Source organism: Coregonus lavaretus, assembly GCF_964263955.1.
Source record: "Coregonus lavaretus genome assembly, chromosome: 29".
Lineage (NCBI taxonomy): Eukaryota > Metazoa > Chordata > Actinopteri > Salmoniformes > Salmonidae > Coregonus > Coregonus lavaretus.
The window spans coordinates 22635519-22759144 of record NC_140016.1 but is presented as its reverse complement, the minus strand read 5'-3'; the positions used below and the strand labels follow the sequence as shown (position 1 = coordinate 22759144).

At 43.0% G+C, this 123626-nt stretch overlaps 10 protein-coding genes across 23 annotated transcripts; 5 read left to right on the top strand and 5 right to left on the bottom strand.

Annotated features, from left to right (window-relative positions):
* The first annotated feature begins 21599 nt into the window (after positions 1–21599).
* Positions 21600–26812, top strand: LOC311105350 (serine protease 23-like). Of its 3 annotated transcripts, none has more exons than XM_084147476.1 (2): positions 21600–22093; positions 24537–26812. In XM_084147476.1, the coding sequence occupies exon 2, from the start codon at positions 24554–24556 to the stop codon at positions 25724–25726; it is 1173 nt and encodes a 390-aa protein (XP_084003602.1). In that variant the 5' UTR covers positions 21600–22093; positions 24537–24553; the 3' UTR covers positions 25727–26812. The 3 variants fall into 3 exon arrangements, with proteins under 3 accessions (XP_084003602.1, XP_084003603.1, XP_084003601.1); XM_084147477.1 differs by lacking the exon at positions 21600–22093 and adding an exon at positions 22358–22420; XM_084147475.1 differs by lacking the exon at positions 21600–22093 and adding an exon at positions 22432–22604.
* A 2117-nt stretch (positions 26813–28929) lies between these two features.
* Positions 28930–36580, bottom strand: LOC311105223 (cofilin-2-like). Its single transcript, XM_084147295.1, has 4 exons — positions 36462–36580; positions 32130–32440; positions 31899–31975; positions 28930–29866 (listed from the first exon to the last, which is right to left on the bottom strand). The coding sequence occupies exons 1-4, from the start codon at positions 36462–36464 to the stop codon at positions 29754–29756; spliced, it is 504 nt and encodes a 167-aa protein (XP_084003421.1). The 5' UTR covers positions 36465–36580; the 3' UTR covers positions 28930–29753.
* A 1080-nt stretch (positions 36581–37660) lies between these two features.
* LOC311105044 (atlastin-3-like) lies at positions 37661–48717 on the bottom strand. 4 transcript variants are annotated; one of them, XM_084147028.1, is made up of 15 exons: positions 48257–48627; positions 45551–45591; positions 44625–44834; positions 43978–44115; positions 43707–43811; positions 43558–43608; positions 41341–41397; positions 41062–41154; positions 40785–40923; positions 40566–40693; positions 40423–40479; positions 40170–40241; positions 39876–40067; positions 39488–39727; positions 37661–39213 (listed from the first exon to the last, which is right to left on the bottom strand). In XM_084147028.1, exons 3-15 carry the CDS (start codon positions 44826–44828, stop codon positions 39154–39156), a joined length of 1536 nt encoding a protein of 511 aa, XP_084003154.1. In that variant the 5' UTR covers positions 44829–44834; positions 45551–45591; positions 48257–48627; the 3' UTR covers positions 37661–39153. The 4 variants fall into 4 exon arrangements, with proteins under 4 accessions (XP_084003154.1, XP_084003156.1, XP_084003153.1 ...); XM_084147030.1 differs by having other exon boundaries at positions 39488–39651; positions 48257–48344; XM_084147027.1 differs by lacking the exon at positions 45551–45591 and having other exon boundaries at positions 48257–48717.
* A 5722-nt stretch (positions 48718–54439) lies between these two features.
* LOC311104887 (uncharacterized protein) lies at positions 54440–56466 on the bottom strand (the record flags this gene model as incomplete). Its single annotated transcript, XM_084146853.1, has 4 exons — positions 54440–54783; positions 55332–55387; positions 55596–55717; positions 55828–56466. 4 exons carry the CDS (start codon positions 56464–56466, stop codon positions 54440–54442), a joined length of 1161 nt encoding a protein of 386 aa, XP_084002979.1.
* Positions 56467–57501: 1035 nt separating this feature from the next.
* Positions 57502–66593, bottom strand: LOC311105221 (protein YIF1A-like). Of its 3 annotated transcripts, none has more exons than XM_084147292.1 (9): positions 66570–66593; positions 66111–66153; positions 61543–61787; positions 60426–60530; positions 59865–59943; positions 59689–59746; positions 59358–59513; positions 58416–58509; positions 57502–58293 (listed from the first exon to the last, which is right to left on the bottom strand). In XM_084147292.1, exons 2-9 carry the CDS (start codon positions 66142–66144, stop codon positions 58135–58137), a joined length of 930 nt encoding a protein of 309 aa, XP_084003418.1. In that variant the 5' UTR covers positions 66145–66153; positions 66570–66593; the 3' UTR covers positions 57502–58134. The 3 variants fall into 3 exon arrangements, with proteins under 3 accessions (XP_084003418.1, XP_084003417.1, XP_084003419.1); XM_084147291.1 differs by having other exon boundaries at positions 66524–66586; XM_084147293.1 differs by lacking the exon at positions 66570–66593 and adding an exon at positions 66528–66559.
* A 4220-nt stretch (positions 66594–70813) lies between these two features.
* LOC311105219 (fos-related antigen 1-like) lies at positions 70814–75322 on the top strand. Of its 5 annotated transcripts, none has more exons than XR_014610222.1 (5): positions 70814–71320; positions 71802–72059; positions 73311–73418; positions 73565–74544; positions 74691–75322. XR_014610222.1 is itself a non-coding variant. In XM_084147289.1 (4 exons), the coding sequence occupies exons 1-4, from the start codon at positions 71207–71209 to the stop codon at positions 74138–74140; spliced, it is 1053 nt and encodes a 350-aa protein (XP_084003415.1). In that variant the 5' UTR covers positions 70910–71206; the 3' UTR covers positions 74141–75322. The 5 variants fall into 5 exon arrangements, 2 of the variants coding, with proteins under 2 accessions (XP_084003415.1, XP_084003414.1); XR_014610223.1 differs by having other exon boundaries at positions 70910–71320; positions 71805–72059; XR_014610224.1 differs by having other exon boundaries at positions 70910–71320; positions 71805–72059; positions 73565–74574; positions 74655–75322.
* A 950-nt stretch (positions 75323–76272) lies between these two features.
* Positions 76273–78683, bottom strand: LOC311105222 (coiled-coil domain-containing protein 85B). Its single transcript, XM_084147294.1, has one exon. The coding sequence runs from the start codon at positions 78180–78182 to the stop codon at positions 77580–77582; it is 603 nt and encodes a 200-aa protein (XP_084003420.1). The 5' UTR covers positions 78183–78683; the 3' UTR covers positions 76273–77579.
* Positions 78684–82021: 3338 nt separating this feature from the next.
* Positions 82022–91146, top strand: LOC311104687 (acidic fibroblast growth factor intracellular-binding protein B-like; the record flags this gene model as incomplete). 3 transcript variants are annotated; one of them, XM_084146565.1, is made up of 11 exons in its annotated part: positions 82022–82133; positions 86238–86322; positions 86446–86644; positions 86752–86878; positions 87234–87334; positions 87433–87566; positions 87700–87808; positions 88000–88063; positions 88337–88423; positions 88582–88679; positions 90115–91146. In XM_084146565.1, the coding sequence occupies exons 1-11, from the start codon at positions 82116–82118 to the stop codon at positions 90182–90184; spliced, it is 1092 nt and encodes a 363-aa protein (XP_084002691.1). In that variant the 5' UTR covers positions 82022–82115. The 3 variants fall into 3 exon arrangements, with proteins under 3 accessions (XP_084002691.1, XP_084002692.1, XP_084002693.1); XM_084146566.1 differs by having other exon boundaries at positions 82025–82318; XM_084146567.1 differs by lacking the exon at positions 90115–91146 and having other exon boundaries at positions 82025–82318; positions 88582–88683.
* A 1286-nt stretch (positions 91147–92432) lies between these two features.
* Positions 92433–103705, top strand: LOC311104740 (EGF-containing fibulin-like extracellular matrix protein 2). The gene is made up of 11 exons (XM_084146634.1): positions 92433–92614; positions 98267–98500; positions 98805–98853; positions 98973–99188; positions 99637–99759; positions 100139–100255; positions 100356–100475; positions 100661–100780; positions 100982–101108; positions 102300–102495; positions 102724–103705. Exons 2-11 carry the CDS (start codon positions 98411–98413, stop codon positions 102883–102885), a joined length of 1320 nt encoding a protein of 439 aa, XP_084002760.1. The 5' UTR covers positions 92433–92614; positions 98267–98410; the 3' UTR covers positions 102886–103705.
* A 14799-nt stretch (positions 103706–118504) lies between these two features.
* On the top strand, positions 118505–122545 carry LOC311104904 (neuronal PAS domain-containing protein 4A-like; the record flags this gene model as incomplete). Its single annotated transcript, XM_084146876.1, has 8 exons — positions 118505–118679; positions 119159–119322; positions 119446–119548; positions 119666–119975; positions 120114–120223; positions 120422–120557; positions 120690–122395; positions 122517–122545. 8 exons carry the CDS (start codon positions 118505–118507, stop codon positions 122543–122545), a joined length of 2733 nt encoding a protein of 910 aa, XP_084003002.1.
* Positions 122546–123626: the final 1081 nt, after the last annotated feature.

The window sequence follows — 123626 nt, the reverse complement described above, 5'->3', positions numbered from 1 at the left end:
CCTAACCCTTTATCTACTTAGCTAGCATGTTAACTAACCCTAACCCCTAACCCTAACCTTAACCCCTAGCCGTGCTAACATTAGCAACAACAAATTGGAATTTGTGTAATGTACATGAATGCGTTATGAAGAAAGAAAATCATGTAATACGCACAAAATAATTGACTTGTTTGTAATTTGTGTCTATTTCACAATAAGCTGTGATAGTGTGTTGATTACCCAGATCTATGTTTACAGTGATGCCAGTTTTACTCTGTTTTCCAAATGTAATTGTTTGTTGGTCAGTCATGGTTGATTGATTTCTTGCCAGGTAAAGCACAGATGCAATGGAGAGAAAGTGACAGACAAGCAGATGTGGTTGGCTGTAAAGTTGACAATGGCAGATATGGCTCTGCAGTACTTATTCCCACACTGTCTAACCCCTCTCCCTCTCTATTTCTCTCTCTCTCTCTTCCTCTCTCCTTCCTTCTCTCCTTGGTGTGACTATTTGGAAGGTAGCAGTCTCCAGATGTGAGGTGAAAATGAAGAATTAGCTGTCTAAATTTGGAGAATTAGCTGTCTTTAAATCCATCCACTTTTAAGTGTACACACTTGCATAGAAACTGGAAACCACACACACACACACACTGCACTTGTTTCATAGTTGCACAGATTGAGACATGTAAAGGGTGTTCTGCTTTTGTTGCTGGGACAGATACGCTATTACTAACCCCCCCCCTTTTGAAAATGATTGCCTTTTGTTTTTTTAAGCTTCTCCCAAAAAGATTCCTGCTGTCAGAGATGAGGCTGATGTTTTTCTCCATGTTTTCATAAGCGCTATATTGGGTGATTCTCCAGCCCATCTTATTATAAATAGACAGGCATTAGCAAGGCTTTTGTGATCAGCCCAGTCTTGCCGGCGCTTATCCCCTCGAGAGGTTTGTCAGTTGGCTATTGATACCACCAGATAAGTTTGCAATTAAACAATTGTCGTTGCAGTGTTTTGTCAGAGGGATGATGTGCGTGTCGGGGCCTTTGGAGCCGTAAATCTCAGAGCAACCTCCCGTCGTATGGATTTATAGGCATCAATCAGTGATGGATTCAAATCTGGTCGAAACAATAGCTTCAATAAAGTCATGGGTCAGGGATGAGGCCTGCTGGAATTATATTAGGCCTAGTGTTGCCTCATCTCTCTGTCACTGATTCAAAGGAGACCACCGCTCCACAAAAACACAGGTCAGGCCCACGGCGTAGCAGTAGTGAGAGTATTATCCTCCGCTTAAATGAGTTCCATGTTACATGGAAAGTTGCTTAGAGCGGAGGCCTGTTTCTGACACTGCGAGTGAGGGAATTCTTTGTTTCCGTGGTGTTTAACGGATTAAACGGGGGTTCGGACAGGCTCGCCTTTCTTTGAGGTCTCTGATTGCTTTAAAGTCCCGTCTACGGCTCCACTGTTCCAGCACTCACGGCCGGGGACCAGAACAGGCTGCCTTGTCCTTCCTAAGTGAAGAGGAAGAAACCCAATAAAAAAAAGTATGCCTGCCAAAACCTCAGTGAATTCCTGATGAGGGAAAGAATGCAGCAGGAAAATAAGCCACGTTCCCGTTCTTTCTCTTTTTCCCCCTCACTCCTTCCCTTTTTTGATAAACACGAATCCTTCCCTGTGCCTCCCCTCCCTCGCTCCTCTTCCTCACTCAGCTCCTCATTCACTTGCACAGTTCTGGCAGAGACTAGGAGAACCATGAAATCCCTCAAGTCCAGTCCAGATCTCTGGCAGAGAGTTGTTCCACTTGCATTTGAGATCTCAGTAATAGTTAACCATATGCGCTCATCCACTGATAGTTTATCCATTGTTGGAAAGTTTAATTTGTCTTACTGACCTCGGAAGAGACGTGTAAGAGGGTAAATAGGATAGGGTGTGTCGAGGGCTTGTGCAGAGTGATTGACTGAAACAAGGCCTGTATATTAGCCTAGCTGTTTCTCTTTATTTCCCAGCCTAGCAGTAGAGTATTGTAGAGGAAATGTCTTGTTATGGAGCTTCAGAGATGTTACGCAGACAGCTGTTTGTTTTCCTCATGTGATTCATGTCAGTTGATTAACCCTGGTTGGGGGCTGTGGCGCAGAGATGGGTAGATCTACAGCAGTAGATATGACTGAATGATCTGGCAGCAATCGTCCTTGCTCTGTTTGTCAGAGCTGGGGTTGGACTGTCTCCATTGAGTACACAGGGAGAGAGAGAGGGGGGTGGGGGTTCTGCACTGTCCTTCTATGTAACTTTATGTTGATTAAATCACTTCATACTTCAGCAGCTTCACTGCATGTATTTCTTTCTAAAGTCATCCCTCACTGTTTTGTGGAACTAATTGGGAGTGAGAGGTAAATTGAAGTACACACACATATTTCCCCTAACCCCCCATGAGTTCCAGTGTGTGGTCACTAGATTATCTGCCTGTCATCGAGATTGCTCGGTTACCTGGCAACCTCCATTGTTCCGGTGGGAGTGCCTCCAGAGAGGGGAGAGTGGGTGGGGGCTGATAACATTCCAGGACATTCCATTGAGGACTCAGGTGCCCCCCTCGGCCAGGCTCATAGCTCTGTAGGGTGTATGTGCTGAAAGACAGGTGTGCTGTGCTCTCTGAGCCTTGAAGGGAAAAACCACACAACCACACCCACTGAAGCCTGTCTGCCTGAACTTCTTACTCATAGGGACATGATGTCAATGTGGATATTTAGGGCCAAATATGGACATGTGCAGGTTTAAGGAAGGATTTGACGAAGGACACAAAGCAGTTAATCTTCTCAATAACACTGCAATATACCTCACCTGTCTGTATGGAATCTGTGTGCATAGGGGAGGACAGGGCAACACGTGAAGTGAGGGCTGAAAGTTCACCTGGAAAGTTCACCTCGAGGTCTGAAGTAAATATTCAAACCTGTTTACTGAACCTTTTGTGGTAGATTTTCTCCTTTCAACTCAAATACTTGAGTGTTTTTTCTATCTTCCTCCCTCTTGTGGATACAGGTTCATGAAGTATGATCTCTCCCTTGTCTTTGGATCAGTTGCAGCAATACATGCTGTGATTCAATAACAACCTGTTTGATGATTTTTCAACATGCGCCGTGACATATTGGGGGGGAGGGAAGAGGAGATAGGATTAAAGGGTTAGCACAGGAAATAGTGCTGTCTACCTAGTCATGATACAGAGGGTTCAAATGCCTGCAGATGTCCCCATATATCTGAAACTGAATCTGCATGGCTCCTTGTGCTCTTTAGATACAGGAGCAGTTCATGTAAAAAAGGCACTTCTGGATGATCTTTGTTCCTTGTCCTTGCTTCCCTGTTACCCTCCATGGTAGGATTCTAGACATGCCAATGGTGCTTGAATCCACTGGCGGTCGGTGCTGTTTAAGATTAGGGGGACAATTTGTATTATTATTTTTTGTAAAAATGTTTTACTGTCATTCATATTCCATCCACCCAGCTCAATGTAACATCAATAGGTTTAGGCTACTACATGATACTCGACTTTTCCCAATATCCATCATGAAATCTTATAACGTAGGTGCACAGTTCGAGAGACAAATTGGCGTAATCAAGGTGACAGACAGTGACACATTCATCTAGCCGATCTAGGGTATAATCAGTAGTCCAAACAGTTGCAAAATATATTTTCTATTGGACAAATTCAGGTAGGTTTATCCCTGTTTCGTTCTGTTTGCTTACATTTAAGAAAAGTTTTTTAACAGAATCAGCAGAATGAATACACCCCTGATCACCCGCGCACACAGTTAACTTTCATAGCAGCCACACGCAAACAGCATCATCACTTTGCTCATTGTATAATTCCTTCTCACATCTACGCGCTATCCTCCTCTCACCTTTTCCCTCAGCTTGTGGACAGTGCACCAAGCGAAAAAAACATTCTAAGCCAAACCTTCATATCATAACCGCTAACCGCTACACAGCCTACATCGTTGTCACCATAGTAACTAATGTCAAAGTCAACATACAGTAGCTAATTGAACTAACGCGTTAGTAAACTCTCTACAATCACGCAGTACAGTGTAGAGCAAGCAGTTTAGTAGTTACACCGGCGGGCCCTGGTGGCAATAAATTAATAAAACCGAAAGCTTACCTTGACTTGGAAGAGTTCTAGTGTTGTAGCCAGCTACCTAACATACAGTGCATTCGGAAAGTATTCCGACCCCTTCCATTTTTCTAAATTTTGTTGCGTTACAGCCTTATTTTAAATGTAATAAAATAATTGTTTTTCTCATCAATCTACACACAATACCCCATAATGACAAAGTGAAAACAGGTTTTTAGAATTTTTAGCAAATTTGGAAAAATAAAAACAGAAATACCTCATTTAGATAAGTATTCAGACCCTTTGCTATGAGACTCAAAATTGAGCTCAGGTGCATCCTGTTTCCATTGATCATCCTTGAGATGTTTCTACAACTTGATTGGAGTCCACCTGTGGTAAATTCAATTGATTTGACATGATTTGGAAAGACACACCTGTCTATATAAGGTCCAACAGTTGACAGTGCATGTCAGAGCAAAAACCAAGCCATGAGGTCGAAGGAATTGTCCGTAGAGCTCAGAGACAGGGATTGTGTCGAGGCACAGATCTGGGGAAGGCTACCGAAAAATGTATGCAGTATTGAAGGTCCCCAAGAACACAGTGGCCTCCATCATTCTTAAATGGAAGAAGTTTGGAACCACCAAGACTTTTCCTAGAGCTTGCCGCCCGGCCAAACTGAGCAATCGGAGGAGAATGGCCTTGGTCAGGGAGGTGACCAAGAACCCGATGGTCACTCTGAAGGAGCTCTAGAGTTCTTCTGTGGAGATGGGAGAACCTTCCAGAAGGACAACCATCTCTGCAGCACTCCACCAATCAGGGCTTTATAGTAGAATGGCCAGACGGAAGCCACTCCTCAGTAAAAGGCACATGACAGCCTGCTTGGAGTTTGCCAAAAGGCACCTAAAGATCCTCAGACCATGAGAAACAAGATTCTCTGGTCTGATGAAACCAAGATTGAACTCTTTGGCCTGAATGCCAAGCGTCACGTCTGGAGGAAACCTGGCACCATCCCTACAGTGAAGCATGGTGGTGGCAGCATCCTGCTGTGGGGATGTTTTTCAGCGGCAGGGACTGGGAGACTAGTCAGGATCGAGGCAAAGATGAACAGAGCAAAGTACAGAGAGATCCTTGATGAAAACCTGCTCCAGAGCGCTCAGGACCTCAGACTGGGGCGAAGGTTCACCTTCCAATAGGACAACGCACCTAAGCACACATCCAAGACAACGCAGGAGTGGCTTCGGGACAAGTCTCTGAATGTCCTTGAGCGGCCCAGCCAGAGCCCGGACTTGAACCCGATCGAACATCGCTGGAGAGACCAGAAAATAGCTGTTATACAGAAGTCCGACACATGAAAATGAAATACCAGCTTCTTCCTCCTTCGAAATCACTCTATAAATCAGAAAGATTCGAAGACCAGTTTATGTTTTTATACGTTTTCCATCTATAAGTGCAGCTCATGCCTAAAGCCTGTTTTTAGGAAGCAAAACTCTTACGTCACTGAGCTTTGCGAGACTGTAGTAGTTTGTTTTTTATCATGATGCTACTGTGAAACAAAAAATAAATGTTCATATGGGGGAAAGAGCTGTATTATGCACACAGCTCCTAGCGCTGTGGAACGTAGCACATTTTATTGCCAAGCTATGGAAGATGTTGTCATAGTTTAGCTTCATTTAGTTTAATTGGTGTCAAAGCTGCAGATTTTAAAACCTCAGATGTTAAGTGCCCTATTTAGGGGACTTTGAGCAGTTCTGAACCGGTTCCCACTGATATTTTGGTGCACAGAACGCTCTTTCAACGTCGCAGGGTCCAGTGCCTTATAGTACCAGAAAGCCCCATCTGTAAAGCTGAAGTTGTAACAAGTCTGCAGATATTCTAATGGTGTCTCTGTGTGACTCAGAAGATGCTTGGCAGAAAATGCTCTGTCGTCAGTTATATGAAATGGGGCCATATTTGTACTGTCACTAAATACAGTTGATGTCGGAAGTTTACATACACCTTAGCCAAATACATTTAAACTCAGTTTTTCACAATTCCTGACATTTAATCCTAGTAAAATGTACCTGTCTTAGGTCAGTTAGGATCACCACTTTATTTTAAGAATGTGAAATGTCAGAATAATAGTAGAGAGAATTATTTATTTCAGCTTTTATTTCTTTCATCACATTCCCAGTGTGTCAGAAGTTTACATACACTCAATTAGTATTTGGTAGGATTTCCTTTAAATTGTTTAACTTGGGTCAAACGTTTCGGGTAGCCTTCCACAAGCTTCCCACAATAAATTGGGTGAATTTTGGCCCATTCCTCCTGACAGGGCTGGTGTAACTGAGTCAGGTTTGTAGGCCTCCTTGCTCCCACACGCTTTTTCAGTTCTGCCCACACATTTTCTTTAGGATTGAGGTCAGGGCTTTGTGATGGCCACTCCAATACCTTGACTTTGTTGTCCTTAAGCCATTTTGCCACAACTTTGGAAGTATGCTTGGGGTCATTGTCCATTTGGAAGACCCATTTGCGACCAAGCTTTAACTTCCTGACTGATGTCTTGAGATGTTGTTTCAATATATCCACATCATTTTCCTTCCTCATGATGCCATCTATTTTGTGAAGTGCACTAGTCCCTCCTGCAGCAAAGCACCCCCACAGCATGATGCTGCCACCCCCGTGTTTCACAGTTGGGATGGTGTTCTTCGGCTTGCAAGCCGCCCCCCTTTTTTCTCCAAACATAACAATGGTCATTATGGCCAAACAGTTCTATTTCTGTTTAATCAGACCAGAGGACATTTCTCCAAAAGGTATGATCAGCTGTGCAGTTGCAAACTGTAGTCTGGCTTATTTATGGCAGTTTTGGAGCAGTGGCTTCTTCCTTGCTGAGCGGCCTTTCAGGTTATGTCGATATAGGACTTGTTTTACTGTGGATATAGATACTTTTGTACCTGTTTCCTCCAGCATCTTCACAAGGTCCTTTGCTGTTGTTCTGGGATTGATTTACACTTTTCGCACCAAAGTACGTTCATCTCTAGGAGACAGAACACGTCTCCTTCCTGAGCGGTATGACGGCTGCGTGGTCCCATGGTGTTTATACTTACGTACTATTGTTTGTACAGATGAACGTGGTACCTTCAGGCGTTTGGAAATTGCTCCCAAGGATGAACCAGACTTGTGGAGGTCTACAATTTTTTTTCTGAGGTTTTGGCTGATTTCTTTTGATTTTCCCATGATGTCAAGCAAAGAGGCACTGAGTTTGAAGGTAGGCCTTGAAATACATCCACAGGTACACCTCCAATTGACTCAAATTATGTCAATTAGCCTATCAGAAGCTTCTAAAGCCATGACATCATTTTCTGGAATTTTCCAAGCTGTTTAAAGGCACAGTCAACTTAGTCTATGTAAACTTCTGACCCACTGGAATTGTGATACAGTGAAAAATGACTTGTGTCATGCACAAAGTAGATGTCCTAACCGACTTACCAAAACTGTAGTTTGTTAGCAAGAAATGTGTGGAGTGGTTGAAAAACGAGTTTTAATGACTCCAACCTAAGTGTATGTAAACTTCCGACTTCAACTGTATCATCATATTTATTTTACAGTTATAAAAGGTGAAATCTTATAGTAAGTCGTTTATAATTTGATTGTTATTATATTTAGAAACCATTTCAGTAATTTCAAGAAAAATAATATATGATTTTTTAAATGTCAATATTTTTGTAATATTTGTACTATGTACTTGAGCTTGTGTCCTCAAAAGTGACTACACCTCAGCAACGTATAACTATTTTTACCAGAAAGGTGAGTTCCATACCTTTCTAGAACTCTGCAGCATTACCCCAAACAGCAAGCAATGCTTCTACATCTGCATTGTTTGCTGTTTGGGGTTTTAGGCTGGGTTTCTAAATAGCACTTTGTGACATCTGCTGATGTAAAAAGGGCTTTATCAATACATTTGATTGATTTGATTGATACTAGTTATTGTTTATGGCCATCTCATGAAAAATAATTACTTTTGGGTATGTCTATTTAGGCAGAAATATACATTTTGCCAAAACGTTCAAGAGGTTTTTAACCAAATGAAATAGAAATTGCATTAATATAACCTCATTCAAAGTAGTTAAGCACCATACATTCTTAGAAAAAAGGGTTCCAAAAGGGTTCTTTGTGGAGGGATTAGACTAGGCAGCTGATAGTGGGTGCTAGCTCTGTACTAGGATTAATGTACATACAGTTGAAGTCGGAAGTTTACATACACTTAGGTTGGAGTCATTAACATTTGTTTTTCAACCACTCCACAAATTTCTTTTTGACAAACTATAGTTTTGGCATGTCGGTTAGGACATCTACTTTGTGCATGACACAAGTAATGTTTCCAACAATTGTTTATAGACAGATTATTTCACTTATATAATTCACTGTATCACAATTCCAGAGGGTCAGAAGTTTACATACACTAAATTGACTGTGCCTTTAAACAGAAACAGAAAATGATGCCATAGCTTTAGAAGCTTCTGATAGGCTAATTGACATAATTTGAGTCAATTGGAGGTGTACCTGTGGATGTATTTCAAGGCCTACCTTCAAACTCAGTGCCTCTTTGCTTGACATCATGGGAAAATCAAAAGAAATCAGCCAAGACCTCAGAAAGAAAATTGTTGACCTCCACAAGTCTGGTTCATCCGTGGGAGCAATTTCCAAACGCCTGAAGGTACCACGTTCATCTGTACAAACAATAGTATGCAAGTATAAACACCATACGACCACGCAGCCATCATACCGCTCAGGAAGGAGATGCGTTCTGTCTCCTAGAGATGAACGTACTTTGGTGCGAAAAGTGCAAATCAATCCCAGAACAACCGCAAAGGACCTTGTGAAGATGCTGGAGGAAACGGGTACAAAAGTATCTACAGTGAGGGGAAAAAAGTATTTGATCCCCTGCTGATTTTGTACGTTTGCCCACTGACAAAGACATGATCAGTCTATAATTTTAATGGTAGGTTTATTTGAACAGTGAGAGACAGAATAACAACAACAAAAAATCCAGAAAAACACGTCAAAAATGTTATAAATTGATTTGCATTTTAATGAGGGAAATAAGTATTTGACCCCTCTGCAAAACATGACTTAGTACTTGGTGGCAAAACCCTTGTTGGCAGTCACAGAGGTCAGACGTTACTTGTAGTTGGCCACCAGGTTTGCACACATCTCAGGAGGGATTTTGTCCCACTCATCTTTGCAGATCTTCTCCAAGTCATTAAGGTTTCGAGCCTGACGTTTGGTGAATGCACCGATTTGTAAGTCGCTCTGGATAAGAGCGTCTGCTAAATGACGTAAATGTAAATGTAAATGTTTGGCAACTCGAACCTTCAGCTCCCTCCACAGATTTTCAATGGGATTAAGGTCTGGAGACTGGTTAGGCCACTCCAGGACCTGAATGTGCTTCTTCTTGAGCCACTCCTTTGTTGCCTTGGCTGTGTGTTTTGGGTCATTGTCATGCTGGAATACCCATCCACGACCCATTTTCAATGCCCTGGCTGAGGGAAGGAGGTTCTCACCCAAGATTTGACGGTACATGGCCCCGTCCATCGTCCCTTTGATGCGGTGAAGTTGTCCTGTCCCCTTAGCAGAAAAACACCCCCAAAGCATAATGTTTCCACCTCCATGTTTGACGGTAGAGATGGTGTTCTTGGGGTCATAGGCAGCATGCCTCCTCCTCCAAACACGGTGAGTTGAGTTAATGCCAAAGAGCTCGATTTTGGTCTCATCTGACCACAACACTTTCACCCAGTTCTCCTCTGAATCATTCCGATGTTCATTTGCAAACTTCAGACGGGCCTGTATATGTGCTTTCTTGAGCAGGGGGACCTTGCGGGCACTGCAGGATTTCAGTCCTTCACGGCGTAGTGTGTTACCAATTGTTTTCTTGGTGACTATGGTCCCAGCTGCCTTGAGATCATTGACAAGATCCTCCCGTGTAGTTCTGGGCTGATTCCTCACCGTTCTCATGATCATTGCAACTCCATGAGGTGAGATATTGCATGGAGCCCCAGGCTGAGGGAGATTGACAGTTCTTTTGTGTTTCTTCCGTTTGCGAATAATCGCACCAACTGTTTTCACCTTCTCACCAAGCTGCTTGGCGATGGTCTTGTAGCCCATTCCAGCCTTGTGTAGGTCTACAATCTTGTCCCTGACATCCTTGGAGAGCTCTTTGGTCTTGGCCATGGTGGAGACTTTGGAATCTGATTGATTGATTGCTTCTGTGGACAGGTGTCTTTTATACAGGTAACAAACTGAGATTAGGAGCACTCCCTTTAAGAGTGTGCTCCTAATCTCAGCTCGTTACCTGTATAAAAGACACCTGGGAGCCAGAAATCTTTCTGATTGAGAGGGGGTCAAATACTTATTTCCCTCATTAAAATGCAAATCAATTTATAACATTTTTGACATGCGTTTTTCTGGATTTTGTTGTTGTTATTCTATCTCTCACTGCTCAAATAAACCTACCATTAAAATTATAGACTGATCATTTCTTTGTCAGTGAGCAAACGTACAAAATCAGCAGGGGATCAAATACTTTTTTCCCTCAATGTATATCCACAGTAAAACAAGTCCTATATCAACATAACCTGAAAGGCCACTCAGCAAGGAAGAAGCCACTGCTCCAAAACCGCCATAAAAAAGCCAGACTACGGTTTGCAACTGCACATGGGGAAAAAGTTCGTACTTTTTGGAGAAATGTCCTCTGGTCTGATGAAACAAAAATAGAACTGTTTGGCCATAATGACCATTGTTATGTTTGGAGGAAAAAGGGGGTGGCTTGCAAGTCGAAGAACACCATCCCAACCGTGAAGCACGGGGGTTGCAGCATCATGCTGTGGGGGTGCTTTGCTGCAGGAGGGACTAGTGCACTCCACAAAATAGATGGCATCATGAGGAATGAAAATTATGTGGATATATTGAAGCAACATCTCAAGACATTATTCAGGAAGTTAAAGCTTGGTCGCAAATGGGTCTTCCAAATGGACAATGACCCCAAGCATACTTCCAAAGTTGTGGCAAAATGGCTTAAGGACAACAAAGTCAAGGTATTGGAGTGGCCATCACAAAGCCCTGACCTCAATCCTATAGAACATTTGTGGGCAGAACTGAAAAAGCGTATGCGAGCAAGGAGGCCTACAAACCTGACTCCGTTACATCAGCTCTGTCAGGAGGAATGGGCCAAAATTCACCCACTTATTGTGGGAAACGTGTGGAAGGCTACCCGAAACGTTTGTCCCAAGTTAAACAATTTAAAGACCATGCTACCAAATACTAATTGAGTGTATGTAAACTTCTGACCCACTGGGAATGTGATGAAATAAATAAAAGCTGAAATAAATCATTCTCTCTACTATTATTCTGACATTTCACATTCTTAAAATAAAGTGGTGATCTTAACTGACCTAAGACAGGGAATTTTTACTAGGATTAAATGTCAGGAATTGTGAAAAACTGAGTTTAAATGTATTTGGCTAAGGTGTATATAAACTTCCGACTTCAACTGTAAAGCTTCCTCCATTGAGGCTGCAAAGGCATCATTTTCCTCCTTAACTCAGAGGGGTTGGGTTAAATGCTGAAGACACATTTCGGTTGAATGTATTCAGTTGTGCAACTGACTTGGTATCCCCATTCCCTTTAATGTCGGGCCTTCGGGAAAAAAACGGTAAAGATATGTGTACTGTCTTAATAAAACAAAATTTTCCACCACCATTTTCTGAATTTTCGGACAACTTACAGCATGATTTTGCACATACTTGGCTAAACGCGGTGTGCAACATCCTAAGCTGTCCGAAAATGGTGGTAAAACATATTGTTTTATTAAGACAGTACACATATTTTTACAGTTTTTTTCAGACGGCCCACCATTAAAGCTAGTTAAGGAGGAAAATGATGCCTTTGCAGCCTGAATGGAGGATGCTTTATGTGCGATCCGGTCCACGGGGGACACGAGTGTATTACCAGCTGGGCATATCAATCCTAGACAATAGTGCAGATCTAGCACCCACTATCGGCTGCCAAGGCTATGAAGGGATAGGGTTCTACCAAGAACCATTATCATCTGAAGAACCCTTTTTGGAAGACAAAATTGTAACGAGGCAAAGGGTTCTAACTAGAACATTAAAACACCCTAAGAACCATTTTTGGAAGGAAGGGTTCTTTTTTGATCATTCTTTGTGATTCAAGAAGGATTCTTTAAAAGGCAAGAAGGGTTCTACATAGAAGCCTTCTGAATCTGAATAAGCTTTCTTATTGTAAATATTTTTCTTATTTCAAATCGTACCTGAGTATTAGTGTTTACCTCAGTGTTTAAACTTTAACTTCAGGAGTTTGAGTAATCTGATAACTCTAATCAGATATGTGTGAGAATATGTACCTATATGGGAATATTTGTGCATTTATCTGGTATTCCCGTAATCATTTTACATAAACAGTACTGACATAATTGATATCTTTGCCATGATTTCTGTCTTTCAAATGAGCATTTTCTGTGATTTTATTGAGCAGAGAGTAGGAGAATAAAGGGGAGTATGAGTGAACCAGCAGTGTATTGTGTGGTACACAGCAAATGTGCCTTTTTTTTTTTTTTTTTTACATTTCTTGTGTTGATTCAGAAGTTAAATTAACTTAACACTCAGTGGTGTAAAATAATCAGTGTGATTTTGTCATTTTAACTCTACACAGAGTAAAATACTCAAAACCACACCCATCAATATCATATTTCCCATTAAGCTCTATGGCAGGTTGATTTTCTGAATTGTTTGTTTCAATATCTGTGTTTTTGCATGTACATTTTCTGGTTGAATAATCTTATGCTACACAAAGATAACATACATTTTTCTAAATTAATCCAATCTGTCAGTAGATGGACTTATTGCACCTGTTACTGAGATGGTTGTTCAAGTTTAGATGATTTAGGTAGTCTCATTACTCAATCTTCCCTACCCTGGCAGTCATTCTGAATGCAGGTTGCGGGTGATTAAAAGTTCCAGTTGGTGGATATCCTCACTCTGGCTGGATTCCAATTGGAATTACACATCCCTTTGCAAGCCAGCATAATGTGACTTGCAAGCCTGATCTGGCCTGTAAACCAGGAGTTTCCTAACACCACTGTGTAAGGGTATAACTAGGCCCTCAAATAAAGGCTTTATGATATATTTCATAAAGAGTTGAATTTGAAATGCTAATAAGGCTGGTGGAACCATTCATAGAGGGCTACAGGAGGAACCCTTCAAAGATAAAAGGGTTCTCGGTAGAAACCTTCATAGAGGGTTCTAGGAAAATGAGAGACCCATAAACAAATTATCTGTGTACTTTCTTCCTAATACAAATTCAGGATCTCATTCAGTGACCCAGTGAGGCAAATGTATAATCATCTTCCATCTAGCTTTATATGGAAAACAGTGAAAAACAAGATAGATTCTGTCCATTCAGACTTCCTGCTAGTTATGGTTGGATCTGATCAGGTTGATCCATAGACTTGGGTTGACCTCACTGGATTAGACCCCTAGATCACCCTCTAGTTTCCATGGCTCCAGCCCAAACATGGAGATGAGGGTTGTTAAGGCTAGAGGTTGATGTGGAGTGACAGGATACAGTTTTAGGACAGTTTCCAAACTCTTGTCTCCCACACCCTTCACCATGCCCGAGCTGGTTAAGGACTCGTCTCCTCATCTCTCTCAAAGTGATAAAACGTGATTCTAGCTTGCATTCCTTATTGCTGTTTTGCTAATTGTGTTTTCACATTACTTCCTGCTCACTGCCAAATGACCTCATGCAGACGGGGAAGCAGGGCTGAAGACGTAACCTGTAGGCCCTGCAGGAGGACTGGGGACCGGCGGGAGGAGAGGTACAGGGAGACACAGAGAAAGGGAGCCAGGGAGGACAGGGGGAGAGCCACAAAAAGAGAGTTGGGAGAAAAGGAGAGAGGGATCAAGTGATTTATTTGAGGGCATACATTATAGGGTCACATGAGAGGTTAATTGTATGTTAAAAACATACAGTAGGCCTACTGTACATAAAAACTCATGAGAATCCACATAAAAGGCATTTAGAAAAGGAATTTCATTGTGGTCTTCATGATTATGGATGAAACGCAGACCGAGGTAGATTTTTACAAGGGATAGGGAAACGAAAGGAGAGAACTACTATATGAACTAACAGACAGATGGGGAGGACTTTGATGAGAAAAGGAGGAAGGGGGAGTTATAAATATAACGATAAAAGAGAACCATAAAATACCGGAGTGCTAGAGAGTGAGCGCAGAAAGGGGACATTGTTTGTGTTCACAGCTCAGCACTCTAAAAGAGTTACACTCTGGAGGCTATGAATTCCAAGGAGTACATTGAGAATTGTTAGTGACAGCGGGCTCAGGCGGTAAGGGGGTCAAGATCTACGGCCATTGTTATGAAAGGTTCATTCTACTGTTGTGAGGCCCAGATCACTGGCTTGAATCTGAAGTCAATTATCGGATTAAAGAGTACAGAGAAAACCCCTGTGATCTTGTTAATAATCCCTGTTTGCTTGGAGAACTGTCGTGGGGCTGGCCTGCATGTCAGCTAAGTGATTACACAAGGTCTGATCCCCAGGCCCACCACGGTGGAACTACATGGGCAAAGGGAGTGTGTGTGTGTGTGTGTGTGTCCAGCTGCACACTGACCATGCCAGAGGTTATAACCAACCTGTGAGAGACATAGTGTATAGATTACAATGCTTTTTGAATGAGAGCTTCACCGTTACCATAAAAGGCTCTTATGATACTGTAATCTCCGTAAAATCCTATAGAACTCCCCTCTGTTTGCCCATAAGGAAAAGCTTATAGGGTATGAGCAGGGTGTTTGTACAGTATGGATGTGCAGGCTTTGACTTGCGCCTACCACGGCAGACCATTTCCATGGAAATTTGAGGTATGCCTACTCACACATACCCAGCGTGAACTCACTCATCTGGAATCTTTACTGTTTCCTCCCGGCTGAATCCGCTTTGCCTCAAACTCTGACTGCCATAAGTAATAGGATATATTAGCAAACCCTAAACAAACACGAAACAGGGAAGTTAGGCAAACACCAATGTAACCGCTTATCAGTATGAAAAATGTAAGCACTCACTACTGTAAGTCGCTCTGGATAAGAGCGTCTGCTAAATGACTAAAATGTACAATTGTAAAATGTATAACATAATAGTTACATTTTCATACTCTGTGTTTTTAACTCACATTCCCATTTCTCCCGGCTTGGGTTGACAGACTAATAACAGTCTCCCTGAAGAGTGGTCATACACAAACGATGAAGACAGCCGTGTCCCGTGGGGGACTTTGTTGGTTCAACTGAATCATCTAGGAAAGAGTTCGAATGGTTCAGGAAGAGAGGGGACGAGAGAGGGGCCACTAACCCTCAGGACCAGTGTGTGGAGGCAGTACTCTTCAAACGGAGCTGTTTTCAACATTTTACAGGACCATAACGTTTTTACAAAGCACCCTCCTCCCTGTTAGTCTCTCTCCTGGGTGAACCGTGAATCCCAGGTCGGGCCAGGAACAACCGTTCCACTGTACTCCTGGCAGGCGACAGTCCGGAGACCGGATTCCTGCAGAATTGTTTTGTTTTTACAGCATCTCATTAGGGCCTCCTAATTACACACGCTGAAAGAGAGGTGGAACAGGACGAAGGTGGAAAAATAGACAATGCTGAGAAAAATCCCAAATCTTATTGAAATATGACGAATGCTTCAAATTGGTCTGTTGATGTTCAATATTGTTCTTACATGTATGATTGTAGAGTCAATGTCAGGGAGGTATGAGTGTGTGAGAGGAAAAACTAGATAAGGAACTAGAAAAAGGAGATTAGGAATCTTAGTAGTTTTGATGCCAAACACACACAGAGGAAATCTCTCTCTCCTGCTGTGACACAGTTCATGTTTGCCCAAAGCCAGAGTGATACCATCAGTGGAGACGGCTTGGCTGCAGCCTGACACATTTACACCATCTGGGCTGCCTCTACCAACAAGATATAAGACCCCTTCATTATCATTCCCAGTTTAATGTGGCTTCTATTGCCAGGCAAACTCTTGTAATTGACCATAACTTTGGCCTCAATGTCCTGTTATCTCGACATATCCCTGGAGCTTTAGAAGAGAAGATGGTTGCATCAGAAAAGCCATATACAGTGCATTCGGAAAGTATTCAGATCCTTTCCCTTTTTCCAAATGTTGTTACATTACAGCGTTATTCTAAAAGAGATAAAATATATATTTTTTCTCATCAATCTACACACAATACCCCATAATGACAAAGCGAAAACAGGTTTTTAGATTTTTTAGCAAATGTATTCAAAATAAAAAACAGAAATAGCTTATTTACATAAGTATTCAGACCCTTTGCTATGAGACTCGAAATTGAGCTCATCCTTGAGATGTTTCTACAACTTGATTGGAGTCCACCTGTGGCAAATTCAATTGATTGGACATGATTTGGAAAGGCACACACCTGTCTATATAAGGTCCCACATTTGACAGTGCATGTCAGAGCAAAACACATGCCATGAAGTTGAAGGAATTGTCAATAGAGCTCCATGACAGGATTGTTTCAAGGCACATATCTGGGGAAGGGTACCAAAACATTTCTGCAGCATTGAAGGTCCCCAAGAACATAGTGGCGTCCATCATTCTTAAATGGAAGACGTTTGGAACCACTAAGACTCTTCCTAGAGCTGGGCAATCAGGGGAGAAGGGCCTTGGCCAGGGAGGTGACCAAGAACCCGATGGTCACTCTGACAGAGCTCCAGAGTTCCTCTGTGGAGATGGGAGACCCTTACAGAAGGACAACCATCTCTGCAGCACTCCACCAATCAGGCCTTTATAGTAGAATGGCCAGACGGAAGCCACTCCTCAGTAAAAGGCACATGACAGCCCGCTTGGAGTTTGCCAAAAGGCACCTAAAGGACTCAGACCATGAGAAACAAGATTATCTGGTCCGATGAAACCAAGATTCAACTCTTTGGCCGGCAAGGACTGGGAGACGAACGGAGCAAAGTACAGAGAGATCCTTTATGAAAACCTGCCACAGAGTGATCAGGACCTCAGACTGGGGCGAAGGTTCACCTTCCAACAGGACAATGACCCTAAGCACACTGCCAAGACAACGCAGGAGTGGCTTTGGGACAAGTCTCTGAATGTCCTTGAGTGGCCCAGCCAGAGCCCGGACATGAACCCAATCGAACAGCAGCGACGCTTCCCATCCAACCTGACAGAGCTTGAGAGGATCTGCAGAGAAGAATGGGAGGAACTCCCCAAATAATATAATAATAATATGCCATTTAGCAGACGCTTTTATCCAAAGCGACTTACAGTCATGTGCACATACATTTGTACGTATGGGTGGTCCCGGGAATCGAACCCACTACCCTGGCGTTACAAGCACCATGCTCTACCAATTGAGCTATAGAGGACCACACAGGTGTGTCAAGCTTGTAGCGTCATACCCAAGAAGACTCAAGGCTGTAATCGCTGCCAAAGGTGCTTCAACAAAGTACTGAGTAAAGAGTCTGAATACTTATGTAAATGTCATATTTTCATTTTATTTATTTTTTATAAATGTGCAAAATTTTCTAGAAACCTGTTTTTGCTTTGTCATTATGAGGTATTTTGTGTAGATTGATGAGGGGGAAAAAACGATTTAATCCATTTTAGAATAAGGCTGTAACGTAACAAAATGTGGAAAAGGTCAAGGGGTCTGAATACTTTCCGAATGCACTGTATTACCAACACAGACTGCTGGTCGCTTGTTAATGTGAAAAACTCATGAATCTATCTCATATTCCAGCTCCTGGAGGCATAAGGCAATCTGTGATGGGGTTGGGCCCTGTGCTTTGACCTGGATTTAAACCTTTATTTTAAGCCTTTTCCAGAAATGAGAATTAGACCAAAAATGTAAGCAATTGTCTGAGGATGGTGCTGGACCATCTGACATAAAAAGAAAAGGTGATTAGTTTGATGGAAAATCTTTAAATGAAGGTTAAAATCCAGGTCATGTTACATGATTAACCAAAACACAGGGCCCTAGTGATGAACCATCCCAAAATAGTTCAAGGTGGGGGGATAAGAGGTCAAAGTGTAAACCTTTGCTAGGTATGTGTGAGATTCACAGTTAGGATGCATGCACACCCACTTGAGGACAACAGCAGACACATTGTGTTGAGAGAACTTGACTTGTGTCCTTGCTGGTAGATTCCACAGCATTCCAGAAAGTGCCTGTGAGTGAGACCTCTGTTTCAGCGCCAGTGGATGGACACTGGGAAAGTGAACTGGGACATGTTCACATAGGGCCTGATGATACCCCCAAAAATATTAAGGTCAGGGGGTAAATCTGAATGGAATGTGGGCAGGGAATGGATGAACAATGAACACCACCATCACTACCAAAACATGCCCCAACATCTCAGGAATTCCTCTGCCTGCCTGTGGGCTATAATCACTCGATCCACTAATAACGATAAATGTGTCTTCGTTCAGGTGTTTCATCAAATTCTACAGTATATGATGGAAAATGTCGCAGATACCTTAATTACTGTGTTTTGTTCTGAGTCAGGGATAATCCACATGGACCACTGGAAACCGCTTGCATGATAAGCAAATGGATGGCACACATTACACCGGTTTGAAGGTCTCTGCACTGGCTGCCTGTGAGTTTTAGAATATATTTTAAGATTCATCTATTTGTTTTTAAATCAATCCACGATTGTGCACCTCAATACATGTCAGACATGCTTTTTAGTTATGTACCCAGTAGGTCCCTCAGGTCCTCTGGCACTGGCCTATTAACTATCCCAAAACCTAGGACCAAGAGGCATGGAGAGGCAGCCTTTAGTTACAATGACCCCAGCCTCTGAAATAGCCTGCCAGAGAACCTGAGGGGGGCCGAAACTGTGGACATATTTAAAAGGGATCTTCAAATACCCCTTTTTAGCTGTGCTTTTCCGTAGTGTGCTTTTTAGTCTTTCAGCTTTTATTATTATTTAGTTTTTTATCCTCAGATGTTTGTTGTGTAGTAAATGTTTTATTGTTTTGTTTTATTTATTTGTTTTTCTTGTGCAGCGCATTGCGTTGCATCCATGTCTGAAATGTGCTATATAAATAAAGCTTGATTTGATTTAATATACTGTAGTAGCCTACATTATAGCCTGCTTAGTAAGTCCATGTCTGTTGCTTTTTTGGCAACTGTAGGCTATCAGGGACTCAGAGCCATGCACAGACCTTTTTCAGTGTGCAAGATCTCACCTCGTGGAGTTGCAATGATCATGAGAACGGTGAGGAATCAGCCCAGAACTACACAGGAGGATCTTGTCAATGATCTCAAGACAGCTGGGACCATAGTCACCAAGAAAACAATTGGTAACGCACTACGCCGTGAAGGACTGAAATCCTGCAGCGCCCGCAAGTTCCCCCTGCTCAAGAAACACATATACAGGCCCGTCTGAAGTTTGCCAATGAACATCTGAATGATTCAGAGGTGAACTGCGTGAAAGTGTTGTGGTCAGATGAGACCAAAATGGAGCTCTTTGGCATCAACTCAACTCGCCTTGTTTGGAGGAGGAGGAATTCTGCCTATGACCCCAACACCATCCCCACCTTCAAACATGGAGGTGGAAACATTATGCTTTGGGGGTGTTTTTCTGCTAAGGGGACAGGACAACTTTACCGCATGAAAGGGACGATGGACGGGGCCATGTACCGTCAAATCTTGGGTGAGAACCTCCTTCCCTCAGCCAGGGCATTGAAAATGGGTCGTAGATGGGTATTGCAGCATGACAATGACCCAAAACACACGGCCAAGGCAACAAAGGAGTGGCTCAAGAAGAAGCACATTACGGTCCTGGAGTGGCCTAGCCAGTCTCCAGACCTTAATCCCATAGAAAATCTGTGGAGGGAGCTGAAGGTTCGAGTTTCCAAACGTCAGCCTCGAAACCTTAATGACTTGGAGAAGATCTGCAAAGAGGAGTGGGACAAAATCCCTCCTGAGATGTGTGCAAACCTGGTGGCCAACTACAAGAAACGTCTGACCTCTGTGATTGCCAACAAGGGTTTTGCCACCAAGTACTAAGTCATGTTTTGCAGAGGGGTCAAATCCTTATTTCCCTCATTAAAATGCAAATCAATTTATAACATTTTTTACATATGTTTTCTGGATTTTTTGTTGTTATTCTGTCTCTCACTGTTCAAATAACCTACCATTAAAATTATAGACTGATCATTTCTTTTTCAGTGGGCAAACGTACAAAATCAGCAGGGGATCAAATACTTTTTTCCCTCACTGTGGATATAGATACTTTTGTACCTATCCTCCCGATACAATTAACTTTTTGTACTGAATACAAAGTGTTATGTTTGGGGCAAATCCAATTCAACACATTACTGAGTACTACTCTCCATATTTTCAAGCATAGTGGTGGCTGCATCATGTTATGGGTATGCTTGTAATCGTTAAGGACTGGGGAGTTTTTCAGGATAAAAAAAAAACGGAATAGAGCTAAGCACAGGCAAAATCCTAGAGGAAACCTGGTTCAGTCTGCTTTCCACCAGACACTGGGAGATGAATTCACCATTCAGCAGGACAATAACCTAAAACACAAGGCCAAATCTACACTGGAGCTGCTTTCCAAGAATACAGTTAATCTTCTTGAGTGGCCAAGTTATAGTTTTGACTTAAATCTGCTTGAAAATCTATGGCAAAACTTGAAAATGGTTGTCTAGCAATGATCAAGAACCAATTTGACAGTCCAGGTGTGCAAGGCTCTTAGAGACTTACCCAGAAAGACTCATAGCTATAACCGCTGCCAAAGGTGATTCTAACATGTAATGACTCAGAGGTGTGAATACTTATGTAAATGAGATATTTCTGTATTTCAATTTCAATATATTTGCAAAAACTTCTAAAAACATGTTTTCAGTTTGTCATCATGGGGTATTGTGTGTAGATGGGTGAGAAAAAAATATATTTAATCCATTCTTAATTCAAGTTGTAACACAACAAATGTGGAATAAGTCAAGGGGTTTGAATACTTTCTGAAGGCACACATATTCTGGAGCGCAGGCCAGGTACATCTCTGCGCGTTCAAATAACACTGGACAAGATGGCGAAAACGGACACATGCTCTCCAAACAAAGACAATGAAGAAACTTGGCGTCTTGTGGCCATGGGTTTTGAACAACAATGACAAAGAAATATAGCCTATACAACACTTTTGGGGGGAAATTATACCACCAACCAAAAGGGCACTTTGGAGACTGGAATTGCAAAGGTGCATGTGCTTGGCAAAGGTAGTGCACGTGCCTGCAGGTAGTGCACGAGCCTGCAGGGACTAATACTTTTAAGAGCCTGTAGCAATGTGTGTTTTTCAGCATCTCTTCGGCTCTAATTGGCAGGTGGCATTTGATATAGCTTTAGGCTTTTCACATTTGATTCACTCCCAACCCATGTGCCAAGGACTACTCCGGAGAGGAGAAAAAAGTTACCGTTTCACTTGGGATTTTTTGCAGCTGGAGGATACAATGATCTTGAGCTGAGGGCTTCAAAATGTCCCAATCTTCACTCTCACCATCCTAAAAGCAGATTTTTATCCAGCTGAGACATGCTACGGCTTTTGTGTACAGCTGGGGCGCTAGGACCGCGAGGGAGAGCGCCTCTAAATTTATTTTCAGTTACATTTTCAGTTATTTGTAAGCGCCTTTGAACCGAACAGCCGTTTAAGCGACTCACAGGGACAGACAGTTACATTGAGTAGGAACACAAGCCTATAGTTGACTCTCATCGATAAACTTTGCTTGGACCGAATTGATTTGGATACGTATTTTAACTGGCGACCAGCTCTCTGCGGGACTGTGAAGAAAGACGGATACCTGTCACACTGAAGAGATGGGAGGTATCTGGAGAATTGAGATGCCCGGTGGTTTTGAAGGGGGCGAAAACCTGGATAGGATTTAAACACAGACTCTGTTTAACTGTTTAACAAAAGGTACTGTGTGCATTTATTGTTTTACTCATTGTAAGTAGACTAATAATTTGTTAATAATTATTTTGAATATAGTTATAACTGGTTTGTTACCAAGAGGCCACGTTGTAAGATTACTTTTTTTACCTGGGAAATCTGTTACAAAGTATCTAATGTTGCTCCACTGGATAGGCCTACTACTTACTGTAAGTGAATCTTGCATTGTTAAACATTAACTTTAGCCACAGCCTACCTTTTCCCTCAGCCCCACTGCATTTTTCAGTAAGCTGAGTATACTGCCTCCTAGCACTATTCCTCTGTATTGGTGCGTCTCAATAGTTACAGGGCAAGGTAAACATCATCTGTTGTCTTTGGGGTCTGACAACAACCCGAGGAGTGGACATGGGACAGTACTACGATCACTCATGATGTTGGTGAATGACAAAAGACCCAGTGAGGGGCTTTCAGGACAAAGCTTGGGCCCTGCGAAGCAGGTTGTTCTCAGAATTACAGAGCCTTCACTTAAGGGTCAAAGGTGAGCTGTAGAATGCCGACAGGTTTCAGATGTACAGAGGTCCATTACTGGAATGTTTGTGTGCCTTTGTAGCTTATATAGGTGTATTGGTGCTTGTTAAAAACTCTCAGCATCTATCAGTGGGCTATAACCTTCAGTTGTCAGAAATGGGATCCAGGTGGAAATACCTAATTAAATTGACTGGAATTGAAGTGCATTTGACATTACTCTGATGCAAAGTGTTGACAGTTAGTTGAGGTCCAGTGCCTTGTTTAAGAGAGGATTCCATAAGGTTGTTAGGCACTGTTTGGCTCTACAATGTGTTAGAGCTGGAGGATCTTTCTAATGTGGGGATCAGTTTACTGTTGTGTACTTTGGGACTTAAAATGGAGGGTCACCCAAACCAAACTCACCCCTCCACAGACTTTTGGAAAATGGACTCACCATGATATATGTTGGACTGTGTTATTGCTTATTTTGTGTCCTTCATCAAGTGCTTCCTTATTATAGGTTTGTGTGGTTAGATGTATGATTCTTCTCGACACGCTATCCCACACTATCCCCAATTAAAGCTAGTCTGTTTTAGACCATGGAAATTATAAATGGCCCAGTCTATACAGACTTTAAGAGCCCTGCTACCCCAGGCCCTCTTAAAATAGATTTAGATGTGGACACATGTTAAGTACTCTGACAATGTGTTTGTAATAATGTCAGTGCAAATTGAATGGAACCCTATTAAAGATGGCTAAATGTAGATGTTTAATGTGGAAGAGATCAGAGACCAGGGTGTGGGGACTGCTGATAGAGAAGGGTGTAGTTGTTTTTGACTGCATAGCAGTGTAGGTCAGAATAACCCCTAAAATGGAGTCCCTAGGCTACATCTGTTCAAGACATGAGCACCTTTGAGTAACTGTATCTTCTCTGGCTACACTATGATGATATAGAATACAGTTGTGTGGCGGGAATCGCCTGTGATCACCCCCGCCCTTCCCCCTCTTTGTGTGGCAAATCCTGTCTGTATGTCCATGCCTCAACTTGCCTCGTTTCACTTTTAGACACCTGTCTCTTCTAGGCCACTAGAGCCTGAGGGTCCATAGTTTTCAGACCTATCGAGTGCCCCTGGTCCCTGTGAGCCTGCCAAGCACGCTCATACATAGAAAGGTAGTTAATGTTTGATGGCAGGCACCACCTTGCCCCAGAGGTTTATCATAAATATGATTTGAGACACTTTTCAACAAGCTGTAATACAGTCCCCTTCAGTCCTTCTATCCTCCCACACATACACAGCACAGTAGCCAAGATTAAAAATGTTATGATACAAGTTAATTGGCAGACAAATAGGCTGTGTAACCATATGCAGTGTAATATTTTCCACCACGACTGATATCCAATGTGTGCCCCAACACCTACTTTCCATCTGTACTTATCTTGTGTACATAATCAGATGTTTCTCTCCTGAGGCTAGTATATCAAACCTCCCTTTAAGCACTAAGGCCACTAGCAGAACTGATATTTTAATGCTTGTCAGCCCCTTGTAGCAGGGTTTAAAATCCAATTTTCTGAATAGCCCACAGTATAGACAGGAACAAGAGCTGCATTGTTACCTGCGTTAGCTGATCCCGCGTGTATAGGCTCTGAGGGAGGGGATTTGGAATCCACCTGTCAGAATGAGAGTGGACTGCTTTTATGGGGGATTTCAGGTTGTGAGTGTTTGTGAAGGATTCACTTAAATCAGGGAGACAAGCCAGTGTTCTAATCTCCACACCATTTTGTTTAATTAGTGATGACCTGTTTTTAAGCGTCATTAATCAAACAGGGTTTCTGCAAAGTCCATGTCGTCCCTCGTTAATCTATACCATTCCATTCCTCAAGGATAAGTGGATTCCTTGTTTATTTTATTTTGTGTATTGTGGTGGAATGTAGATTAAATGTTGTATCTGTTTTTCATTTCAGTGTTTTGCTCAACGACCATGTCTCCACATCCAAACTCTGGCCTGACTCATCCCTCCACCTCAGTGCTGCTCCTCTCGCTCCTCCTCCCCCTCTCTCTGTCATCCCGAGCCCTCCCTCACCAACATCCCGTCCACCTCCCCTCACTGGTGCCTCATGTACCCCTGCCCCTCTCCCGCTCTCGCTTCAGTGCTGAGACTCAATTGGACTTCACCACTCACTGCAACGCCAGCTGCTACCACAAGGGAGAGCAAGAGAGCAGGCTAGAGCACCTGAGTGAGCATCTGGCCTTCGAGACGCTCTATGCGGATGGTTCTCGTACCCTCACCACTATGGATGTGGAGGACGAGGATGATTATGAGGGCACTATCAGTGCTGCCATTCAACCATCACTAATGAGAAGACGGAGAGTTACCAGTAGGCACAGGCGTCAGAAACGACAGATCTACGGGGCTGATGGTCGCTTCAACATCCGCGGTGACCACTTCCTGTTGGACTACCCATTCTCCACAGCTGTGAGGATCTCCACCGGCTGCACCGGGGTCCTGGTGTCTCAACGCCACGTTCTGACCGCTGCCCACTGCGTGCATGATGGGAAGGATTACGTCAAGGGAGCCCGTAAGCTGAGGGTGGGCTTCCTGACTCCTCCGTACATCAACGGCACCAAGCCTAGCCAGACCCCCACCAAGAAGCACCTGGTGCGCTGGGTCCGGGTCAAAAGCACTCGTGTCCCCAAAGGCTGGATCCAGGGCCCCCAGGAGGTCAGCATGGACTTTGACTACGCCCTCCTGGAACTGCGCTGGCCCCACCGTCGGCCCTTCATGCGTCTGTCTGTGGCTCCTTCCTCTGACGACCTGGCAGGGAAACGCATCCACTTCTCTGGGTTTGACAGTGATAGGCCAGGGGAGCTGGTCTACCGCTTTTGTCCTGTGGAGGACGAGTCTAACGACCTGATCTACCAGCACTGTGATGCCCGGCCGGGGGCCAGCGGCTCGGGGGTGTACGGCCGTGTGTGGGACACGGCTCTGGAGCGCTGGGAGAGGAAAGTCATCGGCATCTTCTCTGGACACCAGTGGCTGGAAATTGACGGGGAGAACCGCGACTACAACGTGGCTGTGAGATTCACCCCGCTGAAGTTTGCCCAGATCTGTTACTGGGTGCATGGGAACCGAGTGGACTGTAGCCAGGACTGAGGGAGAGAAGGGGAGACGGGATGAACTAAGAGAAGATGGAGGCCATGACTGAAAAGTGATTAAAGTAAGCACAAATTCCCTTAAAGGAGATGTGGAGAGGAAATTACTCCCCAACTCATTCTGTAACGGGCAAGAGCGAAACTGGATTTAATCCTAATAAAGATTTAAAATCTACAATACTATCTAAGAAAATAGGACTGCTAAACCTCCATGCGCCATAACATGTTTTCCTTGGAAAGGCGTCAACCACTGTGACTGTCCCTTACTCTGGAAAGTGCAGGAATGTCCCTTTCCCTCAGTGAATGTTAATTTTTTCTGTCTCAGACGTAACTCGGTCCTTTGTCGGGGTCTATGCCTCCTTTCTAACACTGCTGCTATCATCACAGCAACTTTCTATGCACTTTTCCTCCTGGTCAGCTTCACAACACTGAGTCGATATTTCCACTGTATTAAACAGAACCACTTTTATTAGAGGGAAAATAAAAACACTGATCCTTTCCTTGCATGCTCCCCGTCTCTCCTGTTTTATAACTGTGGTAGGAGCCTTTCATTTTCTACAATGTACTGACCAGCTTTAGCCAATGGAGGGAAGTACTGGACTTATTTTCTTTGTATATATAATACTCTGCCATTGTACTCTATAATACCGCGACCGCATGATTTTCAACACTTAGGATCAAATGTATGGGTGTGGAGTTGAATTTACAAAGACGTGGTGAGGGGACGGTTTATTTGTTTAGGTAATGTCTCCAAGAATGTGAACGATTTTGTTCTCATTGTATTAGAAAGACACCTGTTAAAAGGCATACTTGTCCCCAATGATCCACAGAGGCATACCTAGCCACACTGAAAACATACTGAGCCTCAATACACCAAACTTGTCGAAAAGGCTCAAAGGTATAGATGGTGAAATCAATAAAGGACATTCTAAAAACCTAGGAGGGGGTTTCTTACTCTGAATGCTGGCAGCATATCCAACTTGCTTTTAAGCGGATTAGGGGGGGCAGGGAAATCAGAATGATGGTAATAATTTAATTTTTTGAAAAAGCCTATATCTATTTTAATAAACTGAGATTTCTATCATGATTGCTTGTCATAGTTCTTGTGTTATGGAAACCAGCGGGTATACAAAGAATGACTTGCTACTGTAAAATGGAATCCACTTTTCAGAAGTGGAGTTAGAGTGCCCTCTTGTGGTCAGTATACAAATATATTTAGGATGCATGATGCCAGTGTCTCTTTATATATACTGAACAAAAATATAAACGCAAGATGTAAATGTTGATCTCAAGTTTCATGAGCTGAAATAAAAGATCCCAGAAATGTTCCATACGCACAAAAACCACATTTCTCTCAAATGTTGTGCACACGTTTCTTTACATTCCTGTTAGTATTTCTCCTTTGCCAAGCTAATCCATCCAATTGACAGGTGTGGCATATCAAGAAACTGATTTAACAGCATGATCATTACACAGGGGCACCTTGTGCTCAGGACAATAAAAGGCCACTCTAAAATGTGCAGTTTTGTCACACAACACAGTGCCACAGATGTCTCAATTGGCATGCTGACTGCAGGAATGTCCACCAGTGCTGTAGCCAGAGAATTGAATGTTCATTTCTCTACTATAAGCCGCCTCAGACAATTTGGTGGTACGCCCAACCGGCCTCATAACCGCAGACCACGTGTAACCACGCAAGCCCAGGACCTCCACATCCGGCTTCTTCACCTGCGGGATCGTCTTGAGACCAGCCACCCGGACAGCTGATGAAACTGTGGGTTTGCACAACCGAAGAATTTCTGCACAAACTGTCAGAAACCGTCACAGGGAAGCTCATCTGCGTGCTCGTCATCCTCACCTGGGTCTTGACCCGATTTCATTTCAGCGTCATAATTGACTTCAGTAGGCAAACGCTCACCGGCACGCTGGAGAAGTGTGCTCTTCACGAATGAATCCCGGTTTCAACTGTACCGGGCAGATGGCATGTATGGCGTTGTGTGGGTGAGCGGTTTGCGGAAGTCAACGTTGTGAACATAGTGCCCCATGGTGGCGATGGGGTTATAGTATCGGCAGGCATAAGCTATGGACAACAAACACAATTGCATTTTATCACTGGCAATTTTAATCTGTGACGAGATCCTGAGGCTCAATGTCATACCATTCATCCACTGCCATCACCTCATGTTTTAGCATGATAATGCTAGGCCCCATGTTGCAAGGATCTGTACAAAATTCCTGCATACTTACCAGACATGTCACCCATTGAGCATGTTTGGGATGCTCTGGATCGACGTGTATGACAGCATGTTCTAGTTCCCACCAAAATCCAGCAACTTCACACAGCCATTGAAGTGGAATGGGACAACATTCCACAGTGCACAAACAGCAGCCTGATCAAATATGTTGAGCTGCATGAGGCAAATGGTGGTCAAACCAGATCCTGGTTCTGATCCACGCCCCTACCTTTAAGGTATCTGTGACCAACAGATGCATATCTGTATTCCCAGTCAAGTGAAATCCATAGAATAGGGCCTAATTCATTTCAATTGACTGGTTTCCTTATATGAACTGTAACTGAAATTGTTGCATTTATATTTTTGTTCAGTGGTATTTTTTAAACCACTTTAAAAAGGTAGACTCAACGAAATTATGTTGCCACGAGCAGCACAACAGATATTAAAAAGAGCGATATGCAACAAATCGCTCTGACAGTACATGCGCATGGGTTCGCTTCACGCCTTTCACAGCGTGGTAGACAGGGCACCAAAACAGCGCTTCAACGCCCTTAGATGGTGTGGAAATTAACCTACTACGCAGCTTTCACTTTCTGCATTTTAGTCATATCGCTTATTCTACCTTCAATTTGCTTATGTTTCAAAATTACAATTTCTAACATAAAATAGCTAAATTAAATCAAGTGGATAGTTATGGCACAGAATACTAAGAAAAAAACAAATTCCCCAGTTACAAATAAGAAACATCACCACAGTGGCCTCATGTAAGCAGGTTGCTGCGACAACCATTCCATTTTTTTTCAATAGATCAACAGTACTCTATCGTGACAATTTATGCAGATGTATTAACCAGGCCACTGTGACTCAATAGGAATCAAGCAAAAACACAGCACATTCTTCATTTGAACAGGATAAATTATCAACCTTATTAGCTTGCCACTCCTCAATCACTAGACGAAAAAAGGTGCAGTAAAGTTACGCGTTTAGTGCCTTTTTATTAGAGACAAGGAGACCATACAAAACATCCACCATTCAATACCAGTCCAAGTTCTGAACACAGGCTGTTCAAATACGTCGCTCCCCATCTTACCTTCACACTACCCAATTCAGACTTCTAACCCCACCAGATCCTGTTGTTTAACAAGTATAAGGAATGTGTTAAATTATTACATCAATGCCATGTTTTTTACTCAGAACTGGAAACTCTTCAAACGTTTTGGAATTTGCATGTAAAAAATAAAAAATAATAATGCAAACGTGTTCCCCTGGAGTAGGTTGATGAATCTTGTGCAAATCGATCAAGAGTAAATTGTTTTGTACTACACCTAGTCTCAACTACACACTTAGAAAACTTAACTAAAAGTTTGGCAAAAAAAAGTAGTTGTATAATTAAGAATATTATCTTGCAGGATTCAATAGTTGGAATTGTAGAGTTGTTGCCCTGTCCCTTTCTCTGCCATCGTCATTCTAATGGAATCCAGAAAGAACAAAACCCTGTCCTCAAACATTTACATTGTGTATTTAGTCTTCATAATCATCCTTCATCAATTTTGTATTTATTTTTTTCTGTGTATTTTGTTCATTTTCATTGTGTTGTGTGAACTGGAATGACAGCCTGCAGTTGTGGAATTTGAAAACTGTCACTTTCACCCCACCCCCCTCCCACAACCCCCCTCCCCCCCAACAGTCCCACAAATGATCCTGGTCCTGCTCTGCCCCGCCTCCCAACCATATTGGAATGAACAGCCAAACCCCTCGGATGTGTCTGGCTTCAGTTGAAGCCCGGGGCTAGATTTATATAGGGCTTCCTTCCAGGGTGACTACCGATGAGCCTCCGAGCTTGTCTGCAAGGGTGCGTCGGTCCTTGATGTCTTCCAAACCGTTCACTTGCCACTCATGTTTGATACCTGAAATAAAAACGGAGGGGAAATTTAGCGTCACATGGGAGACACAGCATAGTTTTTTTGACAAATGTTTTAATATTTAAAAAATGTCCCCCTATAAGGGGTTCAGATCATAGACCATCAATAACATAGATCCATCCTCCCACCCCACCTCCAGGCAACCAGAGAAAACCCTCCCCATACCACCCCTTCCCTGTAGGCGTGAAATTAAAAAAAATGATATACATTGAGTACACAAACAATTAGGAACACCTTCCTAATATTGAGTTGCACACCATAGCTGACCTAAGTCGTAAACATATAAAAAATGGAATTGCCTGGTAATGTGTAGGTCTTTCCCATCTTGGAATGTTCTCAAACCATTGCTGTCCATGATATCGGTAAGGGTACAGATTCCACATTTGGACCATTGGGGGGGATGCAAAAGGCCACCCTCCAGATTGCAAGGCATTGTAAAATATTGGAAGATGGCCGTGCCATTTTGATTCCCAGTTACACTGTATTTCAATTTTGTGAGCAATAATAGGACCAAAGCGTAGTTTACATTGTTTAAGGGATATATCAGTGAAGACCACCTCTTCCAGGGCAATATACTCAGCCAGAGGACGAAGGAATCATGTCTAAACCAATTTAGGACGGGACGAAACCCTAGTACCTGGAAATACAACTTAAAGTTTGGTACGGATAGTTCTACATCTTTCCATCTTTCCATCTTTGCAAGTGTGTTAATTTTATCCGGCCTCGCTTATCTTGCCATATACATTTTGAGACTGCACTATGGATTTTATCCCAATAGCCAGAAGGGGGAAGACATGGGAAGCATTGAACTACAGAAATTCAGCCATGGCAATATTAATTTTGACAATAGATATTCTGCCTGTTAAAGCAACAGGGATATTTGTCCATCTACTGAGGTCAGATTGAATTGTTTGAGCTTTCTGTTAAAGTTAGACAATTTATATATCTATTCCCAAATATTTAAAATTGGTAACAATTGGGATTCCATAAGTAGAGATGGAGACCTCCATCGTGGTCTTAAGAGGCAGTAGGGCTTATTTAATAATAATAATAATAATAATAATAATAATAATAATAATATGGCATTTAGCAGACGCTTTTATCCAAAGCGACTTACAGTCATGTGTGGATTTTTAGGTATGGGTGGTCCCGGGGATCGAACCCACTACCCTGGCGTTACAAGCGCCATGCTCTACCAATTGAGCTACAGAGGTTAGATTAACTTTATACTGTAACTTGAGATTACGCTGAATTTGTCTATGATCTTCAAAGCTTTTGGGAAGGATTGAGATACAAATGTCCAGATAAAGAAAGATATCGTCGGCGTATAATGAGATGACGTGATCCGTAGAATTTAGAGATATTGGTGTAATTTCTTTCGATTGTCAAATTGCCTGGGCCAGGGGCTCCATAGACAAAAATAGCAGAGGTGAGATGGGATCACCTTGCCTGCTACTTCTAGTTATTCTGAACGGAACAGTGCATGTATTGCCCGTTATTACTATAGCTAAGGGATTTGGCATATAGTCTTTTAATCATATTAATGAAATTGGAACCAAGTTCCTTATGTTCCAAAACGGATCAAAGATATGACCATTCTAGTCTATCAAAACCTTTTCTGCTTTGAGAGATAGAACTGCCCAAGGAGCTTTGGTTTCTAAAGAAGCATGTAAGATATGTAAAAGACTGAGGTTATCTGAGGATAATCGTTTAACAAACCTGCTTTGGTCCGGATGTACCAATTTGGGTAAGTAAGTTGAGACTACAATTTTTGAAAATAGTTTAACATCTGTATAGGGGAATAGTGAGAGTACTTGGTGGCATCCTTACCTTTTTTAAATAAAAGTTAAATTGCTGTATTTACATCCCTTCCAAATGAACCTTTGCATATTAACACAAAGAAAAGTATGTCTTTCAACCACACAGAGCTGGAAGCTTAAGCAAGGAGATGGCATTTAATGTTAAGAGAACCCAGAGCCCAATAGGTCTCTTCCATCTGCAACTGTCAGTGCCTCACCTGTGAACTTCTTCTTGATGGCATCCTTTGAACTGGCGTAGATCATCTTGCTCTTCAGGGGAGCACCATCTGGGGCCCTGTGAGGGAGGGGAAATGGTTTAACTAATGTCCCGAGTGTAGAAGTCAAGTGATTTAATATTCAACAAGTGACACCATACAAGAAAATGTACGACGATGCCCCCCTCCTCAGCCTGCCCCCCCAGGCTAGCCAAGCTCCCCCTCTCTCCTCACCAGAAGATAAAGACCAGGTCCTCTTTCTTTGTCTCCTTGGTCTCATAGGTGGCGTCGTAGAGGGCGTAGCGGCAGTCGTCTGCGGGCAGCATCTTGACAAAGTGCAGGTAGGGGTCCTGGACGGTGACGCCCACGTCTCCTGTTAGGATCTCCTGACCCTCCTCCAGGATGATGTGCTTCTTGTCCTCACTAAGGCAGAACAGCACTGCCTTCTTCCTCTTCTTCTTCTCATCCTCGTTAGCCTGCAACTTGCGCACCTTCATCTCGTTGAAGACTGTGATAACATCATCTGTCACTGTCACCCCGGAAGCCTGCGCAGAGACAGACAGATAGAGATTAATCATATATGCATCCGAGGGATGAGGGAGAAAAAAAGCTGAACATTGGTCTGCAGCAACCCAGGCTTCATGAACCATTCAAGCCAATTTAATCAATAGCGACTGATCACCAAAAAAAAAACTCCAGCTCCAAGAGGTTATCCAGTCCTAATGGCCAGCACAGGAGTGTGACAGGACAGAAAACACTGAGAGAGAAGAAATTGGAAGGGGGCCTGAGACTTATTACACTGCAAGAATGCACCCTTCAAGGATAGCTGATAAAAGGCAATCGATAGGGAGGTAGCTGCACAATGACTTGCAGTTATGAACGACTGCCCATTGGTCCTATGGGTGGGGGGCCCCATAAGCCAGACTGCAATCCTATGTTTCTATGACCTCTACCCACATGATCAGTCAAGTTAATGGGGACTATACGAGTCACCATCCATGGCATTGACCAGAACAGCATGACTCAGAAGGAGTGGCATTTAGAAAAAACGGAGGGCTTTTTTAACCCTTTTCCCACCCCCCCGATGAGTAAGAGGTGTGTATTGGTAGTTTGCCACTGCCCAATAAGGGCCAGTAAAAGGTGTGGCTCTGAAGCGGCTCAAAGGGGCAGATAAAACCAAAGTTACAAAAGGGAGGGTTTTTCCCCTCCTCCTATAAAACTAAAAGTTTACAGGACGTGAGATAGCCATGCCATGTAAGTAACTGCTGTAAAGAAGCCATGGGAGTGAAGGTGGGGACAGGAATCAAGCCTTAGAACGCATGGGTCGGTCTCAGACAATGGATCCTCTGTGGGAAATAAAAACAGGCCACATCCCTGAGTCACAACAGCCCTATAAACCTCTAGTCTTCTAATTTCCATTAGGGCATTTTACCCAACAGGAATAACGTCAACCCATGCAGGAACCGGGCAGAGGATGCGACCAAGTGTCAAAAAGCTTGCTGTAACATCCCTCCCCATCTGGAAAGGTTTTGGCCAATCCATTCACCCCACCTTCTGCTAAAATCAGGTAGACTAGACATTCCTTTCCTCAAGTAAAGCCACATCCATACGGCAGAGGAAGCTTCCATTAAAAATGGCGCTCCTGGCCTGAGAGTCGCTTACATTTACGTCATTTAGCAGACGCTCTTATCCAGAGCGACGCTTCATGCCTTCCAGAGCCCTGCCACTGTGTAGTGACCCACTTTGAAGGAATTTGTGTGTGAAGGGTGTGGGCATGTTTTCTCTGGGCGTGTTGATGGCCAGGGCCTGTGTGAGAGAGACCACATTGGGCTCAGGATCTAATCTAGTGATGAGCCCAGAGAGTTTGGACACACATTTGGATTAGTGACGTCCTGAACAGGAGGGAAATGACTGCCAAATAATTATAAAGCGCTGCCGGGGCAGACTTCCATGGCAATCGTTTACTCTAGGAAGGGCAGGGGCCCCCTACCGAGGGTGAAGAGGCCAGTGTTTGCAAACAGCAGCAAATCGCCATGCAGCTTCACTAAATCCTGCCATCTTCCAAAACAATGAGCACTCCTTTTATCATTCTGAGAGCTCTTCAGACAATGCATGTTTCTTCACACTGCAGCAAGTCACATCACAGACTAAAGAGCTGACTTGGGATACCTGTGTGAAAAGACCAAATCCATGGGCCAGTGAAGATTATACCCTTTTAGTCCCTCCATGCAGAAATCATATTCTTCTCTGAGCAACAGAGATCCTTTCCTTCCTGCCATAAAATACCCCGGAATGTTGCCAAAAGTCAAGGTTCAAGTAACTGCACAGGATAAAAAACACAGCCATGTCAGGTTCCTGACTGCAAACCCAAAGGTAGCTCTGGAGACTAATCTTCGCTTCTGCTGCACTTCCACCTAAGACCTAACTCACACCAGTCTGTCTCCAGTGTTTTATGTTAATGTTGCTCTAGTGTAATTGTGTTCACATCAGTTGTGACACTAAAGACTTTGGGCGAACAGAAACAACAACCTCTGCATCATTTAGACAGTTGCTTTGCTGGGTGTTAAATTCACAGTAAGCCATTGTTATGTATATGCTAACTGAAAAGTACCAGTGGCCTGGCATTGGGCCCCAAGTCAGAGCAGGTCCACTGGAGCCATGGCCCAGTGAGTCACCTAGCGTTGATGGAAACAGAATAGTCTGAGCCTTTTGGGTAAAACACTGGGGTAAATATTAGATGGAAACGCAAAGTAATGAGCCTTTCTGTTGTGAAAAATGACATCAATATGTTTTTATTCCAATTAACTTGAAATGAATTATAAACAAAATCCTTCACCAAGTAGCTGTAATGAACAATAAATAATTTCACCCAATGATTTTGGTTCGTTTTTCCTGCAGTGTCCAATCGGTCCAACTGCACCCATTGGGCACTGAAGACTACTGTGGGCCCTCGGATACATAGCTGGGCTTTTTTACGACGGAACCGGCTCTTCCCTCAGCCATCTCACTACTCGGCAGGAACAGATGCCAATCGTGTTCAACACAGCGACCATTCATTAATCATATACAATACAACCAACGCATTGATGTCATGTTGTAATACATTATTCATATGATCAATGGTACATGATAAAGGCCCAACAAATGAACAGCAAGTGGGAAAATAGGATAGCTCTAATCAGTCGAGTAAATGTAATGTAATCGAGATTCCCCCCAGAAATGTCATAGAAATGCTAAATTAATATTAAAGTGAATCTAATGTGTAAAGCATGACAATATAAAAACTGGAATGTGCGCTTCCGTCCAAGCACGATGTTGATAATTCGGCAAGTTTATTCAGGGTTAAGCCTACCTAGGTGTGAGTTACACATTAAAAACGAATTGTTTATTGAGTAGTAGGCTACAGTAGATTTATTTGGTCGTTCGCGAGCATCTCGTGCGTTTCGTTCCGACGCACCACTTGTCAAAACTTGATGCGTAGAAACCAGGAAGAACGTCGTGCCAACGACAAAAGGCCCGCATGCAAAACCTTTAGCTAGTGATAGCTCGCGGAATAACGGTGACACCCCTGACTATTTTTCATCTTCGTCTGATTTTGTTATACCCATCACTAAATAAAGTTACTCTGGATAGACATTTAATAGCTAGTTGGCTAATGTGTGCAGTAGTGAAAACGTTCAAAAATGCCCTTTGCACCAAAAACCAGGGTGGGGCCATGAATGCAGTGGTCGCACATGTGCACTATATAAGGCAAAACGATTTCGAGAAAATACCAGCCCGCTAACTCAATTATTTTCACGTTGCAAACATAGCTAAGTGCTATAATTCAAGCTAACGTTAGTCAATTGACATGGCACCTGCGCACGATAGTTAAAAACCAAGGGACTCGTGCAGACCAAGACAAAGGATGTGTAAATCAAATTAACTAGCGTCCTAAATTGCTAACCTAGCTGCCTACGGTATGCGCATGCACAGAAAATGCACTCCGTTAGCTCTGCTAACTTAGCTGTTAGCACCGGCGAATACAAATCCAGATAAACAGTTACTTAGCTAGCTAGTAAATTCACCGGGAGAAGTAGCAACGGGCAGTACTAACCAGCTAGCTAACTTCACTTGATAGCATAGAAATATGCCGATGAAAGCGACTGCTACTTGCGACTCAACGTGCTAGACTGTGCATTAGGCCTTACTCAATGAAGGGGAGGAAGGAAATGGCGCCAGTTGTTTTGGGGTCGTTTCCTTTCTATTGTAGGCGATTAAAACGGCAAGAGGAGGCGAGCAAACACCTGGATAAAACAGGCTTTCGGGGAAAGGCCAGTCACCTGAATGATTAAAAAACATTTTACTACCATCCAAGATTCAACTTCCAACTAGCAAACGTTCCTGAACACAGGATAGCAGTCACAGCTGACCCGAAAGGAACAATCTGATGCTGTCGATTTCATCTCAAAATGAACTCGCTGTTCATTAGCTAAAATACAGTGCTATAAGACAAAACACACTCCAATGATAAGGTATTTTCAGTTATATGCCACAGAGCTAGCTTGTTGTTAAATGTAAACGTACCATAGCTGTCTCTGAATTGGTCGGCGTCTGGATAGAAATTGAATGAGCTGTGATGCAGTGTCTGTAATATCTCGCACACACTTGATACACCACGTGGACGCGCTAATCTGCGCGTGGTTGTTGATGGGGTGGGGAGCGCGAGCATCTCCAGGAAAAAGTGTTCATGAGATTTAACGTAGAGCATGGTGGGAATAGAAGTTCTAAACCCTTCTGTATAACGTTTCATGTTTGTCAAAATAAAACATAACCTGTGGACAAACTCTACAACATTGATATAAGATAGAAGGCGACTGTAATTTTAAATAAGATAATAATTTCACGGTTCCGACTATGAGCATCCCTTCATTCTCAAAAGATGGTGCAGTGTGGTTACTTTTAGGCCTGAGCTGAGGCACTGACATCAACAGAAAAAAAAAATTGGGAAAACATGCGCCCTGCAACACAGTGATTATGTGTGTACAATATAGTATTACGGACACCTATGCTATTCAGACACGAGAATAATAATGTTTCATAGTGTAGAATCCATAACAGAAAAGTATTCAGTCTCACTTGCTCTGTCTCTCCTCACCACACCCCCTCTAGGTTTGTTGAACTCACTTCCAAATATGGAAGCGAATGGTGGCGACAGCGGTGCACGCGCCTCGGTTCAACAAGGGGGCCCGCGACGCCGATCACCATATAAGGAAACAAGGACATGATTTTCGCTATAGCAAATTTCTCTACGCACTATACGCACTGTTGGTGGGAGCAGCATTGTGCAGTGTAGAAAGGAGAGTGACAGCAAGGAGGGGAAAAGTAGGAGGGACAAGAAGGACAAAATAAAGAGGGAACGGCTCTGCCACTGGAATATGAATGGCTGTCGAGCCCTTTTAATTTACAACTAAACAGTGTACAACACTAAAACCTGTCTGAAATTGTGAATAATTTAAATAACCCTGCTTGATGCCAACTAACAACAGTAATGGGTGATTGATTCATCATCATTACCATTAGAAGACTGACCACTAAACTGATTTGAACTATTCCAGTTATGTGAAATAGACAGTAGCATGATTAACTGTATTTCTTCTCTTTATCCATTCAATATTGACACCCTCTCCATAAAAGGAAGACCAGAATCAATAATAAAAACGTGTTTGTCATGACAAAGTGAAAGCAGTATATGTGATTAACTAGTCAAGAACTCAACCAAGCTTACACAGGTAATTTGCATTTTATTTGGCTTAAGCATGACTTATTCTTAAAAAATAAACATTTCAGTTACCAAGGCCACAAAAAATATTATTGCAAAAGATGATAAAAAAAAGGAAGCAATAATGAGAACATGAATTTCATGTATCTACTGTAATATATTTTTATTTGTGGAATGAGTTCAAATGTAACTGTACATAGGGAGAGTGCAATAGTAAATGCGGAAAAATCCCTCCTCAACAATGGAATGGAACATGGACATGGAATGTGCAAAAGGAATGTCAGAGACATGGATTTTGTAGAACTATGTCGATTTATCTGGATTCTGAGGAAGAGGTCTCTTGCCTTTCATTGTACCCCTATGCTTATGGGTAATTATTTGGCTGACAGGTCACCAAGCGCCTCACATTACCCATCACCTGTTTACACACAAACCAGTTATCCTAATCCATATAAGAAAACTGTTCCCATAAATTCAAAATGATCACAATTTCCTTTCAAGCGATCCTCTGTACTGCAAAATCTTACATATAACATCTTTGGCGCATTAATTCCTCAAGTAAGTGCCACTTAACTAACTTCTCTTAACCAACCTTCCAAGTTCAGAAGTAATGTACTGTAAGACATTTTGGTCAAGTTACAAGCAGTGAAGCAGTCTAAAACTTACAAAGGATAACAGTGGAATGCATCAGCACTGCCTCTAAAGTGGGCTTGTGTTTTAGAGTCACCAAGCCTGGAATCAAGAACGAAGCGAAAGCAGTACAACAACAAGGAATCCCTGACATGGATCAGGGGAAGCAAATAAGGAGCATAATGCAAAACTGGGAATGGGATGGAATGTGCACAAGGCCACAGAGCGGTATAAAGAGACCAGCATTAAGTCAAGAAGATCTGGCTACATGTATAACTGGTATACCCCATTACAGCACAGCATAGCATAGGTAAATTGCATCAGGAGGATACACTGCTCAAGTCTTATTCGACTTAAAAGCCCCCTGGCCAGCCTCCTAATACTAAGCATTGGTCACAAAGGATACATAGATTATGATGCATTCAAATCCATGGCATGTCCAATAATAATACATTACTTGGGTCTAGTGTTTCTACGTAAACATCACTGGGTTGTCTTTATAAACGACGGGAGGTGTGTGAGAATGGCAGTGTCAGTCAGTGTTAAAAACAGGTCCAGGGGAATAAACAACCCCATGGGTCTGAGAATGCACCTTGCCCCAGATACTCTGTAAGACTATGATCTCATCTTTATGTAGATAGACGCTGATGTAACCTTTGATGTAAAATTGTGCGATTGAAAAGATGCTGGTGTATCTGCATCGTTTTGACCTCCCACTGCCATTATAATCATGTGTTGGTGTTGTAACTGCACCTTGTAGGTGCTGTATGTTGGTTCCATTGGATAGCATGGTAAGGCTTTAGTGCTGGGATGTGTGCTTGTGTTGTGTGCATGTTGTATTGCATTGAGAGACAGGGTCGAGGCCATCTAGCTGGATTTCCTCATCTCAGCCACCGCTGGCCTCGACTTGTTCAATACCACGGTGGCCTGAAAGAAAAGAAGGACATGATTAAATTGTATTGAATGAAAACTGTAAATAAGGGTACTTTAATTATTTCTAAGGAGGAAAATGTTGATTCTTACCAAAAGTTTACAAACAATAACTATGCTTTGGTTTTTTTTACAGTCCAACTGCATACTCTGTACACCAAATGTGATGGGCCACACACACACACACACACACACACACACACACACACACACACACACACACACACACACACACACACACACACACACACAATTCAAAATATGTGCTCACCTGCTGCAGTATGACGCCTGCTGTCTGGTCGATGGCTCCCCCCAGCCCCCGGTATTTTCCAGAATAGCGTATGAAGCTCCAGGTGAGCATGGCGACCATGGCCAGGCCCAAGACACAGTCACATGCAAAAGCAATGGTAGCCAGGCCGATGAAGAGCAACAGCCCTGACAGCACGTACAGGAAGCACACAAGAACAAAAAGCACTGCGGGCGTCCGGAATGCACTGAAGACATTCTTTGACTTTCAAAGAGAAATAAAATAAAATCATATTAAATATAATGTTTATCTATTGATTTCAATAATTATACCTTGAATTTATCATCAGTGAATTTAAAATGGAAAATAAAATGTTTTTACTAACAAAAAATTTATCTGGTGTGACTCTTACCTCATTATGCTTGCTGAAAGACTGCCACAGCTCTACCAGCTCGGCCTCCAGCTGGTCTTGGTAGCGGTCGCAGAACTCCTGCCCTCCCATCTTCTTGGTGGAGGAGAAGACATGGAGGGACTCCCGGAAGAAGAATTGGTGCTTCTCCTCCAGAGAGGCAGGAGCCACATAGGGAAGGTCTCCCCCGCAGACCTTCAGGACAATAGAGGGAGAGAAGAAAACAGAATGCAAGGTGAGATCTTAAGAGTAACTGTTCTTTCAGATAAAAATGCACATTCTTCAACACAAACCCACCTTCTCCATGTTTTTGTAATACTGGTCTTTGGCTGCTGCCACGGCTGCCAAGTTGTTGGCCTCTGCTGTGGCCTTTTGAGAGAGATATACTGTACATTTAGTGGCAGTGGACTAGTGACATTCAAGAACACCTCAAGACTTATGAACATCCTCAACTTCAATATTAACATTATATTCCTCTGTTGAAGAGCAATACAGTGGAATATTACATTACTCTCAAAGTGGAAAACCTAAGTGGTTAATGGGTGTGTACCTGCAGCATAGACTTCGGGTGTGGCAGGTCTTCACCCTGATAGATCTTGATGTATGCCTGTAATCACAAACATTATACTGTCAAACATGACTTGATGATACAAACCTGGCAGGTACCTCAGAGAGCTAAACACACAGTCTCACCTTGAAGAACTCCAGCAGGCCCCTGCAGGTGACTTTGTTGCCGTTGATCTCTTTCTCAGCCAGGCTGCTAGGGTGCAGCAGTGTGGGGATGAGGTTGCATAGCTCCTTTTTAAACTCGGGAGCCACATCTGAGAGAGGGTTGAAACAGATCAAGTTAATTCCTCAGACAGTTGGTTATCATTAGATGGATTAACAAGATGGACAAGGGGGCAGCCATACCACTAAGCTGGCCCTTGAAAGCGGGGCTGGTGGCCACCTTCAACCCAGGATGTGGTAACAGGAAACAGCTGATGGAGGTGAAGCATGAATTAATGTGTTCCCTCACCGTCTGTAGTTCCTCATGCTGGGTCTCCTTCACCTGCACAACATCACACATACTGGTTACTATCACCAATGCATAACTGAACCTGGCTGAATTTACTATCATATCTTACACAGTGCAGCAACAACAATCACAAAAAGCACTTCAATTTGTACCCTGAAAAGGGACTGGTACCTGTAGACGTTTATCCAGGAACTCGCTGCCTCCCTTCAGCCCATATTTATACTCATAGGGAAAGCTCCAATCCCTGATTAGGAACATCAGAGACTGTGGGTAAAAAGGGAGAATAGAGAGAGACCAGGTATGGTAAAGACAAGGCACTTTTAGTTAGCAAATATATACCAGAAAAAGTGACTGTGAGTAAGGTCAAAAGGCACTTAAAGATAATTGGTCTAGATCCTAAATGACCAATGAACGTTTGCTTGATATTTATAAGACTTTTGGTTCACATACCTGAAAGGGCTTCAGATAGATTTCATCCATGGCGAGGCGACCATACTCTGTGAACAGCTGGACGAAGACAGAACATACAGGGGTGTAATTAATTATGCACAAGAAATCAAATTTAAAAAAAAGGCTAAATTAACTTGAGGTACTGCAATTGCTATTAGAAACAGATACTGTAAATAATGTGGCCTTCATGAAGGGCTCTAAAGTGCAACCATTTTGGTCGCATATGCTCAAAGGTATTTTGCTGTGCGACCTGATATTTTATTTTGGGAGCACAAGTGCGACCATAAAAAAATAAAAATCACCCATTTAAAAATTGTTGTAATGATAGACTTCACTGTAGTTGTTTCCGAGTGCCCTAGAGAAAAAAAGCGAGCGCAGATTCATTCATTCCAAAGCCTACATGTAAAATAATATTTTAAAATGCATCAGTGATTTGTACTTGTTGCAACTTTCTGAATAACTAATGGCATGGGAATGCCTGTGTCTACACTTTGTGTAGCCAGTTAGTGATGCTGAAACAGTCGTTTCTAAATGCTTTCCTATAAAACTTTCCAAATTAAATGTTAACTGTAAAGTAGGCTTATCTGGCAAAATGATACAATATCATGATGATTTGTATCATTTGAGTGGTCTTTTGGTTCGCAAACTCTGCTATTGCAGATGCAGTACAGAAACACCACCAGCCAAACACCAGTCTCTTGAGGTGAACAATTGAAATTAAAGGGCAACTATACCCTCCAAAATGTTATTATTTTCTTCTCCAGACCTCAAAAGTGGTATCCTGATGTGGTTTAAGCATTGTTGTGGACATTTACCTGCCAAAGTGGCTGGCAGACCAAAACGTTTGTTTTTAGGCCCTGTTCATAAAGCATGTCGCGGGATGTTCCAAAACCATTCACAGACATTTGTTTACACCTTGTTCAGTCATGTTACCTCATTAGCTAGCTAGCTAACAACCTGGTTACTTTACCAGTACATAGCTTCTTTAGAATATCAACGATCATAGAAATTAATAAATGAATGAATGACTGATCTCTTGCTATATCTCAATCAATAAAAATTAAAAATCTTCTGGTGCTCCTAGATTTTATGTTGTGCTCCTAACTTTGTTTAAGTTGGAAGCACCAGTGCTTCAATGGGGCAGACGTCCATGAGTTGTTGTGATTCTGGATGGCCAGATAGCTACCAACAATGACAAGAAACTGCCATGTGGATAATCGTAAGTGACCCGTTTTAGTTAGTTTCATCTATTTCTTAATACCATGTCTTGTTTTGGGGTGTTTTGAATGATTTCATGTCAATGCTAATATGGCTAAAATTCGCTAGCTAGCTAACCAACAACTGTAACGATGTATTTGAGACAACAAGTGCTCATTGTGCAAATGTATTTATGTTTTCAATAAACATTGGAGACAAAATATAGTTTACATGTTGTCAACAATCTAAGCCAACCCTGTCTGTTTGCCCCATAGTAAAAAACAACCAAACAGTCTATGATAAATGTTAATTTAGAGCCCTGCCTTCAGGTATGTTCTGAAGTTCCCTGACTTTGAATGAGCACATTGGTATGCAAAACCCCTCACTTTCTATGCCTGGGCTTGTGTTTCAATTCCAGAATTTCCGTGTCCTGGGGAGCCATGCTCTCAGGTCGTGGAACATGTTGCTAGCCTGGCTGACACTAGACCACGTGGAATAGCACAAGGTCCTCTGTAGCTCAGCTGGTAGAGCACGGCGCTTGTAACGCCAAGGTAGTGGGTTCGATCCCCGGGACCACCCATACACAAAAATGTATGCACGCACGACTGTAAGTCGCTTTGGATAAAAGCGTCTGCTAAATGGCATATTTTTTTATTTTATTTTAAGGTACACACTGTTGGTCTGGATTCCCTGTTGAGTCCAATGTTAAAGGTAGTTTTAGAGCTCAGTTTTGAGCAATCAAGCTGGTTGGTTATCACAACCCTTTTTTTCTAGGGGGTTAAGACCTTTCGCAGTTTGGATTTGAAAAACGAACAGTTGCAAAGCAAGGGCATGGCGCTCGGGGGCTGTGTGTGTGGGTGTTTCAGTGAGAGAGACACAAAGAACCAACCACTGTAAAAGCACAGTCCTCTTCATAATCAACGCATCATGCCAACAACATCAAAGCGCCTCCCCAGACTGGAGTCAGCCAGAGTCTGTCGCTTTAGCCAGGCACACATGCTGCTGCTGAGGAAGACTGACCTGCAACTGCTGCAGATCATCTTCCTGAATGTTCTGTGAGAGGTTGTAGATCTGCAAGAGAGACACAAACAATCACAACCATATTACACAAACATATTAACACCAATGACATCAATTATAACAAATTACATGAGTGCACAGCAGATCACCTGTATTGAGCTGGTCATGGTGCTGAGGGCAAAGATTGTGGCACAATCCTTCACAGTGGACTGGTTATCAAATGCGCCCTGGGTGTCCATCAGTAATACTGCCACCTATAGAGGGCAGAAATCAATCCATCCATCAATCAATCAATCAAATGCATAATACCAACATAAACATTACACTTTGCACACTGTTCAGTTCCAGTGCCCAAACAACTTTCTAGCACAATGGCAGAATCATTCCAAAGCGCATAGTTTTGAATGTTGGAGTCAGTACCTCTGTTCCATCGCTCTTCTCCACCAGGAAGACCTCACTCCACAGCTGGATGCCGGTGGTCTCTGGCTCTGAGCCCCCCCTCCATTTGAACCCAGTCAGGGGCTCATCGTCCTGGCCCAGCCACTCCTCACCATGCTTCTGGAGGAATACATACGCCGCTACACATTACTGACTGGGCAGCAGCCCTGAGAATAAGTCTGACATCATGAAACAATTCAGGTCACAGGGAGAGATACAGGTAACTGCCAAAATAAATGAAACACCAACATAAAGTATCTTTATAGGGCGTTGGGCCACAACGAGCCAGAACAGCTTCAATGCACCTTGGCATAGATTCTACAAGTGTCTTGAACTCTATTGGAGGGATGATGCGACACTAATTTTCCACAAGAAATTCCATCATTTGATGTTTTGTTAATGGTGGTGGAAAACCCGGTCTCAGGCGCCGCTCCAGAATCTCCCATAAGTGTTAAATTGGGTTGAGATCTGGTGACAGAGACGGCCTAGGGCATATGGTTTACATTGTTTTCATACACAGACATACGCACACACAGTTACCTGTATGTGATAGAAAACTAATGAAATACTGAACTTTGAACCAAGCTTAGGACCATGGGTGTGTATGTTCTAATTTCAGAAACACTGACCTTCCTGTACATGTAGCGGAGCATGAAGTCCAGAATGAAGCTCTTGCCTTTCCGGAAGGCCCCTGCCACTGAGAGCACCACCACATGTTTGTCCCGGACCTCTGGTGCCAGCAGAACCCGTCCCAGAGCCTCTGTGTCCAAGGCAAAGGAGTGATCCTCCTTGCAAACTGTCACAATCTGGACTGGGCCTGGTTCGCTCCCCATCGTTCCCTGTGGGTGACGGGACACACGAGATTTAAACTTGTGACATTAATAATGGTGCAAATCTGAGGCGTGAAATGTTTCATGTTAGAGTAGGTTAGATTTAGGCCTGCCTCACGTCAAGCTATTATCAAAGCTGATAATACTGTATAACTAATAGGTGTTACAACTCTGGCGACTTCCATCCCATTACATTGCCTGGCTACCCAGACTCCTTGCTCCGACTAAACGCTACACCACGCCCACGGACGTTAGTTTCTTCTCCGCAATAAGCGAGGGGATTCGATTAAACTGGGCCGGGTGCCCGGGTAGGCGTGTTTTGCACCGGGTTGAAGTTAATTGCATTCGTTTTGGAATCGGGCTGCCTCCCGGGCGTGAGCCAGGTGCCCCATTCAACACCCACGGTGAAGATGGCTCAAAACGAAAGTGACGTAATTAAGCACGTGGAGTAACAAGTAGGATTCGGTGTTTTCACATGCAAAAGTGATTTAACAAAAGCTTTATCTGCTGTTGTGACTTTACTTACTTTAAATGTATGACTGTTATTTATCGAATCCACTAATTATGTTTAATTGTCACTCAATTAAATTAATCATCTTAACAATTAACTCATTAGGAATTTGGGGCACCACGGAAGAAGTTGTTTAACGAGTTACCATCTCCCGAATTAAACTCTTAGAAGATATATGTTATATATCGATAACAGTCACTTATTAAATAATTACCTCTTATCAGTCTCATTCTGAACGTCGCATAATCCTTGAACCTGCAAGAACCCAAACCTTATTGATGAATCAGCAATACACAAATTGGCTTGATTATTTATTTACTAACTAACTAAATAATAACACAATACAAACACACACACACACACACACACACACACATAGGTTATTGATTACTAACGTAATACAATGAAAACAGGTCCCTAGTGGACTGGACTAACAAAAGCATGAATGCTTGGGTAGAAGGAGGGGTCAGAATGGAAGGGAGAGACAGAGATTCAAACTATCATAGTTACTTTGGAAACTACGCTCACAGTAATCATAATACTTATGCACCCTAATTACGCTCATTCGGATTAGAAATACAACATGTATTTATGTGTAGCTGTCCTCGATAGTTGAGTTGATGATGTAGGACTCTGGTTTGCCCACCAGAGATCCCAATGTCCTTGGTAGTTTCTGGTCGCAGTGGTGGTTAGAATGGATACTTCAGCGTACCCTGTAGTTCGTAGAGTTGATCTGTTAGAATAGATACTTCAGATGTACCTGAGGTTGTCGGAGAGGTATAGTCCTTCCCAACTCGTGTCTTTAGTGAAAGTTCTCTAGACGACTATACATGCCAGCTGCAGACTGAGATGATAAGGTCTAGTGCATTGTCTTCTTCTTCACCTCGTGTAGAGGTTGAGAGTTTCAGAGTTTCTCCATTTCAAATGTGTGGACTAACTTCTCACGTTTTCTGGTCTTTCTGGTCTAACCATTTTGTAACGTGAAGCTTCAGTGAAGCTTCCCAATGAAAACTTTTTTGAAAATTCAAACATATATTTCATGGAAAATAGATGTTTCTGGACGGTGCACCATGCTGCCTTGTTGACATCACAGAGCGGTGGAGATTACTGCTCCTCCCTCACCGCTTTTGCCCGTTCACATCACAGGCCATAGACCGGTGCCATATTCGAATCTGCCAATTCCTGATCTGAGTACATCATCACCGACGCAAAAACTGATGGGTTAGGCCAGAGCCGAACACATGTGGGTAAAGCGACAGTTTGAAAATTCATCATTGGCTTTGATAATCTGATTGGTTAGAGACGATCCAATCGCTGATGACTTTTCTACATCACCCCTCGTCACCACAAACGACTTCAATGATGGCAGTCTCAGACTAAAGTATGTAGCGAACGACAGAGCAGCACAATAATTGAGTGTGTAGTCAGGCTACCCATTACACACTCCCTGTATAAACAATTCAAGCTCAAACTGAGGCCATGAAAAGCACAGTAATGTTGAAAAATAATAATAATTCTGAGGAGAACCCAGTGCCCAGTGAGAAATGATTCATAGTTCATACACAGATAAGCTTTCATCATTAGACAATGTTGGGCTCTGTGCAGGACTGTGTCTAAGGTAATGTGTGATGCATCAACCCAGCTGCTGGCTAGTGCATGCTCCACATCCACGCAGAGATTCCTTTAACCTTCTCAATGAGGTTCTTTATTGCATTGCTAGTAGCCGCCCATGCCCACGGGCAAGATGGGCACCATTACTGAAAGGGGGAAAAGTCAACCAGGCCAATATTAACTAACATTTACATTTACATCATTTAGCAGACGCTCTTATCCAGAGCGACTTACAAATTGGTGCATTCAACTTATGATAGCCAGTGGGATAACCACTTTTTTTTTTTTATGGGGGGGTGGGGGAGGGGGGGGGGGGTAGAAGAATTGCTTTATACTATTCCAGGTATTCCTTAAAGAGGTAGGGTTTCAAGTGTCTCCGGAAGGTGGTCAGTGACTCCGCTGTCCTGGCGTCGTGGGGGAGCTTGTTCCACCATTGGGGTGCCAGAGCAGCAAATAGCTTTGACTGGGCTGAGCGGGAACTATGCTTCTGTAGAGGTAGGGGAGCTAGCAGGCCAGAGGTGGATGAACGTAGTGCCCTCGTTTGGGTGTAGGGTCTGATCAGAGCCTGAAGGTAAGGAGGTGCCGTTCCCCTCACAGCTCTGTAGGCAAGCACCTGGAAGCCAGTGGAGTGTGCGGAGGAGTGGGGTGACATGAGAGAACTTGGGAAGGTCGAACACCAGACGGGCTGCAGCGTTCTGGATAAGTCTAACACAACATTAAACTTACTCTGGCTAAAGCCTATATCAATCTCACACCTTGCTAGACATTTTCAGATCAGAATAAAATTACTGTACTCAAAACACCATTTAAGTTATGTTTCAGCCAACAGCAATGACAGTTGCTCTGAAGGTGTGGTGCCAAAAAGCAAATTGAGTAACATACCATGAATTTCTCTACCATGACAGGAAGACAGGCAGAGGCACAGACTAAGTAACATAAGGCATGCATGACTGAGAACAGGTTTTTCTCAACTGTGTAACTAGCTACATAGAAATAAAAGGCCCAGCAACAGATTTCACACTCTTTTTACAGACAACCGTGTAGCCCTATCATACCATAGAAAGTTGGTGCATTGAGGACATTTGTTAGCAAGCTAAATCATTTTGCGATCTAGTACACAACAATATTTCAGCTAGCTGTTAGCATAAAGGCATTGAGTGTACTGCACGCTGAATGTAACTACAGTACGCTTGTCAGCTAAAGACGTTAGCTAACTAAGCTTACAGAAACATTATTTTCTCACAATTTTAAAACGACGGTTTACTGTTAACCAAATAGTCGTAAATTATTAGATAAAGCACTGTTTTACCTTTGGTATCCCGAATGAGGAATTCACAGGCACAAGCAACGAGTCAGAAACAACACTGCTGGCAAGACAACTTTTCCAACAAGAATTCATTCACTTCCGTGTCTGCAGTCCGATTGACCTGTAGGGCTTGTAGTTTTGTCAATGGCGTTACGTCTGGAAGTAATAAAACTACATTTACAAAGATCCTCCAGGCGTTCATGGTTACTCTTCTTCTTCTTCTTCTTCTTCTTCTTCTTCTTCTTCTTCTTCTTCTTCTTCTTCTTCTCCTCCTTCTCCTTCTCCTTCTCCTTCTTCTTCTTCTTCTTCTTCTTCTTCTTCTTCTTCTTCTTCTTCTTCTTCTTCTTCTTCTTCTTCTTCTTCTTCTTCTTCTTCTTCTTCTTCTTCTTCTTCTTCTTCTTCTTCTTCTTCTTCTTCTCCTTCTCCTCCTCCTTCTTCTTCTCCTTCTTCTTCTCCTCTTCTTCGCTTTCTTCTTCTTCTTCTGTGGATTTTATATGGTGGTTGGTAACCAACTTTAAGGTGCATTACCGCCACCAACTGGACTGGAGTGTGGACCAGAGACAGTGAAGGTCTAAATCCTGCCCAATAATCTCGTCTCCCTAAGGAAACGAAATACATAATTAAATACTACATCCCCTGAAGATTTCCCCAGCAGTTCACTTAATCCTGGCTCTTCAACCCCATTTCTCCTCAAATCTAATAACAATCGCTCAATTTCTCTCACATATTTCTGGCACTGAAATAGAACGTTTCACTGTGTCCATCTCCTCCTGACAATGATCACACCTCCCAGTTGGATGTTTCCGCACCACTTTCAATGTACTATTTAGCCTTGTGTGTCCCAGTCTCAGCCTTGTGACTACACTTTCCTCCCTTCTCTCTCGGCCTGAGGACCTCCCTGCCCCCACCTTTTCCTGGATCTTATGCAGGTTCTTCCCTTACTCTCCCTGTTCCACAACTCTTGCCACTTATTCTTAACCACTGTTCTTATTAACCCCTTGGCTTCTGCTTTACCTATTGACAATTATATCACAACATTAGGATGTTTAAGAGCCTGCTTGGCAATAATATCCACTTCCTCATTCCCCTCTACTCCCACATGAGCTGGTACCCAGAGGAACATCACAAATACCCCCATCTGTTTCACCCTATACAAACACTGCAAAACCTCATACAATACATCCTGTCTGCTCTGAGACACATGAATTTAAACTCATCAGTGCTGCACTGGAGTCAGAGCAGATGACTACCCTGTCTGGCCACACCTCCTCCACCCACTCTGCAGCCAATAGTATGGCCAACAACTCCATTGTGAAAACAGATAAATGATCTGTTGCTCTTTTCGTCACTGCCACCTTAAACTCAGGAACACTAAAAGCTGCTCCTGTCCTCCCTGTTTTAGGGTCCTTAGATCCATCTGTGAATATATTCAAGGAAGCATAGTATTGTGTTCTTAAATGTTCACTTACAACTGAATCTACTCCTTCCTCAACATCTCTAATCCTCTCAAGCAACCATAGATCTATCACTGGTTGAGGGAGAACCCAAGGTGGGAAAACAAGAATAACCACAGAGGGGCTAAACTCCCTTCCAAACAACCCCATCTAATTTAACAACAGCTAATCATGGCTACCCGGACTATTTGCATATATCTGTATATAGCCTTCCTACTGTTATTTTATTTTACTTCTGCTCTTTTTTTGTCAACACTTTTTTTTTTTTAATTTATTTTACTTTTTCATAAAAAAATAAATGCATTGTTGGTTAAGGTCTGTAAGTAAGTAAATCATTTCACTGTAATGTCTACACCTGTTGTATTCGGCGCATGTGGCCAATCAAATTTGATTTGATTTGATTTGATATCTCTCGCCATGCAATTGCCTATCCACCCAAAGCTTGTATTCAGATTTTGTTCATGTTCCCAGCACTCTAGGAGCACCTTTTTTGTAGGACGTGTAACCTTTTGTCCTTGTAGATTTACCCAATATGTCATGGCTAGCTATTGTCTTAACTTTAACGGCATCTCTCCCAACTCTACCTGCATCGCTGCCACTGGGGAGGTCCTGAGTGCTCCACCACATATTCTTAGAGCTTGGGCCTGGATAACATCTAGCTTTTTTAAAGACGTCTGAGCTGCTGATCCATATGTAATACTTCCATAATACATTGATGACCTTAACAGCGCTATATATATCATTTTCAACGCCATTCTATCTGCCCCCTCTCCATTCCTGACAAGCAACGCACCACATTCAATATTTTATTTCCTTTGACAACTACTCTGTTAATATGCTCCGCCCATATCATTCCAGTGTCAAACCAGACCCCCAGGAACCTAAACCCTCCCACCCTCTCCAGATTCCTTCCATACAACTTCAAGTATATTTCCTCCCCAACCTTCCTTCTAGAAAAAAACTCAGTCTGTGTTTTCTCAACTGAAAACTTGAAGCCCCACCTGAGGGACCACTGCTCTACTTCACTAATAGCTTCTTGAACTCTTCTGGCTGTATGGGTAATATTTCTCCCTCTCTTCCACAGCGCTCCATCATCCGCAAACAATGACCTCCCAATATCAGGTCTTACCTGAGAGAATACATCTTCAATCATAATGGAGAACAACAAAGGACTAATGACACTTCCCTGGGGGGTACCATTATCCACCTAATAGCTTTCTGACATAGAGCTCCCCACCCTCACTTGTATTGATCGCCCAAAAAGAAAATCCTTTATCCAGTTAAAAACCCTTCCTCCAACCCCCATGTTATCCAGCTTGATAAGCAGGCCTTCCTTCCACATCATATCATAAGCCTTCTCTACATCTAAGAAACGGCTACCACCACCTCCTTATTTGCCTGTGCCTTCCGTATGACTGTCTCAAGGCACAGTACAGGATCCATCGTTCCCCTGCCTTTCCTGAACCCACTTTGATCTGGTGACATTAGTCCTCTACTCTCCAGGAAGTAAGTCAGCCTTTCCATTATCATCCTTTCCATAAGTTTCCATATGTGAGATGTCAACGCTATCGGCCTATAGCTTGAAGGACTAGTAGGGTCTTTCCCAGGTTTCCGTATTGGCACCACTACCGCCTGCTCCAACTTCCAGGCAGTGTCCCTTCCTTCCACACCTTATTGTAAAGGCCCAATACTTTCCCCATTGCAGTGTCACTGAGATGAGCCATCATGATGTAACACATCTCATCCTTCCCAGGAGATGTTACCCCAGCTTTAGCTAATGCTCTCTTCATCTCAGCCAACATAAAAGGGCTATTCAATGTATCCCCCACCATCTCTCTCTGATCTAGGACCCCTGAATATTCTCCTTTGACCCTCTCTCTCCCACACTGACCCTCTTCTTTACCTTTGTGCTGATGGGAAATGTAGATTTCAATGGAGGGCTACGAATGTGGAACCTACAGAATGTGCTAAACCCATTAATGTCCATAACGGAAATGTATAATTTCCTTTTGTACACTTGCTCTCTAAATTTACTGACGGACAAATCAGAATATATATACAGTGGGGAAAAAAAGTATTAAGTCAGCCACCAATTGTGCAAGTTCTCCCACTTAAAAAGATGAGAGAGGCCTGTAATTTTCATCATAGGTACACGTCAACTATGACAGACAAAATAAGGACAAAAAATCCAGAAAATCACATTGTAGGATTTTTAATGAATTTATTTGCAAATTATGGTGGAAATTAAGTATTTGGTCATCTACAAACAAGCAAGATTTCTGGCTCTCACAGACCTGTAACTTCTTCTTTAAGAGTCTCCTCTGTCCTCCACTCGTTACCTGTATTAATGGCACCTGTCCACAACCTCAAACAGTCACACTCCAAACTCCACTATGGCCAAGACCAAAGAGCTGTCAAAGGACACCAGAAACAAAATTGTAGACCTGCACCAGGCTGGGAAGACTGAATCTGCAATAGGTAAGCAGCTTGGTTTGAAGAAATCAACTGTGGGAGCAATTATTAGGAAATGGAAGACATACAAGACCACTGATAATCTCCCTCGATCTGGGGCTCCACGCAAGATCTCACCCCGTGGGGTCAAAATGATCACAAGAACAGTGAGCAAAAATCCCAGAACCACACGGGGGGACCTAGTGAATGACCTGCAGAGAGCTGGGACCAAAGTAACAAAGCCTACCATCAGTAACACACTACGCCACCAGGGACTCAAATCCTGCAGTGCCAGACGTGTCCCCCTGCTTAAGCCAGTACATGTCCAGGCCCGTCTGAAGTTTGCTAGAGTGCATTTGGATGATCCAGAAGAGGATTGGGAGAATGTCATATGGTCAGATGAAACCAAAATAGAACTTTTTGGTAAAAACTCAACTCGTCGTGTTTGGAGGACAAATAATGCTGAGTTGCATCCAAAGAACACCATACCTACTGTGAAGCATGGGGGTGGAAACATCATGCTTTGGGGCTGTTTTTCTGCAAAGGGACCAGGACGACTGATCCATGTAAAGGAAAGAATGAATGGGGCCATGTATCGTGAGATTTTGAGTGAAAACCTCCTTCCATCAGCAAGGGCATTGAAGATGAAACGTGGCTGGGTCTTTCAGCATGACAATGATCCCAAACACACCGCCCGGGCAACGAAGGAGTGGCTTCGTAAGAAGCATTTCAAGGTCCTGGAGTGGCCTAGCCAGTCTCCAGATCTCAACCCCATAGAAAATCTTTGGAGGGAGTTGAAAGTCTGTGTTGCCCAGCGACGGCCCCAAAACATCACTGCTCTAGAGGAGATCTGCATGGAGGAATGGGCCAAAATACCAGCAACAGTGTGTGAAAACCTTGTGAAGACTTACAGAAAACGTTTGACCTGTGTCATTGCCAACAAAGGGTATATAACAAAGTATTGAGAAACTTTTGTTATTGACCAAATACTTATTTTCCACCATAATTTGCAAATAAATTCATAAAAAATCCTACAATGTGATTTTCTGGATTTCTTTTTCTCATTTTGTCTGTCATAGTTGACGTGTACCTATGATGAAAATTACAGGCCTCTCTCATATTTTTAAGTGGGAGAACTTGCACAATTGGTGGCTGACTAAATCCTTTTTCCCCCCACTGTATACAAATGTTATTACATCGACCAAAGCGTTTGTCTACAATGTGAGTTTTTGTTATTGTAGTATATTTAGTCTTTGGCGCTAACGGGGATCTGAATAAAATACTAAATACAACTCCAAATCTACATATGACCTGAGGTACTGATTTTATCAAGTACATTTTGTGTTTTGGCTTTTGACATAATCCCTAGAGGGGTACCCAAATACAAATGTGCATTTATTTTTGGGGCTTGTTATATCCAGTCAATTCCCCCCACTAGATGGCAGGTCTGTCTGCCCATTGAATCCTGTAATTATCTGAGAGTATTTGAAAAAGGTGCACATGATAAATTGGTTTTGGACACATTTACATTACATTTTAGTCATTTAGCAGACGCTCTTATCCAGAGCGACTTACAGTTAGACAACATTTACACGTGCAAAAAATATTACCAGTCCCTATATTTTAAAAGAGTTTGGTGCTTTATTGTTAAGAAAGTTGAGAAGTGAAAGATGAGAAGTCTTAAGGTTTCTTTCTAAACATCAAACAAATCAGACATAGCCTATAAAATAGATTCTCTAGAATAACAAGTGTTCAATAAATGGTGCACTTGGCAAAGAGATTATTATAAAATCTAAAACATTTCAAAAATATAATGTTAATCATGAACAGACAAGGATTCAGGAGAATTACACATAACTTTCTTTGACCCTGAATCTGAGTGTGGATTAACTGGCAGTAGATTTCTCATGTTATCATTCATCTGTTATTTTCCATCAAAATACAGATGTCTTGATTCTTAGTATCATCATATCGGTACAGCATCAACTTTTTTTCTCCCTCATTTGTACCAAAAGCATATGCCAAGGTTTGGTTTATGTCAATTCATGTGGTGAGTGGCTTAATGTGTTCCAGTGCATCAGGCAGGGTGGCTTGGATTTGCAATCACAGTAGCTATATCACTTCATGACAGCAAATCAAATCTCAGGCAGTGTCAACACACAGCAGCATATTGTCAATTTCTATCACTCAGGTTGCACATAATCTCCTTGCATCACAGTGTAGGCCAGTCTATTGGTCAATTTGTTTAGACCCCACTGCATGTCATTATCTGTAGATCAGTCTAATGTCCACCCCCTGCCAGGTCCAGAAGTGACCCAGCAGCCTCTTGGGCCTCAGCATCCAGCTGCAGGATCTCTACGGTCTCCAGATCCAGTTCAGTGTCCCCGGGCAGGACCAGATACTGGTACTGATGATACTGGTAGTAATGGAACTCTATGTAGCCGCTGTCTGACAGGGGGTCTTTCTCCTCACCAACCTCTTCCTCATATTCCACTGCCTCCATGTTGACAAGCTCCTCATGGTCAGGGGTCAGAGAGCAAGGTGGATTTGAGGAGAGAGGTGAGTTGCCTGAGGTCAAGGCTGGGGGAGAGGGGGAGGAGAGGAGGAGGGTTTGAGAAAGGGAATCTGTGTGAAAGAGACCATAATTAGTTTTTGTACTGTACATTGAAAAATGTGGCATGTCAACATCCATTTATAATAGTGTCCTATACAGTAGAGTAGAACAATTGAGGTAAAAGCTTTAAAAAAAGAGATAGAAAAGCCATGCATTACAGTGCATACCCTGTAGACAATCCATCTCTGAGTAGAATGTAGGGAGTTACTGCACTAAAAAAGAGTGACATAAATGGCCGAGCCATCGTGTTGCTGTGGCTATAGGTTACCAAGGTAATAGAAGGTTGTTGCCAAGACAACAGCACACAAACACACCAAACATGCAAAATGCGGAGTAAAGAGTTAGAAAAAAAATCTGCAGGTGAATTAACGTGTAAAAGATAGATCAGTTGTTCCTCAATTAAAAATAAGTATTTCAATTAAACTATGACTAAACATTAAGAGGGAACTGACATCTTCCAAAATACATTTGTAAGAGGCACTACAATACTGTCTGGGGATATAGTTTGCCAACAAACTTCAGTGTGGGTAGCAAGATCTAGTGATGGAGGAGGGCTAACCTGAGATCTCCACAGTGTCACACACCATAGATACTCCATAATCTGCTCCCTCCAACCTGCACAGGACAGAGAGGGAAGACATACAGTTAGTTGGACTACTGGTAAGGGTCTGACTGGGCTGTGATAAGCCTGCTATTGTAAGACAAAATCATTAACCCACATTCATTAACCAACAAGAATTTGGGTGGTAGTCACAGTTAGAAGGATTTGAGATATTTGGCACTGTGAACTAAACTGCAGTAAACTGTGTTTGTTCATACTCACAATGCAGGGTTGTTTAGTAAGTTGCTGTTAGTGCTGTGGTAATACTGGGTCTTCCTAAGCACCTCCAGAAGAGCGTATCGATATTCTGGACACACGCACCACATTGAGCCCTTCCCCACCGACTGAAAAACACATCATACACAATCTTAAATATCTCAAAACACTATTATTTCAAACAGAAAGTGAGACTTAATGCAAAAGGGCACATTGAAGACAAGTGAACACATCTCACCTGGCTCTTGTCCCTGTGAATCCGACGGAAGCTCTTACTCAGAGACAGGTTGTGTCGAACAGAGTTTCTCCATCCCCCAGGTGCTGCTCTGTAGTAGGGGAAGCTGTTCAATATCCATTCATAGATACCCTTCACTGGGAGCCTCTTGTCTGGCGAGTCTTCTATCGCCATGAAGATTAGACTGCTGAAGGAGTAGGGGGGCTTGGATAGGAAGGGAGGAAGGTGTGGGGTAGGTATGGGATCCTGGAGCTCCAGCTGGGGCAGTGTTGTTTTGGGCAGGGGCTGCAGGGGAAGCAAGTTGCCTCTTTGATGCAACCAGTTGAGGCAGGTCAAGTCATCTTGGTCAGATGTGGTTGGAGAGTTGAGGCAGTGTAAGTTTTGTACGTCAAGGAACTGAGGGGGAGACAGGGAGTCTAAAAGAGGGGAGAGAGATTCAGTCTTGAGGTGAAAGGAAGCTGCGGCTGTGGGGGAAAGCTGAGTAGGGGATGGTGGGATCGATAGAGGAGAGCGAGGGAGTGAAACATGGACAGTGGAAGAAGTTTGCAGAAGAGAGGAGGAGAAAGGTGGGGACTGGTAAAGAGTGGTGGGATAAATAAGAGATGTAGGGAGGGGTGGCAGTGTGTGAGTGTCACTCTCCATCTCTCTCCCAGCAGAATACTTCTTATACACTCATTCAATAGTTGATCTGTTGGGCAAAGCAAAGCAGAGCAGACAAACATTATTTAAATGGCATGGAGAAAAATCCAGCTCAAGTTAATGGCAATGCATTTCCACAATTTGAAAAACGTAAGCAAACCCAATTTATAACAGCTTTGGTAGACCAGATCAGGTGATCTTACAACATTTAGCCACTGATTAATTAAGTGAGTCAGTCTACTCCTTGCCCTGCATGCCGATCATTCAGTTGGTAAGATTATTTAAAAAAAATATACATGATCAAGTTAAAGATTAAGACAAGTCTGAACAAAGTTCTCCCCCTTTCTCTTCTGGTTTTGGATTAATGATTTAGCTAGCTATACTTGCAGATTCAAACAGCTACAGTGGCAAAAAGGCATTGCAACGGTGGATGCATAAAATCCATCTGATTGGAAAACTAGTTTTAATTCAAAAGGGTAAATAAAGTAGACTGCTCATGAAGCCACATGGTGCTCAACGTGCTGCTCAATGTGCTCATACTTCGGGAAATGGCGGTAGAATATAAAGTTACATTTAGCACAATCAGTCAAGCAGTCTTTTGTTAAATTCCCCCTCAGGTGCTGACAGAAATACTTCAGAGTATAAAAAACACAATGCATTGCTTACCGATAAAGCAACGTATTAGTTGTCAGGGGATATTAGTAAGTCTCGAGTTATGCAAAATATACCATTCAAAAGTTTAAAATATTGTCTGATTTCCATTCGAAGAATCGAAGTCGAATTCCTGCCCGTTCGCCTTCTATCTTTTCTAGCGTTCCCTTGGAAACCAAAAGGACGCTTTGCAGATTGCGCGTCGCCGGCGCGTTCCCGCCTTAAAGATACAGTTCAATCTTTTCCTTTTCCCAACACATGTAGACAAACCACTTTCCAGATTTGACTCAGTCACAGCATTCCCAAATTTAAGGCCAAGGATGATCAAACTGAACAGACATTTTTCCATTGAAACTTTCCATTGTTAACAAAATGACAGAGGCATGGTTAAAATTCAAAGCTAAATATGTTTATTTTTCTACAAAAAAACATAACACTGGTTGTTGTTCATGCTCCATAAAGTTTAGATCAATAATAAGAGGGTTTAACAGGTAAGGATAAATGGGGAAGATAAGACTGCACTGGTAGCACATCCTCAGAGTAGCTCAATCATTTTATATTTAACCATACTGCAACATTTCTGGTAAGCCCAAATGGACAACATACACAGGAAACTTTAGAGGAAAAACTGGAGTGTGGTGTGAAACTTTTTTCAAAACCATATTCCAATTTCATGAATACAAAACCCTTCTTTCTCTATAAATAAGGGGGCCAAAATGGACAGTATGTAAAACACTCATGGTGGGAAAACATCAAATCCTTCCATTGTGACAATCAATGTGTCTTGCATACTAAAGTCTCACACTGTAGAGAAGTCAAAAATAAATGTTCATTTAAAACTTTAACCAAAAAACTTAACACAAGATAGAGCTCGATATCTATAATCCCCTTTTCTCTGGCAGATGAGCTGAAAGGCAGGTAACACGGACACTCACAAGAACCAAGTTTGTAGGAAGCATCAACATGTGTTTTTTTTAAAGTTCAATACCAAAGGACCTCAGCATCAGACCCCGTACCAGGTCACCTGACCAGATGTGAGGTGAGCCAGTAGATAATGATTGGCTGAAAGGCGGCGGTGGCCAAGGTGATGTACAGGCGAAGTCTTGGTTTGGCACTCGCCCCAGCCCCCATGGAGTCATGGGAGAGAGACGACAGAATCTTCATTTTGAGAGAGCGGACCTGATGGCATGATAAAAATGCTGTTTACTCTTGGACATAAAGTTTAAAGACATAAAAACAAATTAAACCATGTCAACTTGCTTACTATCATGCATAACAAGGTACGAAAAATTCGGACTTACAATGAAAAACATAAGGGCACACGATGACCAGGCGAGAGCCACGAAGTACCCATCACTGCCAAACAGCAGACCACCCAGCACTGTGAAAATCATCCTAAAACAAAGAACCATCCTTAAAAATCCAGGGGTATCACAGTAATGTCAGCAAAATGTAACAACGTGAGGTAAAAAAATAAATCCCTTACAGAGTATAGATAACAAACCACGTTTCCATCCACAGTGTGAGTGAAGTCATACCGTATATAAAAAAAATAATGACAGCTGTTTCGGTACAATTTTATAAATGCAGAGAGAATTTGTTCGTTCGACATGGTAGGATCGTTTTGTGTCTGTAAAACTAATTATATGAGAAATGGCAGTGGAAACGCCTTTATGCAAAATATTGATATAATAACCATCACATCGAAGTAAACTTGGAGTCACACGATTATATGGTGTGTGGTCCTCCCACTATGACTCGGGAAACCATGCAGTTTATTAGGCTACAGATGAAACCAGTTACGATTAACTTCACATGATGGTGAAAGTGCACAGTGAGCTTGATGCTCACCCCAAAAAATATTCTTGCTCTTATCCATAATAATCTCATTATGTAGACTAACCTACCCGCACTGTATCTGCCAGCTGTTGGCTAGAGCGCACGTAAGACCAGAGTAGGCAACGTTTTCTATTTGTGACAAAATCATCAGTAGGGTTGAAAATGTGATGGAAACACTTAACTTTAGATTTTTATTCGGTACATGAAAACTTCAGCGAAAAAGTCCATGTTGTATGCACTACGTTATCATGCACTGATTTTAATCCGCAACAAATTTGTTTGGTGGAAACACACCACTGGTGGGAAAATTCACATATATTCTACATGCAGATTTTAGAATATTCACATGAAAATCCATGGCCAATTGGATGGAAACCTAGCTATAGATCTAATGGAGCCCTTACCCCACATATTTGTATCCACTGTAGGCAATGAGGTCAAAGGTGGATAGGTCAGAGTGAACAGTGAGAAGGTAGAGACTCAGCAACATGACCAAGACCTCTATGACGACCCACACCAAAGCAGTGCTGGCACACAGACCAAGGACCTCTGGACTGAACCTTCCATTGAAGAAGAGAAAATGGTGATAAGGTGGGAGAACATTAGTTGGTGGATTCATTAACAAATACAATGTATTCATTTCAGTGACCCAGTATCTAACATTCCAGAAATAATATATTTGCTTGGCAATGTTTGTATAGTTGTAAAAAAAAAAATTATAGTAGTTGAAGTAACCTGTTCTGAATGCCAAGGGCCATCCCAGCAAGCAAAATGTAGGTGATAAAAGCCATTGCTGAAAAACAATACAGTAATAATCAAATCAAAATTCATTGTGTATATTCCAATCAAAAGATTGCCACTTCCATATTAAACATCTTACTGATATACCGGTTTCAATATAACGTACTTACAAGGTATGTAAAGGTCGGGTGCATTCACATCATGCCTGGGTGTGAGAGGAGTGTCTCTGTGGTAACGAACTTCCCAGTCCTATTGACATTACAACATGTGAAATGGATTTACACAGCATCATAGAGAAGCACAAACATATAGTTCTTACTGGACCTAACATTTAGCAGGTCACAGAATGTCTGTAACAATTTATCCTAATCTGAGTAGGGTAATTTGTGGAAACGTATCATGCTTGTTAATATAAACATTGCTGAAACACAAATGCATCTGTCCTTTTTACACCTGCAACATTAGAGAAAACATTCACCTTCTGTGTGACGACAACATCAAAACACACACATGCTAGCAGGGTGATTAAAGAGTGATTATCTTGTTTGGAGGCCCGACTATCTGATATGTACAAGAGAACATGAGACGAGACGAAGGAGGAATGCCAAGACTGTCTTCATGACCTTGACACACCAGTGTGTGCTACAGTGCTGATGAGGATCATACTTTGTAAAACATAATGTGCAAAAACGTGACATGGTGTGTTTGGTGTAATAAAATGACTTGATTACCTGGTGTGTGTATGGGAACATGAGGAGCAGAAGTTTCTTCATTACATATTTGCTGTCGACGGCAAAGAAATACTTCAGCTTGTTCACAGACACATACCTGCTGATCTGAAGAGAGATTGTACAGGTGAATTTCTAACTGTCATGATGATAAGCGGAATCAAAGATGGTTGGCACAGTCTCATCTAGCCCAGTGGTACTAGACAGAGATTGAATCTCAGTATAACATACACCCACCTTGCAGGTTATTTGCCGACCAGTGCCTATGCTTGTTTGATGCGACACTTCTCCCACGTCCTTAATCCGTAACCAGTAGACGGTTCTGATTAGGAAATCGTTGTTTGCGTCGCTGAGCAGTGCCCAAGATAGACTTAAATCAAATTGTTAGATGCTACCACCCCCTTCCAAATCAAAACATGGATGTCAATGTTTGCCCATACATGCTCCATTCTACTTCGTCTGTTTCCTGTCTGCGAGGCTGATTAGCTAGGACAAACAGGCGTGAAACAGACAGGTGTCGGCGCAAAGCAAGAACACAACATGGAATCCATGTTTGGTTTTGATTTGGAGGGGGTGGTAGCATCCAACAATTGGATTTAATTATTTACTGGGCACTGCTCAGCGATGCAGACCACAATTTCCTAATCAGAATCGTCTACCGATTACAGATAAAGGCTTGGACATCGGTAAAGCGTCGCCAAATAACTCGCAAAGTGGGTAAATGTTATACAGCTAGACAAGGGTTCCACTGTCGTCTTCAAAATGGGCTAAGTCTCATCCAGCCTCAAGAGCCCGACAGAGCATTGTGTCACAATGCTTCTAAGGAACAAACTATGGAAGAGGTCAACAGTAGGCGCCATCAGCCACAAACTGAGCCAAGTAACAGATGCATACCAGCTCTATAGCTCATGTGGCTACCTCATGCACGGCTTTACACTGACCATCCTATCTGGCTGAAGGCCATTAATAAAACCTCATCCCATGCCCGAGTGGATCTGAAAGGATCCACAGACATAAGCAATACACCAGCAGCAACTCTAGTCTATTTAACTCTTCATTTGTTGGAACGTAGCCATCACCCTAATGACAATGAGACCAGTCTGTAGTGTGATTTTCTCACCTCCTTGTTGACAATATCCTTTCCATGGTTGGCCAGGGAAGAGCCATATATCATGGCTGCACTGGCCATTGGGTCAGCAAACAGGTTGTTGACCCCAGCACCCCCTGGCCCTCCAGCTGGAGCCCCTCCCATGTTGTACCCAGGGGTGTAGTAACCCTGATTGTTCATTGGTGGCGCTGCCGAACTGGTATCTTCAAAGAGGAGAGGGTCCCCGGCGGGTGGAGCTGCACGAGCTCTTGGCTTTGCTACAGAGGGACAAATGGGGATGAGGATAATTGGGTAGTGTGTAAGAGTGGGGTAGTGTGTAAGAGTGTAGTATTGTATGATGTCATATCAGAAATGTTGTATTGATAATAAATGTGATGTGAAAAATGACTTTCTATACATAATTGTAATAAGGAAAGTTCTATTTAAGGCAGGGGTGGAGCTAGCCCAATAATGGACTAAAGGAGCCTAACGTTACTCCTTATAGTCCAAGGACCTTGGCTCTGGCAGCCAAAAACTCTAAACATGAATCGATTCTCAATAGATGGGGAGTCGACTGTCTCCCATTTGTTTTCCGTAAACAAGCGCTGTAATATGGAAATATGGCCATGTGGGAACCCTAACCCTTTTAAAAAAGGTGTGTAGTAATTTAACAATTTTTTTATTGTTTATTATTTCCTTGCTGATATGAAAGATACGTTCCTTATGTTTCCAAAACCGTATCGCAAGCAATGTGCTTTAATGTTTAGAGCAAGCGTCGGGGCTCTTAACAAAACTCCCCCAGCTAGCTGCTTTTAGCAACGCTCGTATTTACACACTAGTGTTGCTAGAAATTAACTTGCAAACAAACCGAATAGTCCGCCGGAAGCCATAAGTGAAATGAAATTCAATTTCAACTAACTGTCAATTGTCCGTAGGGTTAGTCCTTATGTAGGGGGTAAATTATGAAAAAACATCTAATAGAACATAAATTAAACAGCCGTTCCAAACATAGGTCTGTTGTAGACCAACTTCCTCTCCGCTTATCTCATGTCAACGTGTGTCATATCTGACCTAAAAAAAAACAAGACCTTGTGGGGGACTTTTATTTTGACATGAGGTAAGCAGAGAGGAACTGACCTTGCTGAGGAACTGCATGGGTCTACAATAGACCCACGTTTGGAAATTCTGTTTAATTATAAGTTCCATTAGATGGGGGGTTTTCTCAAATTGGCCCCTGCATAAGGACAATTGACAGAGTAAGTTGATATTGAATTTTATTTAACTTCTGGCTTCTGGCGGAGTATTCTGTTTTTTTGCAAGCTAATTTTCAGCAACGCAGTTATCCCCAGACCAGAATATACTATCGTCAATAGGCGCTAAAAAATGAACGTCTGAACCAGTATCTGTGCATTAGCGACCTCTAACGCCCAGAAAGCTCAGATTCAAACTCCCATTCACCAGCTCTGCAAGCTTTATAATGTACATTATAATTTTGAACTTTTTTGGAAATACATATCGGCCGTAACAGGAGTAAATTAAGATAGTTACTCAGCGAAACTCCATATTTGGTTATGAACGAACGTATTTTGACATTATAACGCTTGCAGAATTGGTGAATGGGAGTTTGAGTCGGAGCCTTCTGTGCGTTAGAGGTCTAACATGCTGACCACACCGCTCGCGTTACGTGCACGAGCGTTGCAAAATAAATGTACACATACATGTTATTCAATAATTTCATCCAAACTGCCCGCGTGCATCTGCGTAGCCAGGCGCTAAAATATAACTTTGACGTGCTGCAAGTCCCACCTCTCCCATCGGTTTTTAGGATCATATACCCACGTGTGTGATTGAAAGAGGAACTGAGCTCCACACGCCAGTCGGTGGTGGTAATGCGCCTTAAAGTTGTTTGTCAACCGCCATATAAAGTCCAAAGAAGAAGACTGAAGGAGGAGAGATGACTAGAAACGAACTAGGTTTACCCTTTTATATGTGGACTAATTGTTGGAGTAGAGGACGTTGTGCATTTCAGGTAAAATAACAACCCAATGTTTATATCCCAGGACAAATTCGCTAGCAACAACAAGCTAGCTAGCTATATTGCCATTAATATTTCATGCGTTTCGGGCTGTCCCCAAATTAATATAGTTGGTTCCATGGGCGGTGTGTTCAATAGGGCGATATGGGCGACGCACTGCCAAACGGGAAAAGGAAGGGATTTTTTTTCTAATCAATTATATCATGGCAACAGTAGTTCAGTGTTCACGTCTGATCTGCCAGCCACTAAATGTCCAATCAGGCTAAAGTCGTGCTTCAAATGTCCCCGCCCGTTTTGGGGCGATTTCAGTCAGGTTGAAAATCGCCCAGAAGTCTCTCATAGCCTCTAATGTAAAATATTTTTTTTTCAAATTTCTGAGCTTTCAATACATTCTCTATGGGTGTCTGAGGGCTTGCACTTACGCGCTTTCGTCATACGTAACGTAACGTAACCATGAACGGCAGACAGCAACGCTTGGACAGCGACTGGTGTAACCGACATGCACCATCTTTCAGAAAAGATTAAGAAAAATGAGCTGTCAAAGACCCACATTGATAGCTGTTTGAGATTGTCTGCTTTGGTGAGAGTGAATATTGCCACTCAACTGGATGAGGGATACAGGCTAGCTGTCCGCCGCCACAACGATGAGGTTAGCAACAGCAGAGTCGTGAACACTGTCTACGAGAATCGAGACGACCTCATAGAATGTTTTGAAGCCATCCGGACGGGTTCATTGGGTTCATTTGACCAGCCCACCGTACCAGAAGCTACAGAATAAGGACATCGATGCTGTCTTTATCAAACGTGCCCTCGACAGCTTCGCAAGCAGTGTGCAGGCCATAAGGTAAGATAAAGATTAAACAATATCATTCGATCTTTCTCAAAGCAGAGCTTTATTTGAAAATGTATGCATGAAAGGAGACTGCATTTGTGTTTGAAATTACATTATTGTCATTATATATGGCCAGTGGTGTAATCTATCTTATTTTATATACTATGTGTACTGTACAGTGGTGCTCATAAGTGTATGAACACATTCTAAAGCTGACTAAAAAGAGGAATAAAAAAATCATCTTTTGGAAATTGATCTTAATGACTTAATTAAAAAAGTTGGAAAATCCAACCTTTAAGGACACCAATTTTCTTTTCTTTTTTATTCCTCTTTTTAGTCAACTTTAGCATGGGATCATAAGCTTATGAGCACCACTGTATACTGTGCTGAACATCCAGGCTATGTGAGACACAAAGGCTAACTTAAACACTAAAGACTTTATGCATCCCTGCCCATTTTAAGTGGAACTGAAGTATTTGTACTATACATGGATACATTGCATATACCTGTGCATCACATAGACAACAATACTGTACAAAGCCAACAAACACATTGGTCTGTTTGCCTTCAGGGACTCCTCTCAACAGCAGCTGCAAGAAGCAACAGGAGCCAAAAGACCCAGAACAGCTTTGAGAGAAGAGGAGAAGCAGAGGCTGTCTGAAGAGGTCTGCAACACCATCCTGGATCACACCAAAGAAAGGTTATCTTTCTCTGGCCACCTTGTGAGTGCTACCTTACTGCAAGCAGACATGTTTGAAAGGTACTGCCATTCAAAAAAATAAAAAATCTGTTCATGTTCATTTTTACAAATCTATACAATTGGCCAGAATATGGTTGTTCATATTTACAAATCTATACAATTGGCCAGAATATGGTTGTTCATTTTTACAAAGCCATACATATTGTTTATGCAGTGTTGAGGAATGTGAAAGAACACCCTTGATTATTTTTACTGTGATAACTTATTTTGCTTTTGTAAGCCAACACTTTTGTGATCAGTCAATAAATGCTTCTGGTATTGACTTATATGCTGCCCCTGTCTTCATGTTGTTGCTGGACATATCTTTTTAAAAATGTGTGTAGGTCACCTAAATCATCAGAAAAATTGCCCCTCCTGAGAATTTTTTCAGGAGCCGCCACTGGTTGGTTCAGAGTTCGTTTTGATATTTCAACCTGCGTTTCCTGATATTGTCTGGGGTGGATGAACAAAATCAACATGCGCGTGCCCAGTCTAGTCAGCATGTAACGCACAGATTCTGATTCAGTTAGTGTCTATGAATGGGCTAGGGTGAAGTATGACAATACATAACAGTCCTAAGGCAATTATGCGTGACAATATGAGTATGCAACCTGTAGCTACGAACAATATCCATGCCATGCAGGATGCAATGAAAGCCTCACGCCTTGATCACACCGATAGTGTTTGAACAAAATAGTATGCAGCATCATCTGGTTGTGTGCAACAAAAGTTTAACATTCACTTTCTGCTACCATTTCTGTCAAGCCGTCTACTCATACAGTTTGACGCATACATTCGATAAATCCAACGTGTGCACCACACAGAACGTATTGCAACGCAATGCTGCAAGGCAAACGCAGCGTTCCATTGGAAATGAATGTACTTCTGGTGTACCAAAATGCAATGATACCGTCGGTATGATCGAGGCGTTACCTAACTCTAGCGAGCTACATTATTAGTTAGCTGTAGCAGATAACCTGTAGCTAGCTACTTACCACTTGCTCGGTAGCCATGATGTGGAAGGTCCATTGTAAACACCTGTTTAAAAATAGAAACAATGTTTGGGTTTGATAACGTGCTGCCACGCAATTTTATACGTTGCTAGATCTTCACATCCATAAGTTAGTTAGCTAGCTATGTTTCAATGTTGGCTAGTAGTACGTTAGCTAGCTAACGTTAGTTAGAAGTTTTCGTCGTTAACGTTACTCTTGCTTGGCTGCTAGTCTGGGGCTAGCTAGCGAATGCTAACTGAAGAGCTGGTTAGCTTTTGCCACCATTTCTGTGTGAACACAATTGACAGTTAATTAAAGCAGAATAACATATTTCAATGTACCAGACTGTTAAAAAATAACTGACATACTCATGAAATACAATATTCACTATTTAAAAAGCCAAACGTTACACCTACCTACGTGTACTATGGTGCTTCCTAGAACCTGCCTCTTGTACTTTACCTTAGCTATTATTGGTCGTCTTCTCTGTGCTTGCGTGGCAGCGAGGATAAGCAAAATACTTCTATTGGTCCAAATAAAGATTCAGCCTGTGCACTGATTGGTTTTCCGGGATATCAGTCTTCGTTAATCATTAAACCAAAGACAGTACATTATGAAACTGATTAAACGTGAATTACATATTCATCAGCCCCTTCAACCTAGGCCTGGGGTGTATTCATTACGCTGATTCAGGGTGTATTCATTACGCTAATTCTGTTGCAAAACGTTTCGTCTGTTGCAAAATTTTGCTACAAAAAGTGTTTACTTCAAACGGAAATCCTTGCTGTTCTTTGGATAAGGAGGTGGATTGGCATCTAGAGTTTGGCTAACTATAGTTTTATAGAAGGTAGCCCATGTTGTCTTCTGAAACAGTGACTCAGGGTGACTAATTGTAAATGTGAAAAAATAGTTGTACTTGTTTAAGAACAGCAAGGATTTCCATTTGGAGTTAACGGTTTGTGCCAAAACGTTTTGAAGCAGATTTTGCAACAGACGAAACGTTTATCAACAGATTTGGCGTAATGAATACACCTCAAGCCTAGGTCGAAGGAACTGCTGAATATGTAACAAACGTTTCATGATTCACAAAGACTGACATCACTGAGGACCTGAAATGGTCTCACCACACCAACACTGTGGTGAAGAAGGTGCAACAGCGCCTCTTCAACCTCAGGAGGCTTAAGAAATGTGTCTTGGCCCCTAAGACCCTCACAAACTTCTACAGATGTACCATTGAGAGCATCCTTTCGGGCTGTATCACCGCCTGGTACGGCAATTGCACAGTCCGTAACTGCAGGGTTCTCCAGAGAGTGGTGCGGTAGTCCAATGCATCACCAGGGGCACACTACCTGCCCTCCAGGACATCTATAGCACCCGGTTTTACAAGAGGGACATCAGCCACCTGAGCCACGGCCTGTTCACCCTGCTACCATCTAGAACAGGGTTTACCAAACTCGGTCCTGGGGTCCCTCCTGGGTGCACTTTTTGGTTTTTGGCCTAGCACTACACAGCTGATTCAAATAACCAACTCATCCTCAAGCTTTATTTGAATCAGCTGTGTAGTGCCAGGGCAAAAACTAAAACATGCACCCTTTGTGGTCCCTAGGACCGGCTTTGGGAAACCCTGATCTAGAAGGCGGACAGTACAGGTGCATCAGAGCTGGGACAGAGAGACTGAAAAACATCTTATATCTCCAGGCCATCAGACTGTTAAATAGTCACCACCACTTGCCAGCCTCCGCCCAGTATCCTGCCCTGAACTTAGTCACTGTTACTAGCCTGCTACCACCTGGTACTCTACCCTGCACCTTAGAGACTGCTGCCCTATGTACATGGTCATTGAACACAAGTGACTTTAATCATGTTTACATACTTTTACCCACTTCATATTCTAATCAAGGCTCATTCTATATAACTACTGCTGTACACAACTTTTCTATTCATATACTGTCCAAACACACCATCATATACATATATTTATATATGTCAAAGGAGGTTGGTGACACCTTAATTGGGGAGGACGGGCTTGTGGTAATGGCAGGAGCGTAATTAGTGGACTGGTATCAAATACATCAAACACGTGGTTTCCATGTGTTAGATGCCATTCCATTCGCTCCGTTCCGGCCATTATTATGAGCCATCCTCCTCTCAGCAGCCTCCTGTGATATATTTATATTCCGGACTCTGACATTGCTCGTTCTGATATTTCTTAATTCCTTTATTTTTCTTTTTTGAATTTGTGTGTATTGTTTTCTATTGTTAGGTATTACTGCACTGTTGGAGCTAGAAACATAAGCATTTTGCTGCACCTGCAATAACATCTGCAAAATATGTGTACCCCCCCATGCTGGCCCATGTTGACTCCAATGCTTCCCACAGTTGTGTCAAGTTGGCTGGATGTCCTTTGGGTGGTGGACCATTCTTGAAATACACGGGAAACTGTTGAGCGTGAAAAACCCAGCAGCGTTGCAGTTTTTGAAACAAATCGTTGCGCCTGGCACCTACTACCATAACCCGTTCAAAGGCACTTGAATATTTTGTCTTGCCTGTTCACCCTCTCAATGGCACACATACACAATCCATGTCTCAATTGTCTCAAGACTTAAAAATCCTTCTTTAACCTGTCTCATCCCCTTCATCTACACTGATTGAAGTGGATTTAACAGGTGACATCAATAAGGGATCATAGCTTTCACCTGGATTCACCTGGTCAGTCTGTCATGGAAAGAGCAGGTGTTCGTAATGTTTTGTACACTCAGTGCATATACATATAGATTGCATTTGGATTACTGTTACAGCGCTATTTAGGGTGTTAATTGGAATCATTCCGACATCTTGTTTTAACATTTTTTGATTATCTGTGTACTTCTTTGACATTTTTCTGCATTGTTAGGCGCTAGTAACATAAGCATTTCTCTGCACCCAATATAACATCTGCTAAACTATGTATGAGACAATACACTTTGATTTGTAATCTGATACATCATCAAATTCACTTCATATCAACACAACATTATTTTATCAAAGATACACAAAAGGACAGTGTTCAGCAGTGCAGTACATGTCAGGGAAAGTAGCCTAATCTTTGATTAGATCTAAGTGTGCGGTAGTAGATCTCTTAGGCCAACATTTCTTCCCCTGTTTCCTTTGGGGTCAAACTGTGAAATCTGTGTATGTGTGTGTATGGGGGGGGGAGTGGGTAATGTGGCATATAATAAATATAAGGATTAAGAGAATGGGTGTGTAAGTGGTGGGTGTGCATGGTTGTACTATGCCTACTGTACCTGCATGTACATGTAGTCTACGTCTGTGGTGCATTAATGATGCCTCTCTGAGCCAATTGGTGTGAGGAAAAAAAAAAAAAAAGATACAGCCCTGCCTGCCAGCATGTTGTGGCATGTCATAGTGAGACAGAAAGGGTGTGTCATCATGGCGTTCCAGAGGCATGACGTCATCTTCACCCCCCCTATACTCTCCTTCAACACTCAACCATGTGATAAGGTGTCACATCCTTATGGTTACACCCCAGAGAGAGAGGAGCACATGTCCTCCATTGAAATAGAGAAATAATACAGGCAAAGTACACTTTTAAAGAATTAGGTGGCAGTAGTAATTCGGTCACTGTGATGCATAAGACACAAATGCCATGCTGAAAGGAAAATATTTTACATTCACTCAACGCTGTAATCTCATTATAATGGTGGTGGTGAGTGATAAAACAACACTACGAGCAAAATGGCTCAAATGATAAAGATGCTGATACAACAGTCATGATTCACTGTATATTCAATACATGTAAATGTGTGCTAATGAATGTTACTAATAGTTTTAGCCTTATTTTGAACACAATTAAATCCAATTTTACTCTATATCCTAAGAGACAACCTGTTATAAGATGCAACCGGATCCTACAGTGGCCTATTGGTTTCAATAACGCTTGGTAGTCAGTTATTCACAACAGATGAGTCAACCATGTCGGGAACTCAAGCCCAATAGATCCATAAGTGAGAGCAGGGACTGCAGCTGTTTAGTGGCATCTCAGCCACTACTGTAGAAACCGCGGTACATTTTAGCATTTTTAATTAAGCTTTTGACGGTAGACTACATAGAAAACCGCCGGCTACTGGCAGTGTTGAAACGATGAAATAATTCATCAACATAGTGGCTTTCCGCTGACTCACCTCCTACAGTCAGAGTTCCCTTGATTGATGTGGTCTAGAGAAGAAAGTGTACCCAAACTAAGGGCCAAACCTCAAGACATTCTGTTCTTTCATCAATAGTTAACACAGTCTAATCATTTAAATAGCGTACTTAGCCTATCAAATAGCCCAATTTCCTAAATTATTATAATTATATTATTATTAAATAAATAGTAGGATACAACCAACACCATGTATGAAAATGTATGCACTCACTAACTGTAAGTCGCTCTGGATAAGAGCGTCTGCTAAATGACTAAAATGTAAATGTATAATGAATGACAATACTCTATTATTATAGACAGAAGGCTATGTTTCTGTGATATGATTCATTTTCATAAAACACGATTGGATAGATTCTTTAAAAAGTTGTATGGTAAAAATGAATATGAGCAGAAACTTGTAGAATTCAATGAGAGCATGCTTTCCACTCCTGTCAATTGAGGAATCCCGGGTCGCTCTCTGGAGGAAACTCACCATATATGTTCACATACGTCATCCGCACTTGGTCAGTTACAAGCCGAAAACCCAGACACCACCATTTCCAGTAAATTGGGAGGGGCGTAAAATAACTATAGAATCGGTTTGGGCGTTTATAATTCCACGATCACTCTATACTTTTCAGTCCGGCTGGAATGATCTCTACGTAAGAAGTAATTCAAATGAATTTGGGAGAATTTAGTCATACACAAGAACAAGATTTACATTCGCAGTTTTCTTCTTCCCCTTTCTTTTTGGATCCTACCAACATCCAGCATTAAGGAGGGTTTGCCCCACGTTTGAATAGTGAACGTGAAGCTTTACCCGAACGCTTCATTCACGTCATCGCTTGCTCTTCATAAAACTCCTCAGGATTACTTTGCGCTCATCGGGAATCGGGATAGCAGTTTACAATCAAAGATGTACAGAAACTTTGGGAACTTGGGCCGAGGAGGCAGCGACTCTAGGTCCCCCCACACCGGATCGAGCGCTGTATCCCAGGGCACCAGCGCCACAACTACTCAACAAGATCAGGTAGGCACACATATTGGTCTATGTTGATAAAGATTAGCAAGAGTAATAAATGATAATTTTTGTGTACAGTTTCCCCTCTCAATAATTATGATATTGCTTAATCATATTAATTGCAGAATGTAGTAATAATAAGGAATTAATGGCATAATATGGACATAAGAAATGTACTAGGCTAATAATTGTGTTATAGCCATGGTGCAGTTTGATTACCATTGTCTGATGAATTGATACACATAATGGATTTAACCATTTATATTCAATGCTCACCGTCTTTGTCAAGATTGTTGCCTTTACATCCGGATGCACGCATATATCCATGTCAAATGCATGCATAGGATGTCCATTGCCCATGTCAAATATCTGGTTCAAAAGAATTGCTTTGCTGTAAATCACTTTGTTTGTTAGTTTATCCACCATCTCATTACTCTAACCTCATCCTTACCATCTCTTTCTCTTACTGTCTCTCTCTCTTTCCCTTAAGAAGTTCACTGTGGCAGGAGGCAGCCAGTTTGTCCCCAGTCTCAATGCCATCACTTCCAACCAAGACCTCCAGTGGTTGGTCCAGCCCTCCCTCATCGGTCCACCTGGCCCCTCACGGCCTCCACGTCCTCCTTACCCACCTGCAGCAGGAATGAGGTCCTTCAACCCTTCACCTTCCCAACCACACCTCTACAGACCAGGGGTCATAAGGGCAGCGGCAAGATCCGGGAGCACAACCAGACGCAGGAACGATGAACATGTAAGAATATGTGTGGTCTTTAGCCAGCAGGGTGTAATACTATGTAATTTACTTTCAGAGTCAATCAAAATGTAGGTAGGCATTGTGCCAGAATGTGGGTGGATATCTGACCAAAATGCAGATGAAATGTAAGGTCACTTAACACAACATAGACCTACATTTAGATTTGGAAGATGTGGTTGTCTTTGAAGAGGGACACTTTAGCAGGCCCTTTTCCATGTAGTTGTCTTATTAATAGTGCTACACTGAATAAAGAAACTACTGAGAGGATTAGAAGTGCTCCGGTGAGACTGAGAGGGGCAGGGAAACTACAGACTTCACAGAGGTGTAGAGACAGACAGTTGAGTCAGTGTGTCAGTAGTGTGTAATATCCTGTAATGTGTGTGACTGACTTATACGTCTGACATGGCAGTGAGATTTCACCACACACCCGTCTTATCTGATAGGTTGAAAACAAAATTACAGAAACAAATATTCCTGAGAGCTTTCTTTTGAACGGTATAGATTTTTGCGAAAATGTGGAAATTCCAGATAATTCAGAGGTTGACCACGCATTTGTTTTGGTTGACAACTATGTACTTTGGAACAGCTATGTACACTGACCTGCTTCATCATTGTTTGAGATAAGCCACTCATTTGATATTAGTGTGACATTGGCTTAGTGCTCGAAAGGATGAGAGCTTCTATCAACCTGTTTGAGCCAAAATATATCTGACACGAGCGGGTTCACAAAATGTAAGATGGCAAGACATCAAGTAGTTAAACTACTAGTAGGTTTTGTTTTCCTTGAGAGTAGATTATTTTCATACCTGTTGGCTTTGTTACACTTTTAGAATGTGTGGTTGAGTGAGCTGAAATTTGATGGGACAGGAAATGGGCTATCATGTGATTCACTGGGGCAAGTCATATGACTCATACCTGAGTCACAATTGGGGTCTGAGTGACTCATCACAATACGGGGCGGGAGAAATTGGATGAACAGAAACAGAGAACTGACAATGTTAAATGAAATTGGAAAAAGGGCGTAACAAAATGACAAAAGGCTCCGACATTACGAAATTAAGGGCAATCTTGAAAGTTTGAATGTAGTGACTCAGTTTATACACAAGGTGGTAGTATTTCACCACGCTAAACACATTTTACAGTCATCTGCTATTCAGTCCAGTCCCTTTATTCAATTGAGTTGTAAAACATATTACAACTTTTTTCAGTCATAATTCTGCCTCATCAAATGTCTTTCTCTCACTTTAGTTGTCCCCAGAGGAGCTGGAGAGACGCAGAATAAGGAGAGAGCGGAACAAACAGGCAGCTGCCAAGTGTCGGAACCGTCGACGTGAGCTGACAGACACGCTGCAAATCGTAAGTTGTATTTTATTTCAGGAGGGCGATAAACATATATATTTTAAAGTTTGTAAATCATCAACTACTGGATTTCTCTACCAATTGAAAAAGAATAGATTGACAATACAACCCTAATCTTTTCTCTTTAATTTTCCCTCTCTTAGGAGACAGACGAGTTGGAAGGTAGAAAGTCCTGTCTGGAGAAGGAGATTGCTGAACTACAGAAGGAGAAAGAAAAGCTAGAGTTGGTTCTAGAGGCCCACCGCCCCATTTGCAAGATCCACGACTCTGACTCGGATTCTGACCAGAGCTCAGAGCTTCCCTCATTGGGAGGAATCAAAATTGAGCCTGAGCTTTCTGACCTACCAGGGAGCTCAGCAAAGAGCCAATCAAGGATTGAGAAGCCCAAACCTAAAATTACTATCCCTGTCCGTACTGTGACCTCCTCTGCCTCTGCTGTCCCCATGGAATCTGAGTCCCTTCACACCCCAATTCTTATTTCTACTCCATCTCTTACTCCTTTCACAGCTAGTCTGGTCTTCAGTTATCCCTCTGGCTCTCTAGACTCCAGTTCCACTATTTCATCCCAGGCTCTAGCCACTCTGTCATCTTCCTCTCAACATGGTGTGGCCCAGCAGTCTCGAAACCCCCAGCCCTGTAGTATTGCCCATCGCCGTAGCAGCAGCAGTGGGGACCAATCCGATCACTCCCTAAACTCCCCTACCATCATCACACTGTGATTTAACAGGCTTCCTTGGTGGGAAAGACTGAGTTACAACACTGACGGTTATGAAGATGACGACAATGATGATGACGATTATGACAACAACATAGGTGACTTTAATAACGACAGTAATGATACGCTAAATGCAGCTGGTCCACTTCATTTCCTCTGTGCCTACACTTTCCAAATAGCCCCTACACACTAAATACACACAAAAGCTAACATACTGACACTCACAAAAAACATTATGGTGATGCGAATGACTCATATTTAAAGGATTGTATTGTTACACAATTTTTTTGTTTTCACTGATGCATATAACCTCTGACAACCTATATTTGTTATGATCAAAACCCAAGATGTAGAATTGTGCAAATGTGCAAACAAAATGCATTAACTCAGTGCACTTTGGCAATAATGGTGATTATTTAAGCAATAAGGCCCGAGGGGGTGTGGTATATGGCCAATATACCACATGGCCAATATACCACGGCTAAGGACTGTGCATCGTGCATAATAACAGCCCTTAGCCGTGGTATATTGGCAATATATCACAAATACCTGAGGTGCCTTATTGCTATTATAAACTGGTTACCATTGTAATTAGAGCAGTCAAAATACATGTTTGTCATACCTGTGGTATACGGTCTGATATACCATGGTTTTCAGCCGATCAGCATTCAGGGCTCGAACTACCCAGTTTATAATGCTACATTTGTAATGTAGGAACCACATCAATCTACTGAAGCATTACGCTATTTGTAAGTCGCTCTGGATAAGAGCGTCTGCTAAATGACGTAAATGTAAATGTTCTGTATGAACACTTGCCTTTATTACCTGTAACAACATGGTAGTACATGGTAATAAACATGTTGGGTTTGTTTAAGGATAATTATATGTGCATGCCAGGTTTTATGTAAACTTTAATGTGTGCTAGCTATCTTTATATAAAAGATGCATACAGCTACTTCTCATATTGTATCTTTAGTACAATAGAATTTATTTATGAAAAACGGCATTATTTGGAGAAAATTTGAAAGACACTAAGGCAGGACCATGGGAGTAAATATAGAATATATAGACATGTATTTATTGTTGAGAGTGTAGTATATTTTTTATAATGTGTCTCTTTTGACTGATGTGTGGGTGGTTGGCAGTGCCTTCACTGTACAATAAAGATAATTTAAAGACAACGTTATGGATGTGTAACTGGTGATGTATGTTTATGATATTTGCATCAGTATGTTCAAGCAATTTCTAAGCTTTAAATATCAGTATGAAAGGGTTAAAAAGAAGACTAAATGCATCCTTAGTGTTAAACCCATTAGTTAGTTGTGTTTCCATTTTGAATCTGTCCTGTTTCCTGCTTGATCTCGCTGCATAGCAACCTTACGTAAGGATGCTGGATGCTGGGGAGGAAAGGGAGGGGAAAGCTGGCCATTACCTCTCTGCTTCCTCTCTGGAAAGAATTGTATAACTGACTTCGATACAAACAGATAAGAATACCACAAATTAACGTTTCAGATGTGCTGAATAAGAAAGATACCGAGCAAGAAAATGAGGTCAGAATGGGACATCTGGGTTTTTGATTGAATGGGAGGTCATGTTTTGGATTTTTTCCCTGGCAGAGACCAAAACGTAGTAACGTTGGACTACAGTTAGAGGGATTCAGGAAAAGTAGAGGAGTAGATCCTAATAAAGTCTGGTAAATGGAGATCTATTGACCATGACCCTGATTCCTGAACACAGAGTTCTGTTGTTACTGTACTTCTCGCAAATGAAGTGAGTCACTCACTCACAGGAGGCCCAGAGAGCATATTATAGCAATGATAATAAAAAGGGGGTTTAGGAGAGAGAGAGAGAGAGAGAGAGCCTATGTGTGCTACTCTCTGTCAAAGGAGCTCTCTGTGTATCACTAAGTGGGTTAAAGCATTACCGTCCACTGCGCAAACAGAGGTCAAAAAATAAAACTGATAAATATCCACAATGCCAGGCTGTATGACATGGACAGGAATATCAATCATCTGCAGTCTGGGACAAATAGGTCATAACAAACAGGTTGAGAGATCAATCAATCACTCATGTTGCACCATGTAAAATGAATGTCTTTCTGCAAAGTCACACACACAAAGAAAGGTCACAACATGATTGAGTGTCTCAGCCAGTGTATTTAAAGCTCTTCAATGCACTACGAGCAGCCCACCAATCACAGCCAACAACAAAGCAAATCTTATCCAATCCATGAGAATGTTCTATATGCTTAAAACAGAAATATGTATTGGTTAATGAAGTAATACTGATATGTCAAGTTAATGAAGACAATGAGAGAGTATATCTACAGAATTACCACAAAACATTACATTGGGATCCTGACTATTGGCAATTTACACAGGAAATGTGAAGCAGTTGTAATAATTATAATAATCTTAACAATAATAATGTAATAAAGAACAAAATAAAAGTGTCTTGTCTAGTTCCCAGCATCTATAAATCCATCATCATGTCAAATCCAGTCTTGAGCTTACAGTTTGACACAAAAGTGGCTGGTTGAGAACAGCCTGGGCAGTTCAGTTGTGAGTGAGGTCTAAGTAACGCTATCATAGGTGCAGGTGCCATCACAAAGTTTTGTGTATTGTACAGCCTAAATTACTGTGGCACACTAGCTATGTCTCTTGTGCAATTTCAGTGTAAAACTCATGGGCAGCCAAGACAGTGTTCATAATAGACAATTTCATTGTTACGTTTGTGATTTCATACACACAGCACTCCAATCCTGACCTGAGGGACTGAATGCATAATCTACATTATTTAAATTGTATTTAAAGGTCTGTCACAAAAATCATCACTCATCCTTCAAATGTTTCAGTGCTTTTGGATGTCATGTACAGTAGACTAGTAGGGCTGGATCGAGATATGAATCTACAAGGTCCCATATGATAGATTTGTCCAGTGCAATACAGTACAAAGTAGTCCACTCCCAGTACAATCCAGTGCATGAGATAACATCCTAACCTGACCTCCTTCCAACAACACCTGCTACTGTTAATCATATACAGTCTCAATTACTGAAAAGAGGAAAACCTCCCAAAAGATTGTAAAAAAAAAAATGCATAAAATTGCGAAATGATCATTCGATAAAGCGTGACCTTTAGTCTCTAATGTTTCTTCTGGGCCTGTCATCCCTCTTTCCAGGAAAAAGCATTTTTATTTTCTCTTGGGGGGTCCTTTTTCAACTTTTCTTTAGGACAGCAGCACGTGCAGAAGGCACATAATTGGCTGCTATTCTGGAGACGCTGCTGTATTGTGTGTTATAGGCTATCTTCTAAAAAGTATCCCATCCAAGCTTGTGTTCTACCAATGAATGCTGTAAACAATTAAACATATTTCCTCAACCAATATTTCTCTGTATAGTGCTCTTTCACTACTCAGTGAAAGTATCCGGCTCTGTCCCATCTTCAGTCATCAGGTGAGCACACCAGGTGGAGCTGGTCCGGACTACCGACGCTCCCAGTGCTTGAACTTCCATCTCCCAGGTCTCGGGACACCATGCACGGCAGGTTGAGCTCAGTGGAACCACCGGGACTGGAGTCACTCCTGCTGACACATTCCTCCTCCAGGACCAGACAGAGTTCTTTGAGGTCCAGATTCTCCTTCACCAATCCATCCTGCATGCGCTCTAGGTCAGCCAGTTTTTTCAAGTAGCCGCCCAGATCCTCACGCATCACTTTGGCTGCATGGTGACCGAACAGCTGCCATTCCCGGGCCAGCTTCTTCACCTTTAGTCGGTCATCATCAAGAAAACAGCATAAATCGCGCAATTCTGTGTTTTCTTCCTGGAGACGCTGGTTGACGGTTTTCAGCTCCCTGATCTCAAGCAGGTGGCCCTGTAATTGTTTGTTAACTTCTTTTATCAGCCGTCCACGCTGGATAAGAGCGGAGATCTTCTCTGACTCCTCTTTACGCAGTCGACTCACCAGCTCTTCTTTAGAGCAGAAGAGTAAATCCTCGTCAGACATCTTTGACAAGTCTCTGTTGTAGAGCTCACTGTCACTCCCCATATTGTTTTGACTGATCTGTAATTCAATAACCTGAGAAATAGCCTTTCCTGATTACAGGCAGTTGAGGGTACAAATAACTTCAGCAAATGAACTTTAGCCTACAATTCCTGGGATGCTCTGTAATGTGGCATGGAGGCTACTGTAAGCTTTTTAGCCCTGAATTGTATGACTATCAACTGTCTCTATCCAACCATTGAGCAAAATATAGGCCAACAGTAATTCTTGGTTTTACCTATGGATAATGGGGAACAGTGCATGCTTCATTCACATCGACGTTTTTCTATGAGCTATAAAATTCCCTGAACAAGGTCGCTCTTGATATAATAAAACATAGCAAATAATTTCAATATTTGAAAAATAAAATGTCAATCCATCACTCTCATATCTCAGATGATAATCTGTGATTAGAGGCTTTATGAAAAGAGTTTGCATTAATGTCCAGTTTTCCCTTTGCTTTTTCTTGGTTACCGTCAGCAGGGTGAGGGGTTTTCGTGATTTTGCAATCCGTTATTTCGTTTTTATTGTGTAGCTGGCTCGTCATCCTATATCGGAAAACCTTGGATAAAGCTACGATAATGTTATTTTACTGATCTTCATGTCTTGTCAGAAATGACGTGCTGAAGAGCATCTGCTTTCGTTCTGTCCGAGTAAATGTTGTATTCCCTGTTTGGAGGATTTGTTCATGGCATAACATTCCTTTTGATTATGAGCCCAAGAGAGGCAGTCATTTTAAATTCACCGAAGAAAACAAACAAGGCTCTGAAGTCACCAAAAAAATATGCATCCAGATTCCTGCTCATCCTATTGCATTGGTGTGTGGAGGATAACAATGTCGGCCTTCTTCCACTGTCATTATAAAGCGGATGTCTCCTCTCAGACTCGGTTTTTCTCTCCACTCAGTGAATTTCAGAAAATGACGCCCATTTAAAAATAATGGGATTTTCTTGTATTCTCTCCCTTCACATAAAACGTTATATAAATTAGTAGTAATCATCCATGTAGTCTTTTAAAAACGAAATGAATAAACACAATAAAAACGTAGGACGAAATCGATACAGACCACGTTTGTGGAAGAGATGCTCGGTTTAACAGTGAAGGTCAAAATATTCACTGATGTTAAAAAAACACAGTTTCTTGATATTATCCTACAAAATGATTAAAAAAGCGATTACATTCATGAGCATTCAGATGTATGGTTGTCTGATGGTGGTTGTGAAGGAGGCAGTGGTAGGAATGCCCCTCTTCTGAAGCCCTCCCCCTATCCCTTTCCGTTTGGTCTTCCTTTACGGTAAAATAATAGCTTATACTACGTATTGTATCCTGTCGAAAGAAATGACATCACACAAAATTTGAATGCATCACATTTGTGTTAAAATCTATGGATAGCCCTGAACTACAATAATGTTTTCGGAATATATAGCATTCATATCACATATAATTTTATATTTGTATTCCATATAAATAAAAATACACAATTTATTAAAGACATCCCGACATGACCCCACTCTCCACCTCCTCCAACCTTAGGCCAATACACATACGCACATGCACACACACACAGCAGAATATGACACACAAGCATCAGCATTACACTTTGACACAGAACAATAAGTGTATCACAGTTACAGTGTAGTGTACACACTTTCAAATACACAGACGGAAAGTGTGACAAAAGGCTTTTCTGTGGTTTAAGCATGAGGTATTCAGCCACATCCTTCCGCTCTCCACTCCAGTTCTATTGTTTCAGTGAGGCCATAACAACATATGGCATTATACCGGGACTGGGGGGAGCAGAGGATGGAATCAGGGTGAGGTTAGTTAACAGAAGGGCTGGAACTGGGAGAGGGTTGGTTGGTTTGCAGTGAGGTGTAAAACAAAAAGACAGTTGACTGTGTACTTTTTCTCTTTTGTAATTTTGAAGGGCACAGACAGATACAGCAAAAGTAGGACGGGAGGGGTGAGGAGAGGGATTTGGTGGGATTTATTTGGTGGGATTAATACATCTCTGCAGGGAAAGCATGCGCAAACACACACACACACACACACACACACACACACACACACACCATAATTCCTCATAGTAGTTCTCTACTTTTTACCATTTTATTCGTGTTTATTATGGTAAAATAACAGTTCTGATATTCTGTTTTACATAATGTGATTGCATATGTTTTGTATATCAAAATATAATTTTACAATATAAACTTGTGCAACATGTCCTCATATAGGCTACATCATATTTTTCATAGATTGTAGTATTCGAAATGTGTTGTTGTTGAAGATAAGTAGTTCAAAGTGTGCTGCTGAAAAGGGTTAAATATGGCCGCTATACCAGAGACGAAAGAGGAAGCGAGACACCCCACTCACTGTTTTTTTCTGGTTCAATGAAAGCCAATGAACTAAGTAGAACAGACCCAGCTGCTATAGAGAGAAATAGTAATGGCGTCTTTTTGTAGACACTAACTCTGCCATGGTTCGTTGGACAAAGTCTATGGGGAAATTATTGGCGTTTTTGTAGGGTTTTTGGATAAACGCCGAAAACAAAGTATGTGGTAAACACAGGTTTAGGACATCTTATACGTTTTGTTCTATGAGTTAATCTTCATCAGCTTAAGTCTTTTTTTGTGAATTTTGAAGCATTTATGTAATAAAAAAACGCACATAAAGGCTTCATAATGCATACAGGTCATGTTAACTGACTGATACTATCTCATAGAACAAAACAAAAAGCCTGTTTTAACCTCAGACCTTATCCCAAAACCCTATTATTTCCCCATAGGAATGGCTGAAGGAACCAGAGGTAACTAATTTCCGGTTTTTATGACTACAAACTGGCACTTGTCATCTCCCGTCTGGATTACTGCAACTCGCTGTTGGCTGGGCTCCCTGCCTGTGCCATTAAACCCCTACAACTCATCCAGAACGCCGCAGCACGTCTGGTGTTCAACCTTCCCAAGTTCTTTCACGTCACCCCGCTCCTCCGCACACTCCACTGGCTTCCAGTTGAAGCTCGCATCTGCTACAAGACCATGGTGCTTGCCTACGGAGCTGTGAGGAGAACGGCACCTCAGTACCTTCAGGCTCTGATCAGTCCCTACACCCAAACGCGGCCATTGCGTTCATCCACCTCCGGCCTGCTGGCCCCCCTACCTCTGCGGAAGCACAGTTCCCGCTCAGCCCAGTCAAAACTGTTCGCTGCTCTGGCACCCCAACGGTGGAACAAGCTCCCTCACGACGCCAGGACAGCGGAAACACTTGAAACCCCACCTCTTTAAGGAATACCTGAGATAGGATAAAGTAATCCTTCTACCCCCCCTTACCCCACCCCCCCAAAAAATAAAAAATAATTGTAAAGTGGTTGTCCCACTGGCTATCATAAGGTGAATGCACCAATTTGTAAGTCGTACTGGATAAGAGCGTCTGCTAAATGACGTAAATGTAAACTAGGGAGCTCATTGATGTCTATGGTAGACTCACCCTGTTAAATTGACCGGAACTGATCTTTATTTTTTTCATGGTAAATGGCCAACCATCTTTGGCTATACTCATAGAGATAGATAGAGGACTCATCTTTGTATATGTGCTATTATAGCATATGTGACAGCATGGGCAGCGCCATTGAGGCAATCTCCATTTTGAAGTAGTACATTTTCTTCTTCACGATTGGCTGATCCCTCCTGATGACCCAGCCAATGAAGTTGGAAGACCTGCCCAGCTGACTACATTCAAGTGGTGGAAGCCATCAATGGCGCTGCCTATGCGAATGAGGCCTTTTGGCCACTAGAGGCTTCTATCATTCTCTATGGGCTATATCAGAGATACTTCTCTGTCTAAATAAAGACACTTCCTGTAACCGTACAATAAAGCTTTGTTCACAGGTTTTTTCTGCCGTATATTTTTCGAAAAAAGGCTTCGCTACAACATTAGCAACGGATGACAATGTTTCCAGAAGTAAATATATAGTTTATAGGAGCATATTATCCGTTATGTTTTGAGATAATAATGGAATTATCTAGCTAGCCACCTTAGCTAACGTTAGTATACCAATTCTAGACAACCGGGATTATTACTCATCCTAGTTAAAAGGCTTAGCTATATTATAACAGTATATAATATTGGAACCTTAATTTAAAAGGGTAAGTATCTTCTTGTTTATTGAGATAATGTATACAGTTAATAGCTAACGTTAGTAAAACATTGATTTGGTAGTACAGTGAACCAGAATCTGTGTTTGCCATGAAACCTGACGTTGAATTGCATTGAATTCTACGTCGGGGAGAAACTATAATTTGAATCAGGAAAGTTTACTCTCACAACCTCTACAAACCAGAATGTTGAATAAAATGATATTTTAAAGTACTTTACCAGTTGTCCATACGGTTGGACCTTTTAGCGGTAGGAATGTTAGACAATATATTCACAAGAAAGTATAATTACTTCAACTTTTCAAAGCGCTGGTAACTTAGTGCATTCATATTTCTATCACCTGAAGGATGTGCAGAACCATGTAAACACGTGCACGAGCTCAGCAAGTATGCACGAGTCTCCTGCATGTGAAGGCACTACCAGCGCTTTGAAAAGTTGATGTAGTTATACTTTCCTGTGGCTATACACTCAGTGGGCAGTTTATTGGGGACACCACCCAGTTCACGAAAGTAGTTAGCGCCTACAGACATTGAGTCACGTGGCTGTGGCTTGCTATATAAAGCAGGCAGAAAGGCATCAAGGCATTCAGTTACTGTTCGATTGAACGTTAGAATGGGCAAAACGAGTGACCTAAGCGACTTTGAGCTTGGTCTGATCGTCGGTGCCAGGAGCGGCAGTTCCGCTATCTAAGAAACGTCTGTCCTCCTGGGCTTTTCACGCATGACGGTGTCTATGGTTTACTGAGAATGGTGCAACAAAACCAAAAACATCCAGTCAGCGGCAGTCCTGTGGGCGAAAACCGGTTGTTGATGAGAGGTCGAAGGAGAATGGCAAGAATCGTGCAAGCTAACAGGCGTGCCACAAACAGGCAAATAACGGCACAGTACAACAGTGGTGTGCAGAACGTTATCTCGGACCGCACAACTCATTGGTCCTTGTTACGGATGGGCTATTGCAGCAGACGACTACAACGGGCTCCACTCCGATGAGCTAAAAACCAGAAGAAGCTGCAATAGTGGGCACGCGATCACCAACACTTGACAATTGAAGAGTGGAAAAACATTGCCTGGTCCGATGAATCCTGGTTCCTGTTGCGTCATGCTGGTGGCAGAGTCAGGATTTGACGTAAGCAGCATGAGTCCATGGCCCCATCCTGCCTGGTGTCAACGGTACAGGCTGGTGGCATAATGGTGTGGGGAATGTTTTCCTGGCGTTAGGTCCCTTGATACCAATTGAGCAACGTTTGAACGCCACATGTAGAATCCATGCCCCAAAGAATTCAGGCTGTTCTGGAGGCAAAGGGGGGCCCAACCCGGTACGGAAAAACGCCAAAGTACGTTAAAATATAATTTTATTCAACATTCTGGCTTGTAGAGGTGGTGAGAGGAAACTTTCCTGATTCAAACGCTAATTTCTACCCGACGTAGAATTCAGTGCAAATCAATGTCAGGTTTCCAGGCAAAATCTAGGCTTACAAAGGAGTCGTTGAATATGGCAAATCTCCTTTAAACTCAGGAAGCACCCATTCAACTTGCCATTCACCAGCTTTTCAAGCTTAATAATGTCAAAATACATTCAGTACTTACCAAAGAATGTCGTTTCGCTGAGCAACTGTCGTCATTACTGCCGTTCTGGACGGTATGTACTCCCAAAAAGGTCTAAATAAAAAGTTACATGCAACCGAAAAAATGCCTTGTCTAGAAATAATCTAAGTATTGTTTTTGAGAGAGTGCAATTGCGTCAAATCCACCTATTCTGCACCTCCTGCAATATTAATGGAATTAAAATACACTAAATAAAATCCTATCTAGAAATATACAATCACTGTAAAATCAAACCCTATATTATCTACTTACATTAAATATTATTGCATCTGTGTAGCGTGGGTGAAACGACAGATTAATATGCCGTTCATACACTGTTGTAGGTGATCAAATCAATGACCTTTCCTGCTGCTGGATCAGCCGAGGGGTGCGCACATTCTCAAAACCTATACTTAGATTCTTTCCAGACAAGGCATTTTATCGATTGCATGTCACTTTTTATTTAGATATTTTTTGGAAGTATATACCGACCGGAATGGCAGTAATGACGATAGTTGCTCAGGGAAACATTCTTTGGTAAGTACCGACCATATTTTGACACTATTAAACTTGAAAAACTGGTGAATGGCAAGTTGAATGGATGCTTCTTGGGCTTAAAAGTGAATCTCCATATTCAACTTCTCCTGTAAACCCAGATTTTGGTTCAGTAGTACTGTAGCTTTGTACAGTGCATTCGGAAAGTATTCAGACCCCTTGACTTTTTCCACATTTCGTTACGTTACAGCCTTATTCTAAAATTGATTGAATTACATTTTTTCCTCATCAATCTACACACAATACCCCATAATGATAAAGCGAAAACAGGTTTTTATAAATGTTAGCAAATTTATTAAAAATAAAAAACATAAATACCTTATTTACATAAGTATTCAGACCCTTTGCTATGACACTCGAAATTGAGCTCAGGTGCATCCTGTTTCCATTGATTATCCTCGATGTTTCTACGACTTGATTGGAGTCCACCTGTGGTAAATTTAAATTGATTGGACATGATTTGAAAAGGCACACCTGTCTATATAAGGTCCCACAGTTGACAGTGCATGTCAGAGCAAAAACCAAGCCATGAGGTCGAAGGAATTGTCCGTAGGCACAGATCTGGGGAAGGGTACCAAAACATTTCTGTAGCGTTGAAGGTCCCCAAGAACACAGTGGCCTCCATCATTCTTAAATGGAAGAAGTTTGGAACCACCAAGACTCTTCCTAGAGCTGGCCGCCCAGCCAAACTGGGCAATCGGGGGAGAAGGGCCTTGGTCAGGGAGGTGATCAAGAACCCGATGGTCACTGACAGAGCTCCAGAGTTCCTCTGTGGAGATGGGAGACCCTTACAGAAGGACAACCATCTCTGCAGCACTCCACCAAACAGGCCTTTATGGTAGAGTGGCCAGACGGAATCCACTCCTCAGTAAAAGGCACATGACAGCCCGCTTTGAGTTTGCCAAAATGCACCTAAAGGACTCTGACAATGAGAAAGAAGATTCTCTGGTCTGATGAAACCAAGATTGAACTCTTTGGCCTGAATGCCAAGCGTCACTCTTGGAGGAAACCTGGCACCATCCCTACGGTGAAGCATGGCGGCGGCAGTTTTTCAGTGGCAGGGACTGGGAGACTAGTCCGGATTGAGGCAAAGATGAACAGAGAAAAGTACAGAGATCCTTGATGAAAATCTGCTCCAGACTGCTCAGGACCTCAGACTGGGGCGATGGTTCACCTTCCAACAGGACAACAAGCCTAAACACACAGCCAAGACCATGCAGGAGTGGCTTCGGGACAAGTCTCTGAATGTCCTTGAGTGGCCCAGCCAGAGCCCGGACCTGAACCCGATCGAACATCTCTGGAGAGACCTGAAAATAGCTGTGCAGCGACACTCCCCATCCAACCTGACAGAGCTTGAGAGGATCTGCAAAGAAGAATGGGATAAACTCCCCAAATACATGTGTGCCAAGCTTGTAGCGTCATACCCAAGAAGACTCAAGGCTGTAATCGCTGCCAAAGGTGCTTCAACAAAGTACTGAGTAAAGGATCTGAATACTTATGTAAATGTGATATTTCAGTTTATTTTTAATACATTTGCAAACATTTCCGAACCTGTTTTTCCTTTGTCATTATTGGTTATTGTGTGTAGATTGATGAGGGGGGAAAAAATGATTTAATCCGTTTTACAATAAGGCTGTAACGTAAAGTGGTAAAAGTCAAGGGGTCTGAATACTTTCCGAATGCACTGTAAGAGGTGAATGATATTCCACAGGTATTGTGAAATGAAAACGTTGACGCTTATTAAAACCATATTTGTCTTGTTTCCTCTTAGATGTCAGTGGAACTCGATGTCTTTGTGGGTAACACCACCATTATGGATGAGGAAGTCTATCAGTTCTGGCTGGATGGCTATACAGGTATTGGCCACAACATTCACCAACTCACACACACATACTAGACACATTAATCCATAAAAAAATACTTCATCAATATCTCTAACATAAACCTTGAATCCTGTTTCCTTTCTGCCCCATCCTCAGTGAACGATGCTGTGAAGGTTCGTATGGAGGGAGGGGTATTGGAGGAGTGTGAGGCCAGTGCTGAGGTTCTGCGCAGTGACACCATGGACCAGTACAGAACCTTCCAGATGTGTGAGCGCCTCCTGCACAGCCCCGCCAAACTGGCCAATCAGCTGCTGTTCCAGATCCCACCCCATCGCCAGGCCATGCTCATAGAGAGGTGCTCTACCATCTCCTGATACACTTTTTTAATGTCTTATCTTCCTCTGCCTTAAATGTCACCTAATCTGTCTCTCTCTCCTCTCTCTCGCCTCTCTTTCTGTAAAGGTACTATATGTTCGATGGCGTGTTTGTACGAGAGGTCCTTGGGAAGAAACTCTCGAAGGGGACCAAGAAGGACCTGGATGATGTCAGTGCAAAGACTGGTGTCACACTGAAGAGCTGCAGGAGGCAGGTAGCAGAAACCTCAGAAGGCCATCCCCATTAACAATGACTATATCTCTGACCTGTAACATAGGATGAACTTTAATGTCCCAAGGGGAAAATGGTCTTAGACACACAGTACTGCTGTATACAAAATAGACACTGTACATCATACACTTCTCGTATAGCCACATACATAATACTTAGCATATTCCCTTATTCTGTCAGTGGTGTACTAATACAGCTCAGCTCAACGTTTGTGAGACCGTCCTGCCTGTACAGATTCTATGAGCTACAGAGCTCTAGACACTGCAATTCTAAGACCAAATGTAACTGTTTTTCACATGCACACTAAAGCTTTTCTCAATGATCCCCTTCTCTCCTAGTTTGATAACTTCAAGCGTGTATTCAAAGTTGTGGAGGAACTGAAGGGACCCCTGGTGGAGAACATTCGTAAGCACTTCCTTCTCTCTGACAAGCTGGGCAGGTAATAGTAGAATTTACTATTCAATTTGATATAATCTTGCCATTTATTTTGTACACTTTGACCTCTTTATGAAACTCCCCTGCATCTCATCTTCTCAGGGATTACGCTGCCATTGTTTTCTTTGCCAACAATCGCTTTGAGACGGGGAAGAAGAAGCTGCATTATCTTACTTTCCAGGACTTTGCCTTCTGTGCAGGGGAGCTCATCAGCAACTGGACCGTGGGAGCATTGGGTGAGTTGTGCACTGCAATCATTGCCGCTTCTTATAAGGCCTGCATTAATTGGAGTTCTGATGTTTTTTTTACTATCACAGCACCGTAATCTATTACGCAATATCAGATGTCTGAAGTAGTTTCTCTTCTCAGATAACATGGTGGAAGACATGGACGTGGATCTTGAGAAGGAGTTCTTACAAGATCTAAAAGAACTGAAGATTTTAATCACTGACAAGGATCTGCTGGACCAGCACAAGAGGTATGAGTGTGGTTCATTAGTTATTAATTGCCTGATATGTATGTTATTGTTTCCTGTCAATAATTCACATATTTTTTTCTCTCCATATTGTTTGTGTATATTGTATGTGTTCTAATACTATGAATGACAATATTTGGTATTATCCCTGATGCCCTAGCTCCTGTTTCTGTCATTCCCTCTGCTCCACTCAGTTTGGTGTGCACGGCTCTCCGGGGGAAGACCAAAGCATTTAATGAGATGGAAGCCAACTTCAAGGTGCGTGACAACACATGCTTGTGTTACCCAACATGACTGCTAACGCTTCAACAGACCACCCAGTTTCATAGGAGGTGATGTCCAGTCCCGCCTTCTACAACATTCTGTAGATCAGTCCATAGAAAGTGTGCTAACCACCCAGGTTATATGGGGTCAAATGTACACATAAATTCTCTAATTCAAACAGTTCACTTGAGTTGAATTATTTCTAAACTGCAGAATCAAAAACCTTTTAATTATTTGAAGCAAACTCTTCTCTCTCTTTGTCCATAGAATCTCTCAAGAGGCCTTGTCAACATTGCTGCAAAATTAACCAACACAAAAGACGTCAGAGATTTCTTTATTGATCTGGTGGAAAAGGTACATCTATACATCATTAGTAGTATATATTAGTGACTGTTTTTAGTCAGGATATTCAACTCTGGCTCTGGCTTATGAGGCCAATAAGGTTTACAGACTTTTGTGCTACCCATGAAACTATGTGATATTCTCTCGCTCTCTCTCTCTCTCTCTGCCAGTTTATTGAGCCGTGTCGGTCAGACAAATGGACAGCAGGAGACATGAGGCTCTACCTCACTCACTACACTAACTCTGCACACATACTAGACACATTCAAGTGAGTAACATATTACTGTTATACATACACTATATATACAAAAGTATGTGAACATCCCTTCAAATTAGTGGATTCGGCTTTTTCAGCCACACCCGTTGCTGACAGGTGTATAAAATCGAGCACACAGCAATGCAATCTCCATAGACAAACATTGGCAGTAGAATGGCCTTACTGAAGAGCTCAATGACTTTCAACGTGGCACCTTCATAGGATGCCACCTTTCCAACAAGTCAGTTTGTCAAATTTCTGCCCTGCTAGAGCTGCCCCGGTCAACTGTAAGTGCTGTTATTGTGAAGTGGAAACGTCTAGGAGCAACAACGGCTCAGCCGCGAAGTGGTAGGCCACACAAGCTCACAGAACGGACTGCCGAGTGCTGAAGCGCGTAGTTCCAAACTGCCTCTGGAAGCAACGTCAGCACAATAACTGTTAGTCGGGAGGTTAATGAAATGGGTTGCCATGGCCGAGCAGCTGCACACAAGCCTAAGATCACCATGCGCAATGCCAAGCGTTGGCTGGAGTGGTGTAAGGTTTGGTGGTGGAGGAATAATGGTCTGGGGTGTTTTTCATGGTTCGGGCTAGGCCCCTTAGTTCCAGTGAGGGGAAATCTTAACGCTACAGCATACAATGACATTGTAGATGATTCTGTGCTTCCAACTTTGTGGCAACAGTTTGGGGAAGGCCCTTTCCTGTTTCAGCATGACAATGCCCCCCTGCACAAAGCGAGAGCCATACAGAAATGGTTTGTCGAGATCGGTGTGGAAGAACTTGACTGGCCTGCACAGAACTCTGACCTCAACCTCATCGAACAACTTTGGGATGAATTGGAACGTTGACTGCGAGCCAGGCCTAATCGCCCAACATCAGTACCCGACCTCACTAATGCTCTTGTGGCTAAATGGAAGCAAGTCCCCGCAGCAATATTCCAACATCTGGGAAGGCTTTCCACTAGAAGAGTGGAGGCTGTAATGGCAGAAAAGGGGGGACCAACTCCATATTAATGCCCATGATTTTGGAATGAGATGTTCGCCGAGTAGGTGTCCACATACTTTTGGTCATGTAGTGTATTGTGCTGCCTGGCATTCATTAAGGCCCTGAAGTTTTTTGCTGTGTGCTTGCATAATATATGGTATTTCATATTCATATCCCAGTTGTCACCAGTGGGTGTCACTGCATCTCGCACCATGTGACTTAAACTATAGTTACCTTGTTTCTCGCACAGCCACTCTGGAATGTAGTTAACGGTTTACACAACCCTGCACCACGACACTCAACAAATACATATTTATCGGACAACCATATTAAAACAGGCCTCTCATTAAACTGAATGAACAGAGATCGCTCCATATTATGAACCTTGGCCAGCTCTCATAATGAGAATTTGTCTTGAGCTTTACACACTCACATTTCTCTCTCTCTCTCTCTTTCTCGCTCTCAGACACCAGGTAGCGTGGGACAGGTATATGGGAGTGATCAAAAGCTGCCTCCTCCAAATGTACCATGACTGAGACGTTGCCTCGCTCAACTATCTACTCTCAACTTCCTCTTTATATCTGAGTCACGTCGTCTTATTTCTTCTTCTCTGCAATCGTCATATAAATCCTCCGCTCCATCTGTCAGATGTTTTCCTCCTCCAACGCCAGTGCCCACATTTCTCCTTTCTTCATGTCTTTGTTTTATTTATCTTCCAGCTCTCCCTTTTCCATCCTCTCTCTTTCTCTCACTCCTGTCTGTTCTGACACCCTACTCTGCAATGTCATCATGCATATCGTATCATTTGTATTGTGTACTGAACAGAAATATAAACGCAACATCTAAAGTGTTGGTCCCATTTTTCATGAGCTGACATAGAAGATCCCAGAAATGTTCCATACGCACAAAAAGCTTATTTCGCTCAAATTTTGTGCACACATTTGTGTACATCCCTGTTAGTGATCATTTCTCCTTTGCCAAGATAATCCATCCACCTGACAGGTGTCATATCAAGAAGCTTATTAAACAGCATGATCGTTACACAGGTGCACCTTGTGCTGGGGACATTAAAAGGCCACTCTAAAATGTGCAGTTTTGTCGCAATGCCACAGTTACGTTTTGAGGGAGCGTGCAATTGGCATTCTGACTGCAGGAATGTCCAACAGAGCTGTTGCCAGAGAATTGGATGTTAATTTCTCTACCATAAACCGCTTCTAACCGGCCTCACAACTGCAGACCATGTGTAACTACGCCAGCCCAGGACCTCCACATCCGGCTTCTTCACCTGCGGGGTGGGGTGGGGTGGGGGGGGGGTATTTCTGTCTTTAATAAAGCCCTTTTGTGTGGGGTACCTCATTCTGATTGGCTGGTCCTGGCTCCCAAGTGAGTGGGCCTATGGCTGTTTCGCTGTCATGTGAAATCCATAGATTAGGGCCTATTGAATTCAATTGATTGATTTCCTTATATGAACTGTAATTCAGTAAAATCTTTGAAATTGTTGCATGTTGCGTTTATATTTTTTCAGTATAAATAAAGTCAACTAATTTTATACCGACAGTCTTGGCGCTGATTGTATTGCATATATTGAGTGTGTGTTTGTGCATATGTTGTGAGTGCTTGTTTATGTTAGAATGTCAGATGCAAAGTGCTCCGATAAAAACTGACTGCAGCTGTAGGGGTTGAGACCCGTTTGGTCCAATATAACACTTAGATATTTCAGAGCTTGAACATGCCAAGAAAGTGGTTAGAATCTCATACATCCCAGCATGGATGAAAATGGGTGATGACGGACTATTTTGGAATACATCTGCATAGTAAATGAAGCCTGAGTGGATTACAACATGAGAAGCCAGTAGTAAACTGTGTGGCCACTGGGGGTTGGGTAAGAGCAGCTGTCACCGCCCCCAACACACACATATCAACAACCCATGATGAGGTAGGTATAATGGTACTGCTCTTTTCCATGTCAATTAGGGATTTGCACTTTAGCAAAAATGTAATAGTTATAACTAACATATGGACACGTAAGATAATATTGTAAAAAATATGAACATATTTCACTGTTTGTATACAGTAGTAGAGCTGTCCCAGAGTACACAGCTTTCATGTAATTGTCAAAAGAAATGTGTTGCCAAAGTGTTAGTAGTACTGTCGTTATAACAAAACCTCTTGAAGAAATGGATGATGATTACTTCAGGGTCACTCTTTCCATGCTTCTACATATAAACATGTCTGTCTGTAGAACCTCCAGTTAAAATATTTACCGGTAGTTAGAAAAGCTAACTACTTTTCCAAGAAGGCTTGTGTCTCTCTCCTCTCTCCTTCGCTCTAATTTTTGTCCACATTCCACCAACTTCTCTCTCAAGCTATAAATATCTGCCTGTGTCAGATTGGACGGGAGCGAGGGAAACTTAGTGGCTGTACAGAAAGAGAGAAAAAGTTGGGGGAAGTAAGGATAGATAGATTGGGGGAGCGAGTTGTGGGGGGTGATTTTAAATGAAACCAGGTGCGTTGTGTGACCTGTGAGTGGGGGCACGGGGGAGGGGGAGTATGTGTGTGAATCTATGCAAGTTGTTGTTCCGCCTGCGATTTGGACGGATTTGGGAATTTGGGCCGCAGACCAGGAATTTGCATCCTGGGGGGTCAGGGAGGGGGGAGGATGGCAGTGCAGGGGGCCAGAGGGGGGTAGGAATGGGCTGTCCCTCTCGCCCTCTTTCCTTCTCTCTCTCTTTCTCGCCCTCCCCTGCATGCATTCAGCTGCTCCAGCTGTCGATCTGCCCACTCACTCTCTCAGGGCCATAGAGGCAGGAGCAGGACAGATAGAGGGACCACTTCAGCTCTCCACACTCACAACACACCAGGGACCACCACTGCCAGGGGACTAGAACAGCACTACACGGACCCAAACCAGGAACCTGAAGATAACAGGAAGAAGACGAATTCACACAAACGAAGAAGACTTGCCTGTGAGTTCACCATGTTTCACAATGACTTTGTGTGTGTGCGGGTTTGAAAGAGAGAGAGTGAGCGGGTGTGTCTACGAGAGCTTTTGTGAGTGAGGGAGCGATTAACCAAGTGCGTGAGTGTATTACGTCACAAAGAAAAAAGTGCCTCTTACCCTCTGCTCCTGGAGGGGGTGGACACGTCACAGCTACACCACTGCTCTCCACTCAACCTCCACGGCTACAGTTGGATCCTTACAAGAGCTGAGGTGGCAAGGCCCTGTGTGTATGTGAGGGAGGGAGAGGGGGTGGAAGGGAGGGACAGAGAGCATGTGTAAGGGAGTAGTTGTATTTGTAAATGGAAATGTATTACGAAACTCTTGTACAGATCCAACTACTATTTCACAACTATTTAATGTCACAGTTGCAAAGTCTATTAATATCTCCTGCGAACTTGATGCATGAAAAAACCTGCCAGACATGGTCAGCTTGGATTAAACCCTAAGTACAGGATTTGTTTGCTGGAAAGACTTGCTTTAGTGTGAGGAGGAGCAGACAGGCCCACATTACCATATGGCCACACCAAGGGACAACCACAAACTAGAGAGACAGGTGCCACCCAATGGCACTAAACACACTGTATACACCCTCACTCCCATACACACACATTACATCACAGTGCAGGACACTGCCTTCCTATTTCCTTACAGACCACTTCTGTGCAGAGCAGGGCGCCATTTTATCACTGTGTTTATGTACTCTCAATTGCTAACATTTGACAGAAAGAATTCTGCGTTCATAGGCCGACAGTAGTAGTAAGGCTGGTCTGGGGAGAGCACAGAGGCACGGCGAGGAGGGTCAACTATTAAAATACCAAACTCCCCCCTCTGGCCCACCCTGTGTCCATCATCTCCTGCCCTCGGCACACGCCACCTCATCTAGTTACCACAGCATATCATAAGTATTCACATCCCTTGGATTTTTTCATATTTCGTTGCGTGACAAAGTGGGATCGAAATGGATTTGGTTGTGATTTATTTTGTCTTTCATCTACACAATACTCCATAATGTCGAAGTGAAAAGAAAATTCTACAAATGTTAACAAATGTTTTTTTTAAATGGAATGACTAAAATATAGTTGTTGAAAAAGTATTCTGTAAAATGTGGCGGAACAAATCACATAAGTTACATGGACTCACTCTGTGTGAAATAATAGGGGTTGACATGATTTTTTAAATGACTACCCCTTCCTCTGTCCCTTATACGTACAACATCTGTAAGGTCCCTCAGTCAAGTATTGAATTTCAATTACAGATTCAACTACAAAGACCAGGGAGCTTTTCAAAAGCCTCGTTAAGAAGGGCAGTGATTGGTAGGTTGGTAACAATAACAAATCAGACATTGAATATATCTTAAAGAATGGTCATGTTACAAATTATGCTGTGCATTATGTATTAAACCACCCAGACACAACAAAGATACAGTCGTCCTTCTGAACTGAGCTGCAGGACAGGAATGAAACTGCTCAGGGATGTTACCATGAGGCCATTGGTGATTTTAAAACAGCTACAGCGTTCAATGGCTGTGAAGGGAGAAAACAGAGGATGGATCAACAACATTGTTGTGACTCCTCAATAGTGACCTAAATGACAGTGAAAAGAAGTACACAAATATAGACTCCTGTATGCAAAAAGGCACTAAAGTCATACTGCAAAAACAACACGGCAAAGGAATACACTTTTTGGCCTAAATGCAAAGTCTTATGTTTAGGGCAAATCCAACACAACACGTCACTGAGTAACTGCCTCCTTATTTTGGTGGCTGCATCATGGTATGGGTATGCTTGACATTGGCAAAGACTAGGGAGGTTTTTTCACGATAAAAGAAACAGGATGGAGCGAAGCACAGGCAAAGTCCTAGAGGAAAACCTGCTTCAGTCTGCTTTCCACCAGACACTGGGAGATGAATTCACCTTTCAGCAGGACAGTAATCTACAACACAAGGCCAAATCTACACTAAAATTGCTTACCAAGTAGACAGTGAATGTTACAGTTTTGACTTAAATCTGCATGAAAATCTATGGCAAGACTTGAATATTGCTGTCTAGCCATGATCCCCAGCATCTTGACAGAGCTTGACAAATTTTGAAAATAATAATGGGCAAATATTGCACAATCCAGGTGTGCAAAGCTCTTATAGACTTACCTAAAATACTTACAGCTGTAAGTGGGGGGGGGGGGGGGGGGATACTTTTCTAATCAATTAATACTATGTTTTATTTTTCATTAATAAAACAAATCTTAGACATTACAGAGTATTTGGTGTAGACCAATGTGAAAAAAATCCAAGGGGGGTAAACACATGATACCCACTGGATCACTTTGGCCCAGCCAGCTCTCCATGCCTGGCTGCCACTAGCTACCCTCTCCATCACTCACCAGCAGACTACAGCCCTGTGCCCATGGGACGACAGGCTAACTCCACTGGGGAACTGTTATGTTTTATTGGTTTTCTGGAGTTCTACTGTCCGGCAATGTGAGAGAAATCTAACACCACAGGAGTTTAGTGGTATAACATATAAGAGGTTCTGGCCCGCTGGGTGGCAGGTTCAGTGCAGCGAGGGGAACAGAGCACAGCTTGAGCCCACCGGGCCACCATGTTAGAGAGAGAGCAGCTCCATGCACTACGGAGCAGAACGGAACAAAGCTGGCTATATATACATCACAAGACACGACCGTCTCTGGTTGGGTCTCCCACCGTTGTGTGTGCATGTGTAGATGTGTGTGTGTATAGTCTATGTGTGTTTGTGTATGTTGCTCTGTGTGTGTATAACTGTGTGTGTGGTCTCACTGTGTGTTCTGCCTAGTCCCCATGAAGTCATTTCGTTATGACCCTGCTGTTATTTTGCTTGGTCATTCTGCTGACGGTGTGGATTCAAGAATAGGGGTACCTCCTGTTGCAGGAGTTAACATACTACTGATGCCAGCACAGGAGGTTGGTGGCACCTTAATTGGGGAGGACGGGCTCGTGGTAATGGCTGGAACGGAATTAGTGGAATGGTCTCAAATACATCAAACACATGGTTTCCAGGTGTTTGATGCCATTCCATTTGCTCCGTTCCAGCCATTATTATGAGCCGTCCTCCCCTCAGAAGCCTCCACGGGATGCCAGTAATATAAGGAATGCACCTGTACCAAGTAAAGACGGCATCTGTATCAACATCCACTGTCCTCCAAGAGTTGCAGAATTTCCTCTTCAATCCAAGTAAAGACGGGGCCATATAATTACTTTATTTCTGTGAGCAATGTGTACTACTGTACATGGTAGACAATGCTACACTTGTAAATGTCATGTTAACCATGGTTCACCGACACCTGTTGTAACCAGAACCACAAACAATGAAAAGACCAGTGGTTGGCCTGTGGAAGACTATCAGAGTGACAGACCATCCTCCCACTCAGAGACCAGAGGCTGTAGGGTTGGCAGCAGCTGTCCTACATGAACCATGGGGGGCTTTCCCAGAACCTGATACTCTGAGAAACACCGTGATGGCAGGGTATCCCTACTGGGATCTGCAGCCCACATCCTTGCCACAGGCATTCCAGAGGTCCAATCACCACATGGTGCTCAATGGTCAGCGGAGGCGAGGCAGCACCTACCCACGTCTGCCTGCTGCTCACAGGCCTGGGTGACTGAGTGACTGGACTCTCAACTGGCGGACAGTTGTTTTTTGGTGGTTTTAGGTCAGATTTACCCCCCCCCCCCCCCCCAAAGCGGATTCTGACGTGTCCTCATATTGTGGCTGTCTAAGTGTCCAGGTGTACAGTGTGTGTCCAGGTGTACAGTGTGTGTCCAGAGGTGCAGTGTGTGTCCAGGGGTACAGTGTGTGTCCAGAGGTACAGTGTGTGTCCAGGGGTACAGTGTGTGTCCAGGGGTACAGTGTGTGTCCAGGGGTACAGTGTGTGTCCAGGGGTACAGTGTGTTTCCAGGGGTACAGTGTGTGTCCAGGGGTACAGTGTGTGTCCAGGGGTACAGTGTGTGTCCAGGGGTACAGTGTGTGTCCAGGGGTACAGTGTGTGTCCAGGGGTACAGTGTGTTTCCAGGGGTACAGTGTGTGTCCAGGGGTACAGTGTGTGTCCAGGGGTACAGTGTGTGTCCAGAGGTACAGTGTGTATCCAGAGGTACAGTGTGTGTCCAGGGGTACAGTGTGTGTCCAGAGGTACAGTGTGTGTCCAGGGGTACAGTGTGTGTCCAGGGGTACAGTGTGTGTCCAGAGGTACAGTGTGTGTCCAGGGGTACAGTGTGTGTATACTCCTGCATACGATGCAGACCTATTGAAGATGATATGATGCAAGGTCCACTAAAAGACCTCACTTTTGTGAGTGTGTGAAAAATGGTGAAGTTGTGACAGGTGCACTGACTGTGTATATAGTTGTCCTGGGAACTCAGTGGAACATTTGTTTTGGTGCTTGAGAAGGAAGGTTAAGCTACATTTGGAGTGTGATGTAAGACAGTTAGCATGTTTGTGTGGGTACACACGTTGCTCTGTGGCTTCTTGCTTGGCCTCTCTGAGGTTAGTGTGTGTGTGTGTGTGTGTGTTTGCATGGGGCGCAACAAGTGGTTGAGTATTACAGCATACTCGTGTGTGTGTGTGTGTGTGTGTGTGTAAGGAAAGCAATGATTATAACTTTCCTCTTCATATATTATTTTGCCTGGAGAAAATTCTAACTGACGTTTTTTGCACAAATGTCGGTTACTCAGAGATGTTTTATTGTTACATTTGGCCAGCTTTCTCTTCTTTTTTTGTCTGAGGGAGCTGGAATAGAGGATTTATTTGTCTAGGTACAGGGTCTACTTAAACAGCTGTGCTTCCACTCTCCAAGAACATTAAATGGAGGATGGTTGGTCTCTCCCAAAAAGAGCAGCATAGCGCTGTCTGTATGCTTCTCCAACTCCACATGCAGTACTTCAATGAATAACACACTAGCAAATGATGAACGATGCCAGACTCAAACAAAGACAATAATGGATTCTGCGATACTAGTCAGTGACAGTGATTTAGATGGATGAACAGAGCAGAGATCTGTGTCAGAGCTTGCGGCGTCTGGGGAAACGGAAAGTAATGTCTTGAAATTGTCAGACAATACCCTGAGATGTAGGAGCTCATACAGGCCTTGCTGTATTTTAACGGCTCACTCTGGTATACTGTAGGTTTGTGTGTGAGCATTTGTGTGTGCATGTGTGTGTGTGTGTGTGTGTGTATTCCTAGTCCCGGTTACAGTGGGCCTGTCTGGGGGAAACAGAGGGCTGTCTATGGAGAGCTAACATGACTTTGTTATTTTTAGCTGATGGATAGAGTACGTCATTATATTGACCTTTCGCCAGCAGGGGGAGACGGGCTTTCTCTCCGTCATACTGGTGGGGATTCAGGGGAAAGATGTTCGATTAGCAAATAATGACTAACATCTGAGTCACACGGGACTTGTGTGAGTTGACTTCTGAGCCTGGCTTCAGAAAAGTGTTAGATGTCAACACAGCCACAGTGTTATGGGGAGTTTATTAAGTGGATGGATTGAAAGCTGTTCCAACTGTTCTAACCCAGGTTGTGAAGTAACTCTCTCTCTTATCAACCCAGGTTAATGAGAATCCTAAGTATCTAACTCTCTCTCTCTGCAGATACCGCTGAGCTGCTCTGAGCACCACAACAAGCCGGCAGCTTCTCTCATCCTGACCTGAGGCGCCGCTACCTGTCTGACCCGCCGGCTGTGCCAGTGTGTGTCTGTGTGTGATCCTGTCCTATCTGCCAGTCAGTCTGTGAGCATGCGGGGCGGGTGTGCGGCGATCCTGTGTGTGTCTGTGTTCCTCCGCAGTGCTATTTCACAGCCACTTACAGAAAGTGACACCTACACGGTAAGGATGGGTACTCCAGGACCCTTTCTCTCCCTTCCTCCTCCCCTTCCATCTTTTCGTCTCCTCCCACCATACGCCAGACTGATGATTGGACCCCTTCTGTACTGCAGCTGCTCTTCTCTCCTGTTGACCTCCGCTGTACTCTGACATCTCTCTTTTTCCGTCCCCCTCTGTGCCTCTGACTAGGTATCCTCCTATTAGTGTGACAGCCATGATTCAAAGTGCACATGATAGCTACAAATGAAAGGTGATTTGGATTATTCAGTGCATGTGACTCTCGCTCTCTCTCTCCTGCTATCTGTAGGAATGCACAGATGGATATCAATGGGACCCTCAGACTCAGCACTGCAAAGGTAATGACCCTCGCTTATCCTCATGTCCCCATCTCTTATCTTCCCTGCATCAGATGAGCATTACAACTTGAAACCACTTCTGTCTTTCACTCCTTTTCCTTCTCCCTCTCTCCCGACAGACATAAACGAGTGTGAGACCATTCCGGAGGCCTGTAAGGGGGAGATGAAGTGCTTCAACCACTACGGGGGCTACCTGTGCCTCCCCCGTTCTGCCTCGGTCATCCCAGCCCCGGACCCCCCCAGCCAGCCTGGGACCAACCTGGAGAGCACCGCCAGAGAGCCCTTCAACCCCTGTCCTCTGGGCTACGAGCCCCAGGGGGGAGACAGCTGTGTGGGTGAGAGAGGGGATGGACGGACAGGGACGGACGGACGGGGGGGACGGGGGGGTGGACAGGTGGCTGCAGGGGGACAGGATAAGGTGTGCGTGTGTGCCTTCTTTGTGATTGGGCAATAAGCATGTAGTCTGGATGAGTGCAGACCATAGTGTGGGACAGGTGGCTGTGTCAAGTGTGTGTTGGGGTGGTTGTGTGTGAGTATTTGTCCATGGGGGGTGGATCGCTGGTACTGGAATGTGGAGATTTCACACGAGGACAGCTGCTCTTAGTTTTATAGGATGGAGAGTGTTGAGAGAGCTGCTTGTCCTGTTGTTCTTGGGGTCGGGGTGATAGGTGTTGTTGATGGGGAATGCATGAGACAGGAATAATGATTGGACAATGTGGGGCAGCTGTATTAACATCCATTTTACTAAGTACATTGTGTTATTTTGCCATATCTCACACACAGACGTGAATGAGTGTGAGAGAGATGAACACGACTGCCAGCCCAGCCAGCAGTGCATCAACACGCCGGGAGCCTTCACCTGCCAGTGTCCTGAGGGTTACCGTAAGGTTGGCGTTGAGTGCATCGGTAAGACACCCGATAGTACTCCCATAGGACTCCCTCTAACCAGTCTAGTCACTGGCCTGAGTCACACCGACTCACTGTTTGCGGTCTCACCTCATTGTTGTGGTTAAGCTTAGTCATTGTAGCATGTTATTTGACCTCTATTTCACCAGGAATGTCATTTAATTTATTCACAATTAATATGTTAATATGTTTTATTGTCACATACACCGGATAGGTCAAATTCTCCTTAGTCATTGTACCATGTTATTTGACCTCTATTTAAACAGGAAAGCCATTTGGATCAAATTCTCCTTCACCATAACGACCTGGTTGGTCAACTCAATCTCCTCCTTCTCTCTGGAACTGTTTCTAAATGCTCTCCTTCCATCTGTGTTGTCAGACATTGACGAGTGCAGATACAGGTACTGTCAGCATCGCTGTGTCAACGTCCCTGGCTCCTTCTCCTGTCAGTGTGAACCAGGCTTCCAGCTGGCCGGCAACAACCGCTCCTGTATTGGTAAGGCATGGTCAGATATACACACAAGCACATACAGAGAGTCCCAGTCTATCCAGACTGATATAGATATATAGACTTCTCCCTCTCCTCCTCCTTCCAGATGTGAATGAGTGTGACATGGGCGCCCCCTGTCAGCAGCGGTGTTATAACACCTACGGTACCTTCCTCTGTCGCTGTGACCAGGGCTACGAGCTGGGGCCTGACGGCTTCGCCTGCAATGGTGAGAGGATACATCTGTTGCTCTGTCTCTATAATGTCATTAAAGTAGCAGTGCTTTGATCTGAAAAGAAAACCAGTTCTTTCTTTCTTGCATTTATTAAAAGCTGTTCTTCTGTTTCTTGGTTAAAACAGCTGTACTGTGATCTTAAACGTTGTTCCCCTCTCTCTCCCTCCATCGTTCTGCAGACATAGACGAGTGCAGCTACTCCAGTTACCTGTGCCAGTATCAGTGTGTCAATGAGCCCGGGAAGTTCTCCTGTCAGTGCCCAGAAGGCTACCAGCTGCTGGGCACTCGACTATGCCAGGGTAAGCACCTTCTCCATCTGTTCTCCATCTCAATGTTTTTCTTAACACCTTTTCCCATCCTTCACTTCAATGTCAGCTAACTGTACCTGTGTGTTCTTTCGTTGTCCTCGTTGTTAGTGGACGATAAAGTATTCTAATTGATTCTATTCATTTCAATTCTCTCTCTTTCTCCGACCCTCAATCTATCCCTCTCCTCCCCAGATATAAATGAGTGTGAGACCGGAGTGCACCAGTGTACTGAAGGACAGACCTGTGTGAATATCCACGGTGCCAGTCAGTGTGTGGACACCAACCGTTGCCAGGACCCCTACGTCCAAGTATCTGACAAGTGAGTGAACATTTATTAAAACATGGGCGCACACACATACACACACACACCTTTTCCCCATTATCAAACTATGCCCTGGGCACAAATCTCAACATATCATCAGCCTCTGTATGGAGCATAGCTCACATTATTTATAAGATTGCGCCAATTGCTTTATCCATATCTCTGTCCAATTCTGTGATCTTTTCAGTTGAAGATGTTCCAGTACAATTAGAATGCTGTTAGAAGAGTGAAACCAGTCTTACAATGATAACAGGTGTGGACAGTGGTTAATTTCCCCCAGCTGTATGAAAACTGCTTCAGAAAAACTATTGGGGAAATGGCCACTGTTCAAATACAGTTGAATGTAATCCATCTTGGTTTGAGGATAGTTCACCATGCTCCTTCATATTGCAATATACCCCTCTAGTGGTTGAGTTATGAACTACTCTTTTGAACATTTATCTACGCATGCAGGCTGGTCTCATAGACTAGACGTAACATAGTAAACAAAAATCTGGAACACTCAAATTAGTATGTTATGTTTGGTATGGTTCCATAAGATAGAAGGTTACTTCAGGCAAAAACGAAAGGACGCGAACGTCTAGCAACCCAAAGGTTGCGTGTTTGAATCTCATCACGGACAACTTTAGCATTTTAGCTAATTATCAACTTTGCAACTACTTACTACTTTTTAGCTACTTTGCAACTACTTAGCATATTAGCTACACCCTAACCCCTAAACCTAACCCCTAGTCTAGGTAACGTTAGCCACAACTAATTGTAATTCGTAAACATATCATACGATTTGTCATTCGTAACATATCATACGAATTGTAATTCGTAACATATCATATGAAATGAATGATGGACATCCACAAATGAATACATACCATACCAAACATTACATATCATACTAATTTGAGCGTCCCGGATTTTAGTTTACTATGTTACGTCTACCCCTGAGTCCAGGTTGCAGACAAGCATGAGCATATCAAAGGATGTAATCCATATTTAATATTTAGTGATAAATATCAAATATTCTGTTTTAATTTAAATGAAACAGAATAGAAAGTTCATCAGTAAGTCATCTAGTTCATGAGGTCAAATTTCAGGAAATTTTTATTTATGCAACATGACTGCCACTATGGCACAACTCATATATCTCTCCAGAGGACTAAAACCTGCTATTTGTCTTTCCTGTGTGTCCAGTCGCTGTGTTTGTCCTGTGACCAAGCCAGCCTGTCGAGACCTACCCTTCTCTATCGTCCAACGCTACATGAGCATCACGTCGGAGCGCTCCGTCCCCTCAGACATCTTCCAGATCCAGGCCACCAGCGTCTACCCCGGAGCATACAACACCTTCCGTATCCGCTCTGGAGACGACGACGGAGACTTCTACATCAGAGTGAGCACAGCCACAGTGTAACAGCCCTTGTACAGCACCAGCCTGGGTCACCCTCCCATCCAGCTTGTCAATATATGATGATAGACTAGTGAATTTACGATGACAGTGGAGGTCCAGTTTTGAGACCTTGCATCATAACAGGACTTAGTAACACACGTTTCTTGACTTTTAGACTAGGAGAGCGCGACTGACCCTGACTAACCTCACTATCATTTCTGTGTCTCTCAGCAAATCAACAACATCAGCGCCATGCTGGTTTTAGCCCGGGCCGTGACGGGACCCCAAGAGTACACACTGGACCTGGAGATGGTGTCAGTCAACCCCCTCCTGAGCTACCAGACCAGCTCGGCCCTGCGACTGTCCATCTACGTAGGGCCTTATGCCTTCTAAAGGGAGGACAGAGAGTCAGAGAGGGGGAGAAACACAGTACAGACACAAGAGAGGAGAAATAGGACACACAGAACCATCTAGAATTGAAAGGGGTCATAAACAGCACAGTCAGATACTGTAACATGATGTCAGAAGTTTGTTAGCTTCTCCTATTTCATGACCTGCAAAGAAAACACACAACTCAAATCACAACCCTCTGGGAAAGCTAAGATAGAGTGAGGTAAAGAGACATTTATAAAAATGAATACTTCATCGATAACATATGACTGATAAGCATCAATACTACGAAGTGACATTTCCCCCAGCCCACATACCGTACATGTTTGTTCCCTGCCTCTTAGCTGAAGTCTCCTAAAGTATCATTCCCAACTGCTCCACGCTGCTCATTTGTCATGGTCCTTTGAGCCAAATAGGGACAATTAGTCTAGTAACCTTTGGTACAAACCCCTTACATGTTTTAGAAATACCCTGCAATTGAAGATAAAGAGAGGTGCAAAAAACACATTATTTCATCATTCTCATCTAGACTCTGTCATTCTCTTTCTTTGAGCAGACCCATTCTCACTCCTATATTTTCATGCTATTCTCATTCCTTTATGACCGTTTTCGTCCATGGACACGACTCAATAACCACTCAGATCGAACCTTCTCATCCACCCTGTCGCTCCTGCATCCATCTCTCTCCTAAATCATAGCTAGTCCTAGAGCTGACGCTCTCACTCACTCACCATTTGTAGTTTTGTCACATTACTGATTTTGTTTTACTTTTTGTCCAGGAAGCTGATACAAAATAAAACGCTATACATTTTAATAATGTGTTAACCATTGCCTTTTGTTCATATTATTTCACCATGTCACCCTCTTTCTTAATATAGTCCCATTTCTCTCCTACTTCTTCAACTCCTGTTTCTCCTTTTCCTTCATACAGTATTTCCTTATTTCCCACAGTGTGCTATGGTCGTAGCTAGCTGACCTTTCTGAATGGAAATAAGCTTAAGACTCATTAGCCTTAATATGTGCGGCATAACAAGACGACCAGTGGCATACTGATCTAACACAGTCACTGTGTTCTCCCTCTCCCCTAGGTGACTAAAGCCATATTGCTTGGGTAGTGATTCTTCTACAGTCCCACAAAAAAACGGGAAAGCCCTAATTTCATAGTCCATTGGGTCCGCTGCTGCTATCTCCGCCCAGACATCCTCCTCCTTACAACACACACCACACTCAAACACCACACACACCTCCAATCTATCCTCACTCAAGGGTGATGACTCATGTGCCCCACAAAAAAACGGGAAAGCCCTCATTTCATCGTCCATTGCGTCCGCTGCTGCTAGCTCCGCCCAGACAGCCTCCTCCTTACAACACACGCACACACACACCACACACAAACATCACACACACACCACACACACCTCCAATCTATCCTCACTTAAGGGTGATGACTCATACGCCGCGCAGTCTTACGCAATCAGCCCAGAGTGGAGTCGGTAGCCAGTACAGCCACAAGGTGGCAGTGTGACACACAGCTCTTTCTCCCAGGCTGACAGGAATAGTATCAACCCGAGGTGATGGAATCTGCTGTTTTTTAACCTGACTACTGAACCTGACTACCTTCTCCCTAACAATGAACTCATGGACTTGAGAGATGCAGAGTCACTATGGATACACACACTAACGTACAACAAATAATAACCACAGGTAGTGTATAACATGCAGCCCCTGCAGACATACAGTGCCTTCAGAAAGTATTCACACCCCTTGACTTTTTCCACATTTTGTTGTGTGAACATAACATTTATTAAATTGAGATTTTGTGTCACTGATCTACACATAATATCCCATAATGCCAAAGTGGAATTGTGTTTTTAGACATTTTTATAAATTAATGAAAAATGAAAAGATGAAATGTCTTGAGTCAAAACATATTCAACCCCTTTGTTATGGCATGGAGTAAAAATGTTCTTAACAAATCACATAATAAGTTGCATGGACTGACTCTGTGTGCAATAATAGTAACTAACATGATTTTTTTATGACTACCCTATCTCTGTACCCCACACATACAATTATCTGTAAGGTCCCTCAGTCGACTAGTGAATTTCAAGCACAGACTCAACCACAAAGACCAGGGAAGTTTTCTAATATCTCACAAAGAAGGGCACAGATTGGTAAAAATAAAGAATCTGACACTGAATATCCCTTTGAGCTTAGTGAAGTTATTAATTAGGCTTTGGATGGTGTATCAATACATTTACAGTCATTTAGCAGACACTCTTATCCAGAGCGACTTACAGTTAGTGAGTGATTACATTATAATTTGTTTCATACTAGCCCCCAGTGGGAATCAAACCCACAACCCTGGCGTTGCAAACGCCATGCTCTACCAACTGAGCTACATCCAATCACTACAATACACCCAATCACTACAAAGATACAGATGTTCTTCCTTCCTAACTAATTTGCCTGAGAGGAAAGAAACCGCTCAGGGATTTCACCATAAGGCCAATGGTGATTTTTTTTCCAAAACATGCATCCTGTTTGCAACAAGGCATTAAAGTAATACTGCAAAAAGAATGGCAAAGGAATTCACTTTTTGTCCTGAATACAAAGTGTTATTTCTGGGGCAAATCCAATACATCACTGGGTACAACTCTCAATATTTTCAAGCATGGTGGTGGCTGCATCATGTCATGCGTATGTTTGTCATCAGCAAGGGCTGGGGAGTTTTTCAGGATAAAAAGAAACGGAATGTAGCTAAGCACAGGCAAAATCCTAGAGGAAAACCCTGTTTAGTCTGCTTTTCAACAGACGCTGGGAGACAATTTCACCTTTCAGCAGGACAATAACCCTAAAAGGCCAAATATACTCTGGAGTTGCTTACCAAGATGACATTGAATATTCCTGAATGGCCTAGTTACAGTTTTGACTTAAATCTGTTTGAAAATGGCATGACTTGAAAACTGCTGTCTAGCAATGATCAACAACCAACTTGACAGAGCTTGAAGAATTTAAAAAATAATAATGAGTAAATATTGTACAATTCAGGTGTGCAAAACTCTTAGAGACTTACCCAAAAAGACTCACAGCTGTAACTGCTGCCAAAGGTGTTTCTAACCCAGGGGGGTGAATACGTATCTAAACAAGAGATATTTGTGTATTATTTTTCATTAGTTATTTTTTATTTTTCAAAACATTTTTTCTTCCCCTTTGACATTACAGAATATTTTTTGTAGATTGTTGTCAGAAAATGACCATTACTTCAATTTTAATCCCACTTTGTAAGACAACAAAATGTGGAAAAAGTCAATGGGTGTGAATACTTTCTGAAGGCACTGTGTACATTAACACACAACGACCAGATGGCATCAGTATGCTTGTCTTAGCTCAGGGCTTTGTGGTACAGATCATAGTTAACAACATTATGGTGTTGCGGGGTATGGAGGAAGGGTGGGTTACGGGGGAGGAATAGAGTGGAACAACTCCCATGGCATTTCCTGTTGGCACTGATACAAGGAAATAACCTGAGTGAAATGGGATCAGACTGTACTGTACCCGCGCAGTGGGCATGGGGGAGGATGCTAATATGTTGTGTGTGGGTTTGTGTGTGTATGCGCAAGGGTATGTGTATGTGCGAGGTGTTTTGTTTTTGCATTCGCAATAAGAGTATGAGCGTAGGTGTGAGGTTGTGTGTGAGTGCCACGGTGTGAGTGTGTATGCAGACATGGGGAGGAGTGTTTGGGGTGGCAGTAGGGAGCGGAACAGTGGGCCTCTCTTTGGCACCTCCGCCCAGGTATGAGCTCATTTTCCTGGGCAAGCCTTCCGCCGTGGGCCAGGCCGGGTGTGGGGGTGGGAGTCAGTGGGGCAGTAATGCAATCACTGGGCCAGGAAATACAGCCAATGGAAGATATAGGGCACTCAAAGAATCTAAGGACATCTTCTCCTAGAACTCACATAACCTGCTCTGTACCCAGGGTAAAGACATAAACGCCAACTATGCATAATTGATAAGATACCATCTTCTGTGAACAAACCCTCAAAAGCTAAAATAGAACAAAGCATTTCAGCTTCAATGGATAACAAAAGCTATTTCGCTCTCTTATTCTCTTTAACCACTTTGCTTGTGGATATTTTTATCAACAGAGGAGGAAGGGAACTCAGTCTAGGTAGGGTAGTATCATTGCCCTCCACCCACACCCTACCATTGAAATGAGTCCCTTAACAAAATCAGGAGAGTGCTGTGGAATCCGTGAGTGTCATCAATAATAGTCGTTACATATGACAACACAAACAAACAACTGAATGAGTGGAGTGTAAATGAGTAGGGGGGGTGGGACAGGAAATGGTGATTCTATATTGGGGTCTCTATGGCCCTATATATAGAGAGAGTGCTCCTATATAGAGATACCCAGATGATAACAATACACAAATCGATAACAACAATCACAAATACTTATCTGAAAATAGCAACCAGGTAAGTCAATGTTACCAAATCAAAAGATGCTTCGTGAATTTTTATCCGGATTAATGGTCATTAACTTCTTAAGCTGGCCATCATCTATAGCCAAACCTCATGAAGTAAGGCAGCCATGAATGGATCTGTGAGGTGAAAGAGAGAAACATGCTCGAAGATAGACCAGTTGGTGAGAGGTAATTGCACTATTCGTTTGTAGAGAATTTCATTGACCTCGAGATACCACCTAGGACTTGAGATTAGAAGGCTTACAAGTGACACTAATTTTTAGCTGACCTGCTCATCACCTTAATCAAATGAGTGGTCTAATTGCTGGATATGTTGATTACACGAGGTCAGTGTAATATCCTGAACTACATGTTGAATATCTCAGTGAAGATAATGGACCAATGCATTAAGAAGCCGGCACAGCTGACCACTGTAGGGGATTGGAACCAGCTAAATGGAGGAAAATATGTAATTACATATTGAATCTCTATATTTAAAAAAAATACCCCATAAATTCAATACACCAGTGAATTTGAGGTCCATACAGTTATGTAACTAGGGACTCGTGAGTGGATGTGTAGTTTTATTCCCACACATTTGAGAAATGGTTTTCGTAACGTTTCTCCCTTTCCCTCATATGGTCAGACATTCAATGTTGCAAATACTTCCAACCTTCATAGTGGTCTCTTTGAATAATAACCCATTCCATATCTACCCCACCTTCCATTTCTTTACTCAGTGCGTAAATGTGGTTACTAAGATACGACAACGTGTTGCTATGGACGCGTGGGCGTACTGAGGCAAAAGGGCTCGAGCTGAAAGAATATTCTGCTATGCAGGAAGACATAACAGAAAAGGAAAAACTGTTATGAAAGGTATGCAATTGAAAGGAAGCTGAAGTGTATTTTGACGGAGTGCAAACGGACAATTGATACCTCAACAAATCTGCAGCTTGGATGTCCATATATTCTTCTGGACATTCCACCATGGATGAGGTGTATGGATTTGGAGACCCTGTTCAAAATGTCACTAAAAGGAGGATACAACTTTTTGGTAATTTGCACTTTGCCTACACAAATCAGTAGTTATGGTTAAGGATGAGAGGTGGACCTCTCTAGAATAAACAAATACAAGTTTCCCACGCACCAACTGGAAGCCCTTAATTCTGCCAAACAATTCTAATACCCTTTGACAGTGTTGTAAATGCCCATATTGGCTGTTGTACAAACACAACACAACACCAACATCCTTATCACGATCAATGGCCAATTTAGTATCCACCACTAAAGGGATTATTTCTCAGGTTTTATCGCTTCCAACACATATTATCAGTTATGAAACATAATGGCAATGATAAGCAGGTTAGAGAGAGAAGGGTGCTGATGGATAGAGTGAGTTAAAGGGTAAGTCATCATTAGCTATATGAGTGAAGAGGAGGTAATTGGTAGAGAGACAGAGAGAAAGAGAGAGAGAGAGAGATAGAGCAAGAGAGAGGGAGAGGGAGAGAGAGTGGGGGTGAAATAAAAAAAAAAGAATGATCTAGTAGTGTGTGAATGAACTGGACAAATGGTCATGTGGTTATCACTGCATTCACTGCACCTCAAGAAAATTCACCATTGTTATCAAAAATTATGACAAATTGCAAAGGCCAATAAACCGAGGAGGAGTAGATGAGTTTAGAGAGAGGCTCAACAAAACCCAACGAAATGAAAGTATAGATGGTACTGTAGCTTCATTCTAAAGCCAAAATGAAGGGTACCTTTTACCTCTCTTTCTCCCTTGCTCTCTCTTTCCCCTGTCTGTACTGTGCCTCTCTGCCCACAGACTCTCGCTCTCCCTTGAACAATTACGCAACATATCACCAAACACCATTTTCTCTGATTCTCATTGTTGATTATATGTCTTTGTCTCACCTTTGTCCTTCCACTATTTTTTGTCCCCTCTCCTCCCTCCTTCCTTTGCTCTTTCACTATGTAGTGAAAATCAGATTTTTGTCAATAAGCAAATACACAATCATCTCTGCTCATTGCATGTCTATCCATTCCTATCTATCCAATCTATGGTCCAAAATAAGAGAGAGAGAGAGAAAGAGAAAGAGAAAAAGAGCAGGAAAGACTGACTGACAGAGGGTGAATAAAAAAACTGCTGCTAGTAGGTCTCTGATGATGTCAGACATCTACACCACATCACCATAGCAACCCAACATCAGCACCAACTTACTGAGAAAGGAGTAAGAGAGAAAAAGAGGGTGGAAATGTCTGTGGTGGCATGTAACAGTGGGATGCTTTTACATATTATATACACATACATTAAGTATTACACATCACACAATGTGGTTTGCAAATGTTCAATTAAATCACTCCTTTCTGTCAATGCTCAACGCAATCCTAACCATTATATTGAGGGCCTTAATAGAAGACACTAATGTTGACTAATCATTCTTCACACATTTTTACCATATAATGCATCCAGAAAGTCTTAGTTATAAGACACTTTAGTTATAAGACAGAAGGAAGAATGGAAAACACTTCTCTAATCTTTTCATTCAAACTATACCATCAGAACTATTGTCCTCATGATGCCCCGTGGGTTCAGATAGTCCAAAGACCACCAGGGGAGGGGGTAGAGAGGGTGAGCTTGACACCCCCTGTACTAGGCGACTGCTCCCCCTCTTCCGAGACCCAAGTTCTAAAAATAAACTGAGTACTGGAAAAAAATAGAAAAGTACAAGGCTACAGGCTCTGGAAGCATCATCAGAGGAAGGGAGGGAGGGAGAGAGGGGGTTGAGGGAGGACGGGGGATTGGAAGCAGTCAGTGGGTATGTGTGGGCGTTTGTTCGCTTCACTTCCACTGGTTATGGCTGTCTATGAATCTGGCTGCATTCACACCAGACAAACATGCAGACGGTGTGTGAAACACCCTAACCTGCACTCTATACATGTGAAAGCATGCACAAACAAAGCACACTGGAAGCTATAGCATTTTCCTGTAAGGGCTTATGGTTCACGCTGGTTATTAATAACTGCACCACGCACACTCTACGCTGCCATGCATGTCGCAGACTGTCCAGCCATCTCGCTGTCTTCTGTCCTACTGGACTCAGCTTGTCATATGTCAATATTCCAACTCATCATACCTGATCTTAACTGCTGTAGCCCTCTACCTCTCTTCTACGTCACTCAGTCTTTTTCATCAACACTCCTTCCTTCCCTCTTGCCCCATCTTCTCTTGCTCGCGCTTCGACGCAGGAGTGGGAGGTGTTGCTAGGCGACAGATTAGCTCCTTTCTTTCAAGAAGCAGAGCAAAGACCTTGATTCTCTGGGTGTAAAAATAAACACCAGTGTAAAGAAAGAGAGTCTTAAGGAAAGGACAAGTATCCTTCACCTCTGCCACGAGAGGCGAACATTTATTTCCTCAGAAAAATATTTTTCTACAACCCTCTTGTGTTTTTCCTCAGAATACTCTGCTTTCCTGGAGAGGGTGAGACTTAATACACATATCATTTCAATTTGGGATAATGATAACTATCTATCACTAACTATATCTCTATAGATATCTACAGTGCCTTCGGAAAGTATTCAGACACCTTGACTTTTTCCACATTTTGTTATGTTACAGCCTTATTCTAAAATTGATTAAATAAATAAAAATCCTCAGCAATCTACACACAATACCCCATAGTGACAAAGCGAAAACAGGTTTTTAGAAATTTTGGCAAATGTATTCAAAATAAAAAACAGAAATACCTTATTTACATAAGTATTCAGAGCCTTTGCAATGAGACTCGAAATTGAGCTCAGGTGCATCCTATTCCATTGATCATCCTTGAGATGTTTCTACAACTTGATTGGAATCCACCTGTGGTAAATTCAATTAATTGGACATGATTTGGAAAGGCACAGACCTATCTATATAAAGGTCCCACAGTTGACAGTGCATGTCGCTCTGGATAAGAGCGTCTGCTAAATGACTAAAATGTAAATGTAAAAATGTAATGTCAGAGCAAAAACCAAGCCATGAGGTCGAAGGAATTGTCCGTAGTGCTCATAGACAGGATTGTGTCAAGGCACAGATCTGGGGAAGGCTACCAAAACAGTTCTGCACCATTGAAGGTCCCCAAGAACACAGTGGCCTCCATCATTATTAAATGGAAGAAGTTTGGAACCACCAAGACTCTTCCTAGAGCTGGCCAAACTGAGCAATCCGGGGAGAAGGGCCTTGGTCAGGGAGGTGACCAAGAACCCGATGGTCACTCCGACAGAGCTCTAGAGCTCCTCTGTGGAGATGGGAGAACCTTCCAGAAGGACAACGATCTCTGCAGCACTCCACCAATCAGGCCTGATTGGTAGAGTGGCCAGACGGAAGCCACATCTCAGTAAAAGGCACATGACCGCCTGCTTGGAGTTTGTCAAAAGGCACCTAAAGACTCTCAGACCATGAGAAACAAGATTCTCTGGTCTGATGAAAGTAAGATTGAACTCTTTGGCCTGAATGCCAAGCGTCACGTCTGGAGCAAACCTGGCACCATCTCTACGGTGAAGCATGGTGGTGGCAGCATCAAGCTGTGGGGATGTTTTTCAGCAGCAAGGACTGGGAGACTAGTCAGCATCGAGGCAAAGATGAACGGAGAAAAGTACATAGAGATCCTTGATGAAAACCTGCTCAGGACCACCGACTGGGGGCGAAGGTTCACCTTCCAACAGGACAACGACCCTAAGCACACAGCAAATTTAATCCAGTTTAGAATAAGGCTGTAACCTAACAATGTGGTAAAGTCAAGGGGTATGAATGCCTTTCGAATGCACTGTATATCTCTATTCCAGTAACAATATATGCCAGTAACAATCATTGACTTCTTAACAACTATTGTTATCTAACAGAAACTCTTACCAAGAAAGATCCTTTCTCCCAGGTTTCATGGTTAGATAAGAAATACTTGGTTAGACAATAATGCTGAGAAGACAGGTGAGCTACAAACTGTTCCCTTAAGTCAGATGGCCAGAGATTGCAGTAGAATAGCCTACATACGGTTTGCTTTCCATCCGACGCTCAACCCATTCTCTCTGTTACATTTACACTGTGGAAACTGCTGAGAGACACCTGTTGCCATGGGTGATGCCGAACGATTTGGCCCTTTATGGACTGACTGCAGTTAATGTAACCAACACGTAGGCTACAACTTGTTCTTTATCAACACGTTATGTGTTTGTTATGTAGGTGTGCATTTTGCATGTTTTAGTGTGTTAAGTGATAATGCCCTCGAAGCCGGTATTGATATATCCTCCAAACACCGACTTCGAGGGCATTATCACTTTTATACAATGGGTTCCCAACATATTCAAATAATGATTAACATATTTGAATTAAACGTTATTTTGAATTCATTCATACTATTTCATCCTTCCACAAGATGTAGTCTCGACACAAATCTAGGGTTGATCCCCAAGCTGGTGGTCGTTCGTTCTATCCGTTCGGTTGCCAGAGATGCGACCTAGACTTTTTGTTTATCTATGTACGCGACCCAGTCGTTCGTTCTAAATGTTCCATTGCAGTACTGGCTGGCAACGTTCTTATCCCTTGCTTGTTAGCTAGCTAATTTACAGTCATGTCAAAAAGTGCAGCCAGAATAACAGCAAAGTAGCCGCATTTGCATTTGTTTAAGCTGTTTTCTAGTGACATTTATTTGGATACATCCATAACAATGAGCTAACGAGGCGCGATTTCGCTTGGCATGGAAAATGTGCTCACTCGTCAGGACACTGTTGTTCAGAGGAGCTTTCCAACAACACAGCTAACACAACCACTTCAAACTGAAGCTGGAAAGACTGCAAAGTAGCTGCACTTCGTTTCGTTTGACCTTTTTTCAATTGAAATTTCTTTATATATATATATCCATAAAAATTATGCCAGCTGATTCATGATTTCAACCGGTTGAGAAATGCTGCCTGTCTGTCTCGCCCCGACTCCCGACACGTTCATTACTATGGGACAGCTGGAGAACAAATTTGAATATTGAAACAATGTTGCAAATTTCGGAGACAGACAGCAAGGTTTATACAAATCTCCACTGTTGAAAACTAAATGTTAGTCTAAAAGAAATGTGAGATAATGTTTAGATGCTTTTTATAGTGGAGATCAAGTTTATAAAGTGCCTGTCTGGGCTGATCAGACAGTGAATTGTGCAGTCAGATGGAACAGAGTAAATAGGCATTTTAACTTGTGGAATAGACACCGGCTGGAATGCGGTTTTAACCAATCAGCATTCAGGATTAGACCCACCCGTTGTATAATGCGGAAGCATCACTGGATGTCATTGAGCCATGAGACAGCCTAATTGGATTCATTGAAGTCCTCTCAAATAGATAGGCTACTCATCCCTGCAACCCTCTTACCCTTTCACATCGGCCTGCCCACTGCCATGTTCCCGTCTCCCACCCAGCCGTGATACCTACACGGCCCGGCTCATAATGGCTGCCATTATCATGACAAGCACAACAATGGAAGTGATGGCAATTTGTCCAGGCCACTGCTGAGTCAACACAGTGTGTAGGACACGAAGTGCTTCTGAAACTGCCAGGTGAAAAAAATACAATAAGTGCCATACTATTTTTGGTGATTTGTGGGATGGAAATAGCTATGCCGTGTTTTGAATAATCGTGATCCAAAAATGATATTGTATTGGAGTAAAAATACATAGTAGCCTACCAACAACCATCAGACCAGAGCATAGATTCCTCAAACATCTCTGGATGCCAGACATCTGGCTATAGGCCTACCTCCCTGACAACTTACAGTGAGGGAAAAAAGTATTTGATCCCCTGCTGATTTTGTACGTTTGCCCACTGACAAAGACATGATCAGTCTATAATTTTAATGGTAGGTTTATTTGAACAGTGAGAGACAGAATAACAACAACAAAATCCAGAAAAACGCATGTCAAAAATGTTATAAATTGATTTGCATTTTAATGAGGGAAATAAGTATTTGACCCCTCTGCAAAACATGACTTAGTACTTGGTGGCAAAACCCTTGTTGGCAATCACAGAGGTCAGACGTTTCTTGTAGTTGGCCACCAGGTTTGCACACATCTCAGGAGGGATTTTGTCCCACTCGTCTTTGCAGATCTTCTCCAAGTCATTATGGTTTTGAGGCTGACGTTTGGCAACTCGAACCTTCAGCTCCCTCCACAGATTTTCTATGGGATTAAGGTCTGGAGACTGGCTAGGCCACTCCAGGACCTTAATGTGCTTCTTCTTGAGCCACTCCTTTGTTGCCTTGGCCGTGTGTTTTGGGTCATTGTCATGCTGGAATACCCATCCACAACCCATTTTCAATGCCCTGGCTGAGGGAAGGAGGTTCTCACCCAGGATTTGACGGTACATGGCCCCGTCCATCGTCCCTTTGATGCGGTGAAGTTGTCCTGTCCCCTTAGCAGAAAAACACAGCCAAAGCATAATGTTTCCACCTCCATGTTTGACGGTGGGGATGGTGTTCTTGGGGTCATAGGCAGCATTCCTCCTCCTCCAAACACGGCGAGTTGAGTTGATGCCAAAGAGCTCGATTTTGGTCTCATCTGACCACAACACTTTCACCCAGTTCTCCTCTGAATCATTCAGATGTTCATTGGCAAACTTCAGACGGGCCTGTATATGTGCTTTCTTGAGCAGGGGGACCTTGCGGGCGCTGCAGGATTTCAGTCCTTCACGGCGTAGTGTGTTACCAATTGTTTTCTTGGTGACTATGGTCCCAGCTGCTTTGAGATCATTGACAAGATCCTCCCGTGTCGTTCTGAGCTGATTCCTCACCGTTCTCATGATCATTGCAACTCCACGAGGTGAGATCTTGCATGGAGCCCCAGGCCGAGGGCGATTGACAGTCTTTTGTGTTTCTTCCATTTGCGAATAATCGCACCAACTGTTGTCACCTTCTCACCAAGCTGCTTGGGGATGGTCTTGTAGCCCGTTCCAGCCTTGTGTAGGTCTACAATCTTGTCCCTGACATCCTTGGAGAGCTCTTTGGTCCTGGCCATGGTGGAGAGTTTGGAATCTGATTGATTGATTGCTTCTTTGGACAGGTGTCTTTTATACAGGTAACAAGCTGAGATTAGGAGCACTCCCTTTAAGAGTGTGCTCCTAATCTCAGCTCGTTACCTGTATAAAAGATACCTGGGAGCCAGAAATCTTTCTGATTGAGAGGGGGTCAAATTCTTATTTCCCTTATTAAAATGCAAATCAATTTATAACATTTTTGACATGCGTTTTTCTGGATTTTTGTGTTGTTATCCTGTCTCTCACTGTTCAAATAAACCTACCATTAAAATTATAGACTGGTAATTTCTTTGTCAGTGGGCAAACGTACAAAATCAGCAGGAGATCAAATACTTTTTTCCCTCACTGTATATGGTTGTAGTTCTTCTCATTCAGAGAACTGTCTGTGATTTTATCCACAATACAATAACACAGGTCAACAGTCAGCAAAGTATGAGTAGAGAAGACAGACCTATGATGTAAGCTAATGCGGATCCATTTGATCATTCATGTACAGTATGTCATGTGGGAAGCTGTTCATATGCATTTGCGGAAAGTACACAATTCTATATGTCAATCAGATTGTAGGAAGCTGTTTATACTACTCTGTCACAACACATCATCCATTGTTACTGTACATTTCTGCATTTGCGGAAAGCAATATTTGATGAACGCCATCGCTCTATGTGACAATTATGGTGTTAGAGAGCGGTGTATCGCTATAGAGAGCTGAAACGTCTATGTAGCTGTCCATGGTGCTGAAATCTATTGCGGCAGCTCTAAACTAAAGCATTTGCGGGGAGAGGGAAGGTTGCTTTGTGGTGTGATGGCATCTTTAAGGCACATACCAACTTCTATATGTCAATCCAATTGTGAGAAGCTGTTTATACTACTCTGTCACAACACGTTATCCATTGTTACTGTATCTTTCCAAATGGACCACATTTGGAGATCCGTGAAATCGAAGTTTGTGAACATGCAACATGTTAGACGCGTTACACTTATGACTATTAATCTATTTTGAGCCTTAAAAAAAGCATCTGTCTAAAAATAGGGACAATTGGAGATGGAAGCGGGGGTGCGCCACTGAGTGCATGTGTCAGTCACTGGTGAGAGCTATTTATAGAAACGACGAGATTCATCTCTGCGCTCAGCTCTGTTTGCAACAGGTGTAGTGTGTGTGTATGAACACTCTGAGTATCCTATAAAATATATAAAAGACTACAAAACAGTTTGTATGCTTCAAATATCACATAGACTATTTGCTGAACTTTAACACGCAGTAAGAACACCAAGACACAATTGTTGCAACATACCTTCTTCATACAGTTCCTTTCAAATAATTTCACAAAACATCACATTTCATCTCAAATTGAGCTTCCACAATTTACTGGATCCGACTGTCGTCTGTCACAGGTTTTTCCACATCAGTAGTAGAAGTAGTTAAAAATGACTGCTGCACAGCCTCCATCCCCAACCAAGCCTTCCAACATTATGATTTAGGCAACGTTTTATAGGATAGTTTGATTGAAGAGGATGTATTTTGGGCAAGATCAAACTCTGGTCTTTTCTGTTCAGCCCATAGAGAACGGGTTGGGTATGATCAGGTTATTGGGATCTATGTTTTTCGACAAAGCAAAAAATACACAATTTGCTAAATACAAACATGGGTGCTTCTAAATAAGATAACACTGTAACCTTTGGAAATGGTTACAAGGCTTTCCCAAATAATTCCCAGTTTGGATGCAATCCACACATAGCCTAAGGTTTTCAACCAGAAGAATCAGCCAGGTTTCGATGCATAGACAAGACATAGCTCAGCATCACCCTTAGCTACATTCCGCTCAAATTACCTTAAAAGGATGGATGTTGCAGTTTATGTAACATATAGGCTATACAGCGCGATTAGCCTGTCTCTCTTACAGTATGCCCTGTAGGATTACCGACCCCCCTCCTCTGCCTTTGCGTGTTAGCCCCGGAGGCACTGCGCAGCCTGACAACGGAATTACAGTCAGAATGGTGCACTCCATTCATAAAAAGAGACTGAATATGGTGATGTAACACTGCCCCACTGTCCCGCGTTTCTCCCTGAAGCAGAATTCCACCGATGCTAGAATATATTTTTGCTGGAATATCGTTAATGTATAACGTTGGCATGCATCTGCATGTGTTACCCTAGAGGTCGACGGTGGACGGTTTTACGGAATGCATCGCATCGTTCATAATCATAACATGAAACATAATATGAGCTGGTCTGGCGAGGCATAGATGCATTTGCATCATGTAGGCTACTGATAACTTAGACTACACTATATTAGGAATTATACATTTTCAGAGAGGATCAATTGTTCCTCGGGTGCCAGACATAGAAATAGAGCTTCTCTTTCGTATGCATCTCAGTTTCACTGCCCCCCCCCCCCTCCCGTACACCGGGGTCCGGTGACTCCGTCTACGTTTTACGTTTGTCTCCGCCCATTCCTCGGTTTTGTCCAAATCGGGCTTTTTGCGTCGCCGGAGCTCCGGATATCAAGCCAACGTCATCATTGTGTAGAGGGAAGCGCTGACGTCAGAAAAGTGTCACCGAAAGGAGAGGGTAGGAGCGGTAGGGGGAGCGGGCAGAGGGAGAGAATTTCACCATTGCTAACATTGAATCTCCCTCGGCCCCCCTTCCCTCTAGCCCCCCTCTCCCTACGACGTCGGTGTTGGCGCGTTGGGAGCCCCCCTTCGTCACCGGAATCCCAGCCTATATAACTTACTCGAGAGCAGAGTCCCTCCACCAGATTTACGGGATCCGGATATCTGGGCGAGAGACGGCTACTACAGCCGCCGAATCACTCACACTCCGAACCGGTGGAAAGCCATCCAGCGGCTAGCCAGTAACCTTACTGGACGCTGTGGCGGAACCGAAGAGGAAAAAAGAAAGGATATGAGAAGGTCTGAAGCCTTACTCTGGAACGAGCTGAGATGAAAGTCCAATAGTAAAACGACAAGGTTATTACTACTAGCCTATCTCTCTGACACCTCATCTTGGCGGAAAGAGTCCCAAACCTCATCTGACGCAACGGTCAATACTCCGTTGAGTTTCACATTCAACTCCAGGGAATTTAGTCAACCACTATAACAGGCTACAATGTATCGATCAACGAAAGGCGCGTCGAAAGCTCGAAGGGACCAAATCAACGCAGAGATTCGGAACCTGAAGGACTTGCTTCCCATATCCGATGCTGACAAGGCACGGCTCTCATACCTACATATCATGTCCCTTGCCAGCATGTACACCAGAAAATCGGTCTTCTTCTCTCAAGGTAAGCGCGACTTAGCTTATAACAGACAAGTTCAAATACACTCAGTGTATAATCCATAGCCTGCCTGTTGATTCATAACTAAGAAATGCTTGTGAATGAAACATATACTGACAAACTGTTGCTTCCATCCGTCTGAGCTAGTTGCATGCTACTTTGGGCTTTCCGCTTGAATCAACAGGTCTTGTCGAAAGAAACAGTTGATGAACTTCATATCTATATGTGAATTATGTTGTTTAGGAATACATATAATGGAATATTATAGTGCTCTGTTTGATGTTCTGGCGTGAAAAACTATTTTAGAGCGGAGTGTCGCTATCTAGGACTGAAACGCTTCTATCGCTGTCCATGGTACTGAAATGTAATGCGGCCGTTCTATAGCCATTGCGGGGAGCAGAAACGTTACATTTGTGGAATGATGACATCCTTTACCTAGACAAAAACATAATAAAACATTTTTTCCCATCATCTTTTGTTTTTAGAATCGGGATCTGCCGGCAGTCTCGAGGAAAGCTCGAGGTTCCTGTCTTTCCACGAGCTGTCAGAGCTGGTGCAGGAGCTACCAGGGTTCCTTCTCCTGCTGACGGGGGAAGGCAAGCTGCTCTACCTGTCAGACAGCGTCTCCGACAGCCTCGGCCACTCCATGGTGAGTCCACGGGAGACCATATCATGTCTAAATATGAAACTAGTAAGTTAGCTGAAATTTAGATTTTGTCTCAAGGATTCCATGAATATACTAAATAAGAACTACTCTTTCTCGATGTTTCAGGTGGATCTGGTTGCCCAGGGTGACAGTGTGTATGATATCATTGACCCTACTGACCACTTCATCATGAGGACCAACCTGGCCCCTCCTACATCAACTGATACAGGTAAGACACGCCTCCATATTTCCAATGGTACAGAAACGCGTTGCAAATGGCTTGCATTTATATCACTCAGATCATTTCTGATATTCACAATCCTTCCTTACCTCTTCTTTCTCTCAGATCGTCTATTCCGTTGTCGTTTCAATACTTCCAAGTCGGTGCGCAGGCAGAGTGCTGGGAACAAGCTGGTTCTGATCCGGGCGCGCTGCCTTTTCCCACCCTCCTCTTCTACCACCCCTAGCTCCTACTGGACATCCAATCCTGTCTGGATGTGCTTCTGTTCCCCTCTGGAGGCCATCCAGACCCACTCTGGCCCTGGGGGGGACCAAGTTCCTGCTCTGATCCCTCCTGCTGCGGAGAACAACTTCTTCCTAGCCTCGTTCCAGTCTCAACACAGCCGAGACATGAGGCTCCAGAATGCACAAGACAGGTGAGGTCACACCCAATGACCAGGCAGTGCCACCTGTTGCTTTAGATCATCTGAGTGATGGCATGACTTGTATGCTTTATAGTTAGAAGTATGTTAAACACATAGACTTACCATGTCTTCTCTCCATCTTCCCTGCAGTGTCAGTGTTTACCTTGGCCTTGATGTGTCAGCCCTGAGGTCTCGCTCCTGGTACAGCCTCCTCCACCCACAGGACCTGTCACACGCCTCCACTCAGCACTATAGCCTGTGTAAGTACCAATTCAGTTCACCACACAACAACCACACACAGACGCACCAACACACATCAACACAAATGCGAACTCAATTATAATTTATCCACCATTACATGGAGCAATCTTCACTACAAACTCACCATTAAAGTTCTGTGATGTGATCAGTTGTAGAACAATGTCTGATGTTGATGTTCTCTCTTTGTTCCCCCACAGTGAGAGAAGGAGGAGAGGGTAGATCTGAGATGGTGGTACGGGTGGAGTCTGCAGACCACTCCTGGGTCTGGCTCTACATGGTACTGCAGCTGGAGGCAGGAGACAGCCCCATCAGCAGCAACAACTACATCATCAGGTACTACCTCTACCCTATGACAGATCATTATAACACATTGTCAATAGATATAAAGGAGATGACTGATTGCAAGAAGCACAAGGGAATCTTACTGACCATTTCCATCTCTCTCTCTTTCTGTTTCTCTCTCAGTGAGACGGAGGCGTGGTCAGTGAGACAGCAGCTGAGCACAGAGCAGACCCAGCTGACCCTTGTACTGAGTACCAGTACCTCCCGCCAGGACAGCCTGAGCCTGTCCAGCCCAGACCAAGTCTTCACCCCAGGCAGCAGTGGCCTCTCAGCCCAGTCCTTTGACTTCAGCATGACTGTGTCCAGCAGTGTGGGCTCCTCCGACGAGACAGGGGGCGCCACCACTGAGCCAATGCAGGTGGAGGGTGACCCTCGCTCTAGTATTTCCTCTATTGAGGAGGAGAGCTTCTTCCAGCAGCAGCAGATGCCTGCCCCTGTCCAAAGCCCCTCTGCTGCCTCCTCCCCCACCCCAGTTACCGTTGCAACGGTAGCAGACCTGGACTTCCTCACTCAGAACATTCTCCTGCCCCCCTCCTTCCAGCTCGAGCCCCCGCTGCCCACCCTCCCCCTTCCCCTCCCCCCAGTGCCCACCTCCCAGGAGCAGCAGACCAAAGAGTTTGTGTGCACGCCCCCCTACACACCCCAGCTGGGCGTGGGCAGCTTCCTGTTCAGCGAGCCCCTCTTTAGCTTCGACCCCACAGGCACCACCACACCCCCTCCCTCCACCACCACCACAGCTACAGCCACCACCTCCATCGCCCCCTCCGCCCCACCCACCACAGCCTCCAGTCCTGCTCCCCCCTCCTCCCTGTGCCTCACTGGTCCCTCCACTGACCTGTTCTTCCCTGCCGATCCCTGCAGTGGCTCTCTCTATGAGAAGCTACCCCCCACCCCTGACAGCCCTGGGGATGGGGACTGCACAGTGATGACCTTGCCAGAGGTTCGGGGACCCCTGTATGTAGATGTCCCTTTAGGGCCCTTTCACTACCCCCTCGACGGCCTCCTCACCCCAGAGGCCTCCCCCGGTAAACAGCCTGGTCTCTCTTTCTTCTCCCTGGAGAAAGAGAGGGAGAAGGAGAGAGCAGAGATCTCCTTCTTAGCTCAGCACATCAGCTCCTTAGCAGAGGGATTCTACCTGGATCCTCTCTTATCCAAGCTATCCCCTCCTTCCATGTCCCCCTCCCCCACCCTAGCACCATCCCTAGCCACCGCTGGTGTTGACTCTATCCACATGCTGGGAGAGTTTTGCCCCGTTAAAGCATGGAGAGGCCTGGACTTCCCCATATACCAAGATGATGATGACTCTCTGTTTGAAGAGAGCATCTTAGAAGCCTTTCTCCAGGACTTCTCCACCCCTCCGCCCCTCTCCCCCACCCCCTCCATCCCCCCGCCCTCTCCCCCTAACCCAGTGTGCTGGCACTCACCCTCCCACTTTGAGGGGGTCAGCCACTTCTGTAGCGTCCAATCAGCGCACTGTAACCCCACGGCCAGGTGCGGGGCGACATTGGCTGGCGAGGCCGGGGCGATGGCAGAATGGGAGGGGCTGGGAGAGGAGTCGATGGAGATCGAGGTGGCGTCATCACCTCTGTCTTCCTGTTCCTCCATCACAGCATCCCCTCCCCTGCGACTCATTGCCTCCCCCACCTTCGCCCCCTCCACGCCCGTCGCCCCCAACATGCCGGCCGTGCCTTGCGCCCAGTCCCTCCTGGAGGAGCTGGCCGCCCTGGAACCCATGTTTGGGGCAGGTGCCTCGATCGCCCCTGGCTTGGGGCAGCAACCTGAGTTGTATCAACTCCAGTGTCACCAGCCGCCACAGTGCTTCCACAAAGGTGAGAATCATTCAGTTAACTTGTTCTACTGTCTTTCTCTGTTTGATAAATTTATGAATATGTGTTAACCCTGAACATACAAGACTAATGCCCCTTTCTCTTTCTCTCTTGTGTTTTTCAGATGGGAGTGGAAGTGTTCCTCCGTTCTAAAATAAGTCTGTGACTTACTTCATTAAGTATGGCATATTGTCATATTTCGTGGAGCTATTTTACTGAAAAGTAAAGATGATTTAAGTGTATAAATATATACATAATGTATACTACTGAAGGACTTTAACTCCTACATGTCTACTGAGGACAAAGATTGCCTTCATATTTTTGTTCATTTATTTATTAACAATTTCACATTTAATTTCAACATTGACATAATGGTGCAATATTTACCAACTGAATGTACCCATGACTGACTGAGTTTTGGGTCCATTTGGTGCCACAGCTTTTCTGTAACATGAGCTTCAGATTTTATCAGACAGAGACGTAACAAAACCTCTGACCTTGTAAAGCGCCGTTTAACTTCCAGACGCGCATTTGTATTCACTCATAGTGAAAAACCTGTTGTGAACAAAACAATAAGAATACCTTCTTTGATATTTCAATAGGGAAATGACTTAGAGCATTATTGCTTGTAATGCAGCAACGCAAACCCAAATCACAAATGTGGTGAAAGTTTATGTTTACAAAATCTCTACTGACCTGGTACAACCGATGACAGTAGCTGACAAAAGGGGACCAGATTTCCTCTCTCACATCCTCAATATTCAGTTTCCAGAGAGACACAGTTCTTCTACTCTGACCTTATTGTACTCCTCCCTTGTCATAGCTTTAATGGCCATGTCTAAACTTACAAATACTGTAGTCAAACTAACCTAATACTTCAGACACTTTGAGCTTTGAGTTTGCGGCTGCCCATTTTAAAACATTTGGCTTCATGTTATTTCTCCATTACAAACTTGTGTATCAATGTGATGGTGTGCAACCAAAAAAAAAACAATACAAAACATATGAAGACATAGGTCTTGGAATGTCCACAAGCAAGAACACATGACGAAGGTTTCCGTCCTTTACCAGAAGGCGTTGCCAAATGGAAATCGTCTGGAAGTTACTCAACAACTGTGTGTGGTTCTGTTGTGTACAGGACCAGCACATTGTACATTAGACTCTGAATGTGGGCTCTTTAGGTCATTGTTCTCTTGGGCTTGGCTTCAAGGGCAGCTCTGCTGGATTTTCTTGC

Bases quoted from the DNA above. Each gene is read 5' to 3' on its own strand.
- LOC311105219 (XM_084147288.1), top strand. From the start codon at position 71,207: ATGTACAGAAACTTTGGGAACTTGGGCCGAGGAGGCAGCGACTCTAGG. The intron at 71,321-71,801 runs GTAGGCACACAT...CTTTCCCTTAAG, and splicing joins CAACTACTCAACAAGATCAG to AAGTTCACTGTGGCAGGAGG. The intron at 72,060-73,310 runs GTAAGAATATGT...CTCTCACTTTAG, and splicing joins GACGCAGGAACGATGAACAT to TTGTCCCCAGAGGAGCTGGA.
- LOC311105350 (XM_084147475.1), top strand. From the start codon at position 22,508: ATGACAAAAGACCCAGTGAGGGGCTTTCAGGACAAAGCTTGGGCCCTG. The intron at 22,605-24,536 runs GTGAGCTGTAGA...TTTTCATTTCAG, and splicing joins CCTTCACTTAAGGGTCAAAG to TGTTTTGCTCAACGACCATG.
- LOC311105223 (XM_084147295.1), bottom strand. The intron at 31,976-32,129 runs GTGAGGAGAGAG...CCTCCCTCACAG, and splicing joins GACCTGGTCTTTATCTTCTG to GGCCCCAGATGGTGCTCCCC. The intron at 29,867-31,898 runs GTGAGGCACTGA...TTTTTATTTCAG, and splicing joins CATCAAGAAGAAGTTCACAG to GTATCAAACATGAGTGGCAA.
- LOC311105044 (XM_084147027.1), bottom strand. From the start codon at position 48,346: ATGAATTCTTGTTGGAAAAGTTGTCTTGCCAGCAGTGTTGTTTCTGAC. The intron at 44,116-44,624 runs GTCAGTGTTTCT...GTATTCCTCCAG, and splicing joins TCCGCTACATGTACAGGAAG to AAGCATGGTGAGGAGTGGCT. The intron at 40,924-41,061 runs GTACCAGTCCCT...GATGTTGTGCAG, and splicing joins TCCTGGATAAACGTCTACAG to GTGAAGGAGACCCAGCATGA.
- LOC311105221 (XM_084147292.1), bottom strand. From the start codon at position 66,144: ATGGACCTTCCACATCATGGCTACCGAGCAAGTG. The intron at 61,788-66,110 runs GTAAGTAGCTAG...GTCCCTCTGTAG, and splicing joins TCATGGCTACCGAGCAAGTG to CAAAGCCAAGAGCTCGTGCA. The intron at 58,510-59,357 runs GTAAGGGCTCCA...TCTTTGTTTTAG, and splicing joins AGTGGATACAAATATGTGGG to GATGATTTTCACAGTGCTGG.
- LOC311105222 (XM_084147294.1), bottom strand. From the start codon at position 78,182: ATGGGGAGTGACAGTGAGCTCTACAACAGAGACTTGTCAAAGATGTCT.
- LOC311104740 (XM_084146634.1), top strand. From the start codon at position 98,411: ATGCGGGGCGGGTGTGCGGCGATCCTGTGTGTGTCTGTGTTCCTCCGC. The intron at 101,109-102,299 runs GTGAGTGAACAT...CTGTGTGTCCAG, and splicing joins TACGTCCAAGTATCTGACAA to TCGCTGTGTTTGTCCTGTGA. The intron at 102,496-102,723 runs GTGAGCACAGCC...TGTGTCTCTCAG, and splicing joins ACGGAGACTTCTACATCAGA to CAAATCAACAACATCAGCGC.